This window comes from Medicago sativa, chromosome 2 (genome assembly GCF_051527215.1).
Source record: "Medicago sativa cultivar Bolivia chromosome 2, Bolivia_mono, whole genome shotgun sequence".
Lineage (NCBI taxonomy): Eukaryota > Viridiplantae > Streptophyta > Magnoliopsida > Fabales > Fabaceae > Medicago > Medicago sativa.
The window spans coordinates 51,670,119-51,780,808 of NC_140750.1; the positions used below are offsets into that span (position 1 = coordinate 51,670,119).

The 110,690-nt window shown below is 33.4% G+C and overlaps 12 protein-coding genes across 34 annotated transcripts; 5 read left to right on the forward strand and 7 right to left on the reverse strand.

The window, feature by feature from the left end:
• The first annotated feature begins 2,137 nt into the window (after nucleotides 1-2,137).
• LOC146948729 (elongation factor 1-delta, putative (DUF936)) lies at nucleotides 2,138-6,665 on the forward strand. The gene is made up of 4 exons (XM_085744915.1): nucleotides 2,138-3,091; nucleotides 3,612-3,899; nucleotides 3,994-4,085; nucleotides 5,597-6,665. The coding sequence occupies exons 1-4, from the start codon at nucleotides 2,483-2,485 to the stop codon at nucleotides 6,372-6,374; spliced, it is 1,767 nt and encodes a 588-aa protein (XP_085601041.1). The 5' UTR covers nucleotides 2,138-2,482; the 3' UTR covers nucleotides 6,375-6,665.
• An 864-nt stretch (nucleotides 6,666-7,529) lies between these two features.
• LOC146948730 (UPSTREAM OF FLC protein (DUF966)) lies at nucleotides 7,530-28,535 on the reverse strand. Of its 3 annotated transcripts, none has more exons than XM_085744922.1 (8): nucleotides 28,353-28,535; nucleotides 13,209-13,368; nucleotides 10,764-10,930; nucleotides 10,169-10,238; nucleotides 9,925-10,037; nucleotides 9,028-9,745; nucleotides 8,511-8,609; nucleotides 7,530-7,796 (listed from the first exon to the last, which is right to left on the reverse strand). In XM_085744922.1, exons 2-8 carry the CDS (start codon nucleotides 13,214-13,216, stop codon nucleotides 7,640-7,642), a joined length of 1,332 nt encoding a protein of 443 aa, XP_085601048.1. In that variant the 5' UTR covers nucleotides 13,217-13,368; nucleotides 28,353-28,535; the 3' UTR covers nucleotides 7,530-7,639. The 3 variants fall into 3 exon arrangements, with proteins under 3 accessions (XP_085601048.1, XP_085601047.1, XP_085601049.1); XM_085744921.1 differs by lacking the exon at nucleotides 28,353-28,535 and adding an exon at nucleotides 11,102-11,155 and having other exon boundaries at nucleotides 13,209-13,274; XM_085744923.1 differs by lacking the exons at nucleotides 13,209-13,368; nucleotides 28,353-28,535 and adding an exon at nucleotides 11,364-11,468.
• LOC146948731 (uncharacterized) lies at nucleotides 19,597-20,214 on the reverse strand. Its single transcript, XM_085748425.1, has one exon. The coding sequence runs from the start codon at nucleotides 20,212-20,214 to the stop codon at nucleotides 19,597-19,599; it is 618 nt and encodes a 205-aa protein (XP_085604551.1).
• A 1,522-nt stretch (nucleotides 28,536-30,057) lies between the features above and the next one.
• On the reverse strand, nucleotides 30,058-32,525 carry LOC146948732 (inorganic pyrophosphatase 2-like). The gene is made up of 4 exons (XM_085741466.1): nucleotides 31,934-32,525; nucleotides 31,648-31,769; nucleotides 30,696-30,897; nucleotides 30,058-30,541 (listed from the first exon to the last, which is right to left on the reverse strand). The coding sequence occupies exons 1-4, from the start codon at nucleotides 32,147-32,149 to the stop codon at nucleotides 30,185-30,187; spliced, it is 897 nt and encodes a 298-aa protein (XP_085597592.1). The 5' UTR covers nucleotides 32,150-32,525; the 3' UTR covers nucleotides 30,058-30,184.
• A 3,974-nt stretch (nucleotides 32,526-36,499) lies between these two features.
• On the reverse strand, nucleotides 36,500-38,486 carry LOC146948733 (hypothetical protein At1g04090-like). The gene is made up of 2 exons (XM_085744924.1): nucleotides 38,383-38,486; nucleotides 36,500-38,072 (listed from the first exon to the last, which is right to left on the reverse strand). The coding sequence occupies exons 1-2, from the start codon at nucleotides 38,474-38,476 to the stop codon at nucleotides 36,613-36,615; spliced, it is 1,554 nt and encodes a 517-aa protein (XP_085601050.1). The 5' UTR covers nucleotides 38,477-38,486; the 3' UTR covers nucleotides 36,500-36,612.
• Nucleotides 38,487-40,122: 1,636 nt separating this feature from the next.
• LOC146948734 (putative disease resistance protein RGA3) lies at nucleotides 40,123-47,565 on the forward strand. Of its 2 annotated transcripts, XM_085744926.1 has the most exons (3): nucleotides 40,123-40,729; nucleotides 41,403-44,010; nucleotides 46,465-47,565. In XM_085744926.1, the coding sequence occupies exon 2, from the start codon at nucleotides 41,696-41,698 to the stop codon at nucleotides 43,988-43,990; it is 2,295 nt and encodes a 764-aa protein (XP_085601052.1). In that variant the 5' UTR covers nucleotides 40,123-40,729; nucleotides 41,403-41,695; the 3' UTR covers nucleotides 43,991-44,010; nucleotides 46,465-47,565. The 2 variants fall into 2 exon arrangements, with proteins under 2 accessions (XP_085601052.1, XP_085601051.1); XM_085744925.1 differs by lacking the exon at nucleotides 40,123-40,729 and having other exon boundaries at nucleotides 41,297-44,010.
• LOC146948735 (hypothetical protein At1g04090-like) lies at nucleotides 45,584-50,295 on the reverse strand. Its single transcript, XM_085744927.1, has 2 exons — nucleotides 50,139-50,295; nucleotides 45,584-47,493 (listed from the first exon to the last, which is right to left on the reverse strand). Exons 1-2 carry the CDS (start codon nucleotides 50,236-50,238, stop codon nucleotides 45,737-45,739), a joined length of 1,857 nt encoding a protein of 618 aa, XP_085601053.1. The 5' UTR covers nucleotides 50,239-50,295; the 3' UTR covers nucleotides 45,584-45,736.
• A 3,231-nt stretch (nucleotides 50,296-53,526) lies between these two features.
• LOC146948736 (hypothetical protein At1g04090-like) lies at nucleotides 53,527-62,136 on the reverse strand. 2 transcript variants are annotated; one of them, XM_085744930.1, is made up of 5 exons: nucleotides 61,884-62,134; nucleotides 60,967-61,111; nucleotides 56,222-56,314; nucleotides 55,772-56,128; nucleotides 53,527-54,975 (listed from the first exon to the last, which is right to left on the reverse strand). In XM_085744930.1, exons 2-5 carry the CDS (start codon nucleotides 61,064-61,066, stop codon nucleotides 53,768-53,770), a joined length of 1,758 nt encoding a protein of 585 aa, XP_085601056.1. In that variant the 5' UTR covers nucleotides 61,067-61,111; nucleotides 61,884-62,134; the 3' UTR covers nucleotides 53,527-53,767. The 2 variants fall into 2 exon arrangements, with proteins under 2 accessions (XP_085601056.1, XP_085601054.1); XM_085744928.1 differs by having other exon boundaries at nucleotides 55,772-56,314; nucleotides 61,884-62,136.
• Nucleotides 62,137-64,944: 2,808 nt separating this feature from the next.
• LOC146948737 (hypothetical protein At1g04090-like) lies at nucleotides 64,945-75,728 on the reverse strand. The gene is made up of 3 exons (XM_085744934.1): nucleotides 75,473-75,728; nucleotides 66,712-66,810; nucleotides 64,945-66,617 (listed from the first exon to the last, which is right to left on the reverse strand). The coding sequence occupies exons 1-3, from the start codon at nucleotides 75,576-75,578 to the stop codon at nucleotides 65,062-65,064; spliced, it is 1,761 nt and encodes a 586-aa protein (XP_085601060.1). The 5' UTR covers nucleotides 75,579-75,728; the 3' UTR covers nucleotides 64,945-65,061.
• On the forward strand, nucleotides 68,305-73,846 carry LOC146948738 (uncharacterized). 18 transcript variants are annotated; one of them, XR_015026971.1, is made up of 13 exons: nucleotides 68,320-68,588; nucleotides 68,957-69,031; nucleotides 69,124-69,296; nucleotides 69,524-69,659; nucleotides 70,055-70,115; nucleotides 70,218-70,354; nucleotides 70,439-70,565; nucleotides 70,944-70,974; nucleotides 71,264-71,344; nucleotides 71,540-71,631; nucleotides 71,760-71,884; nucleotides 72,466-72,535; nucleotides 72,620-72,746. XR_015026971.1 is itself a non-coding variant. In XM_085744938.1 (10 exons), the coding sequence occupies exons 2-9, from the start codon at nucleotides 70,539-70,541 to the stop codon at nucleotides 73,254-73,256; spliced, it is 570 nt and encodes a 189-aa protein (XP_085601064.1). In that variant the 5' UTR covers nucleotides 70,218-70,354; nucleotides 70,439-70,538; the 3' UTR covers nucleotides 73,257-73,275; nucleotides 73,624-73,846. The 18 variants fall into 18 exon arrangements, 4 of the variants coding, with proteins under 4 accessions (XP_085601062.1, XP_085601061.1, XP_085601064.1 ...); XR_015026979.1 differs by adding an exon at nucleotides 71,967-72,049 and having other exon boundaries at nucleotides 68,322-68,588; nucleotides 69,524-70,115; nucleotides 71,532-71,631; XR_015026969.1 differs by adding an exon at nucleotides 71,967-72,049 and having other exon boundaries at nucleotides 68,322-68,588; nucleotides 69,524-70,115.
• A 2,191-nt stretch (nucleotides 75,729-77,919) lies between the features above and the next one.
• Nucleotides 77,920-80,312, forward strand: LOC146948739 (hypothetical protein At1g04090-like). Its single transcript, XM_085744931.1, has 2 exons — nucleotides 77,920-78,068; nucleotides 78,604-80,312. The coding sequence occupies exons 1-2, from the start codon at nucleotides 77,948-77,950 to the stop codon at nucleotides 80,142-80,144; spliced, it is 1,662 nt and encodes a 553-aa protein (XP_085601057.1). The 5' UTR covers nucleotides 77,920-77,947; the 3' UTR covers nucleotides 80,145-80,312.
• Nucleotides 80,313-85,209: 4,897 nt separating this feature from the next.
• Nucleotides 85,210-92,387, forward strand: LOC146948740 (protein ANTI-SILENCING 1-like). 2 transcript variants are annotated; one of them, XM_085744932.1, is made up of 11 exons: nucleotides 85,210-85,333; nucleotides 85,569-86,000; nucleotides 87,022-87,190; nucleotides 87,376-87,929; nucleotides 88,606-88,632; nucleotides 89,539-89,631; nucleotides 90,108-90,186; nucleotides 90,342-90,432; nucleotides 91,628-91,733; nucleotides 91,817-91,933; nucleotides 92,034-92,387. In XM_085744932.1, the coding sequence occupies exons 2-11, from the start codon at nucleotides 85,641-85,643 to the stop codon at nucleotides 92,103-92,105; spliced, it is 1,668 nt and encodes a 555-aa protein (XP_085601058.1). In that variant the 5' UTR covers nucleotides 85,210-85,333; nucleotides 85,569-85,640; the 3' UTR covers nucleotides 92,106-92,387. The 2 variants fall into 2 exon arrangements, with proteins under 2 accessions (XP_085601058.1, XP_085601059.1); XM_085744933.1 differs by having other exon boundaries at nucleotides 85,264-85,491.
• Nucleotides 92,388-110,690: the final 18,303 nt, after the last annotated feature.

The window sequence follows — 110,690 nt, forward strand, 5'->3', positions numbered from 1 at the left end:
ATATTTTTCCATATTCACTCAAAATGAACCTCTTTTTTAATGAATTTTGTACTCTTTTCATTGCATGGGTAGATCTTGTCGTTATTAGCTTTGTGAGGTTAACATAGGAACCTGAACCCTCCTCTCTCAAGACTCTGCTGGTCCACACCACTCAATAGTATTAGTAGTACTAGTAGACTATAGTCTATTCCTAACCTAACTAACATTTTATATGTACTTCACCAATCTTTGAAAAATGAAAATGACATCTCCGTTTGCCATCTGTGTTCTTCCTGCCATACCTGCAGCTTCCCCCATGTCACTTTGAGATTCGACTACACCTTTTTCTCCCACTTTGAGATTCCAAAAATTTTATACACCTTTTTAATTGAGGAAATAGTTTTAGTACTTTTAATTATCATAATAAAATCATTTCCTTATTCTCACTTTAAAATTAGTTATACTAGTAAGAAAGAATAAAAATAACTTTCAACAATTTTTTTAATCATTAAAGGGTTAATTAAGTAACGATAGTAATAAATATTTGAAATTTCAATTTTAATCTATACTTGAAAAATCATGCTTTTAGTCTTTTGTAAAAGTTTCTATTTGCATATTTAATCTTTTAAAAATTTTCATCAGCATTTAATCCTTACAAATTTTTTCGTTCGCATTTTTTCTCCTTAAAAATGCTAAAAGGGAATGTTAAAAGGACTAAAAAGTGTGAATTGTAGAGATTAAAAACGAAATTTTAAATAAATAGTATCTATAAAGCTAAACAAAAGTAATGTCAAATTAAGTAGCAACTATCCAATATCGTTTAACTAAGATGTTTGGTTCGAATCCAGCATTCGGCATGCAACAACGTAAACTCTTAGAGTCCGTTTGATGGTCAGGATATGATAAAGACATGATAGGATATGAAGCTGGATATAGATAGGATATGATATGATTAAGATATGACCCTCAAGGAGAGAATGCCGCCCAATTGAGTCTCATAAGGCTCGAGAGATTAGTCTCCACAGTTGCACGCAAAAGATATCTGATTTACGTCAAAAAATCAAATTAAGTAGTAAGTCTATAATTCTTATTCTTTCTTAGGACCTGATAACGAGTGTCCCGAGAGCACTCTTTCAAAAAGTCAACTATTACAATTTTATACTCCCTCCGTCCCGGTTTAATTGACCTACTTTGGTTTTTCACACAGATTAAGAAAAGTGTATAAATAAAGGAAAAAGTGGAATATATTGTATTGGGAATGATAAAAGTAGTATTATTTAGTGTTATATTGTATTGAGAATGATGAAAGTTGTATTGAAAATTGAAATGAGTCAGTTATTTTGGGACACTTTTTTTTAGAAAATGGGTCAGTTATTCCGGGACGGAGGTAGTAAGCATTAAATACACAACTTTTCATAAAATTTTTACCATTTAAAGTGCTTAAAGAGTGCATCAGGGCCACTCGTTAAAATTTTTCTTATTTTTATTTTTTTTATAAAAGAGAGACAAAGCCCAAATAATTACCCATGTAAACCTAAAAGAGTGATGAAAATAATGTCAAACTAAACAAAAATCTTAGACATGTAAGCTCCAAAGATATCGTCAAAAAACAATCTATGAACCTCACTAAAAATTCACCAAAGTTGTACAAGCTAACAATTTTATAGAGAGACTAAAATTAACTGGTCAATTAGGTTTCGTTCCCATAAAGGATTGATTAAGGAATCCATGAATAATTTTTTTGTATATAAGGTGTTACTTTTGACCAAACAATGATTACATCGCTTTTTTTATGAAAACTTTTTTATTTTGGATGTTTAATCAATGTCCCTCTGGATGTATTGTTTAACATTCCCCTTAAAATAAATGATCTTTATAACTATTCAGAATTTTATTTTTAAACATTAAAAAAATCACACTTTTTATTTATGTAACATTTCCGTGAACATTTTATAGACAAAAAAATGTTGATGGAAATTTTTCTAAAATAAAAATAAAAATATTGACTAAATAATTTACCAAAAAAAATTATATTTCTTCTAGGGTCTTGTTAACTAGTGTTCCTGAAGCACTTGTTAAGGAAGTAAAAATAATTTTTTTATTAAATACAACAACTTTTTGACTTTTATAAAGTTGAATATTTTACTTTTTAACACTTCTTAATGCAAAATTTCTATATTAGTTATCCTACATTAGTTAACTTTCCCTTTCTTTTACGGAGATTGAAAAGTATAGATATTTTATACATTTAGTACTTTTTTGAAGGAATACATTTAGTACTTAATTAAATCAAAAACTAAATAGACACAACTTTCAAGATTTAAAATAAATTTTAAAATTAATAATGTAAACCAAATTCCAAACACAACCTTACATCGAAACGATTGATGTGAAAACTAAGGAATACAAACAAGCAATCTTCTGTCTCCATTCCATTGTCACATAACCAAAAAAACAGAGCCATTTCAAAAACAGAGAAACAGAGCCATTCCTCACAGCAACAATGGCGTCTCTAACCCCTGGCGTCCTCTCAAAACTTCTCCAAAACTCCACAACAACAAACTCCCACCGTCAACCACTCCTTCAAGTAACCGAAATCATCCCTCGTCTTTCAGAAGATACATTTCAACCCACCACCGGCTACTTTCTCAAACTCTCCGACTCTCTTCATTCCGCTTACGTCTCCGTCTCCGACTCCGATGCCGAGTTAATCCGTTCCGATAAACTCCAGCTCGGTCAGTTTGTTTACGTCACTCGCTTTGATAACGACGCTTCCTCTTCCGTTCCAAGAGTTTCTGGTTTGAAAACTATTTCTAAGAGAAGAGCTTGTGTTGGTAATCCTGTTGATTTGGTTTCTACTGATTCTTTGCGACTTGCAAGTTTGAAATTGAACAGTAATGTTAAGAAGAAGAAAAAAATTAATGGGCCAGTGTCAGGGTTAAACTCTAATGGTAATAAGGATAATAATGTGGTTGTTGAAATGAGGAGGTTGAGTTTGGATTCTTCTACAAGAAGGGTTTGGGATCATGGTTCTCTTGTTTCTAAAACTAAATCTTCTTCTTCTCCAAGTTCTAGATTCACCTTTAGTAAATCTGCTTCTACTTCACCTAATGTATGTATTTTCCTCTCTCTCTTTTAATGTTTTTTTTTGCATTTTTTATATATTGAGATTTTCATTAGGGAAGAGGGTTTATCTTACTTTCATTTGGGTAGTTTAAAATTGAATGTTATTTTTTTTTATTTTTTATTTATTATTAATTTGTTAAAATGAAAAATGAAAGCTTGTTTTGGATAATGATATATGATATGCTAATAATGTTGAATGAGGGCCCTATCACTTTTTATAATGCTTTTATGTCTGTTCTGTTCGGTTGGACCAATTCACCAGTGCTTTTATTTTCTTTCAAGCTTATAAAACGTTTTGAAATGGTAAATATTTTGGTTTGGGACTTTGGTTGGTTAGTATAGGGTACTTCTGCATAATTTACAATCTGCACTATATAGAAGAATTAAAACTTTATGATATTTTTGGCAGTAAAAATGTTAACTTTATGAGATTTCTTTAAAATTGTTTTTTTTTTTTTTTGTAATTCTTTAATGTAGTTTATTGACGATGAAGGTTCTTGATGTAGGTGATAGATAAGAAAGTTTCTATGAAAACTGATTCTTATTCTCCATTGAAGTCTCCATCAACTTCAATTGTTTCACCATTGAAGAACAAAAATGAGAACTTGAGTCCCAAAACGACAGTCACACCTCCTAGGAAAAGTGCTACTACTATTCCTATTCCTAAGTCACCGTGTGCTGGCAATGGTTCTGTTCCAAGCAAACTTGTGAAGGTGCCCTTGAAATTCAAAACTTGGTATGACAAGTCTGGATCATGGGATAATCTTCCACCACCCATTTGTAATCTTGGAAAGGTGTGTATGTTGCTAATACATCTTTTTTCATGTTAGTTTTGGAAATTTGATTCATTCATCTTATTCTAAATTTTTTAAACCCTTTCTTTTCCAGCAAGTTGTGACTCATAGGAATGTTGCTTTTTTGGCTGCTGTGAGATCTCTTGAAGAAGCATCTGCTGCAGATACTGTGCTTCAATGCATGTGGTATTTATTTAAATCATTTTGCTTCAATTTTTATTTTTTTGCTCTTCCTTTCTTATATAGACCAATACTGTATTATAAGGATTCTGTATAAAGTTCTTCATGCCTCTCATAAAAAACACATGCTTTTTGCTCCAAAAGAATATCTTATACTTAGCTCAGCTTCTCAATTGTGGAACCAATAGATGATCTTGGTTGTAATGTCGATGATCAGTGTTGCCGAATAGCGGTTATAGGGTAGCAAAATTTGAATAAAGTGCTGTAAAAAAGAAGCGCGCGCAATAGCACTGTAGCTAATAGCGGAGCCAAAGTTGCAACATTGGGGGAACCTGCTAAGTCAAAGACATTATATAATTAAATTATTTTCATAAACTACAACTTTAATTGGAGCTAGAGTTTGCCTTATGTTGCATACTACCTTACATAAAACTTGAAATTTTAGGGGGACCATGGCACCCAAGTGTCCCCCTTTGGCTCCACCCATGCAGCATAACATAATTTGAACAAAGTGTCATTTTCCGTGATTTGAGTTTGACAACGCCATTGTGATTTATCTTCTTATTTCTATTCTCCTAAAGGACAGACATGTTTTCCAGTGATAGCTTAGATGCACGGATAAAATACTTTTGGAATGTTGTTGCACAAATACTTTGTGCTATTTATCTAATTTCTGGCTTTAATTCCTATTTTGGAGTACTTAAATTTGTTGCTTTTTTATTTAATGTGTGCATGGTTAGATTATAGCATATTTCTCCTTAAACAATGATGCAATTATCTTGTCCTAGTTGGCTCTTTGTGATTCAATCATTATCTTGAGGTCTCTTACTCTCATTCACTGCTTTTGCAAAATATTTGGTTAGTTTGTTAGTGTGCTTTCAGTAACTACAAATTGTGCTATAAGTAACTAGAAAGTTGCATCTATGGAGATGAACCTAGATAACCTCTTTGCAATACAGTGCTGTTCAATTGTGTTTAATACTTGACCTGTTCATCTGGAACCTATTCACCTCTCTTAGTTAGAGGGGTGGATATTTGCGTTGTGGATTATATGTTTTTACATCTGTTGCCCCTTATGAGTGTTATTTCAACCAGTGTTGTCAAATAGCAGATATAGTGGCGCTATTTCATAATGGAATTTTAACAAACTGCTATAGTTCCGTGATATGTGATTTGTAATATGTTTTGTCAAATACGGCAATAGCCTTGTAGCGTAGCAGAATTTGAACAAACCACTATTTTCCACGATTGAAAACTCTGATTTCAACCTTGAATTTTCTTTCGAGCTAGTGTAAATGTAGTGTATCTCAGGTCAAGAGGAAACCTAAGGGATGTTCAATTTCAATCACATCACACCATTGTCACTTGTAGATATTGGAACTAGAATATGAAGGAAAATTCTCAGTTTGCTACTAATGTTGTCATTTATTTTCTTGTATATGCCAATGTGAAGTTGTTTCTGTGGCTTATAATTGCATCGACCAAGATAACTTACACATATCCTCCTTTCCTTTCAGCGTGTTTGCTGAACTCTGCGAGTCCCGTCAGACACTTTCTGCTGGATTGCTTGTGAAGCAGTTTCTGGAGCTTCATCTGAGCCTGCAGAGAGTAACAGTGGTATTTGATTCCTTACTTTCCACACCTCCTGAAACAAAGCCTACCGGCCACACTACCCTACTGTCTCTTGTGGAAGATGCATGTAAAGTTCCGACTCGCAAGAATGCTACATTTTGGGTACAAGCTGCCTTAGATACCAATCTTTCTAAATTAAACCTATACAAAACACAAGAAAAAAGCAAGGCTTTGAATGGTGAGAGAAGTCATTATGTTGTCATTGAGAACGAGAATTCTCGTGAGGAAAGGAATGCTGAGGAATCCACTGTTCAAAACAAGCAAAGTCGTGTGGCTCAAGCAAATCCCTTACAAAACTCAACTGGTAAAAGAATTTCCTCTTCAAAGCGAAATCTCTTGGTAGCAAAGAATAAGGATACAGAGAAGCGGGATCAATCAAAAGAGAGTGAACTTAAAGTGGCTGTGTGTTTGGCTGAAAAACTGCTAGCGGCTTCTCGTGAGTGGTTCCTGAAGTACTTGGAGGAATCTATAAGTAATGAATTTGGGTTGAAAAATGAAGGGAGCAGTGAAGCTGCATGTCTTCTTGGACAGCTAAGAGAGGTGAATCGTTGGTTAGATAATTTGGTTGATGGAGGTAAAGTTGATGATAGGGTAGAGAAGTTGAGGAAAAGTTTATACCGGTTTCTACTTGAGCATGTTAATTCTGCAGTTGCTTCTAGTTAGTAGAAGTTGCTTCCAGTTAGTAAATACATAATAGTACAAAATGGAGCACACTATTTTGAACTGACTCTGCCTTGGATAGCTAACAGTGGTATAAGACTATTAGTATTATAGTCAATATTTAGACTGTATTCCAGACTTTACAACATTGACACACACTGCGCATGAACCACAAGCGCTAGACCGCAATGGTTTTTGGTATAATCACTTATGAGTAATGATCTCAGCTTTTGTTTACTCTAATCTAATTCTGTCAATGAAAGAATTTCTGACCGGATTATGCAATTTTAAGCTGTATTCTGTCGACTCATATATGTTGTTATTTACTCTAACTTTTGATCATTTGCTTGTAAACAATGTCTGGCATCCATTAGATCAAATTCCTTCTTTGCATTCACTGGCAGTAAAAAATGTTGGTGACCCTTGCAGGTCTTCTCAATGTTGAAGTATTTGTTAACTACCAAATCAGCTCTCAATTAGAGGCCTAATCTATATTTTTGTGGCAAATGTAATACATTTACCCTTAGCTATTGGGTACTAAGAAGTTGTATCCGTTACTGCTTGCAGCACTTCAATTAATTATAAAGATTTATTAGATCAAAAGTCATAGTAACTAAATTATACAAAGTTTTTTTTTATTTATTCATTACACATTACAATCAATATATTTAACTAAATTTAAATACAATATGACAAGGTTATCAACATCTAACATTATATTTGATAAACAAATTTTATGCCAACAATCTAACTATTTTTTATGATTAATGTTACATTAGGGGTCCGTTCAAAAAAAATTACAATTGGATTAATTTTTTTTTTATTATGTAATTACAATTTTATTCATTCGAAGAGTAAAAAACTTAAGTCTACAAGAAAAATGCAGAATCCAATTAATCCCCTGAGAAATATGAAGTTCACAAATAGTACTTCAAATTTATTCAATTTGGAACATATTAGTCCCTATCAGTTATCACCATCCACACCCATAAAATTTTGTGAAATAATTAGTTATTCATATATACTAAGTGGATAATGGATCCTAGCTACCGTGAATGATTTTTGCAGTCCCCTTCTAAGCTCCCAAAGTTCATGGCTTAAAAACAAAGAATGAGGAATCATGCCAAAAGCTATGATAGAGTAAAGAAAGCAAAAAACTGTGATAAAGTGACTGTATTTATAAAGGTCAGGAAACAAAGTGAGAAGCTACATCAAAAGTTAAAAACCATATGTTTCTTCTGGAGTCAAGTCAAAGGACTCATCCACATTTAATTTTTCAAAAGGTAATCTTTAGATGATGAAGTTGATCTATGAAGCTGTGTTTCCTCAGCAATTGTTGTAGCTGAAGTTCCCATGCCTTTCATTCCTTTACAAGATTTCATGTGTTTGTGCATTTTCTCAGGCTTGAATGACTTCCCACATTGCCTGCATCATCAACTACTATTTATGGTCTCATCTTTCATAATCAAAATTAAATACACAAAATTTAATGTGTCTTTACACATATGGGCATATAAAGTATGTAGCTCATACTATTCTAACTTTGATGCATTAAATTAAGATGCAAGAAATTCAGCTATTAAGTATATCTAGCCCATGCAGCCAAGAGTTGGTAAACATCGTAATCCAGCAATCAATATCAACTTATATTTTGTATTTCTTTTACAAGAAAAAAACATTATTTTGATTTTTGACAATATAATAATTACACCAGCAGAATCTTGACCTTATTGGTTTTTCTGTTGGAAACTTTTACCAATTGTAGTTTCAGTATATTTTTGTTTTGTTTTTTATTGCCCGACTTACAAACTAGTCAACACCTATGTAGTTTTGATACTTTAGATTAAAAGACCGTTAATGTTAGTGTTCAACATGCGCCAATGTCTAATATAGACAACATAGACATATGCGTTTACATTCGATTATTTCCATTTTTTCAAATTAATAACGGTGTCTACGTGTCAGTATTGTTGTGTCTATCAATGTTTGGCAAGTCAACGCTATTGATACTCAACTTGTGTGCTACATAAAATATATTCCACCTATGAGACAAAAATTTCATGCACTGTTTGTCCTAACATTTCATAGTTGAAATCCAAACAATTGAAGTTTACTCAAGTGACATATTCAGTTACTTACGAGCAAATTGGTCCACCAAATGGTTTATAAGAAGTTTGACTCAATAATTCGCTTAGCTTTTTCCTGCTCTTGATTATTTCATCTCCATCACAGCTTTTTCTGTAAAAAGAAACATGAAATTAAAAATTAATAATATAAAGCACCAACCAAATAATGTTTTAATTAAATTGGTCACGTGTCATGACATTAAATTTTGCAAATAATCATAGTGACGTATGTCTAATGTAAATGTAACCCAATCATAGTAGCATTGGATTCACAAACACCCTTTTAAGAATGGCTTTTAACAGGATTCAAAACCATGTTTAAAAGGGTCACGATTATGACTATTCTAAGCATGGCTTTAGGTTGCGCAACCGCAATTGCGGCCACAATACAAACCATTTCGAGGCCTCTGCAACAGAATATAGTTGCAATTTCGACTACATCAACCACATTTTGGTTCGCAGTGTAACCGCAACTGCATACGCAATTTAAAGGCATGATTCTAAGCTAAATTTATGATACAATTTCTCACCTGGCTCCATAATGTTCATTTTGATCATGATAATTCCAAGCAGTCCCAAAGCACCTAGCTGATCCTCCTAGTTTGTCTCCTTTACAAATCTCAGCCCTTTTTTCTGGCATATTAGTAGGCTCCTTAGGGGCAATTTTCTGAGCAGGGTTCATAGAGACAAAAGCAGCATCATTTGTTGCCACAGTTCCACATCCAATCCAATTTTTGAACACACTAGTCACTCTAATAGAATTGCTTTTAATCTTAGTGAATGAGGATTGAGATTGAGACGATGTTGATGACGTTGGAGTAGAAAAAGTTGAATCAGGAGGTGTAGTAGTAGTATCAGTTTTGTTATTGTGACCATCTTTTTTACCCTTCTTACTCATCAAATTATGATACAAAGAAGGAAATGAGAAACTCTCAAGCTTCTCATGATTCTTGTCATTCAAGCAACCTTCTTTTCCATTCCCTAAAAGCTTCTCTTCTTCAACTTTAAAAGAAGAATCATCGTCAGTCACCGATGACCTGTCCGAGCTGAAAACCAAAGAATCCTGACTGATTTCCGATAACATTTGATTTAGATCATTCTTTTTTGGATCAGTTTCTTTCTGAATTTCAGATTCTTCTTCTGATAAAGATGGTTTCTTTTGCTGCTTTTGTTTGTCCTCTTCAACTTGTACAGCTTCATCAGTATCAGCTTTCTTTTCATTGATTGTTGAATTAATTGCATGAGTTTCTGCATTAGTACAAAGGAAAAAAAATGTACAACTTAATTATTCTTGTTTAACATTCTTAGCAAAAGTTACATAATAAGGTAATAGTGTAGATAGATATATAGAAATTAGTGATAACCATACTCAACATTAATGTGAATAAATAAAAATGGGATAGTAGTGATTATGATAAAGTACATACCAAAAGAGGTAGTGTGGATTTGTGATCCTTTGAGGACGTATTCATTATCAGAAATGGGGGTTATGAGGTCGTCATCCATTAAATCCTGCCACACATATCCACTCTTGTACCTCCTATAGTTCAATAATTGTTAGTTGCAAAGATTAATTATGGAGATAAATATATAGTTAAAAGTTAAAAAAATGAGGTTGAGAAAATGGACTAAAGCAAGGAAATAATGATGAATAAGGTATGATTCAACAACCTCTTGTAGGACCAAGCAAAGGATTCAGGTAGGTCTCTTCCTCTCACTTCACCAAGCCATCTCTTAATATCTTTTCAAGAAATAAAAAAGAAAGTGTCATTTTAGACTCACAAATCATTGTCACAAATTAATAATTAATAATCATGAAACATTTATGATTAACAATGTTGTTAATTGCAGATCATAGACAATAGGAGTTTGTTCAACTTCTGCTAATAGCCAGCTATTTGACAACATTGTGTACTAAATTGTGTATCACGGAACGATAACAATTTGTTAAAATTCTACTACACTATATCTGCTATTTGACGACATTGTGAGAGACATAAGTAGCAGAAAAAACAAGATGTACTAATGTCAGAGCCAGAACAGACAAACCAAGCAATTGTGACAGCATAGTTCTAAAATGCTGACAAATGCAGCTACAGTTATGATTGTGAACCTCTAAAACCTTTATATTGCGGTTGTGTACCGCAATTTTGAACTATGTGTGACAGAATACACATTTAAGAAAAAACATTATGATCAGCAGTACTAAGATCAGGGCCTGTACATAACAAATTGAATGAAAATATGGAACATAAATGAGTTTTACCTCTGAGATAAACACCGTTTCGAGCAAGATGAAGAACACGAATGAGATGAGGATGTTCTGCATGACCACCCATGTGACTAAGAAAGTAGATTATGTGAAGCCTTCTAACTTCTCCACCTTTTGTTTCCATGCTTGATTTTGATGAACTTGTTTTGTTGTTATCTTTGCTGCAATAAAAACCAACACAAACTCAACAATGACACCAAAACCAAACAATGACACTTTTTTTGAAACACAAGGATAAAATTTAAACAAGCCCTTTTGTTAATTATATATATATATTCTATCTACTATGATATTCAAATTATTATATAATAATACTAAGAGAAACAACTAACATGGAAAAACCCAAAAGAGATCTTTGTCTCTCTGCCGGCATGCTGCTAAAAGAACTGTTACCAAAACATATCAACCCATAATGTCATATAATACTCATATCTTTATCATATAGTATTATAATATAAGGTAAATACAATGCAGGCCTAATGCTACATAACACAACATAACAAGAACTTTACATAGATAAAATTAAAGAGTGAGAATCATCGAGGCAAGAGAAATGTAAGAAAGTGATTGGTAAGTAGAATAGAATACAGTTACCTTTTTTCTAGCAAAGAATGCAGAGAGAGAAAGAAAAAATGTGATTGAAAAATTGACCTGGTTTGCAGCTATATATATAAAAGACTTGGTTAAGGAGTAGAACAAATTTCAGGGATTATCTGATTTCTCGCGATTTAACAAATGTATAATAAATGGTGTAATGGTCAGCTTTTGACTCAACATTATTATTCCCAAAAAGTTCATTTATGTTTTCTTGTTTTTGTGTTTTTTCTTTTAGAAGATTCCCTTTGTGTTATTTTTTAACCTTATAATTTTTTTTATATAAAATAATTCTAGTGTCTTCATATTTTTCATTTTATTTGATTTGACCTTCACAAATAATATTGTATATTGAGTCAAAGTAACAAATAATATTGTATTTTGAGTAATAATACTAATACTAATAATAATAATATTTTTTTTTACTCAAAAAATAATAATAATTTTTTTCAAGGGGAAACTAATAATAATATTGTACATTGTTTTTCTCTTTACCAAATATATATACGATTTCTTAAAATCTTAAAATACTAAGAAGTAATATCACTGCCCATCACTAAAAAAAAAAAAAGAATAAGGTCAAATACATAAATATTATCAAAAAAAGTCACACAAAATATTAAAAAAAATGTCAATTAATGCATAAAAAGTGCATGCCAATCTTACCGGCGATACTTGTGGTACTCGATTTTTAGTCATTATTCTATTGTGGTGTGAAAATTGTGGTTTTCTCTTATATACTAATATAATAATATAGTATTATATGTGTCCTACGAGTTTTTTTGTTGTTGTAACCAACTCTAGTTTTAAACTTTCTAAACTTTTAAAGTGATGTGTAATAGGTTTATTCATATTTACTTTAAATAGATTAAATTGATAGATTTAAAAAGTTTTCTTATAAACAGCCTTTTATATTAAAATAATATATGAGTAGATCGATATAACCTATTTCCATTCTTATAAACCATTTGCGTTCAACCACATGATTTAATCAGCCAACTCTTTTTTCTCACATCAGAGATGAAATCAAAGCAATTTTTTCCTTCATTCATTTTGTATTTCCAAATCCGGGTATATCAATATTAATTTTCTCACTTAAAGGTCTTAATCAATTATAATTAAATAAAATGCTTAAATGCTTGCCGGATTTTCCAGCAATCATACCATTTTGACTCGATTATGATCTTACGTACTACTAGTATTTTTTTTTTTTTCTTCTTGTCCCTCTTGATAATAAAAAAGTATATATTTTTCCAAGGTCAAATAATTAAATAATATGTAATTGAAAAGTGTAAACAAAAATGTTGAAGGAAATGGATGAATGTTTCAAATTATAAATAATTAATTAGTTATAACTATTTTGTTCTCTTGGCACTTTCAAATGATTTATTTGAGAATGCATATTGATCAAAAAACACCACCTTTAGATCTAAAAAATGAAAATCAAGATACATACGGTCCAAGTTATAGGTGAAACTATTATTTAGAGATATAAAACGAAAAGAAATAGATATTAAATCCACATATTGCATATATTCTGCTAACACAAAACGAAAAGAAATAGATATTAAACCCACATATTGCATATATTCTGCTAACACAAAGATGCACCAAACATGAAAACCAAATGAATAGAAAACTATTGAGTAATGACTTTATTTTTTTTATTTAAAAAATGATGAAGGTAACAAACTTATTTAAAATTATCAAATTGCCTCATCTTGGCCAGCAAGTTCCTTTTTTAGGATAATCATGCAAACTGATGGGAAAAAAAAAAAAATTCTTGAAATAAAAATTGCAAACATAATGGTCCAAAAAAGAAAAACATAGTGTTGATAAATTGACCTGTTCATGATGTCGAGATCCTCCTTTGTATTGTGTAGATGGCTTTGAGGTAATTCTATTGCAATTGGATCTCTAACAAACAAGTTTTGTCTTATCCCTCTTGTCCTTCTCACCCAACATCATAGTGCAATTTTCATCGGAAAAAGAGGGGACTTATAACCTAGTAGTTGAAGTACACACAAGGAAGGTAATAATTCTCCAAAAACAAATCAATGAGATTGATTGATACCATCAATAAAAAAGAACGATTTTACTATATGATCAACATATATAGTACTAACATTTTAGTGTATCAGCGTTTAACACTCCATGATTACGTTTTAAATGGCAGATACTTTCTTAATTGCTAATGGAAATCAAATAATTATGGAACATTATTTACTTACCTGACTCAATTATGTAAATTTGTATATCACCTTCTTGTACAACTAGTTGATAGCTACAATGACATTAATATGCAAGTGTCTTATTTGTCGTTTAGAAAAAATATAAAAAAAAATGCAAAGGGGTATATGTTCGAACCTTGGATAAACTCAATTTCTCCACACTTAGGGTGTGTTTGTTTCAAGTTTACCAAATTTATTCCTAGGAATAACATTCCTTGGAATATAAAGATGAGAATTTTATTCCAAAGTATTTAGGAAAAATATGTTTGGTTAACTTTATAATATTTCTAGGAACCATAAATATAGGGATTATAATAGGTAACTATATATGAATTTATTTCTATCTCCATGGGAACTTTATTCCCACCCTTTTCCTTGGGAAATTTTTTCTATTCCCAGCAACATTTTATATCCGGGAATAAAATTTAGTAAACTTGTAACAAACATAGGAATATGTATTTCTATCATTTTATTCCCGGGAATCAACAAATATAATTTGAAACAAACACACCCTTAAGACATGTAAGTCTAGCAACTTAGCATTTTTTTTAATTGAAAAGGGAAAAACATTAATATGTAAGCGGACATGGGATAAATTTATTTCTCGACACTTAAGGTTGCATAAGTCTAGCTACTTGACATTCTTTTTTGTAAAATTGAAGAAAGAAAGTAATTTAATTTAATCAATTTTGTTCCAAGATTTAAGCATTATGTTTCTAATATTTTGTAAATTGGTGAACTCATTAACTTAACTTGAGTTGGAATCCCTATCATGACGTTCAATATAACAATTTTAATATTTATATAGTTTAGCCGAGATTTATGGGAGTTTTTTTTTTTTTTTTTATTTTTTTTTTTAAGGAATTTATGGGAGTTGTCTTCTTCTCTTATTCTAGATTTTTAGAGAATGAATCAAAATTATTTGAATGACAATTTTCAAATTTTTTAGTGAAATTACACATATTTGATTTCTTTGAATCATCTTTATCTTGTAACAACGTAATCAAATAGTAAAGTTATTAAAACAACGTAATCAAATAAATTTCCCCGACGTCACGAACTAGAGGGAGGATTAACACATCCCAATGGAAAATAAGAGGAGTGCTAGCAACACTCACTTTTTAATACTCTCTCTAGCACTCACTCTTTTATTGAACGAAATCAATATATGTCTCACCACTTTGTCTGGGTTCAATTTTCAAAGTGTAGACACACGATGATTTAAACCAATAAAAGAGTAAGTATTAGAGAGAGTGTTCAAAAGAAAGTGTTGCTAGCATTACTCGGAAAATAAATACTTGACACTAGGTGAAACGGCCTAAAGAATTCGAGGGCTACCCGAAAGACAATGAAGTCGCCACCAATGTTTATTAAAATAGGAAAAACGTCGGAAAAACCCTTTAAGAAGAAAAAGATGGTCTTTGGAACCAAATTCTAGGTTCGGGAGTCGATTATGCGTAGGGAAGGTATTAGCACCCTACAATAACCGTTAAAAGAAACGGTTGAAGGTGAGAAAAAACACGAGAGGGGGGGGGGGGGGGGGGTAGGGGTTGAATTGTGTTAACTTTTTCTTGATTTTCTCCTAAGCTGAAAACACTGATCAGAAGCAGATAGAGTTCTACTTCTGAAGTGATGTTCAGGACTAACTTACAACGGATAAAAACAGAGAGAGAGAGAAAGAAGAAAGACACAAAGCAATTATACAGGTTCCTTCCACAAACCGAAAGTAGTCATGTCCCCCTTGCACTTCCAAGGAGAGTTGACTAAAATGTAATATCTGATTACAACTGCTCACTGCTAAACTTAGCAAGAGACTTCAAACTGCTCAAGCACAACTGCAAGAGACTTCCTATGCTTCTGAACACAATCAAGAGACTTTCTATGCTCAAGCACAACTGCAAGAGACTTCTATTCAAACAGACTTACAAAGAAAAATGTTTGAGGTTGAACACTTGATATACAATCAGTGGTGTTCACAATACAAATCAGATACAGACTCTTAAGACTCTATAATTTCTAAGATATGAAAGTTGTTAAGAAATTCTAAGTGAACTTTTGAATGCAGAACAATTTCAGCAGAATTTTGGCACTTGTAAATTGTTGTTGAGTCCTTGCCAATCTTTAAGTCTTCACTCCTTTATATAGAAGTGTGAAAGATACGTTGTGAATTGCCAGCACATCAAAATAGAGTCGTTTGAAGCTTTGATCAATCACCAATGATCTTTTGCTTGATATGGTTATTGTTCTATAAAGGATCAATTTCAAATCCATTCCAATTGTGAAGGAACATCGTTGTAGGCAAAGCTGTTTTTCTTGTCTTGTAGCAGAGACAAAAACAGAGTAGTGGAGGTAGTGGTTGTACACTTCGTGCAATTGTACTTTGTCAACGCTCTTTAAAGAACAAGTATCAAATGCCTTCAAATCCTTTCAAAATAGTCGTTGCTTCACTCTTCTGGTCTTCTGCAATGCTTAGACGAGATTAAATCCATTGAACATCCTTTGAAGCTTAAAGTCTTGCATCTCCTGATGAACTTCAACTTCTGGTGATCTTCAGCTTCTGATGAGATGCTTCTGATGAACTTGCTTCTGATGACATCATCACTTCAGGAGCACTATACTTAAGGAGCACTTCTCTTCAGTTGCTTCAAGCTTCCTTTTTGTTGATTCCTTAGCTCTCTTTTGTTCTTCCAGAACCTATTTAAGATATCAAATTTTTGTCTATGGTCCTATACACTTGAACAAATATTAGCATATCCAATTGACAATTTTTAATACCTTGTTATCATCAAAACTCTCAAAGGGTAATGTTAAACACATTTTGTTCCAACAATCTTCCCCTTTTTGATGATGACAAACATTAGTATTTAAAATGTGCAATTGTTGTTAATCTAATTAACACGTTGACTATAGGGGTTTGAGGTTTGTAAGCTCCCCTTGAGTCTAATAGTACTTTAAGGTGAGGTTTATAAGCTCCCCCTGAGTTCTATCATTGTTAATTAAATTCATCAATAAAAACGATATAACACTCAGAATATTCTCACATTAATATACTAAGAGATACGAAGAAGGTCCTATTAATTTAACTTGATTAAATTAATGGGGCTCAGAGCCTATAAATACTATACATCTACTCCCCCGTTTGTCATCAACAAAAAGTATATAAAAAAAACTAAAGACAAAAAGAAAGAGTTAAGAAAAAAGATAGTGAGAAAAATTCTATAACAACATTAGTTCAGAAGCATAATAAATGATCAGTAACGCAAAAACTTGTTCAGAAGTAAAATTAGATCAGATGCAAAATTAAATCAGAAGCACAATTTGTTCAGAAGTAGTTAAACAAAGAAACTTAAGAGAAAACTAAACAAGCTAAAAGATAAGGTGTGCAACTAAGGGTTGGCTTGTTTGTGAAGCAACTCTTGAAGTAATTTGTTTGTAAGCTCAGATTGTCTTCTCATCTCTTCCTTGAACTCATTGTTGCTCTTAATCAAGTTTTCTTCTCTAATTCTGGCTTGTTCATGCTTAAATTCTGAAGCTGCCTTGTACTCAAGCAGCATCAATTTCTGATTAAGAAGCTCATTCTTTAGCTTCTTGTTTTCACTCTCTAATTCAGCATTCCTTTGCAGCAGGGCTAGTTCTGTAGAGACTGGATTGACATTTATCTTTGACAACCAGTTGATGTTAAGCTCTCTTAGGTGAATACCTATTGGAATGATATCAGTAGCATTTCTTCCTTTTAAGCATAAAGAAGTTTGCACCCAAGTTCTCAGAACTTTCACTTCTTGCAAATTGTTGTCAACCCCTTTCAGCCACTCTTGAAGCTTGTTTTGAGTAGAGTCTTGAGCATCAAAACATGATCTCTGAAGTTTTGTCAAGACAAAATCTATTCTCTCTTTCAATCTCTTCCACTGCTTCTCATAGCTGTCTTCATGCACTAGACCGTTCCTTGCTTGAACTAACTTGTTCAGCTCCTGAAATATGTTCTCACACACATTTGCTAATATAGAAGAGTCTAGAAATAAGGTGGGTGGAGAAGGAACATTTGTTTTAGCAGGGGCACAAGGTTGAATGGCCAGGTTTGAAGACGAAGGTACATCTGTTGTATCAGTTATTGTGGAAGTTGATGTGATTGTTTCAACAACAGGAGTAGAGATGGAAACTAAAGGTGGATCATCAACACGTTCTAATACAAATGGTAAGGCTAGGCTAAGAGTTTCTCCAATATGAGTTGAGCTTGGTTCAACTACCATTGTAATTTCTGGTTCAGGAACATGTTGAGTTTGATCCTCTAACACTTGAGTTATAACATCAAATTCAGGTTGAAGAGACTCTAGCTGAGTTTGGTTTGGAGATTGTGGCCTTTGTGTAGGTTGTTGTTATGGGGGTTCTTCTAAAACAACTTTCATAGAAGCTATTTCAGAGGCCTTTTCTGAGTTAGGTTCAACACCTGGTAGTTCACCTGAATAGTGACTGACCAGATTCTCCAAAACAGATGGTTCTGAAGTTTGCTTTATTGGAGTGGGATGAGATGATGATGACTCATTTACGTTTGCAGACTCAGAACCTACTTATTCACCTATTACCCATGCATCAGCAGGAACAAAGCTTAGAGGTTCAATCATAGGTGGTTGGAAAGGATGGTTAGCAGGTAGTCTTTCACAGACTTTGAATCTCATTTGAGCCATATCATGTATTCTTTCATTAACACTAGGATACATAGGCTCAAAAGTATCAACATTGGGATTTTTCTTGAGCTTGGTAGATGATGATGGGGATAAGGATTTATGTAGTTTTTCATAGATTTTGTTCAAAGGAACATCATCCATGTCTGAAGAGGTTGGGTAGTTTGACACAGAGGTTGAGTGGGAGTCTATGGTAGTACTAGAATCTATTTCTATAACATTAGCAGTGTGTAGAGAAACAGTATTACCTTGATTAACTCCTAAAGCATCAACTTCTGAACCAGTAACTCTCTCCTCCAGGACTTCTTCAGTAACTTCCAACAGCTCATCAGCCACCACCAGCTGTTGAAGATTTTCAGTGAGCTCAATTCCTATCTGAGTAGCTTCAACATTTGAATCCTTCAGGAGTTGCTCAGCAGGAACACCCGTCTCCTGAGCAATCTTATCAGCATTCTGCAGTGAAGCTTTTTCTGCAGCTTTCTTGCTCTTGACTTCTCTAGTGACAAGCTTAGTTGCAGCGTCAATCTGCTCTTCATCCTCAGACACATACTCTGCTATCTTTAGCTTCATGATAGCAGGTTTCTTTTCTTTTTCTTCTGAGGTAATGATGGTTGAGGAGGTTGAGTTTGAGAAGTGCCAACAGATTTGTCACTTCTAGTTCTTTTGTTTAAGATTCCACCAGCATCTAATTCCTGAACTTCTTCTTGGATAGTTGGCACAACATGACCAACTATTTTTTTCCTTCTTAGCTTTCTTGGCCTTCTTCTTCTGAGGTTCTTCAGAAGCATCATCCAGATACTCTTCCTTTGTCAGAGATTTCCTCTTAGTCTTTCTGCTCTTGGCCACAGGCAAGGCACCACCATACATGGTGTCTGGAATGTCACACAGCCTGATTGTCTCACCAGTCTTTTCAAAGTGATCCATGATGTAGTTCATCCTAACTTCAATAGGGTCTTGTTTGCATATTGGAGGAAACCCATCCATTAGATCAGATACAACATTTGACTCTTTCAGATCTGTGCTAAGCTTTTTCAAAGCTCCCTTCTCTGTCAGATTCATCTTTCTGAGGGTTTGTCCATTTATCACTTTGCCTGTTTCAGTGCCAACCTGATCATAAGTGAATATGTTGAGCTCCTTAAGTACATTCAGAATTCCTCCTTGATGAAGAATCTCTGAAATTAACCTTCCACAAGGAATCCAACACCTCCTGTTATCTTGACTTTCCCTGAGCTCTTTGATCATGTGCTTGAAGATATACTTAGGCACATTTGCACTCTCCTTCGTGATGAAGTAATGAAGGAATACTCTGTGCTCCAAAGAAGGTTAATCTCCACCACCACCTTTTGGTAGAAGATTTTCATTTTGTATCTTCAGCAGCAGCTTCTTCTCCATTGTCAAATCACAGTAAGCCCCTTTCTTTCTGCTATTGAACATTGACCTATTCACAACTTCATTCCAGGGATTATTCTTGCTGTTGTCTAGACCATCCTTGAAACTTCCTCCTGATGGTCTTCTGATTACAAACGTAATCACTTCCTGAGGGATGAAGACATGAATTCCCATGATGCTTGACCTAATTTCTGTAACCGTGAAAGGTTCCAAACCCATTTCTTTCCTTGATTTCCCAGCAAGAGTAGGATCAATCAGAACCTTCTCATCCATTTCTGCCTGAGCAACGTTGCGATCATATACTTGTGCTCTTACCCAGAAATGCCTAATAAGGTTCTTGTAAGTTGGACCATTCAACATAGTGAAGTAATTCATCAAACCATGATATGCCAAGGAGATGAAATCTACAGGATTCTCAGTCTGAACGTTGAGTTCCCATTCCTCTAGGGACATAATTCTTCCTCTGATTTCATACGCAAGAGTTTCTCGAGTAGTTGATTCTAGAACTACTTCTTGCATGTTTGATTCTGGAATGGAGCTTGAGGATGCCATTGATGAGAATGAAAGTTTAGGGTTCTAGAGATTTGTTTGGAGAGGACGAGCTTACTTTGCAGAGAATCAGTGTGAAAAGTAGAAAGTGTAGGTTGTGAAGTGAGTAGTGTGTGTTTTGTCTAAGTGTTTTGAGTAAAACGTTTGCAATTCAGAAGGGGATAAACAAACACAACATTAATGACACGGGGGGCGCGAGATAGTACATTCAAAGCTTAAAATCATCATTGCCCTCTTACGTTATACACCAATACACTTAAGCCACGTCAGAGTTTCTCATAGTAACTGCAAAGTTAGTGGGACAAGTGTTACTAAAAAGTAACTTCCAACGTTTCCACTAACTCTGCTATTCAGGAGCAAAAAGTCCTTCTTCTGAAGTTAAAATGCTGACGTCATCTTCAGAAGCACATTTTCCTCAGAATCTCAGTCAAGAGCTTCTGATGGACCATTGCTTCTGAACAAACTTCAGGACCTAACTTCTAGTTCTGGAGCAAGCAAATTTAATCAGACACAAAGTGCCTGTTCAAATTTTTCTTTATAAAATCAAGTCTTTCCACAGTTGAAGGCTTTGTAAATATATCAGCCCATTTATGTTCAGTATCAATGAATTGTATATCTAAAATTCCTTTTTGAACATAGTCTCTAATAAAGTGGTGTTTGATTTCAATATGCTTGGCTCTTGAATGTAGAACAGGATTCTTTGACAAACAAATAGCAGCAGTATTATCACAATAAATGGGAATACTGTTAACATTAATCTGATAGTCTTCCAACTGATGTTTCATCTAAAGTAGTTGTGTACAACAACTAACAGCTGAGATGTATTCTGCTTCGACTGTAGACATAACAATAGTTGCTTGTCTTTTGCTAGCCCAGGATATCAGATTATCACCCAGAAACTGGCAGTTGCCACTGGTTGATTTTCTTTCAATCCTGTCACCAGCATAATCAGCGTCACAAAATCCAACCAACTGATAATCTAAGGATTTCCTATAAAGGAGTCCAAGATTAGTTGTTCCTTTCAAATACTGAAGATTCTCTTAACAGTAGTTAAATGAGATTCTCTAGGATCTGATTGGAATCTTTCACACAAGCATACACTGAATAAAATATCTGGCCTAGATGGAGTGAGGTATAACAAAGAACCAATCATACCTCTATACTGTTGATCCAGTATCTTATTTGCTTAAGGTGCAGGTTGGATGCATTGGAGTGTTCATCACTTTACAATATTCCAGCTTGAACTTCTTCAGAAGCTCCTTGACATATTTTGTTTGATGAACTTATACTCCATCTTTGCTTTGTTTGATTTGAATTCCAAGGAAGAACTTCAACTCTCCCATCATGCTTATTTCAAATTCATCCTGCATTAACTTAGAAAATTCCTTGCAAAGAGATGCATTAGTAGAACCAAATATTATATCATCAACATATATATGCACAACAAGAATGTCTTTCTCAAGAGTCCTCCTGAAGAGTGTTGTGTCAACTTGACCTCTTTTAAAATCATTTTTGATCAAGAAATTACTTGGTCTATCATACCAAGCTCTGGGAGCCTGTTTCAAGCCATATAGTGATTTCTTAAGTTTGTAAACATGGCCAGGATGCTTAAGATCCTCAAAACCAGGAGGTTGCTTGACAAACACTTCTTCTTCAATGACTCCATTAAGAAATGCACTCTTGACATCCATTTGATATAATATTATGCCATGATTTACTGCATAGGATAGAAGTAACCTGATTGCTTCCAATCTTGCAACTGGAGCAAATGTTTCAGTATAATCAATGCCTTCTTGTTACCTGTAACCTTGTGCAACAAGTGTTGCTTTGTTTCTGACTACTTCACCTTGTTCATTCAACTTATTTCTGAAAACCCATTTTGTTCCAATAATGTTCTTCTGCTGAGGTTTGGGTACCAGATCCCACACATCATTCCTTTGAAACTGATTGAGCTCTTCTTGCATAGCTAGTATCCATCCATCATCTGAAAGTGCTTCATCAACAGTGGCAGGTTCAATCACTGATAACAGTCCTATCATAGATTCTTCTTGTCTAAAATATGATCTTGTTCTTCTAGGACTCTCTTTGTTTCCAATGATTTGATCCTCAGGAAGTGAAGACTTGTACTTGAATGTATTCTTGGATTGATTAGCCTGCTGAGAGCCATCTTGAGCTTCATCATAAGCAACTTCATCTTGTGCTTCTGAAGTTGGTTTAACTTCTGGGCTATTTTCAGATTCAACAATCTGGTCAGGTTCTGGAGTGTCTTTAGGAACCTGTATATCTGCAGAACTTTCATCTTGCTCTGGAGTTTTATTGACAAGCTCTTTCTCATCAAATTTAACGTGCATTGATTCTTCAAAAAAAGTGTTTTTGAATTATACACTCCGTATGCCTTTGACATTTCAGAGTAACCTAAAAAGATTCCTCTTTGGGCCTTAGCATCAAATTTCTTTAAGTAGAGCTTGTTATTTAGAATGTAATAGGTACATCCAAATTGATGAAAATAAGAGACATTAGGTCTTCTTCCTTTAAAGAGTTCATATGCTGTTTTCTCCAAGATAGGTCTGATATAGATTCTATTTTGGACATAACATGTTGTATTCACTGCTTCTGCCCAGAAATGTTTAGCCAAATTGTTTTCATGAATCATGGTTCTAGCCATTTCTTGTAAAGTTCTATTCTTTCTCTCTACAACCCCATTTTGTTGTGGAGTTCTAGCAGAAGAGAATTCATGGAAAATTCCATGTTTTTCACAAAAATTTTAAATGGCTCATTTTCAAATTCTCCACCCTGATCACTTCTTACTTTTAAAATCTTCATTTCTTTTTCAGACTGTATTTGAGTGCAGAAGTTGCTGAATACATCATAAGAATTATCCTAACTTTTCAGGAATTTCACCCAAGTCCATCTGTTGTAATCATCAACAATAACTAATCCATATTTACTTCCATATAAGGATGCAGTGCTAACTGGTCTAAATAAATCAATATGAAATAATTCTAAGGGTCTGGAGGTTGAAACAATGTCTTTTGTTTTAAAAGATGATTTCACAATCTTCCCTTTCTGGCATGCACCACAAAGTGCATCTGAATGATAGTCAATGTCTGGTAGGCCTTTTACAAGTTGTAACTTACTAAGCTTAGAGATTAATCTCCAGTTAGCATGTCCCAACCTTTTGTGCCACATCCATTTCTTATCATTCACTGACAGAAGACAAATGACCTTCTGATCAACCAGTTAAGAGAAGTTAATTTTATAGACATTCTCCATCCTCTTTCCCTTTGAATACTATGGATCTTGTTATCTTTGTTGATTACTGTGTAGTTGGTCTTTTCAAACATCACATCATAACCATTGTCACAAAACTGACTGATACTTAAAAGGTTGTGTTCAAGACCATCTACCAACCACACATTATTAATTGAGATAGAGGAGTTACCAATAGTTCCTGTACAAATGATCTTGCCAGACTGGTTGCATCCAAACTTTACATTTCCTCCTTCTTTCATTGTGAGGGTGAGGAACATAGACTTATCTACTGTCATATGCCTTGAGAAACCGCTGTCTAGGTACCATGATTTTTGTTTTTCCTTTGCTATTAGACATATCTGTAGCATTGACAATTTCAGATTTAGGTACCCATTGTTTTATGGGTCCTTTGAGGTTAGTACTGGAAGCTTTACTCTTCACTTCTTGTACCTTGTGCTGTAAGTTTGATAACTTCTGATTAATCATTACCTTAGTTTAACACCTTTTGGTTTTGATTCCCCAGGATCAATAACTATTTTGTTCTTCTGAAACTTAGACTTTAGGACTTTAGATTCAGGTTTCAACAAACTCTGAGGAACAGGTTCTGATCTCTTCAGAATCTTGATCTGTGAAGTCTTAGAATCAGAGTTTATCATTGCCTTTGGCTTAAAGTTCTTTGGCTTTAAAGTAATCTTAGCCTTAGAGCTGGAAGCTTCAGGTTCCGACTGAACTACAATTTCATACTTAGCACCTTTAGGTACAAAGAAGGTTTTCAATCCTTCCTTGATGCATTCACAACATGCTTTAAAACTGAATTCACTAGGTTTCCCTCATGTAAATCCAATCCCTTTACCATTGTTTCTATAAATGCTATAAATCATTGAAGCAACTTTGCTTCTGTCAATACCAGATATAATAAAATCCTCAAGAGCAATTTCATGTTTGCTTAAAGACTTTCCATTACACTTTTCTTGTAGCTTCTGACTAAGAAACTTGAGCTTCTCTTCATAAGTTTTACAAATGAAATCAAAGCCTCTAAGTCCTTCTTCAGAAGCTTTCAGATCCAATAGAGTTGATTCTTGTTGTTTCATTAACTTAACATAGTTTTCTTTTAAATATTTCAACTCATTGGTTCTCAGTTCAAAGTGTGTAAGAAGTTCTTTAAGAGACTCGATAAGTTCTTCTCTAGGAATTTTAGAATATACCTAATTTTCATCTTCAGAATCTGAATCAGTTTCTGCTTCTGAAGTCATAGTAGCCACTAATCCCATAGCTACATTTGCTTCATCTCCAGCTTCTTCCTTTTCAGACCCAGATTCACTATCTAAATATTCCCAGGTTGCCATTAAACTCTTATTAATCCGCTTTCTGAATTTCCTTGAGTTGAAGCTTGATTTCTTTGACTTATCCTTTGATTTCTCCTCCTGAAGATCAGGGCCAACAACAATGAAATGTCCAGGCTTCTTACAGTTGAAGCATCCCTTCTGATCTTCTTTCTTGGAGCTCTTGTAACCACCTCTCTTACTCTTAAACTTCCTGTTCTTCCTTGCCAGATACTCAAGCTTGTTGGAAAGCATAGCCATCTTCTCAGTAGGATCTTCATCAGAGTCTCCATCAGGTGACTCTTCTTCAGATTCAATAACTTTAAGAGCTTTTGATGACTTCCCTTTAGATTGTAGAGCAATAGATTTACTCTTCTTAGTAGTCTCATGTTCATTTAGACTTATCTCATGAACCTTGAGAGAGCTGACAAGATCTTCAACACTTAAAGTGTTTAAATCTTTAGCTTCCTCAATAACTGTAACCTTAGGTCTCCATCTAGCAGACAAGCTTCTTAGTATCTTGCTCACATGATCAGAAGCAACATAACTCTTCTTCAGTATTTATAATCCAGAGACTAGGGTTTGAAACCTTGAGTACATTTCCTCAATAGTTTCATCATCCTTCATCTTGAATAACTCATACTGATGAACAAGCATAAGAGCTTTTGCTTCTCTAATTTTCTTCCTGCCTTCATAGTTTGCATAAAGAGAAGTAAACATTGCCTTAGCAGTAGATTTGTCACTCATCTTCATATACTCTGCTTTAGGTATAGCAGTGACAAGTGCTCCTCTGATAGTATGATGCTTCTTGTAGAGTTTCTTATGAGCAGGAGTGTGTTTCTTTCTATTAATAGCAGCTCCTTTTTTTATCAAGGACTAAGTCACCAACACCATCTTCAAGTATGTCCCATAGTTCTTCATCTAAACCCATGACATAGCTATAGAAGTTGGTTTTCCACCAAGAGAATTCTTCAGGATCTCTATTGAACTTAGGAACTTTTCTAGAGTCAGATTTCTTGTTGTCACCATAATCATATGGAACAACATTGTTGTTCCCAGATCCAGAACTGGAGCCTTCACCAGACATGTTTTTCTCAGATCTTTTTCTGTTACACTGTTAAGTGTTAAGACAACAGACCAAAGCTCTAGATACCAATTGAAGGTGAGAAAAAACACAAGAAGGGGGGTTGAATTATGTTAGCTTTTTCTTGATTTTCTCCTATGCTGAAAACACTGACCAAAAGTAGATAGAGTTCTACTTCTGAAGTGATGTTCATGACTAACTTGCAGCGGATAAAAACAGAGAGAGAGAAAGAAGAAAGACACAAAGCAATTATACAAGTTCCTTCCACAAACCGAAAGTAGTCCTGTCCCCCTTGCAATTCCAAGGAGAGTTCACTAAAATGTAATATCTGATTACAACGGCTCACTGCTAAACTTAGCAAGAGACTTCAAACTGCTTAAGTACAACTGCAAGAGACTTCCTATGCTCCTGAACACAATCAAGAGACTTCCTATGCTCAAGCACAACTGCAAGAGACTTCTATTCAAACAGAATTACAAAGAAAAATGTTTGAGGTTGAACACTTGATATGCAATTAGTGGTGTTCACAATACAAATCAGATGCAGACTCTTAAGACTCTAGAATTTCTAAGATATGAAAGTTGTTACGAAATTCTAAGTGAACTTTTGAATGCAGAACAATTTCAGCAGAGTTTTGGCAGTTGTAAATTGTTGTTTAGTCCTTGCCAATCTCTAAGTCTTCACTCCTTTATATAGAGGTGTGAAAGAGACGTTGTGAATTGCCAGCACATCAAAATAGAGTTGTTTGAAGCTTTGATCAATCACCAATGATCTTTTGCCTGATATGGTTATTGTCCTATAAAGGATCAATTTCAAATCCGTTCGAATTGTGAAGGAACATCGTTGCAGGCAGAGCTGTTTTTCTTGTCTTGTAGCAAAGACATAAACAGAGTAGTGGAGGTAGTGGTTGTACACTTCATACAATTGTACTTTGTCAACGCTATTTAAAGAACAAGCATCCAATGCCTTCAAATCCTTTCAAAATAGTCGTTGCTTCACTCTTCTGGTCTTCTGCAATGCTTAGACGAGATTAAATCCATTGAACAACCTTTGAAGCTTTAAGTCTTGCATCTCTTGATGAACTTCAACTTCTGGTGATCTTCAGTTTCTGATCAGATGCTTCTGATGAACTTGCTTCTGATGACGTCATCACTTCAAGAGCAATATACTTCAGGAGCACTTCTCTTCAGATGCTTCAAGCTTCCTTTTTGTTGATTCCTTAGCTCTCTTTTGTTCTTCCAGAACCTATTTAAGATATCAAATTTTTGTCTATGGTTCTGTACACTTGAACAAATATTAGCATATCCAATTGACAATTTTTAATACCTTGTTATCATCAAAACTCTCAAAGGGTAATGTTAAACACATTTTGTTCCAACAACGGTTACCTCTAATTAATTGTGCAAAATATTGTTAACTTAAAATATTAGTTTCTCCTTATTATTAAATGCAAACAAAAATTGAAATGAAAATGCAATTTTGAAATATAGAGGAAAAAAATGTTTCTTGTTATTGTGCTTGACAAGAGTTTGATCTTGCTCCTACATATCTTCTGGTGCGATGGAGAATTCAAAGCTACGTAGTTATGGGGTAGAAAATATTTGTGTGCTGGTTGATTTTATTTATGAAAATGATTTGGTCACGCGCTTGAGCGAAAAAGTTTGCTTTTTTTAAAAGACGTACTCGCAGTTGGGCGATGGTATCCGTTGAGAGAAAAAATTAAACGCACATGGGCGTGAAAAAATAAAGCTTGGTGAGTTGAGATTGATTTTAAACGGAGAACGAATATCCGACCGAAAGCGAAGTGTCTACCTCGTTTCCGAATATTCGGGGAAGCGTCGAGTGTCTACCCAATTTATCCTTTTTCACTCGCACAAAAAAAAAATGATTTTATTATTTTTGTTTTATTAAGAATTTAATCGAAAGATGAATACTTTGAACCTGATCGAGATGGAGATCTCGCGTTCCGCATTCAGGGAAGCGTCGGGTGTCTACCCAAATTTTCCTTTTTTCAGTCGATTAAAATTAACATATAATAAGTAAAATAATAATAATAATAAGGCATGATAGACCAAGCTACAACTACTTACTATACAGTAGAGAGAACACAACCTGAAAGAAACACAGAAAAAAACAAATTGATCGAGGGTGTGTGAAAACGAACGTGAGAGAGAAACGGAGAAAAATCAGGGTCGCCCGAACTGCAACGGCAGCGACGGCGTGTGGGGGTGTTGGTGATGCTGTTTATGTGCGGTGGTGCTCATGGTAGTTGAAACGGCGGTTACCGGAGTGGTGGTAACCGTCACCGTGAGTGACGGCGACAATGACGGTAAGTTTCTTCCCTACTCTTTCTTCTGTTATTAATGCTTATAATTATTATTGTTTTATCAGTTTATCATCATGTTCCATTTACTTGGAGTTCCAATTTGCAGAAGCATATATTCACTATGGTTAAAGAAACATTACAGGAATGAATAATTTACCTTTGGAAGAGCAAAGAGGCAAGAATGAACAATCTCTTTCTTTCCTTTGTTATTATCACGGTTATTCACTCACTCTTTTTTCAAACTTTCCTACTATTTGTTTCAGATGCCACTCTCTTCTCTCAACACTCTACCATTTCACACCAAAGATTGTGCAACTGTAATGTGAATCTTCATGTTTCCAATTAGCCTTATTTTAGAACCATTTTTCTTTGCAGTGCAGGGCAAGAAAACTCCATATTTCAAACCAGATGAACTGTTTGTCAGTGTAGTGTTGGGCTAAGAATTCAAAGCTTTTGAAGACAAAATGGCCACTTGCATGAAGTTTGTGCGAATGGGTTTGAATTGAGGAGTATTTGTTACTATTCATTTCTGATTTTTCGGTGCTGCTCTTCTCTTTTTCAACCTCCGTTGGTTCTTTCTCCTGCTATAATTTAATGAGCTGTTTGTAATAAATTTGACACAGGAAGAAAAAACCACGTCAAAGTCAAGTAAAACAGGAGTTCTTTAATCTTGAATTGGGGTGATGGGCAAAATTTCACACTGTCTTGTGTTGAAAAGGAAAGAGAGTGAAGGCTTACGGTGTATCGTATTGCTGTCCTCTTTTCAAGGTTTTTTTTGGTTATTTTATATTTTTTTTTGTATTTTTATTTATTGATGTAAAAAAATGTAACCGGATTGAACACATTTGTAAATTTGTCCTTGATTATTGAATCCATGAATGAAACTTTTTAATTTATCTTTTTTATTTTATTTTTTTATGAGAAAATTAACAAAGAGAAGAAAAAAAAAAACAAGATAAAATCTATTGTCATTTATTTTTATTTTTTTAAAAAAAGGTCGGACAAAATTGGGGTGCTACACTAGGTCAATCAAATAATCGCATGGTACGTAAAGAAATCATCAAAACATCAAACGAATATGCATCCTCCAATCTTCACATGTTTTGTGCAGTGGCATCTGCGCCATTGCAACTGCACAAACACACATAATTGAAAGAGGTGAGTTTCGTAATTATAACAAATAGAACAAATTTGAAAAACTAATGGCATAGGTTTAAGGTTTATCATAATTTACAAGAATGAACTATGGTTTAAGGTTTTTTTCATGTAAATATGAGACATATGATGGGGAGGTGGTTATAGGTGGCGAAGCTAACAATAAATTCACGCGACAACAAAATATAAAGATTTAAAAAAAATTAATATATTTAATTAACTTTGAAGAAAAATAGCACAATAATTTACTTATATAAAAGTAAATTATTCAGTTCCTTTGGATGCAGTCTTGGATAATGTTTGACATAAACATGTTCCTTTGAAGGTGTTTATTTATGTTTAGCGTCTTTTGCGCAATAGGTTGCCGACAAAGGATAATTTGGTCAGACGAGACGTTATTTCTCAAGAAGCTCATTATTGTTTGAGTGAGTGCGGCAAAGTTGAATCAACTCAACACTTGTTCTTTCACTATGAATTATTCAGTTCTCTTTGACAGCTAGTGTGGTCTTGGATTGGTATTTATTCGGTCGAACCTCATAATATTATAGATCATTTTATTCAGCTTTCTCACTCTAAAGGAAGCAATATCAAATTAAAAAAAAAAATTGTCATTCATACTACTTTAATAAAAGCAATCTTCCATTGCCTCACAAGTCACAACACACATATATAAATGGATCAATTAATCTCCAGAACTTTGAGAGCAACTAAAATTTGTATTTAAATGTAAAGTAAAATTTGTCATAGACCAATTCCAAATTATAGGAAAGAAAAAAATAAATAAATAAATAATTTGAGGCATTTATAAATGTGTGAAGCTAGCTTATAATTTAATTATAACAGAACATGTAAAGCTTTAGGTAAAGTCTCATGAGCAGAAAACGATGGAGAATGCATGTTGAATTCAGTTGAAATGAATTGAGCACTTTCTTCCATTGAAATTTTGTTGATTAATTGATGCAAAACCCTTTCTTGCTCTTCTCCATCACTCCATTCATAAATTTTAGCTTTAACAAGTGAAGGATCTTTGCATATCAAGTCCCATACTGGGAAGTTCTTCCTTGGCATCACAAAGTCTTTTTCTTTAAGGCTCAAGCTTGGACAATAATCTCCACTACCATCACCAAGATAGATAAATCTTTTATTTTCCTCACATGATATAGAGTCTTGGATTCTCTTTATGATTAGTCCCTGTAATCATATGATTTAGAATAAGAACTTGGCATAGAACATTATATATATGACTCTAAAAAATAATAAATATTTTTCCGAAGACTAAAAAATAACAAAAACTTTTACAATTATGACATATATGTATAGAGATAGGTAGATATTAGATATACACCTTGCACATGTTTGGAGGGCACAAATTACATCTGTGAGGACGCTTGTTGAGATCATGGAAAGGAAAAATTCTCAATCTTCCTTCTTCATCAACATAACCTGGATTAGTGTTAATCTCCGAGAAGCATTCCCTAATTCCAAAGTGCTTTAGAATTGTTTCAATGAAAAATGTGTTTGCATCACTTATAATCCTCAAATCACACCTGAAAAAAATTACAAAATGCAACCATATGATTCCCCTCTAGTTTTTCGTATAAAGTTTAAAGAAGATCGGATTTTGTTTATATAAATAGATCATTCTTAATTTTGTTCCCTCTAATTTTTTTTATGAAAAAGCAATGGTCTCCAAACATTTTAGGTGCACAAATTTTGACATGTTAAAATAAATTAAATGTGATATCATATATGGCGACTAAAAATAAAGACAATATATTTATAAGACAAAATTTATTTTAATATGAGTTTTTGGTCCTTATAAATAATATCATATTTTATTTTTCAGAGGTGCTATTTATCGAGAAATAAATCATCCTGAAGGATTCCCGACATTTATGCACTGTTGGATTTGTTTTGTTTCCAGGAATACATGATGTTATTGAAAAACAAGGTGGTGCCCACATGGTCCCACATGGTTACCTTACACCATCGGGATGATATCGTGAAATCAGTTTTCGGGAAAAGTAGCATTTTTCTTTATTTTTAGTATCTATTTGTATACAATGACATGTTTTCAACATTTAACAACTAGGATCAATCTTTTGCCAAAAAAAAACTAAGATCAAACTTACTACGGAAATGGGGACTATTCCTTAAAGAAATATTTTTTAGACTAAACAAACAAATGTATGTTTATAGGATAAAAACTTATTTAACACTTATTTTTAATATTATAATAATTTTTGCAGAGAAAACCGAAAAGAACAAAAACAAAAATAAATGGAGTTTATAGATACCCTAACGCATTGGCTGCTTTAATAGCATGGATAATTCTAGGGTGTATAGGAATCCTCTTCAAAACTTGCACAATGTCTTCTATTGTTTTTCCATTAGAATGAAGCTCCATCATCATCCTATCCTATAAAGCAAAAACAACAAAACAAAAGAGGGTTAGTTAATATTTATGTCATATAAACACAATGTAGATTATATTAGAATAGATTAGAGGAGGCAAAAAGATATATCATTTGAAAAAAAAAATAGAGCATAAAACACAAATGTTCGAGTAAATCAAAGGCTTACCATGAGATTGTTCAATGGCATGGTGGGAAAGAGTTGATTGAACAAATCAGTGAAACCCAATTCATCAACAACCCAGTTATCGCTGTCACATTCGATAATGGTTTTGTCAAAGTCGAAAACCACTACAATACTAGCCATAATGGTGACGAAGAAATATTTTGTTTGTTTTTGAAAAAACCAAGAATTTATTATACTGCAATACGTAGCACAAGACATACAAAAAAAGCACGTAAAGAAATGATACAATTCAAAACGCCTGTATCAAGAGACGCGCCAAACACCAACTAATACAGACCAAACAAACAGCTAGGACACAACCAAAAACATAAAATTACAATCCAAAAACAAAGCCCAGCTAAAACATAACGGAAATGATTAATAGTGCGAATCATTATCCTACAAATAGTAATGAATGAGACGTGTATTCTTGCCTTAGTGGAAATCTGTTTTACCAACTTGAAAAAAAAAAAAATCAAACCAAATCAATCAGAACCAATGCGGTTTATATTAATTCGGTTGTTGCGGTTTTTCATGACACAATACAATTTTTTGTTTTTAAAATCAAATTCAAGTTAAAAAGTTAAAAACAACTTAAATGTTTCAAATTTTATACAACGGTACAATTTCATTTATCTTTCAGTAATATTGTAACAACATAGACCAAATTTAAAATATAGACAAAAAAGTAACTCTGATAAGTGATATGAAATGTAAAAGAATAAGGTTTTATCACTCTCTAAATGTTCTCACTGTCTTTCTATGATTTAAGATATATCTAACATTAACAAATATGAAAAAGTGCAACTAACATCAAACTAAAGCACATAAATACATTTTTGAAATAAAAAACAAATAAGAAACTTAACAAGAGAACAAAAAGTATGTCATTCTATAAAAGTTCTCGTTGAGTTTTTATGAATATTAGTTTGGATGACATAAATTTAATTAATATTTCTCTTATGTTGCGGTTTGGCGTAGTACCATTTTAGTTCGGTTGGTAAAATAAAAACCACAAACCTAACCAAACAATGTTGTTGAGTCAAAAAATGATCCGAATACATACAAATTAAATGCATTTTTTTGCTGTTTCGGTTTGAGTTAGTTCAGTTTGCGGTTTTTCTATTATGTTGGTTTTGTTTTGAACACCCTAATAAAAAAGGACAACATTAGCTCATCAACATGACTGCATCTGCCACAAGACACCCCCTGGTACACCACAAAAACATCTCGAAAAATCTTAACCCCCACTGGCCGAACACAAACAACAGGAACACAATCACGGACAAAATAACCGTTTCCCATAGCGATCCATACAACCTCTCGGATAGGGATGGACCCATAAGTTTCAAGTAATATGGGCAATTTTAAAAAAGCATAAATATACATATAATTGTTCTTTACAATTTTTCATATTTTGGATACATTTAATGATTTTCTAATTTTGATGTCAATGAAAATCAACAAATTACAAAGGAAATCAAAGCTCCTTGTTCCCTATGTGACAATGTGGTCTTCGCTTCTCTCACGAATTGAGAATTTTGCGGTTTCTCATTTTGTTTTTTGACTGGAATGAGGTTCTCGTTCTGCAGTTTGTTGATTTAGTTAAATAAAGTATTATTGATATTTTTTGATAGATAGACATCATGAAAATATTCACTTAAAAACTCAAACGCACAAGTGGAGAATCCCATATTCAAACCTAGGTAGATACGACATCTAACTTAGGAATCATTAATGGGTTATAATTTATAGCGTGAGTCTTAATAACTTTGTCAAACTTTGCTACCATTTCTTTTTGTTCCATAGTGTATATAAATAATATTTTTTTTTTCAAAAGTAGGGATGGCCAAGGTTCAAATACAAGTGTACGTGACTTGCGATGATATGAATGTGCCTCTGATTATCAATTTGTGTTAATTGTTTATGTATGCTCTTAAATGCTATTATGATACTCCCTCCGTTTCACAATACTTGTCGTTTTTAGAGAATAATTTTGTTTCATTTTACTTGTCACTTTCAAGTTTCAATGCAACATTAATGATTGATTTGTCAATAATACCCTTATCTATTTATTGTAGAAAAAGAAATAATAAAATGAAATAATAAATGGTTAAGAGTATTACAGAAAAAACACAGAATTTAATCAAAATTAACAAAATTTATTTAGTTTCTTGGTATGTGTTAATTCATCAAAAGCGACAAGTATTGTGAAATGGAGGGAGTAAATGTCTAGCATGGTTATGTATGTCTATATGTCCTTGATTGTCATTACATACTTACATGTTAATATGTCCTTGGTTGTTCTCACATTTTCCAAGTTGATCTCACAGGTTAATTGTCTACACACCTTAATTTATGTGTTAATATGCATATAATTGTCGCCACATGATTAAATCCTCGTATGTTTCTATATGATAATATGTTTCGAAATGTTCCTACTTTTCCATAGTTTTTAATTGTCTAATTTTCCTTTATGGATAACATGATCCTACATGCTATCATAGTTTTTAATTGTCTAAGTGTCAATATGTCTCTAGATGATAAATGTGGTAAGGCTCAATATATTGAAACATGATGAATGTCTATGTATGCCGTTATGCAAACTATGAGAATATTTGTGATGCTCTTCTTACTTATAAGTTATCTTTCATGATTTTCGACTACTCATCCGCATGTTTGATTTTGCATAATGACATCACAACATTTGTGTGGAATGAGCGTGACAACAGGTTATTTAAGCAGAAAGAAAACACTATGCTTTAGTTATTGGAAAAGGTTAAGTCATATTCTTTATGGTGGCTGAAAACTAATTTTGTTTTTGGTATTCATCAGTGGTGGTTGAGCCCACTTTTGTGCTTGGGCATCGGCTAATTTATTTCTGTATTCAGGTTCTAACTTTATAGATTTTAGTATCTTTTTGGTACGTCTTGTGCTGAGGGAACTACTAGTCGGTGTTAATATAATTCATTTTTGCTTGTTAAAAAAAATTATTTTAATAAACATTCATTACTTTGATTCTAAGAGATTTTAAATTAAATAGTTTTGCCAAAATGTTATGTTAAAATGTAGAATGTTGCGTCCTAGGTTTTTATTTGAAAAAGAAATAAAAATTTGATACTTTATTTAAGGTATAACATCTAGAGTCTTCAAGAACTATATTATTATAAAGTAAACTACTTGAATATGTGAAACAAATAAAATGGGCTAAGTTATATTTATGAATGAGAATTAATAGCGTCGTTTCAATATGTTTAGGGACATAAAAAAAAAGATACAATCCCCTCATCTTAACCAAGTTGGGCATACAACTATAATTAGTTCTTCATATTGTATTATAACTAAATTGAACTTTTTTGCGATAGTTTTTTTTTTCCAATTTTTTAGGCCTAAAGCTCAAGCATGTGTTACTTTGACTTTAGGGTCCTGCCAATAAAGTGAAATGTTAAGAACCAACATAGGCGATCATGTAGTTTTTTTATCTACTTAAAACCATGTCCCACAAAGAAAGGGGCTGGGTGATCATTTGATGTGTGAAACTCGAGTGAAAATATTATGGGATAATACACATATTGAAACGATTTACAACAAATTCTTGTTATTTTATTTGAATATTGTTAAGATCCGAGGGTGGTAAGTAAAAACAAAGTGATGGAGATACTTAATTACAACCCTCAAAACTTACAAAATTATTACAAGGCCTAATTGAGATTTAAAATTTAGGTGGCATTTAACATGGACCAATGTAAAACTTGCCCATGATGGACCACTTATGATTATTGGTTAGATTTTAGTGGTTTATTAAATCTCATCATACACCTTCCACACCATATGAATTCTCTTTCTTCTTCCCTCTCTCCCTCCCTGCTCCACACCACGACCACCAACCCACTCTCACAATGGCTTCCAATGTAAACACAAATTAAAGTTCCAAGATTTAATGGATGTTGTTTCAAATTTAAGTTAGAAAATATTTCATATTTTCATCAAACACTTATAATAATATCATCCATTAAAAAAAATAACTTAAAATAATTCATTAAATTCAATTGGGAGTTGTTCGCACATACTAAGGTAAGAGATAAGGTTTGAATTCTTCAATTTTACTTAAGGGTTATAAGGAAGGTAAGTTTGGTCTTTGGGTAAATCATAGTGGTAAAATTTCAAGCTTCCATAGCTCTCCAGTTTCCTTAAGGGATGTAACCGGTAACTTGTTTATCTCAAAGGAAAGTGCAGTGAGATTCTTCTAGTTTCCAAATGCCGCCGGAAGTTCGTCGGAATACGGGTTGTTCGAGATAGAGATCAAAGAGAGAGTTTCGGTGAAGAGAGTTAACAAAAGAGAACCTGAGCGAAAGTTGTTGCAAATGTTTTTGTGAGAGTGGGTTGGTGGTGGTGGTGTGGGCAAGGAGGACTAGGAAGAAGGAAGAAGAAGCAGATGTCATATGGTGTGGAAGGTGTATAATAAGATTTGATAGATTTGCATAATCTAGCCAATAATCACAAGTGGTCCATCATGGGCAAGTTTTACATTGGTCCATGTTAAATGCCACCTAAAATTTATACCAAAAGAAAAAAGAGAAAATAAATACCATAAGTATAAACAATAGGGTATACAAAAACATTATGGAAAAAATACAAAACCAATTAAGACGAATATTGAGAATGTCAAATTGACAATACACTCACCGTTCATCTCCTTTCCAAAAATCCTTTTGTTTTGGACCTTTAGGCCCTTCCTTTGGACCCCAATTCATCTCATAGTTAAGCCAAGGTGGCTCTCTAATTTCTGACCCCAAATATTCATCAGCAACTATTTCATACCCTTTTACCATATCCATCACCAAATCACTCTTACATGCATCATTCCTTATACCAAACCCTCTCACACCTTGCATAACACACCCTGGCCTAGGAAACAAGGCATGACCATGCAATGAAGAATAAACCACAGGTCTATTTCCATTTTTAAACTCAAGGTCACATGCATCAACCCATTGACCCTTGCTATGTTGTGACAAATATACCTGCCATAATTCTCCACTAAAGTTGCTTACCCTTAATGTCACATGCTCCCAGTCTCCCACATGTTCACCTTTACTCCTCAATGGAATGTTCATGAATGCTACTTTTGCTCTTGCACCCCCATTAAATGGATAGAAAACCCACATGACTAAATCAGTGAAAGTTCCTCCTAGCATTGGTTTTACATGAACATAAGCTTTGGAACTTTGTAAATCTCCTTTTTTGACTCTTTCTTTCTCAGCTTCATCCATAGGCAGGTCCAACCAATAGCTAGACATGCCTATGGATGAACATCCTTGAGGAAGGTTTGATCCCGTTGGTTCAATTGGACTCGCATTAACGACACCATCTCTTTTTTGGTAGAGTATTGCCCCATTTATGAAAAACCATTCCACAGAAGATGGAAGGTACTTATCCATAGGATGCAAATACATGTATGGAGAGTAAGCCTTGATTAATGTCTCAATTTGGTGTAAATTAGGCATGGAAGAAAATCTATTAGCATTGGTATTTTTCAAACAAACAATAGGCAAAGTTTTAGAATTTTTCCTTCCACATTGAGCAAGGAAGGTTCCTACATAAACACCTTTAGCTTCAACACCTCTCTTGATTGGTCTAACATCATAAACATTGAACCTCTTGTTTTCTGTTCTCCAAAGCTTCATTGACTTGTATTTGATACATTCATCAGTGAGGTCTGATCTAACACACATAATTTTGTCTAGTGAAGGCTTCTCTTGGGAAGTAGTGACAACATGGCCAACAACTTTGTAGCCATCAGGTGCTACTGGTAACCAAATATAGCCTTGTATGTGATGTTTGTTTTGTAGAGACTTTATGTTACATACCAATTTGTAATCAAGTGGTTTTTTTAAAGCTTTGGTTGTGGGTGAAGAGTTATCTTTACCTACAAGAACCCAACCATGAAGAGGTTTGTTGTTTGGTTGGCAGTAGTATCCTAAAACAAAGAAACCTTCAGATAAACCTGTTGGTTCAAAAATTGTAACTCCAAGATCATCTGGTCCACCTTCATTGGTTGTCCAAACTTTGTTGAATGTTGAAATTTGTGACACTAATAAACCACCACCAAGATCAATGATGCCACTTGCAAATCCATCACCTTCAAATAAAATGATAAGCCAATAAAAATCATCCCAAAATTCAAAAAAAATAAATAAAATGTTAACTACATTGCTTATTTAGGAAATAGGTATATCAGCAGGTGTATATATATAGAATAAAGCAAATAGGTGTAGAAATCTAGGAACCATTGACACCAACATCGGACATGACACTAACACATTGGGATCAATTAATAGTTTATGAAAATAGAATAATTAAATATAATCACATGTGTTGGTGTCAAACACAAAATACACGTTCAGTCTGAAGTGTTGGTGCTAAATATCTACAAATCATGTGACTCATACCTGTTGGAAAAACTGGTATATCAGCAGGAAGCTTAAATGAGGTTTGAATGAGTGGACTTTTCTTTTTCTTGGAATTGCTAAGAGAACTCAACATTGCTAAGTGTTGTCGTATAGGAAGGCTGAATGTTATTCAATATATATATGACTATTGTTACCTAAATTTTAAAAAGGTGCACTTTGCAAGAAGCATATTCTTTTCTTGTAACTTTGCTGCAAACATAGGTTGTTATAATGAAAATAGTAATAATATAACAGAAGAAGAATAATCCTTGAAATATGAAAAAGTGGTGTCCTATAATTATCCCCTACTTTATATATAAATAATCAAGCACCTTCCTTGCTTGGTCTTAGAGAGATACTTCCAAGAAGAATCTTCTTTTGCTTTCGAAATTTCATGACTATCTTAGATGCTAGATGGCGTTAGCCAAATTGTATCAAATTACAAAATAACTAACAGATTGAGAGAGGAAAGTATATTTTTGAATCATAAGGTTTAATTAGGTGAAAAGAGAGCTTGTAATTTCATTTACTGCACAACATTGCATATTTCATCTTTTTCTTTTATTTAGAGATGATTTTCCAAAAAGAATCTTCTTTTCAGAATGAAATACCATATATAGAAAGGTCCCTGAATAATTCAAACATGAAATTGATCAGTTATAGGTCAAACGAGTACGTTGACTATAAACGAGTATGTAACTCAAATGACCTTTCTGCATATGTATTAGAGTATAGTGAATAAACCCTAGTTAGTTGATAACTAAACTATGGTTAGATAGTTGGTTAGGTAGTTAGGAGTTAGTTAGACTAACTCACCATTATAAATAAGTCTCAACTATTGTATTCTCAATAATCTTTATCAAATCTAGTTCACTTTACTATGAGTATCTCCCACATGAATACTCCTATGCTCTCTCTCTCTCTCTCTAGCTTATCACTATGATCCTTATCTTTGGGATTCCATGATTCGAAACAATATGAATATATGGAAATTCCTGCACATTATATCCTTGAACCAGCCTTTGTTTCCTCACCAGCCCTCGACTACCTTTCAACCAGAACAAATGCACCAGAGTTAATAAGAGTGTTGGTCAAGTAACTGGAAAAACAACTTTAAAAATTATTAATAAATTTAATTTAGCCTTTATAAAATAACAATCGTTTGTTTATATAATAATTGTTTTTAATAAAATTAATGAAGAATGTCACAATGATACAAATTATATTATATATAAAGACTATTTTGCGTTGTTTTTAAAATACTGTAAAAGCTTGGAAAGCCTTAGCACAACGGTAAAGTTGTTGTCACAAGTTAAGTTTATGTACAATTTGCATATTAAAAAATGACACAAAAATAAAACTAAGTTAAAGGATGATGATTGCAATTTTACTAATAACTTAATATTTTCTTTCCCCCCACAACTATAAATCACTATCCGTTGAGTCAACACCAGCAACACCAAGTTGCTCTCTTATGTCTTTTCTTGAGAGATGTTGCTCTCTTATGTTAGAGTTCAACACAGAGTGAAAACTAAATTTAATCATTCACAATTTTCTCGTGCTCCAATTTATTTTTGACAATTTAATTTTCTCGTTCTTGAGAGATGTTGCTCTCTAACCTTTTCATATTGTGACAAATTATTCCATTTGTTAGAATGAGCCGGAGAAGCTGACAATGATATGTACTAATGTGTCTTTAGTATAAAAATGTGAATGATTGATTAATTTGTGCATTCCTTTTTGTTTGAGACTAAATTGGACGTAAAGAAAATTATGAAATTAATGTTTACTTCGATATAATTCTACAAATCAAATCACACCCAAATTGAACAAAATTTTCATAAGCATTGAAGAAAATTCATTTTACACCAAACACCCTCAAATGAAGCCGCTTTCAAATAATTTCCAGCAAAATCATCTCTAAATGATAAAAAAAAAAATATGACAAAACCATATATTGGAATACTAAAACACAAAATTCATGTCACAAACAACGCACACCCCTTCAACAAACAAAACCTTGTGTTACGTAAAAATGCCTCAATGACGTATAAAAGCAGCAACCATATAAATAACTTCCAAAGAACAAAACATAAGCACAAAACTAGAATTTTGAATTGCTACAGCGAAAAATAAGTACAAAAAAACACATACCCACCTTGTGTTCGATAAAATGCCCCCACAAAGCACCTCCAAAAACTCAACACCAAACAATTAGAAAAATGAAGTTTGGAAACTGGCCAAGATATTTTACTCCGTTCGGCACCGTTCACATTTTCCGGTGGTAACGGCAGTTGAAGGTTGGGCTGTGAGATATTGGCAGGAGCTTTTGAAGATGGCATAGGTGGTGAGAAGCAGACATGTTTTCAGCTGTTTTACAATCTACCTTTGTGTTTTTAGTTGAGCCAAATGCTAAACAGTGAAAAAAAAAATGTTTCTGGAACAAAAATCACAACATATATATCTATTATGGTCTACTAATATGAAAAAATAATGTGATGCTTGAACTTTGATGTGCTATATATGAGCATTGATCGAGTCTTATACACTCCCTCTGGTCTCGAATGTAAGAAACAAAACAAAAAAATTGATGGTCTCAAATGTAAGCATATAAGTATACAAAAGTCATCCATTAAATCCACTGTTCCAACACTTTCCAAAGATTTTCCAATGGTGGAGTTCAAAAGTCATGTTTCTTATAAAATGTTTCTATCATTAATGTCTGAATGTGTATTGCTCAAAGACAAGGGCAAAATTGGAAAAATTGTATTTTTTATAATGACTTAAATGCCGTCAATCCACTTTCATAATAGGTGTGCTTTTTTTTGTTTCTACATTCAAGACCGGAGGGAGTATTTGGTATGTATTGTATCCCACCAATATATTAAGTGGATAGGTTGACTATTTGTTGGTTGACTTTGGAACAAACAATTGTGGATATAACTCAGAATCACAAGTCCACAACCCAAAATAATCATACAGCCTAATTCAGTCTCTACTTTTCCTTGTTAACATGGCAGATTCATTTCTCTTTGATATTGCTGATTCACTCCTTGAAAAGCTTGCTTCTTATGCTCATGAAGAAGCTTCAAAAGCCTGCGGTGTGTATGAAGATCTACAAGGGATCAAAGACACCTTGTCAATTGTCAAATGTGTGCTAATTGATGCTGAAGATAAGAAAGAGCAAAACCATGGTCTGCATGAATGGTTGAAGCAAATTCAAAACATCTGCTCCAGTGCTGAAGATGTGTTGGATGATGTTGAGTGTCAAAACTCGCAAAACCAACTTGTTCAAGCTTCTGGCAGCAAAAGGATGAAGGTAAGACACTTCTTTTCTTCGCCTTTTTCCCGTCTTAGGATTGCTAATCGAATCAAAGATGTTAGGGATAGATTGGATAAGGTGGTAGCTGATGGGAATAAGTTTGGTCTTGAGAGAATGAATTTTGCTGTAGAAAAGAGAGAAATGACTTATTCTCATGTCGATGCTTTAGATGTTATTGGAAGGGATAATGAAAAGGAAGAAATTATCAAGCTCTTGATGCAACCCTGCTGTCCTCGCCGAGGTGAGGAGGGCAATAAAAGTCTATGTGTTATTCCTATAGTGGGAATTGGAGGCTTAGGGAAGACCACACTTGCTAAGTTGGTGTTCAATGATAAGAGGTTGGATGAAGTTTTTCAATTGAAAATGTGGGTGTGTGTGTCATATGATTTTGACATTAGGCAGATAATTATTAAAATGATTAACTCAACTTCAGCTTCAACTCAAAGACCAGTTTTGGCTCTTGCTCACCAAGAAAACATTGACCACTTTGATATTGAGCAATTAGTGAGTCGTCTTAGACATAAGCTTTCAGGTAAAAAGTTTTTACTCGTCTTAGATGATATATGGAATGCTAACCGTTCAAAATGGATTGAGTTGAAAGATCTTATAAAAGTTGGTGCAGTAGAAAGCAAAATCTTAGTGACAACACGTAGTAACTCGATTGCTTCGATGATGGGAACGGTTCCCATGTATACTTTAAAAGGTCTTTCTTTGGATAATTGTTTGTCTCTCTTTGTCAAATGGGCATTTAAGGAAGGAGAAGAAGTAAATTATCCACATCTATCGGAGATTGGAAAAGATATAGCGAAAAAATGCCGAGGGATTCCATTAGCAGTGAGAACGTTAGGAAGTTCACTCTTCTCAAAATTTGATTTAGATAAGTGGGAGTTTGTCAGGGACTCCCAAATATGGACTTTAAGGCAAAACAAAGATGATATTTTACCTGTGCTTAAGTTAAGCTATGATCAAATGCCATCCTATTTGAGACATTGTTTTGCTTATTTTTCCCTTTTCCCCAAAGATTATCTCTTTACTCTTGGTGAAATTTGTAATCTATGGGATGTATTTGGATTAGTTCAATCACCAAATGGAAGTCAAAAGCTAGAGAACATTGCAAGAGATTATATAGATGAGTTACATTCAAGATCATTTCTTCAGGATTTTGAAGACTTCGGCCAGACATGTGTTTTCAAAGTACATGATTTGGTGCACGATCTTGCAATGTATGTAGCAAAAGACGCATTTGTGGTGGTAAACTCCTATACTCAAAATATACCTGAGCAAGCAAGACATTTATCAATTATTGAAAATGACTCACTTGGTCATGCTTTGTTTTCCAAGTCGAAAAGTGTGAGAACTATTTTGTGTCCCATCCAAGGAGTAGGTGTCGATAGCGAAACTCTCGTGGATTCATGGATATCAAGATACAAATACTTGCGCTATTTAGATTTAAGTGATTCTTCATTTGAGGAGCTGCCTAATTCGATTTCTAAATTGGACCTTCTCCGAGTTCTCATTCTTTCTCGCAACAGCAAAATCAGAAGACTTCCTCATTCTATATGTGAACTCCAAAATTTACAAGTGTTGTCAGTCAGAGGATGCATGGAGCTTGAAGCATTGCCTAAAGGACTAGGGAAGCTAATCAACCTCCGACAATTGTTTATAACAACAAAGCAATCTGTTTTGTCACATGATGAATTTGTAAGCATGAACCATCTTCAAACTTTGGGTTTTCATTATTGTGACAATTTGAAGTTTTTCTTTAACGCTGCACAACAACTCACTTCCCTTGAAACATTGTTTGTTCAATCATGTGGGAGCTTAGAGGTCTTACCTCTCTATATTTTTCCTAAATTACAAACTCTGTTAATTTCGGACTGTGAGATGTTAAATCCATGGTTGTGTAATGAATGCCCAATCACAAACTTGAGCTTGATGAAACATCTGTATCTTGGGGATTTTCCAAGTCTTTTGACGTTGCCTCATTGGATTTTAGGTGCTTCAAACACATTACTTTCCTTGGTAATTAAAAATTTTCCAAACCTTAAGTCGCTTCCCGAGTGTCTATCAATCATGACTTGTCTTAAGAGGCTTCAAATTGTTGACTGTCCTCAACTGTTGAGTCTTCCAAGTGACATGCATCACCTCGTTGTCCTTGAATATTTGGGAATAGACGGTTGTCCTGAATTGTGCCGAAAATGTCAACCTCAATTTGGTGAGTACTGGCCCATAATTTCTCATGTCAAACACGTTTTCATTGGAGATCCAAATGGAGAGGAAAACTGAAGTCGTCATCTGCCTTCAAGGTAAACAGATTGATTATTTTGTAAGTTTTATGTAAATCTTTGGGATAAATTTGTTTTCTTTGAATTAAGCATGGATATTTTTAGAGTTTTAGGTATTAATATAATTATTTTTTCACCTAATCTATCTAACAATATGAGTCTTGTTATTAGAAGAAAATATGCATAGTCTGTTTATTCTGCAAATGTGCATAATTATTTTTCTGGGCAATCTTTATACTACTACTGGATCTGTGTGTTTCAAAGCATGGATTGGTAGTCAAAATCATAGCACAAAGTTGAGACTAGAAAACAGTAATTAAGAGTTAAAATATAGTTATTTTGGGATCTTATTTGCAAGGTTATGCTAGGGTAGCTGTCTTTTTCTGCATAATTATCATGCATGTACTGCACCGACTTGTTTTTAAAAATTGTATACTGATATTTAAGACTCTAAAGCACGTTCATGGGACTTTTGTATCAGTTGGTGCAAGTTGACAGTTTATAGATTACTTAACAAGTTAGCTAGTGTATTTTGAATGTGTCAGCTGAAAAAATTTCTGTTTTGTGTTCAGACTGAGAGCATAAGTTTTAGTATAATATACTATTAGGAAAAGCCTTTTAAAGAAGCATTTAGTTTCTTAAGTTTTGACATTGATAGACCAAAGATGTAGAGTAAGAAAAGTGACAAAAGTTCAAATTTTGATAGTTATATCTGAGCCAATTGAGAAGTCTGCAAAAGATTGACTTCTAACACAGTTTTTGTGTCAATTATAGTCTCGACGAGGTTTACATACAGAAATAAACTTTGGTAAAATATCTGGGCAGAATCTAACATGATCTGCATATTTTGAGCAGTAGTATATCATCAGTTAGAAGCCCACTTAACTTGTGGGAAGGATGTTTGAAAAATATATAACCTTTTGTGGTTCTGCCATTTTTGTATAGTTGTTCTATGAAATTTAGTTTCATTAAGTTTTAAATGCACATCTAAGAATATAGGACTTAAATTTGAAGGAATTCATCTAGACTTGCAAATTTGGACTTCTGCACCTGCATCTAGCAACTATATTTAATGAGGATAAGTTATTGAATTTGCATTTAGATCTCAATTCTGTCCTAAGGAGTAATGCAATCTGCATAATAGACTTCTTTAAGTGATATTGGACTTGTCATAAACAAGGAAATAAAATTTTGAAATTGGCCCTTAATCCAATTGTAGCAATTATTATAAGTTATGAAGCCCCACAAAGACATGAGCATGATAGGGCATAGGAATGAGATTTTCTGCATAGAGAAATTCTGCTTGATGCATAATGCAGTGGAGTAAGTCAAATTCAAAGGACTTTAAACTATGTTTAAAAAGTGAAATTAAAACCATTAGTCAACTGATATGATAAACACAGCTTGGAATTGGAGGTTAGGGGCTTGATCCCAATTTGGTTGTAAGAGGGTCAGAGGCTAAGCATTGCTATGTGAATTGAAGTTTACTCCATGATTTGATGTTATACTGATTTTTTTTTTTTTTTGGTAAGTGCTTTGAAGTTATACTGATTGATTGTTGACCAAGAAATACTGAGGTCAAGTACTTCTAAAATTTGGAGCAATAATTACTACTTTCATTTCGTTTAATTTTTTTTTTTAATTAAACAAAAACTATGTAACCTCTTATACAATTGCACCAATAACATTATTCTCAATGAATTTTGAACTTTGTAAGAATCAATCTAACTAAAAAAGTCTACAAAATTCAAAATTCATCACCATTCCAATTACCCTTTTCCTTTGGACCTGTTGGTCCTTCCTCTCCCAGCACTTCTTTTGGTAAACCCATAATAATTTTTTCAAAAACATCTTTTAATTTCCCAGGCAATAACTTCTCAACATTCTTCAACTCATCATCTAGACTATAGTCAATATGTGGACCCCACTCCCTAAAAAAATTCAACCATGCTGGCTCTTTAACTTCAGACTCCAAATACTCTGCAGAAACCAATACATATTTTCCCATATCCATAACATTGCTACCTTTATCAGTATCATCTCTTGCACCTACTCCATTTTTCCCTAGTAGATGAAGGCCAGCATGTGGATATGATGCATGACCATGCCGAGAAGCATAAACCACAGGTCTTTGTGTCGGAAAATCAAAACTGCTATTATCAGTTTGAAACTCAAGTTGAGATGCATCAAGCCATGAACCACCATTATGTTGAGAGAAATAGACATGCCATAACTGACCATCCAAGTTACTTACCCTTAATGTCACATGCTCCCAATCACCAACATGTTCACCTATTTTCCCTAACTTCAAATTTATGAACTCTACTTTTGCTTTCCCAGGTCCATTAAAAGGGTAGAAAATCCACATGGCAATATCAGTGAATGTTCCTCCAAACATTGGTTTCACATGTACATAAGATTCTGCACTTTGTAAATTTCCTTGCTTGACCCTTTCTTTATTTGCATCATCAACAGGTAGGTCAAGCCAATAGGCACCATCATTGTTAGGATCCTGAGGAAGGTTAGTACCATTTTGTGCTATTGCAACAGGATTTGATTCTTCACCTTTCTTGTATAGTAACGCTCCATTGGAGAAAAACCAATTGACAGAGGAAGGTAAGTATTCTTCATCAGGATGCAAGTATAGGAATGGAGAGTAAGAGTGGAGTATTGTCTCAAGTTGTGTTAGATTAGGCATGATTTGTGAAATTTCATTGAGATTTTTCAAACATGAAATTGATGGAGGGTTGGTATTCTCACCATTTTGAGCAACGAAGGTACCAACGCGAACACCGGGAGCTTTAGTTCCTCTATTGATTGGTCTAACATCATAGAAATTTATGTCGTTTGATCCCCAAATCCATGTAGAAGACTCACATTGCTCTGTGAGGTCTGATCTGACACACATGACTTTGTTGGGGGAAGGTTTGTCTTGTGTTGTGGTGACAACAAGGCCTACAGCATGGTAGCCATCAGGTGCTATTGGTAGCCAAATATACAAAGGGGAGTCTTGATCAACCGTGACGGATGCAGTGTTCAATACTAGTGAGTAATCAACAGGTGGCTTTAAAGTGCCATTGCTCTTTCCTGAAATATCCTTTGCTACAAGAACATATCCAAAAAGAGGTTTGTTGTTGGGTTGGCTGTAGCTTCCTAACATGGAGTATCCATAAGTCAGTCCCGTTGGTTCATACACTGAGGTGCCTTGATCGTCCGGTCCACCTTCGTAGGCGCCCCAAACTTTGCTGAATGTTGATGCTTGCATCACATGCAGCTCACCTAGATTCATGACTGTGTTTGCGAAACTGGTACCTGTATGTTGCAATTCAACACTTGTTACAGTTAGCCTGCATTCACTATAATCTACTACAAGAGGACAGAAAATTGAAATCGCATAAACAATACCTTCACTCGAAGAAGTTTGTGCAATAGGAAGCTTGAATGTGTGGTCAATGGGGCGAGAGCGGGATACCTGTCTCTTTTTCTTGAAGACATTCTTATTTTCTGGAAATGAAAACATGTTGCAAGACAATTTACATAATGTGTTAATGCAATGAGTATGAGATGATTTTATAATTATTATGTTCATATCTTATTATAAAATCAACTTTTAAGTTGAGGAGTGTTACTATAAACTCTTTTCAAGCATAGTTCTCAATGTGAATCTAATTCAGGGTAAGCATCTATGAGACACCTAAAAATTAATCTTCTAGGGAAATCTTGTGGTTATGAAATTAATCATCATTGTATTTGCTAAATTTTTACCAACACAAGGGAAAAACTCATGCAAAAAAAGTACTCGTTATCAAGTGCATACAGGAGTAAAATAAAACTTGCTCAAATATCAAGTTATTTTTTTTTTTGGAAATAAATATCAAGTTATTTTGTATGGACCATATTATTTTTTTCATAAAAAAACACGCCATGTTTCATAAAATCGATCTCCAGAAGTTAAAACCAATATTTCTTTTTTGGCAGAAAGAAGTTCACACCAATAAAAAAGGATGATGAATTAATTTAGTAAACGGGTAGCATATAAAACTAAAAGTCAGAAAAACTCGTATTTTGGTCTTATATGTTGTTGGGAGAAGGGTTGAATTGAAGTTAAGGAAAAGGACGAGAAACATAAACTGTGCTGTACCTCTCAAAAAAATAAACTGTGTTGTAGCATTAAAAAAACAATATTTTTAACGAAAACAAATTATACCAGGGGGTTATTAAAGACAAGGGGTTTTTAGTAAAAAAAAAAGTGAGTATGTTGCTAACTTACACTTTCATCTTTTTAAATTGAAGTAAGTTACACCGCTCAATATAGTTTTATTCGATTCATATTTTTGAAATTTGACCGTGTAAATTTACGTTTATATCATATAAATCATATGCATGTAAAATTTATACTGATCTAAAATAATTCGATATGGTTTTGAGAATTACAAAGATTAACGATGTGATATAAAAACGAATAAACCATTAATTTTGATGGGTCTCAATAGCATATCAAACGATTTCAGATTCATTTAAAAATTTACACCGATGATCTAAATATTATGAACTTACAATTTAACGGTCAAATTTAAAAAATATTAATCAAGTATAACGATATTAAGCGGTCTAACATTGGTGTAACGTTACTTTGGTGTAATTTGATCCCTCATTTATGTATAGGAAGGATCAAATTACACCGATATAATATTACACCAATGTTACACCGCTCAATATCGTTTTATTCAATACATATTTTTTAAGTTTGACTGTTGGATTGTAAGGTTATATTATATAGATCATTCATTTAAATTTTTATGAAAATCTAAATAGTAGGTAACAAAAACTTATACAATTCTCTCTCAAAAAAAAAAAAAAAAAACTTATACAATTCTATTGACTTAATTTCACTTTTGACCGCCATAGTTTTTCAATCGTTTGACTTTGACCTCTAGTTAACTCATTTTCTCACTTGTATATTACCATATTATTTAAATTATTATTTAAATAAAAATATTTGATGACAATGTATTAATGAATATTTAGTATATACAAAAAATTTTACATTATAAATATCAATATATAATATTATTTTTATATGTTTTAAGAGATGACTATGACACTTATAAATTCAATTGTATGATGAAATTTTTCTTCAAAAAAAATTGTATGATGAAATTAGTTTAATATAAATATAAAAATATTGCATAGTTTGCATATAATAAATATGATTGCTAAAATATGCACAATTTAAAAATCTAAAATGTAATAAATGGTACACCATTTTTAAATTTGTCACAAACATATTGCATTTTTATTTAGCGAAAATTTATATATTAAGAAAATGATAAATATGAAAGATTTAATATATACAAATTTTCCATTAAATAAATTTTCTACATCATCATAATTTAGTCAAAATTTGGTCAAAATATGTGTGACAAATTAAAATTAGGTTTTAAAATTTATGAGGGCCATAAAATAAAAAAATAAATTGTTAAAGTTGAGAGACCAAAATTGCTCAACTAAAGTTAGGGTTCAAAATCGTACAATTTTAAAACTAAAAGGATCAAAATTGTTCAATTGATATTAAAGAGGTTCAAAATTGCATAAACTTTAATTAAGTCAATTTTATTTTATCCTGAACATCAAACAAGTCTTAAATTTCTAACAAAAAATGACAATTTCATAGTTTCACTTGACAAGGAGAAAGGAACCAGATTATTTGGAAGTGTAAGTTTTAACAATGTAATAATTTGTTCCCGTGAAAAGAAAGAAAACGATGTACGTAAAGTAATAATATGCGAGAAGCTGCAACAAAATGTATGGAGCAAGTACACGTAAATTAACTTCTTAACGCATTGATCGCCAATTAAGTTCTCTACACCATTTTTTTTGAAGGATTCTCTACACCATTTTGTTCAACTATAATATATCAATGACTCATTTTATCACTGTCGTATTCTTTGTACGTATGGTTTTTTTCACCTTACATCCCAAATGGTATATACCTATTTTTTCTAATTATTTTGTGGCTTTCTCCAAGAAAAACATTTAGCAAATAAATAAATAAATAAAGATATGGTAACGATGGCGTCTTGTGCATGTTTACCTTAATAATACTTGCCAATTCAAAAATAAATAAAAATGGCACAGAAAAAAAGTACCTGAAACTTGATCCATTGGTGCAGCTGTAGGAACCCCCATTGCTTGAATTGCCATGAAAATCACAACACAAACACAAAGAATCCCCACATTCATGCCCATTTCTATAATCCCTTATTTCCACAACCTCAGATCTCTATGCACAACTCAGCCCTACCAATAGTCAACTCTCTTTTATTTTCACACTTGAAAAGCTCTAACACTTTTGCTAATTGCAGTTGTTAGTGATGGTTGTTACTGCCCAATTCTCAGCTCTGTCCTATAAATATATATATAAGTGGTTTTTTGTGATCCACTCACGGTATCTCATTATTAAATTGAGTATCCTTTGAAAAGGTATGTCACTATTTTTTTCCTCAATTCTCATTTCCCACTTTTGGTAATGAAGATTCCAAATCTTTATTTTATTTTTCTATGTTTTTTTTCTCCTTTTGTCCCTTTCATTAAGCCTGAACTATGGACAATAAAAAATAGCGTATAATAATGTAATAATGGAATGTGTAAGACATTACATAATGGAGTCATTGGGCTGCATTGTATTGTTCAGTTACGAAGATGTCGGTTTTTATGACGTAAATTTGCTTATTACTAGGTATGGTAAGTTACTTGAACAAACACAATTATCATATGCCAAATACTTAGGTTACAACTGGAAGAATTGACTATGACAGGCTATCAACATAAAAGTTTGAACAAATTATTAAATAATAATTAATGGGGTGGAATCTATGTAGTAATATACTTTTTTTTTTTTACAAATGTAGTAATATACTCTCCGGTCCTAAATATAATAGAATATTCCTTTTCCAGAATTATTGAATATATAACGTATTTAGTTTATATTATAGTCTATATACATAAATTATTCAATTAATCTAAAAACAGCGATGTTATATATCCCGAGGGAAAAACTCACTAAGCGGTCGTGAACCATGATTCAGCCAAAAGAAAATTTTTGAACAAGCAAAAATGAGATGTATTACCACAAGGAAAGGGTTCTACCTTCTAGCACAAGATGTGCAAAGAAGGTTAGAACAAGAAACACCAAGTATCCTGAATATTTACAATAAAGACAGTCAACTGATGCCCAAACAAGCAAGGGGTTGCTGCCATCACAAATGGTAACCAAAAGGAAAAACAACTTTTTTTTTGCTTTAAGCCAATTCAAGGAAGTAATTTTGATCTTTTCCATGAGATGCATAATAGGATTTAATTTCTTAGAAAACAGTCTGTTATTCCTTTCGATCCACAACACATAAACTGTGCATAACCAAATCAGCTGCAAAAACGTACGTCGGGGTTTGTAACCTCCCGTGGAGTAAGCAAATTGGTGAAAGTGATCCATAATATGTTGGGGATCCACCGATTCCACTCCAATCCAGATTTTGACATGATGTCATAACTCACCAAAAATCGGACAATGAATTCCAAGGTGATCTGTTGTTTCGTTGTTACCACATCCGGACACACACAATTGAGAGTTTGACTGAATAATACCACGCCGCACCAAATTATCCTTTGTAGGCCACCTGTTGCGAAGTAGTCGCCACACACAAATTGAAACCTTTAAAGGAGCATTTCTATGCCAAATTACGTCAGTAACCTCATCGCGATCATGCATCTCCTGCCTCATAAGCATTTGATACACATCACAGACCGTATAGCCATTTACCACATTAGGACACCACTGCCAGACATTTGAAATAGTTTCCTGCAAAGTAACATTAGAAAGCAAAGATATACATTCAATCATGAGATCCTCCTCCCAAGCCAACAACCTTCGCCTCCACCCCCAAGCATCTCCACCTTCCCCCCACCCTAATAAACACATATCTGCTACCGTCTTAACCTTATAAACAGATAAATCAAACAACCTCCTAAACCTCTCCCTAAGCGGGACCGCCCCCACCCAACAGTCTGACCAAAAATAGGTGTTAATGCCATTACCTATTTTCACCTGAATGTTCTCCTCAAACCACCTACCACCCTCGATCCCAAAACCTTCGCGGCCAATTAAACTCGTTCCTTTCCGGAATTCATGGGTGGTCTTGCTTTGATTTTTTTTCTTTTTTTAAAGCGGTGCTCAAATAATTGTAAAATCCAAAGGATATGATTTTGCCAACTCACTCGTGAATTCATTCACGAATATTGTTTCGTTAAGTCTAGCATTTTCCATCTAAAAATTATTTTTCTCTTATATTTAATATTGGAGGGAGTCATCCAAATATATATATTTTTTTAAGGGACTATGTATATTTTTTGTAATCTCTCTAAATATATATTAAAAAAAAAATTACGTGAAAAATTGGTCGGGAAAAAAAACACAACACAATGTTTCATTTTTTTTTGGTACAAAAAAAAAAGATTCTTCTCTTATGTTTAAGACCGAAGGAAGTCGTCATCGTGAGCTTAGCTCAGTTGATATGGACAATGCAAAATATTTGCAAGGTTTGGGGCTCGAACCCCAGCCACCACAAAAAAAAAAAAAAAAAACCGAAGGAAGTCATCCAATATGTATATTTTTCTTTTTTAAGGGGACTATGTATATTTTTGTAATCTCTCTAAATGTAGAAATAATACGTGAAACAATGGTAAAAAAAAAAAATACAACACAATGTTTCATTTATTTTGAGAAATTAAAAAGATTCTAACTCATGAACATATAGACCATTTTGGGAGTTAAAATCCTCTTCATTTCCTCTCTCACTTTTCCTCGTCATTACTACTCTTTCCATCTCATTGTGATTGTCTTTTAAGGATTGTGTGTGGTTTTTAAGAAAATGATTAATTAAATTGATTTTAATGGTAAAATTGACATCATTTACTAAAACACTCCTATGAGTTGTAGTTAGTGGAGTAGTTATAGTTTAGAATATATCATTGTGACATTCGAGGTGAAGGAAAGAGAGGGTTATAGTTGAACTAGACCAATCTAATATAATATTTTTAAGCTAAAATATCATGCAAAGACATGCATTGACATGATACATGATATCATCAGTAGTGAATTAGAGGCTACACTTAACTGCAATGCAGAAATAAATAGATCACTAAACAAGTTAAAAGGAAAAATGAAGACTCAAACAAAGAAAATAAGAAATTAAGAGAAACCTTTTTCACTGCTGCATTGCTGATAATGACTATGAATCAGGAAAACATTGTACGATGATTCATTATTGTCTCACCAATTCATTCCTTGTATTATATTCACTACGTGAGTTAACCTAGGCTGAACATGGAGATCTCACAATTTTATATAGGATATACAAAAAACATTGCCTGAACACCTTATTGTATGAGCTATACTATCCAACAGTTGTAAAAGTAAAAATCTTAATTTTATACATATAATAAATCATAGGAAAATAAAAAGGAATTAAGCTAGGGAGCTTAATACAATCTTACAATTTTGATTTCAGGTAGCAAAAACGGTTACACATTGTCATTGCTATTTTTACCTGGTATGTACACTATTGGTACTACTAGAATTTAACATTATTGCTTATCTAATTTAATTTTTACAAATTAGGAAAAAAAAACTGCTACCCCTTAAATAATTGCACCAATAACATTATTCTCAATCAAATTTGAACTTACCTAGAATCAATATAACAAAAAAAGTCTACAAAATTCAAACTTCATCACCATTCCAATTACCCTTTTCCTTTGGACCTGTTGGTCCTTCCTCTCCCAAGGCTTCTTTTGGTAAACTCCTAATAATATTTTCAAAACCATCTCTTAACTTCCCAGGCAACGCCTTAGCCACATTCTGCAATTCAATATCTAGATCAAAGTCAATATGTGGACCCCACTCCCTAAAATAATTCAACCATGCTGGCTCTTTAACTTCAGACCCTAAATATTCTGCAGAAACCAATACATATTTTCCCATATCCATAACATTTCTACCTTTATTAGTATCATCTCTTGCACCTACTCCATTTTTCCCTAGTAGATTAATGCCAGCATGTGGATATGATGCATGGCCATGCAAAGAAGCATAAACAATAGGTCTTTTTGTTGGAAAATCAAAACTACTAGCATCACTTTGGAACTCAAGTTGAGATGAATCAATCCATTTACCAGCATTGTGTTGAGAGAAGTAGATATGCCATAATTGACCATCGAAGTTACTTATTCTTAATGTCACATGCTCCCAATCACCAACATGTTCACCTGCTTTTCCTAATTTAATATCTATAAACTCTACTTTAGCCCTTCCAGGTCCATTGAAAGGATAAAAAACCCACATGGCAATATCAGTGAATGTTCCTCCAAACATCGGTTTCACATGTACATAAGATTCTGCACTTTGTAGATTACCTTTCTTGACTCTCTCTTTGTTTGTATTATCAGCAGGTAGGTCAAGCCAATAGGAACCATCAGTGCTAGGATCTTGAGGAAGGTTAGCACCATTTTGTGCTATTGGAACAGGATTTGATTCTTTACCTTTTTTGTATAGTAACGCTCCATTGGAGAAAAACCAATTAACCGAGGAAGGTAAGTATTCTTCATCGGAATGTAAGTATAGGAATGGAGCGTTAACTTGGAGTAGTGCATCAATTTGTTTTTTACTAGGCATGATTTGTGTAATAGAATCAATATTCTTCAAACATGAAATTGATGGAGGGTTAATATTCCCACCATTTTGAGCAACGAAGGTACCAACGCGAACACCGGGAGCTTTAGTTCCTCTATTGATTGGTCTAACGTCGTAGAAATTTAAGCCGTTTGATACCCAAATCAATGTAGACGAGTCACATTGCTCTGTGAGGTCTGATCTGACACACATGACTTTGTTGGTGGAAGGTTTATCTTGTGTCTTGGTGACAACATGGCCTACAGTGTTGGAACTTGTGTTGGGGGTCTGCTGCAATAACTTGACCAAGAAGATGATGAAGATGAATACGATGAAGTGTGCACATAAATTCCAAAGACTGTTGTATATCTTGATTGTTGAGAAGAGGCTGCTGCACTTGAAACCTGAAAAGTTTAATAGTTATGCATGTAAACTCAAAGCGTATGGGGTTGCCATACTAACCTTTAGGTTCGATTCGCCCCCACCAATAACTGTATATTGGATGCAATAAGGAATGACCGGCGAATCCCCTTCAGGATACTATGAGTTCCTTGACGTGTATTGCACAACCACACCAAGCGTATCTCCTAACAGTATTTTACAGATTTATGGTTCCAGCAATTCACTCATGCATTAGAGAATTGATGGATGATTTAGAGTAAGAGAATGAGGGAGAATTATGTTGTTAATGCAACAAAATTCTATCCAAAGTTGTGTATTGTAGTGTTCTTGCTGTGTGTCCAACTAATGCCCAAATGCCAAGCATTTATAGTGCATTATATGACCCTTCATATGAGAGAAAACACCCCTTTGATTTGAAACAATGTTATGGTTCATTAAACATCCCTTTGTCAAAGGTTATAATCATATACACTTGAATCAATGCAAAGGTTCATTAAGCACCCTTTTGCCAAAGGTTATAATCATATACATTTGAATCAATGCAAATGTTCATTAAGCATCTCTTTGCGAAAAGTTCCAATGTATATGAATGATTCCCATGAAGAGTTACAACTTTTGATTTAAAGTGATTCCATTATTTTGGAAATCACCAACATACAGCATGGTAGCCATGAGGTGCTATTGGTAGCCAAATATACAAAGGAGAGTCTTGAGTAACCGTGGCGGATGCAGTGTTCAATACTAGTGAGTAATCAACAGGTGGCTTTAAAGTGCCATTAGTCTTTCCTGAAATATCCTTTGCTACAAGAACATAACCAAAAAGAGGCTTGTTGTTGGGTTGGCTGTAACTGCCTAACATAGAGTATCCATAAGTCAGTCCTGTTGGTTCATAAACTGAGGCGCCTCGATTGCCCGGTCCACCGTCGTAGGCGCCCCAAACTTTGCTGAATGTTGATGCTTGCATCACATGCAGCTCACCTAGATTGATGACTGTGTTTGCAAAACTGGTACCTTTATGTTGCAATTTAATACTTGCTATAGTTAGCTTACATTGACTAGAATATATTACAAATGGACAGAAAATTGAAATCACATAAATGATACCTTCTGGCCAAGAAGGTTGTGAAACAGGAAGCTTAGATGTGTAGTGAATGTGGCGAGAGCGGGATCGCTTTTTCTTGAAGTCATTCTTATTCTCTGCAAACAAAAAAACATGTGGTAAGACAATTACACTATGTGTTCATGCAAGGGGAATAAGGTCTCTTGTTAATTATTAAGTTCATATATTAGGTCTAACAAATAATTACAAAATCGACTTATAAGATGAGGAGTGTTATTCCTTATAAACTCTTGTTAACCATAATTTTCCATGTGAATTTGATTTGGGGTAAGTATCTATGAGACACCTTAAAATTTATAAACTCATTGTCTTTTATGTTTGTCATCCCAGAAAATATTACTGGGGTTATCTAACAGTACTCATCCAAGCTATCTAAGAGTGTTGATGTCTAAATTAAATTGGGAAGCTCGCTAGCTTTTCCAGAAGCCGAAAACAAATCTCATAGATGCATAGAATTAGCTCGCTAAGAATTGTCTTTTATTTTGTCGTCTAAGTGAGAGTCGGTTGTGTTGTTCGTTTTCTTGCTGTGGCGGTTTAATTTTTCATCTTGTTGCAGTGTTCATTCCGTTTGGATTGATAGATTTTCTTCGTTTAGAGCACATTACAAATTTAAGTAATGATTTTGGCGTCTTCAATGTTATAGATCCTTAGACGAATTTGGTATTTCAGACATCTTAATTTCGTCTTGGTGTAGGCATGTTGCTTTTTGCTATAAATTTGAATATTGCGAGTTTGTTCACAATTTTATCGTTTTTTGTTTTAACGACTTTGAGATTTGTATTGTTCTTAGTCAAGTAATTTCTACCAATTTGAATGAATTAATATTGCTTTTAGTAATAGGAAAAAATAATCAATAAACCGTGATTAACAACAAATTTATTCAAGTTGTATTATTTGGACACAAGATTTCCTACATTGTATCTTGACAGCATATATCATTGATGATTGATGGTGGACATTGGACCCGAGAGAACAACCACCCACACAGGAGAAAGAAACAATCTATTTATTTATTTTTATTAAAAAAAAACAACAGAAATCTTGGTAAACCATTTCATGTCAAAATTTGTGTAAAAAAAAAAAAAATTGACTACAATTTACCATCCAAAAAAATTCGTTCTCACCATTAAGTATTCATTGATTCCAAATTACATATAGCAAATCGTTGGTGTGGAAATCTTTTCTTCCATTGGTGGAGCCAAACCTAATTTAATAAGAGGCCCAAAATATGAGAAATATTTAGACACAATCTCAAATAAAAAATGTTTAAGCACACATACAAAATGGTAGAAAAGGAAAAGATATAAATAATTTTTTTTTAAATAATTAAATGATATGTCATTTTAGGAAAATGCTACTTCTCAAGAAAAATAGCTTCAAGAATTTTTCAAGAAATAGTTGGCAAATTTTAATTGGATGATTTTTTTGTCCACTTCCTATTTTTCAGCCACACCTCCTTGAATTGTGGCAAATAGTGCATTGTGATTGGCTATTCTTTATTCTTGAAGAATTCTTGATGTTATTTCTCTAGAGATATAACATTGCTCGTCATTTTAATTGTGTGTTTGATTGAATTGTCCACCAACTTATTAATTTTAGGGAGAAGGTATGCATCTTTGGGACATGCCTTGTTTAAGTCAGTGTAGTCGATGCACATGCGCCGGCCATTTGCCACTTGATTCCTTGACTAACACCACGTTTTACAACCACTATATATAATTTACCTATGAAACAAACTTGGCTTAAAGGAGCCCATCTATGATGTTCCAGATTTATATGGCTTTCTCCTATGATTGTCATCGTCGCTTTTAGGCGATGTACTTCTGATAATGTTTGACGCCCATTAATTCCTCACACATTGTTACAACCTCGTCTTTGGTGTTGTGACAATTCATGAGGTGGATCATTGATGTGTCTGCCCCCAAGGTTGCTACAATGGGCCTCCCTAGGATGAAGTTATATACAAATTTGCACGTTCACTATGAGTTTTCATCTCAAAATGTCACTAGAAATTCTATGAACCCCCTGGTGCGAGCTACTGAGTCGTTGAACCGTTGAAATTTTTTTACCCGAGTATGGTGTTAAACTTTCTCTCTTCAGTCCTAGTTTTGTGAACAAATCTTTGTACATGATATCACACAAACTCCCTTTCTCCACTATGATTCATGAGATGTCGTGGTTTAACCTTCATCCTTGGTCGCATTAATGGAGAATTCTCTCCTTGGTCATGTTCAAGGGAGTGTATTCAAAGAAGTGTCAAGGTGACTGTGACCACTTATTTAATGTGCTTGTCAGTATCTTCGGTGATGTTATAAGATTCCAGCTTTGGATGCTTCTCCAAAGACTAAAGAATGGTGCAGTCAATGATCTTTCTTGTGAACTGACCTTAATGGTGGTGAGTATAGACTGGCGCGTCTTGCGAGGGATATTGGGAGACAAAGATCTTCTTGGATGGAAACGATGTGGTGGAGTGTGACTTCTACCCCCCATTGTTCAAGTCATGAAGATGAGAAAGGCCATGACGGCGACAGGGCAGTGGTTTACACATTGGACCATGAGCTTTGATTAAGTGTTTGTTCACTAAAATTCCATTCTACTAGTTATGTTAAAGGACCTAAATTTGTTGTTGAAGATGTTCAGTATGAGATGGTTTATGTTGGGAGCTTCGAACGATGATCGTGAATGCTGAAAAAAGTGAGTTGGTGGAATTTGTGCCTGATTATGAGTTTGACGGTGATCTCTAGACGACAAATTCTAGAGGACATGTTGTGACGAAGCTAAAGGTTGACGCTAGAGTTGGACCGACAAGTTTGGGTGATGAACATGCACTAGCTAAGGCATAATATGATGGAGATCAAACGTTGTGCATCATCTTCTTCACAAACGAGAACGTCGATCGAAGGTGGCGTTCTTACCACAAGTTGATCGGGAACCGGCCATCAAAATCTCAATCGAAAGAGGTTAAGATAGCGAGATTGATAAAATTTGAGAGAATCAAGTGTTGATTCCCATAGATGGCGTCAATATTCTTGTGTGGAATAAAACTATGATGGCACGATGGTGTGCTTCTCGATGCAAGATTCTGGCACAATGGAGGTTGTTCTCTGGTGAGGGGAAATGTACATGCAAAAAAAAAGGTTAGCTCTCAGACACTTAAGTTAGTATCCGATTTAGGTGGAAAACTGTGGAATATGTGAATCATACCTTGGCGTGACCATGGTCATGCTTATATAGATAGGGTTGTTATAGCTGTCCCCGAACTATCTAGCGTGAGATGCGGAAGACAGTTGAAGGATAATATAATGGTGCAGAGTGTAGGAAACGTGTTCCTATACTGGATGATAAGGATGAAATTGAGAGAAATAATAATCTATAAGCTAATTGATCTAGCTTTATCAGAAATAAGATATAAACTATTAAAACTAAACTATAAGCTCATGAGAAAAATGTTAGCAAACAAATCTTTTTTTATAAATTTTAAATTTAAGGTACAAATTTTTAATGAATATTGTTTTTGGGTTTCATAATGGATGTGTTTTCCTGGGATAAATTACAGTTTTTGTCATGCAAGTTAATTTTAGGTTTTACTTTGGTCCTTTAATTTTTTTCATTTCATTTGAGTTTCTAAAGTTAGAAATACTAGACATTTTGGTTCCTTAAGTTTTATTTGTTTCGTTTTACTCTCTTAAATTTCAAATACCATAACTTTTGCCCTTTAAATTACAAGCATTAAACATTTTGGTCCTTTCGATCAATGTCTGAAATGAAACCTATCAATAGGTTTAGTGACCAAACTATCAATGGTTTGTTACTTAAGTGATCAACATATCTAATAATTTAACTTAATGGATAAAAATGGAAAGAAAAAGCCATTAAAGGGCAAGTTGTCTAACATTTATAAACTAAGTGATGGAAATGGAACGAAAAAACTATAAGGGACATAACTGAAACCTTAAAATTACTCACGGGACCAAAAATCTTGTTCCCGATGGAATTTTGCCCATATAAATGTCCAATTCAACGAGCCCATTATCCCAATACACCGCCTTTTGAAGGCTTATGGAAGGTCACAGGTGAATCCTACTACACAGGAACACCGCGCAAGGTTGATCCTGGTCGTTGTACCGATCTCTAACTCACTTTCGCATGCATCGTCGAATTCCACAAAAACAATTACGTTGATCCCTTCTATATAAGCTTGGTTCCACGTCCCATGTATGATCACATTTTTTACATTTTATCACACTTATCTCTCGAGTTCACATATTGACTTGAGCTTTTGAGAATATTTGGGTTTATGTTTTAAACTGGCTTGTTATCTCGTGTGCTCTTCCTTGCTCTCCTTCTAGTCATACTATTTAGCTTGGAGGGTCTAGTCAGTTTTTTAAATAGATTTGTTTTTGTATGCATTTGATTTGGATTGCTTGTGTTTAAATTATTTGGAAGGAGCGAAATTATCGTCTTTTGATGGTTACATGCCAAGAATTCAAATTCATCGTATTTTGGTGGTTAAAGGTCAAGGATTCAAATTTATCTTTTGAGTTGAGTTCTTGATGGCATAATCCGTTGGTTTGTCTTGTGCACTTGGTTGCCCATTTTGTGATGTTATTTCTTTGTTTTTGTTGTTGTTGTTTCGATTTTTTATTCTTATATATTGATACTTTGTTGTTGTTTCAAACCAAAAAAAAATAATATAAAGATAAAGTAATAGTGACAAGAAGAAAAGTACCTAAAATTTGACCCATTGGGGTAGCTCTAGAAACCCCCATTGCTTCAATTGCCATGAAAAGCACAACACAAACACAAAGAATCCTCACATTCATGCCCATAATTTCAACAAACCCTTCTTTCCACCACCTTAGATCTCTAAGTTACTGTCAAAAACAGAAAAAACAAAGATTCCTAACCTCAAGTCAACTTTCTTCTGTTCTTACCCTTGACTATGATAGGTCGTGAAGTTTGATAAAAATTATGCAATAATTAATGATAGTTGAACTCATTTAGTACTAATACTTATTATTTATTTTGTGTCTCTCTCGACATGTAGATTTTTATTTGTATTAAGAAACTGAGAGGATCCTAACTCATGAATATGGTGGGATGGGCGACCGTCAGGATGCCATTTCATTAGGGACACGAAAATTATTATTTATACTTAGTAGGTAGTGGTATATACATTGATATTTTTTAAAATTCGCTTTGATTAATTGTATCAAAAATATTTTTTTAAAGAGCCTTGATTATGAAAGATTTTTTGTTGATTTTCCAGCAAAATTACAAGAAGAAGGACATTCGATGAATTAAAATTACATCACTTTATTGATTCACACATTACACCAAAAACATTAGGACTGAACCTGATGAATGGAATTACCTCTACAATTTTTTAATAATTGTTTTACAATTATTACATATCATAATTTTTTTTAAAAAAATCACAGAAGAAACATAATTGAATTGCAACATCATCTTATATAAAAACTAAATAAAACAAAGAATCAGAAGAACCTTAATTGAATTGAAGTTAACTTTCTTTTAATGGTATCTGGTAATGCTCAATGCATTACTTTAGTTTATAAAATAAAAGATAGAAAATAAAACTTTGGATTGCAACATAGAAAATAAAACAAAGAAGAAACAATTTACCCAAAAAGTGCAGGGCAGAATCAGAAAAACAATGATATAGCCTGTAACACAAATCTCTTGCTATGAGCTGATGTATATTTTTTTCCAAGGCAATAGAAATTCTCTAATTCTCTCAATTATTTATCACTTTTAATCAACTAATAAGGTTAGCAATGCAAGGAAACCCTTTGGGCAAGCTGCAGATGAAAAGAAAGGGAAGAATAAGTTTTAAGAAAAATAGGATAAACCTTTTATTTTTTGAATATAGGAAAAACAGTTTCCCTAATTTTTTTTGTACTTTCTTTTAATTCATCACATATAAACGTGCTTAATTTGATTACCTAAATATGTGGATATATCGCCAAGTGTGGTGACATCCTGAAAATATTGAAAACATAAATCCAGGAAGCAACTAAAAGAAGAAATCTCTCCAAACAAAAAAAAACTAAAAGAGGGTGCTGAAATTGACTCAAAATTTGATGAATGAAGAAGATTGTTGCTAAAAATATAAAAGATTTGTTTCAAATATATTTTGCGTTAAAGGAGGGAAAAAAAGAGAAGGAGGAAGAAAAAGTAATGTATCTTTAGCGTGATATCCGTTTCAAATTTACGAGTTATATTTTTCTATAAATACAGATCCTGTATCAGATGAAAAGTGAGAAGTAGAGGAAAAACAAGGATTAGAAGCCAACAACAAAACTAGGATTTGTAGAGATTTCTCTTGGCAACAAACACTAGGGTTGAGATTGAATCACCATTGATTCACCTTGAACAAACACTATCAGAATTGTCTCTTGGTCACGGGAAGAGATTCGGGACTTCGGGTAGAATTAGGTTTGAAGACTGATTCTTGTAACCCTCTGGAATCTATTGTAAAGTTACTCAAAAATTTAGTGGAACGGAGAGCAGCTCTCCCCCGAAGTAGGTCGGTACTGGACCGAACTGGGTAAACAAATTTGCTTGTGTTCTTTCTCTTCTCTCTCGTTGTTGCTCGTGTTTATAACTGTTATCCACATTGATATTGGTTGCTTGGTTACTTTGCTCCACACATTAAACTTTTATTGGTTGTTGCTCATGTTTATAACTGTTATCCACATTGATATTGGTTGCTTGGTTAATTTGCTCCACACATCAAATTTTTATTGCCGTTATTTTCAAACGAATTCACAACAATTGACGTCCACCATGGAGCAAGGATCAAATTAAATCGATAATCAGGTATCATATGTTCAAGGCGAGATATCAATAATTTCACTGAAAGTAACGATCTTCGGTTATGGAAGGTCATGATGGAAGCACTTTCGATACAACAAAAGTGTGCATAATCTTTAAAGGGTGAAAGTGCGTTACCGGTCACCATGTCACAAGCGGAGAAGACCGAGATGGTGGATAAGGCTAGGAGTGTCATTGTCATGTGCCTCGGGGATAAAGTTTTGACGGGTGTCGCGAAGGAACCTACCGCAGATCGATGTGATCAAAGTTGGAGTCATTGTATATGACAAAGTCTTTGGGAGACATGGTAATAGTTTGTGAGATCTCTTGTACAAAGACAATTGTAAAATGATCATTAATATTTAATGTTAATGTTATTAATAATAGTTTTTTTTTGTTTTTTTTTTATGAATTTATATAGTCAAGAAAGGAAAACAAATATTTGAGTAAAAAAAATTAAAGCTAATTTTATTTTATATAATATATATAAATACATCTTCATACTATTAAAACCTTAATATGCAATATAATTTTTTTTTAATGAACTAATAGTGTGGTTGAGTATCACTGAGAAAGTTAGACATTCCACCTATGTTGGTACCCTTAAGAAACTCATGTCATAAGCCACCCACTCATAAAATAAATTTATTAAAAAAAATGAGAAAATATGTAGAAGAGGTTGTTTGAACAAATGCACCACATTGTTTCTATTATTCACTGCAAAAAGATTTAAGCTTATTAAGGAAAACCTAGCTAATGTCATTCGTATAGATGATCAACAAATTTCCTGCACCTTAAATGATAATGGCAGATATTTTGGTATGTCAGTCATTTATGCTTTAACATATTACATCAAGAAAAGATTACTTTGGCAATCTTTATCCAATGTCCAAAACTGCTTTAACTTGACTTGGTCTTGTATAGGAGACTTCAAAATTATAATAGGTATCCATAAGGAGGTGCTCATTTTTCAACTAGGTTGCATATATATGAAAGAATTCTTGAATTGGTTAGATAAAAATAACTTGATGCACTTGCCTACTAAAGGATTCAGCTATACATGATCAAATGGTAGAAGAGGGACAGAAAAAAAGTTAGATAGAGTGATTTGGAACCAATTTTGGCTCAAATTGCAGAAGGGAAGCCTTGACATCAGGTCTCTTTATAGTTAAAAGAAGCTTCTAATTTAAAGCTTTGTTGGGAGATTTTGCATTTTGAAAATCATTGGACTAATTTCCTCTGAAGTCGAGTCATGAAAGGAAAAAATTTCATTGGTTATCACATATTATCATCCACCTGGAATGGCCTCAAATCACAATCTTAACACATCATTAATAACACTACCTGGTTTGGTTGCTTCATGATGGTAAAAGAATAAAATTTTTGATTCATGGTTGTAGTAGAGTGCCTTTGACTGAGTTGCTCAACATTTCACAACATATACAAACCTCCAATCCCCGGTTAATGACTACATTGTTAAATCTCAATGGCATATTCCAAACTTCATCACCACTCTGATTATTCTTTTCATTTGGACTTACGCATTTTGACAATATCTTTTTACACCCTTCAACCTTCCAACATGTCCTATTTTAGATTCCAAAAAATGATGAGTTTTAAGAGGGTATTTAAAACGATTTTGATGCTTTTGGAATGTATAATCCAAAATTCATTAGGACGCACGAGAAAGAAATACGGTGAGACAATAAATTCACTTAAAGTTTCCATGTTTTTCCTAAATGGGTTGTTAAAGGGCCAAAGGCTAAGGTCATTTGATGTTACTCTCAACATCATTCATTGTTCACAAATCTCTACAGATATCCTTATTTTATGTGTACCAAGAAATGATAAGGTCTTGTACTACAAGAACTTGGAGATATAATTACTGGTTTCATTTAATTTAATTTTTTTCAAATCAAACACAAACTATAACCCCTGATACAATAGCACCACTAAGAATCAATATAACTAAAAAAGTGTACAAAAATCAAACTTCATCACCATTCCAATTATTCTTTTGCTTTGGACCTGTTGGTCCTGCCTCTCCCAACATTTCTTTTGGTAAGTCCCTAATAATATCTTCAAAACCGTTTTTTAACTTCCCAGGCAATAACTTCTCAACATTCTTCAACTCATCATCTAGACTATAGTCCACATGTGGACCCCATTGCCTAAAAAAATTCAACCATGCTGGCTCTTTAACTTCAGACCCTAAATACTCTGCAGAAACCAATACAAATTTTCCCATATCCATAACATTCTTTCCTTTATTAGTATCATCTATTGCACCTATTCCATTTTTCCCTAATAGAACAAGACCAGCATGTGGATATGATGCATGACCATGCAATGAAGCATATACAACAGGTCTTTTTGTTGCACCTATTCCATCTTGGAACTCAAGTTGAGATGAATCAATCCATGAACCAAGATTATGTTGTGAGAAATATACATGCCATAACTGACCATCCAAGTTACTTACCCTTAATGTCACGTGCTCCCAGTCACCAACATGTTCACCTATTTTCCCTAATTTCACATTTATGAACTCTACTTTAGCTCTCCCAGGTCCATTAAAAGGGTAGAAAATCCACATAGCAATATCAGTGAATGTTCCTCCAAACATCGGTTTCACATGTACATAAGATTCTGCACTTTGTAGATTACCTTTCTTGACTCTCTCTTTGTTTGTATTATCAGCAGGCAGGTCAAGCCAATAGGCACCATCAGTGTTAGGATCCTGAGGAAGGTTAGTACCATTTTGTGCAATTGGAACAGGATTTGATTCTTGACCTTTCTTGTATAGTAATGCTCCGTTGGAGAAAAACCAATTAACCGAGGAAGGTAAGTATTCTTCATCAGAATGTAAGTATAGAAATGGAGAGTAAACTTGGAGCATTGCCTCGATTTGTTTTTTATTAGGCATGATTTGTGAAATAGACTTGAGATTCTTCAAACATGAAATTGATGGAGGGTTAGTATTCCCACCATTTTGAGCAATGAAGGTACCGACGCGAACACCAGGAGCTTGAGTTCCTCTATTGATTGGTCTAACATAGTAGAAATTGAAGTTGTTTGATCCCCAAATCCACGAAGAAGACTCACATTGGTCTGTAAGGTCTGATCTGACACACATGATTTTGTCAAGTGAAGGTTTATCTTGTGTTGTGGTGGCAACATGGCCTAAAGCTTTGTATCCATTAGGTGCTATTGGTAACCAAATATACAGAGTGGAATCTTGAGCAGCCTTGAATGATGCGGTGTTCGATACAAGTGTGTAATCAACTGGTGGTTTTAAAGTTCTACCTGAGGTACTTGAAGAAACATCCTTTGCTACAAGAACATATCCGAAAAGCGGCTTATTGTTTGGTTGGCTGTAGCTACCTAACATAGAGAATCCTTTAGGTATTCCTGTTGGTTCGTACACAGAGGCGCCTTGATTGTCCGGGCCACCGTCGTACGCACCCCAAACTTTGCCGAAAGTTGATGCTTGATACACTTGCAGGCCACCTAGATCGAGGAATCCGCCTGCAAACCCGTTACCTGTATGTCGCAATTCCAACACTTGGTATAATTAGCATGCACTCACTACTAGAATGTATAAGAGGACAGAAAATGAGAATCACATAATGGATACCTTTTGGCCAAGAAGTTTGTGCAATTGGAAGTTTGAATGCGTAGTCAATGGGGTGAGAGCGGGATCTAGGTCGTTTTTTCTTGAAGATGTTCTTATTCTCTACAAACAAAAACATGGGTAAGACAATTACACAATGTGTTAATGATCTTGCGGTTGTGAAATTATCATCAACATCAGTGTATTTGCTGCACTATTATGAACAGAAGGGAAAATCTTGTAGAATAAAGGTACTCTGTTATGTGTTATCAAGTGCATACATAGAAAAATAAGACTTGCAGAAACATGAAGTATACATCAAGTTATTTTGTATGGACCACGGTTTTTCATAAACAAACACGCGATGTTTCATAAAAAGCTCTAGCCACTAGGCTACTTAACCAAAAAAAAAAAAATATTAAGGGATACAATATATAACTATAAATTAGAAAAATTAAGGGATACAATATATAACTATAAATTAGAAAATGTTTTTCTTAAATTGTGTGAGCTCTAGCCACTAGGCTACTTAACCAAAAATTGTGTGAGCTCTAGCCACTAGGCTACTTAACCAAAAAAAAAAAAAATTAAGGGATACAATATATAACTATAAATTAGAAAAATTAAGGGATACAATATATAACTATAAATTAGAAAATGTTTTTCTAGATTACCTTTTAAAAAATTGTGAATAATTTATCTAACAATGAAAATTGCTGGAGTATTTTTGGACGAATTAATAAAATGTTGCCTTTTTAATTATTTAAATGTTATTTTTATATTTTTTGTTACAAAAGATTCATTTATAAATAAGTTTTTTTTATAAAATAGTTTTAATAAAATTAAGGGTTAATTATGTTTTTGGTCCCTACAAAATTGCGACCTTGTAAGTTTAGTCCTTACTTAATTTTAATAGCATTTTTAATCCCTACAAAAAATTTCTGCACTCAATATTAGTCCTTACTCAATCCAAATTTGTTTAATTTATGCTTAAACTCTTAAATTTTTCAACAATTTTTTACAGGCGTGTTAAGAACGTTATTAAAAGGTCCTCCGAAAAAAATATCGCAAAAATTTGATTTCTATGTCCATATTTTTGTTACTTATATCTTAAACTTTTGTCGTTTTAAAAAATTCATATTTAATTTATTTCATGTTAAAAAATTATAGATTTTAGTAAATGAACCTTTCATAGTGTTTTAAACTTGTATAAAAAGAATCGTTAAAAAATTTAAGAGTTTAAGGATAATTAAACAAAATTTATTTTAGCAGGGACTAAAATTATAAGTAAATTTTTTTTTGTAGGGATTAAAAATGCTATTAAAATTAAGTAAGGACTAAACTTACAAGGTCGCAATTTTGTAGGGACCAAAAACATAATTAACCCTAAAATTAATCAAAGCGAGTTGAATATACACACACTACCAACGACCAAGTATAAAAAGTAAGTTTGATGCCTTAAAACAATAGGGTCATGGGCAACCATCTCCCCGCTCATACTCATGACCACCCCTAATTAGATACAACATGATTGCATGCATTCAGTTCATTTGGAACGTCTGATCTGATCTAGATCAAACGGTGCAGATTTTTAACTTGGATCAAGATCGGACATCTACTAAACTAAATATAAAAATAGATGTCCGTACGTTTTACGATTTTGCCCTTGGAGGGGTATTTTGGTAAATTGGTAAATGACTATCTTCCCCTATATATATATGTGAAAAGAAAAAAAAAAAGAGAAAAGAAAAGGGAGAGAGAAACGGGAACGGGAGAAAGAAGGAAGAAGGAGGACGGGAACGGAAAGGGAGGAGAATTCTCCTCCGTCGCAAAAAACGGCGGCGCCGATTGCTTTCTCTTCGGTATTTCTCGTCTTTCTCTCCGGTTGCTCTATTTCTCAGGTTCGGTTCCTGTTCTGTTCATCATCATCATCATCGCGTTTTTTTTCTTTCTTTTTCTGCTTGCATGTCTGTTTTTGTGTTGTTTTTGTTGTTGTTTTGCCTCTTTTATTTATGTACCTTGGTTGATTCAGTGTTTGTTTGGTCTGTATGTTGTGTTTGTTTTTGATGGATTGAGAGATTTTGGTTTAATTTTCTGGGTTGTTATTTTGGTTTAATTATTTTTTTGTACAATCATTATTCTCTCTCTTTTGTTCATCTGAGGTCATGCATGTCTCTAAAAATGCTTTATTGAATCAATTTTTGTTAATTTAGGTTGGAATTTATGTTTTTTCTTTCAATCGAATTTTGTCTTGAATATCATTATTCAGGATGTTATCTGCTTATCAGAACCTGTTGATAAGGCAAAAGGCTTAACTGTTGCAGAGTGTTTTGGGATTTCACAGGTTAGTAATTAGCCTAAATGTTATTTTATTGTGTCTTATTGTTGCTTAAGTCCATTAAATTGACTCCAAGTGTTTTCATTGTTTTGAAATAGGATTTGATGTCTAGATTTGGTACTGCTGCTGCACAGACTACTGAGTCTGTGTCTGATCATGGAAATACAAAGAAGACTGGTGCTGCTTATGATCAGGCTAATCAAACAAGAAGGAAAAGAAGCCATGAGGGAACACCAACCACTGGTATGACTCTGTTCTGCTGTTTGAAAAGGTAATATGATCTCAAGGTTCTTTAATAAATTACATTTTATTTTATTCCTATGTTTGATATTTCTGATCTTCTTTTATTGCAATTTGTACTCAAGATACAATGTGCACTGTATCCATTAAAAATAACGTATCAAAAATTGTTCTCATCTTAGTAAAGTCAAAGCTTTACTGAGATAAAAGATTTCAGATTTCAATTACTATTTTATATAATTGTTATTTTCAATTCAGATTTCAGGTCATTAACAACTCACAATCAGCAAGCCAAAATTTCACTCAAGCTTATGGTTCTTTTCAAGTTTCACAAAATGATGTCTTCTCTAATGAGTCAAGTTAAGAAGATTCAGGACTTAAAAAATCTCACAAGGTTTGCTATGTTTTATGTATCTTACATTTATTTATATACGTACGTTCACTAAGATTTCTTCAACTATTTGACTTTTTTCCAAATTGTCCCAGCATACCTATTGTTTCACTGTTGGAACTACCAAAAAATTCAATCCTAACTACTTTGGGTGGTACTATGAGAGCTGTACTAGGTGTACAAGTCTTCAAAGTCGTCTACTGTTGGAAGTTATAAATGCTCATGTGGTGCATTTAGTTGATAATTGAAATATAAATTGGAAGAGTAAAATTTAGTATCTGATTTTCTCAGCTGCTTTGGTAACTTCATAGTATCTGAACTTTTAGGATTGCTTCAATGAGGTTTTACTAAAATGCGTTCTTCATTGTTGCCTAATTGGATACTGTTGTGAGGAGTAGCAGAGGCTTTTGGTGTAAGAGTACATGACAAGAGGGGGCTTGGAGAATCAATTGTTCAGAAGTATGTTGCATTTACTTTATTTTTACCAATACTATATTATATACATATATTAATCATGCTTTAAGGTCTGATTTCTTATTTTCTTTGTTGTGATTCAAGCAGGATCCTCTGCTACATTACCATGGTCAACTAGAATGAAAATTGCATTAGGTGCAGCTAAGGGACTAGCTTTCCTTCATGAAGCAGATAAACTTGTAATATATAGGGATTTCCAAACTCCAAATATATTACTGGACTCGGTATGTTCATTCATTTCATCAATGATAATGTAGCATCTGCTGCTAGCCTACATCAAGTAATTTTTTTTTCTTCCCTAAATTCAGGATTACACAACTAAACTATCAAACCTTGGATTAGCTGAAGATGGTCCTGAAGGAGAAGAAACACATGTGACAACAACATGCATAATGGGAACAAAAGGCTATGCTGCTCCTGAGTATATCATGGCAGGTATTGGCATTTTACCATAAAGGTTCCATTTGGATAAACAACTTAAGCATTTATGGCATAAGCGCTTATGTATAAGCTGTTTTTATATAAAATAAAGTCAAATAGTTTTCATATAAGTTGAGTTATTTACATAAGCTATCCTGGCTAGCTTATAGAGATGTCATAAACTGTTTTCACAAGCTCTTAAATATGCTCAAATAAGTCAATTCAAATAGGTTCTTAATTACCTTTTTTAACTAACTTTATTAGCAAATGGCTTTGCTGCTACTAAAAAACAGAATTTAATTGGCATGTTTTAACAAACTTTACTTTTGCATTTTATGTTACAAACTCAGCAGAAATCATTAACTTAGTTAATTAACTGCCTTCAATTTTCAGGTCATCTTTCTACCAAGAGTGATGTGTATAGGTATGGAGTAGTGTTGTTGGAATTGCCTACAGGAAAGTATTATATATGAGAAACTGTATAATTATACTTGGTAGGAAAATGGTTGTGAGATGCTTTGATATATATTGTGAAACAAATGCTGCGATTTTAGAGATGGTACCATGTGAATAGCTGAAATGTCAATCATCATTTTATTTCAAACTATATATAGTTATGTATGTGATATTTGTTGTTATTGATATTTTGTTATTGATATTGGCTTAGAGTTACAAACCATATCTTTTCCTCCAAATTTTGATCTTATTGGCAGCGCTGGTAATCATTCGGCTGCAGTGACTTATATCATAATTAGCATTGGCGGTTGCATGATCCTCAGTTGTAGTGCTGATAGGTATGTTAGCATAGGTTCGGTATACAAAAAAAAAAAAAAAGAATGGACTGTGTAAGTTTTTCTGCTCAATTGAATAATAGGAACAAAAGTTTTACATAGATGTTCTGACTTTTTTGTGTAAAAAACTACAAATGAATTTGAACTTTAACAACCTCTTATGGCTCATTATTACAATATATTGATTTAGCAAAGCAGAAATTGCCAAAGATGGTGTTTGACTATTATGCATCTGGTGCTGAGGACCAATGGTCTCTCCAAGAAAACAGAAATGTCTTTTCCAGAATTTTGTAAGATTTCATATAAGTTACCAAATCATGTTACTTTATTATGTTCCTTTGATGTTTTGTCAACCTATGATTCTAAGAATAAGAACAAATGTTAATGTGCTGAAAAATATGGTTGACAAACATTACAGGTTTAGGCCACCAATTCTTATCGATGTGAGCAAGATAGACATGTCAACTACTGTCCTTGGCTTCAAAATTTCCATGCCAGTCATGATTGCTCCAACTGCTATGCAGAAAATGGCTCATCCGGAGGGTATCATTGCTTTTTCTTTAAATTCACTTGAATTTCTGAAATGCAAAATTAAGTTGTTTTGTTTTGTGCAATATTTTGTTAGAAGGAAAAAGTTCATGAAAAATCAAGCATGACATGAAATTTTGCAGAGTTTAAGCCTATATTACCCTTCTGGATACGAATAAGGTATAGAAATGATTATTAGTATTTGATTATGTACAAAAGAATAATTGAGACAAAGTTCATTAAAGGATATTTGAGTTGATTACTGACATTAACATTTGTGAGACTATTTGTAAGCAACTTATCTACTCATTTTTGTACAAAACAATAACTGAGAAAGAGAACATTAGGCTTATTTGTGCTTATCGAAACAATTTAAGACATGTTTATAAGTTGTTCTTAGCTTATTTTTTTAAGCTCTCAAATATAGCTTATAAAAACAGCTTATAGCTTATATGGCAATAATTTGACTATTTTATCTTTTCAGTGTGTATGTAAAACTTATCCTTTGACACAGGCTCTTTTGTTCAGTTTATGTAGCATTTTCTATGCTGTCTCATATATTGGATTAATCTGTTGAACTTGGCTTTGTAATGCAGACAGCCTGGTTTTAAGCAAATGAAGATTATAAGGCAGGAGAGGCATACAGTTTGCCTCATTGAGTTTGAAGTCCGTAAACTTTGTTCATATTTGTGCCTTTTATTTTCTGACTTATGTTTACGCTAATAATTGGTGTTCAATAACCTATTTCAGGATGTGAATAGTGCTACGAATGTGCACCACAATCTGCAGGGTGCTGTTATCCCAAGTTCTGACATATCATTGAGATACTTTCTTTCTTTTCATGGCACGGCTTGACATGACATCAATGATCCATCTACCCTTTCCGCTCTCATTACAATTGTCATTAACCACATTTTTAGCTCCTGTTTTTCAAATTTAGTTTCTATGAACTGGGGGCGTACTTTAGGCTATAAAATACAGTGTTATAATCGGTGATTAGAAAATTAATGGTTGAAATTGGCATCATTGTGTAATTAACTATGAAGTTTGTAAAATTCATTTGTTTGATTTTTGAATCACCGAATATAACTTGTACTTTGTCTTCTAAAGTATACTCAAGCTTTTGAAACTACATCCACCCCGGCATTCATGACTTCATCTGATCAGAGCATTAATGTTAAATGCGTTGAAGTTAAAACTATTTAAAGGATTCTCCAGAGTTGTTATATGTTGTCTGATTTATACAGGGTTGCAACATGACAAAGCTTCCTTTCATAATGGAAGGTCCATTTCTGCTACTGCCATATTGTTGCAGGTGATTTTTGTTGGCACGGGTAAGGTAAACTACCATCAAATTTGGTTGGAACATCTGTTGGATATCAAGTGAAGCAGCCATTGAATCATAGGTGCCCTATGACTACGAATTTCTGATAAAACGAAAAATGTTAGTTTTGTGCAAGAATTGGATGTTTATACCGTCAAAGTTTTATTTGTGTAGAAGTTACTGGTAGGCTAATTTTCATACACCTAGAGTCATTGTGGGATCCTCATCCTGCCATCAATTTTTTTGGATAGTCAAATGTCATCCTGCTATCAACGATTTTAAACTTATAATTTTTTTTTGCTTTGAACTCTTAATCTCACACACTTCAAGGTCTATATCTTCCACACAATATTTACCTAAGAAAAATAGAATGTTACAAAATGCAAAAGAATTATTACATTACTCACTTCTGTTATTCTTTTTAATGCAGGATCCTTACTCACTTGATATAGGAAGATTTTTCACAGGATATGGAATTTGAGTTATTTCATATGTGGTAATTATAAACTATTAGAAAGTTTAAGATGAGGCCTCATGTTGCTTCTTCTTGATGATAATATTTCAAATTTTAACAATTCATAGCAAAAATATGTAACAGGTCCCTGTATATATAGCTTATTTCCAGATAACAATCATATTTTTTATTTTTTTTATTTTAGCACATATACTAATTTAAGCTCATAGATGTTAGTATTGCAGAGGGGCAAGAGATCCTCTGCTGCCTTTTTTTTTACTGCAATTGCCTGTTTTTCTTTCTTTTGCAAGGGCGGTAAGGATGAGCGCATAAAATATTGTTCCCTTAATTACACAAGTCACTACCAATAGTTTTATCTTTGTATTCATGGACAATTCCCTACCATTTGTTTTAAGATGATATAAGATTATTTTTTGTAAGGCTTGACTCAACTAGCAATGTTGATGATTAGGTTGTAAACCTTCATCTAATTCAAATCCAATTTTTTTTCTCTCTTTTAATCAAACTAACATGGTGTTGAGTGTACTTTTATATAGTGTACGTATACAATGGCAAAAAAATTATGTTCGTATGTTACTACTACTGGATTGGACAGGTGGGAGTGGCATTGTAGACATTGGTATAGAAAAACACCAGTAGAGGATCCACATCTTTTTAAGAAAGGTTATCTAATGTCTCCACCCAAATATAGATAGAGTTTGCTCAATAAAGCACTATCTTATTTTATTTTGCTGGTACTCTCTAACTTGATTATATCATGTTGGAAAAGAAATGCGGGGTCATGTTTCTAATTCCAACCATTCAATTATTCAATTTTATATATTTACGGTGAGTTTGAACTTCCCCGCTTTAGAAGAAAAAAAAAAGATGAGGGATTAAAATTTAAAATGAGAAAAATGAATGCAATGATGGCATCAGGATGAGCTTTATTATGACAAGTGAATGCAAACTGGTTTTCATTCTTTTAATCACAGGTTTTCTTTTTTTTAGAAATTCCTTGCATATATTGAATAAGCTAAGTGAGATAAATAAGTTTGTTCAGCTGGTTTCTAATATATGTCATGCATATTTACAGGTTGTTAGTGGCATAAAAAAGTCCTTGACGTTTTCATTTGTTACTCGTGATAAGCCGTTTTGAACATTTCATTTTCTAACCCGTGATGCAGGAGTACTCTAAATATTGTGTTATGGTTTATAATTATCTGTCATTTCGCAATCTATCCGTCCGATATAATATTGTCAAAAAAGTAGCTAACCCCCGTGCGAAGCACGGGTTTGTAACTAGTATACTTCAAAAACATATATTTAAAAAATTGTTGATAATTTATCTAACATTAATAAAACAATGGCCACATGTACTTCATTAACTTTTGTTTTGACAAAATGTACTTCATAAACATATATAGTTCTTCTTACTTGCAAAATAATTTTCATAGACCTTACAAATTTACTCGTGTGACTATTTAGTAAATCATCTACAATATTTTAAAGACAACCCAGAAAAATCCATACACCACCGTTTCGTTCAAAAACTTATCTACCAACTATTTATCTACATCACTGTCGTATTCTATGTACGTATATTTTTTTCACCCAAACACTTCAAAAGGTATATACTATATACCCATATTTTATATTTATTTTTTGGTTTTCCCAATGTTCTTATCCCCATATCTACATGTGATGAACACAACAAAACAAGAACAAAACACGGCAATCTCCAAGAAAATCATTAAGCAAACCAAAAGATAAATAATAAATAAATAAATAAAGATAAAGTAACAATGGCAGAGAAGAAAAGTACCTGAAAATTGATCCATTGGTGCAGTTTGATGAACTCCCATTGCTTCAATTGCCATGAAAAGCACAACACAAACACAAAGAATCCTCACATTCACATTAACACCCATTTTAATAATCCTTTCTTTCCACAACCTCAGATCTCTAAAGCTCAAACACAACCTTATCAAAGAGTCAACTCTTTTTTGTTCTAACACGTTTGCTTATTGAAGTTAGCAGAAAAAGCACATAGTTGTTAGTGGTGGTTGATACTCCTCAATACTCAGCCAGCTTTGTCCTATAAATATATAAATGTGGTTTGTGTTGGGTTTGGGTTAGATCCACTCACTCACTCACTGGCTCTCATTAATAAGTTAGGTACTTTTGAAAAAGGCATAGCATTATTCTTTGCTCAGTTCTCATTTCCCACTTTTGGCTATGATGATTCCTAATATATTTTATTTTTCCTCTATATTTCCTCCTATTTTTTTATTTAACACTTTTTGGTTTTTTCTTGGGTATGCTTTTGTCCCTTTCATTATGGCTGAATGACGGACAAAAGTAAAGGGTATATCATGGGATGAACAGTATAAATAAAAGAAAGAAATAAAAGCATGAATGAGTGGACAATAGAAAATAAAAAATGAGTAATGTAATGGAAGATATATTACATAATGAACTCTATTTTTTTATTAGGCACATGATAGACTCATTGGACTGCCATTGTATTGATCAGTTGCGAGGATTTTATAGCTCCTGTTATTTATGCCTCCCTCTAATAATATTATAGCACCCAAATTTAACACATAATAATTTTTTTTATAATTTTTTAATAATAATACGTACTTAATAAGCACTCAATTTTTATAACCCAGTGTTTCACACAAATTTTTTAAATGAAATCCATTAATCAATTATCAATAATTTTATATTAGGCTTAATAGCAGTTTTAGCCCCCTAACTTTCTCAAAGTTGCGATTTTAGTACCCTAAGAAAAAAAACAACAAAATTAGCCCCTAAGTTTTGCACTTGTGGCAGTTTTGGCCCCCCAATGCAATTTTAAATAAAAAAAATAACACGTGGCACCTCACTTAGGGTGCCACGTCAACGTAGACCAAGATAACATAGTACATGATTTATAAAAGGAAAAAAAACCAGATTTCAGTATTTCTTTAATATTATGGTTAAATATGTTTTTGGTCCCTATAAATATATCAATTTTTTGTTTTAGTCCCTTTAAAAAATTTCTTCAACTTTTAGTCCCTTAAAAGTTTTTCATCTTCACTTTTGGTCCCTCCTTTAAATTAAACTCTTATATAGAATTCATATTTTTTGAGTAACATTTTGCGTAAATTTTGAGTAACATTTCTGCAAAATTTCATTAAAAAAATACAAAAATAGAGGGATTACCCAAAATTTCATTAACTTAAAAATAGAGACCAAAAGTAGTGATTGTAAATTTTATAAAAACTAAAAGTTTAAGGAAAATTTTAGAGAGATTAAAACGAAAAGTTGATATATTTATATTTTATAGGGATCAAAAACATATTTAACCCTTTGATATTATTAAGGCTTAAATATGCGATCACTCACTCCTTGCACTTTCACCACTTTTAACATCGGTCCCTACACTTCTTTTTTTTAAGGCTCAAGTCCTTAATTACACTCCGTAAAAAAAAAAAAGTATTTGGCCTCTATGGTTGGTCAACACTTAAAAAAAAAAAAAAAGGAATATGACATAGTGCCACATGGCATCCAATTATTGGGCCACATGGTAAAGAAACGTATTTACTTACGTAAAGAAACTTAGCAAAAAGAACAAAAGTTTCACTTATAAAACCTCTAGCCTGAATTATTTTCGCTAGATATTGTTCCTTGCTAAGTGTACTGTAAAATCTTGCTTGCACATATTCAATTATGCACCTAACTTAAACTGTACGATAAGTTTGCTACTAAGAGGAAAGGAAGAATACTTGTTTTTCTAATCAATTAGTGGCTATGACTTAAACTTTAGAAATTACATGTTTCTTTTTTATTTTATTTTATTTGGCCCAGAATTTGTTTTTCATGGAAACAAAATATAGGCTAGTTGAATTCTATCGGCTACGTATGTGTATATGTGTATGTATGTGTATATGTGTATGTATATGTATATGTATGTGTGTATGTTTGTTAACCAACCTCGTTAGAAGCAACGATCATTCATGAAAGGAGATGCAAAGATAAACAAGACAAGCAAGTCCTTTAAGCAACAACTTAGTGTGTAAGTGAAGTTGAACAATGTTTAGAAGCATTATCAATGTAGCCAAATTTGTTTCCTTGTACGACACATCATTGGAGTATCCCATGTATTTTAGTTTCATTTTTATATGAAGAGAGTTTCCTATCTTCACACTTTTGTCTTAAGAGGAATACATTTCTTGCAATGATCGCTATTTCCTACATAAATGCAAAATTCCTCCTTGTACATTTACACATTCTTCTCTTGAAAACTCAGACAATGGATAATTGTCTTTCTTCATGTTGTTGTGTAGATAATCTCTTCAAGAGAAAGCAATCTCGATCCCGTCCCGTTGACACCATATTCAAGCTTCCAATTGCTCCAAATGCTTGGCCACCAGGTATTCATTGTGTGATTGTCAATTTCAGTCTTCTTGTGATATTATATAAGTTTTATATGATTTTTTTCCTTTAAATATGCCACTTTTTACTTTTAGTTTGAGTAAAAAATATTTCAAGATTTTATTCCTTATAAATAATTTTTATTTTATTTTTTTGCTTTTGATCTTTGTAGTTTCTTTTTAGTTGCTGAAATATTTTTTACGTTAGAATTGATCATTTTAATATGTAAAATCTTTGATTTTAGTCCCTTAAATATTGACTACATAAGGACTAATTAAAATGAATGTTACACTAATATTACATTGATTAATTGAAGCATGAAGAAATTTTACTTAACTAAAAATCAAGGATCAAAAGTAAAAAAGTTGTATGTTTCCAAGAATTATAAACAAAAATGTTTTTACATAAACTATGTTTTTACATAAACTAAAAGCAAAAGGTGATATATTTATGGTTATCAAAAATATATTTAAACCTGTTATATATCTAGTTAATGCATGCTGATTATAGCTAGTGTTGGATTGTTACATATAGGTAGGGGTTTTGCAAATGGAATCATTGATCTAGGTGGACTTCAAGTGTCACAAGTATCAACATTTAACAAAGTTTGGGCCACCTATGATGGTGGACCAGATAATCAAGGTGCCACAATATTTGAACCAACAGGTATACCTAAAGGATTCTCTATGTTAGGTAGCTACAGCCAACCCAACAACAAACCTCTTTTTGGATATGTTCTTGTGGCAAAGGATGTTTCTTCAAGTACTACAAATAGCACTTTAAAGAAACCAATTGATTACTCACTTGTGTTGAACACATCAACTATTAAGGTTAATCAAGATACCACATGTTATATTTGGCTACCAATAGCACCTAATGGATACAAAGCTTTAGGCCATGTTGTCACCACAACACAAGATAAACCTTCCCTTGACAAAATCATGTGTGTCAGATCAGACCTCACAGACCAATGCGAGTCTTCTTCGTGGATTTGGGGATCAAACGACTTCAATTTTTATGATGTTAGACCAATCAATAGAGGTACTCAAGCTGCTGGTGTTCGTGTCGGCTCATTCGTTGCACAAAATGGTGGGACTAATGTCCCTCCATCTATTTCATGTTTGAAAAATCTCAATTCAATTTCAAAAATCATGCCTAATCTAGTACAAATTGATGCAATACTCAAAGTTTACTCTCCATTGATGTACTTACATCCTGATGAAGAATACTTACCTTGCTCGGTTAATTGGTTTTTCTCCAATGGAGCATTACTATACAAGAAAGGTGAAGAGTCAAATCCTGTTCCAATAGCACAAAATGGTATTAACCTTCCTCAGGATCCTAACAATGATGGTACCTATTGGCTTGACCTACCTTCTGATGATGCAAACAAAGAGAGGGTAAGAAAAGGAAATTTACAAAGTACAGAATCTTATGTACATGTGAAACCAATGCTAGGAGGAACCTTCACAGATATTGCCATGTGGATTTTTTACCCTTTTAATGGACCAGGAAGAGCAAAAGTAAAGTTCATAAATGTTAAATTAGGGAAAATAGGTGAACATGTTGGTGATTGGGAGCATGTGACATTAAGGGTGAGTAATTTAGATGGTCAATTATGGCATGTATATTTCTCACAACATAGTAAAGGTGAATGGGTTGATTCTTCTCAGCTTGAGTTTCAAACAAATAGACCAGTTTTTTATTCTTCATTGCATGGCCATGCATCATATCCACATGAAGGACTAGTTCTTCAAGGGAAAAATGGAATAGGTGTTAGAAATGATAGTGCTAAGAGTGAAATGATTTTGGATTTGACAAAATTTGTATTGATTTCTGCTGATTATTTAGGGCCTTTTGTTATAGAGCCACCTTGGTTGCACTATTTTAGGAAATGGGGTCCAAAAATTGATTATAATATAGATGAGGAGTTGAGGAAAGTGGAGAAGATATTGCCATGGAAACTAAAAGATATTTTTGAAAATATTATTAGGAGTTTACCAGAAGAAGTGCTGGGAGAGGAAGGACCCACAGGTCCAAAGCTGAAGAATAATTGGAGTGGAGATGAAGTTTGAATATAGTATACTCTTAGTTACAAACATACAATACTAGTTACTATTACTTCAAAATTGATTTAGATTAATGTTATTGCTGAAATAAATCATGTTAGAGAGATTACAGTTTGACTTTGATTGGAAAAGGGATAAAGAAAATCAAATGAAAAAAGCAGTAGTTCCAAACTAGTTATTGATCAATCAATCATAGTAACTCTAATTAACACAACTCCATATGCCATAAATATCTTTATGCAATAGCAATTTCATATGAACCAGATTAACACAATATCAGTAAGACCTCAATTTTCAGTGTCACAGCCGCCTGAAGTTGAAGGCTGATGAAGTGTGGCGGTTGAGACACTACCAATAGCTAACATAACACATTATGCTATAGCCCGCACCTGAGAAAATGCCATGATTTTCGAAGCAACGTCCTGCAGAGAGAAAAAAATCAAAACTGTTATTCTCAAATGTTTACCCAAATGCTAGAACATTTGGCACAAACTTGAAATGATCATGAATTAGAATCAGGGTCACAAATGTCCTCACATTAAATTCTGAGACAAACACTTCTATGATCCCTTGCCTTCCTACATTATTTTCTTTACTACTATAGACATCAATACCATTTTAATTCTTATATTTGGATTCATTCAGTCAAGGTTTCCTTTTAAGAGAAAAATATTGTATATGGAAATCTGTTCAGTATTTGATATTAATTTTTATCATTATTTAAAAAAAAATTGGTTGTATATAGTGACACCTTTCCTTGCTCTAAGATGCTGGATTTTGACGTCAGTAGATGATTTAGATAGACCTTCAACTTCATGTAAAATAAAATACTGATAGAAATTCAGAAGGTAATGTTGAATTAAATAGGTAAGAGTATAAGGATTCTTATGTTTTAGGAGTCATCTTTTATTAATTGTACTAACTAGTAACTACTACCTAGTAACTAGTACTTCACTAAGAAGAATGACACAATAATGCAGAGCCGAATTAGACATAAATTAATCGTTATTTGTCATTCTTCCTATAATAGTATTCAGAGCCGAGTTGGTCCACAATATAAGCATTCTTATGTTTTAGGAGTCATCTTGTATTAATTATGAAATTCAACTTTTAGTACCTATAACAGTATGGATTTGGCATTAAAGTAGTGGTATTCAGTAAACAGTTTCATCCTATCATCAAAGTCTGTCTGCAATATGTTCTGGTGCCATAAGCAGCTGACATGCCAACCTGATCCAAATAACCGTAATTGAAATGATTACATTCGAGAAAACACTTGTAAGGAAATCATCCTGAATACTGATATATTCATAAATTAAACTAACCAGAACCTGTTGAGAAATGCATCAGACGCAAGATGTTTGCCACTATTGTAATCTCCTCCTGCTTCACCAATCCATGATTTAGCTGAATTATCTGAACTTTGAACTACATTTTTAAGGCTGCTGAATGTGCCAGCAACTCCATCAAGATAAGTTGGATTGAGAATTGTTTTCGACTATGTGTTCATCAACTCCTGTATGTAATTAAGTAGCTTTCTGTTATAACTGAATTCAAAACATAGGAAATTTTTTATCCTGTTTTGTTAGAACATACCTGGTCCAAGGTTATAAATGTGGTGGGTGACCAGACCACATTCGCCCAATTTTCTTAAGAATTCCGTACACCAATTTGCATCATAGAAGCCTCCGGGTGAAAGGACTAGTGGCTTTGATTCAACCTCTCTATTGAACTATGTTTCTCAAGATAGCTACATCATAAGCATATTGAGTTACAGAGACACTTGTTCCAGCTCCATCTCCACAGAATCCGTTACCCGCCCAATAAAAATGTTACTTCCATTTTCAAACTAGAAACTTGAATATTTTTGTGTTAATTTAAGAGATTATTTTCTCCTTATGATAAGAATAAATTGATTGGTTTTACTCTATTTTATCCTTCCTAATTTTCTTTGTTGAACTTAAAATTTCTATGCCGGCTTGAAAATCATGTTATGGATGACATTGTGGTTGGTGACATTACCAACCACAATGTTACAAGTGTACAAAACAACAAAAAAATCTTGTGAAAGAAAAAGAAGAAAGCCACATGTGACATTGTGGTTGACCAATGTCACCAACCACAATGTCACATAAGTGCTACCCGGATCTATGATGTATAAATTTTTAGAATCAAGAGTATTAATAATCTTCCTATAGAACTTGTGAGGATAACTTCAAGGGAAGGGAAATGTTAACCGGTGTCCCGAGGCACTGGTTAAGGAGACAAATATAGTAGTATTTTATATTGAAAGTTGTGCTATCATTGCATTAAAAGCTTAAAAAATGTCTTTTTCGCCTTAAAATTTCCATTTTTAGCTTCCTTAATCAATGTTCCGGGGGCACTGGTTAACATGACCCTAACTTCAATAGTCAAATAAATGCTCTCTCCTATTTTCAAAATTGATATATGTCACTCCCTTCAGTTCTATTTATAAGAAACATTTGACTTTTTTGATTCATTGTATAAATGATATATTTGGTCTATATTTTAAACAAGATACATCAATTACTCAATGAATCTAAAAATTTTTTTTTTTTTTTTTATAAATTGTACCGGATAGAGTATAAATTCAAATGTCTGAATATTGAGCCACTATTTAAAATCTTTAGATCGGGCACTGATGTAATACTCAAAGAATTTATGATCGACATTATTAAATGGACTCAAGCCATGTCATTACTTTTGTTTGCCACATAGGCCAACACTCCCCCGCATATGATTATTTCCACTCCCCGCATATGATTATTTCAACAATGCTAAGTAGAATTTTAATAGAAATAATCAAATTGTTGTGATATTTAAAATACGACCAAAATAAAACGTGTGTTTGTTTTAAGTTATATTTGTTGATTTTTAAGAATAAAATGATAGAAATATATATGACTATATTTGTTACAAGTTTAATAAATTTTGTTCCTGGGTATAAAATGTTTCTTAGAATAAAAAAAAAAATTCCCAAAGAAAATGGTGGGAATAAAGTTCCCATGGAAATGAGAATAAATTTATATGTAGTTACCTATTATAATTTCTATTTTTATGGTTCCTTGGAATATTATAAAGTTAACCAAACATATTTTTTCTAATAAAATTCTCATTTTTATATTCCAAGAAATGTTATTTCTAGCAATAAATTTGATAAACTTGAAACAAACACATCCTTACACATCTCTTATATGACATAAGAGACCAACCATGTGTGTTATATGTCGGACCCACTCTAAAAAAATTCACCTCAAACTCTAATGGTGATAAGTGACAATCCTTAAGAAGTAGAATTGTATGATCATCTTCGTCAATTGTCATTACCGTTTAAAAGAAGTGACCTAATATGTTGGAAAAAAAAAAGAAAAAAAACACAATTGAATTTTGAGACACATCTATTCATTTTTCCTTATTCTTGTCCAAATCTCATTGATTAAATCTGTTGAAGTTGCATTGCAGTCTTATATTTCCAAATGTTTTTGAATTGATAAGAGATATATATGTGTTTCTGCACCATTATCTTACAAGCTAGTTTTTGAGAATAAACTCATTCAACATGATTAGGAGTAAATCTTCCTTAAAAGTGGTATATGATAAAATTTGCTGCAAATTAAACAAAACCTAAAGCAAATATTTAAAACCATAGAGCTTTATTAAGTCTTAATTTTATATTCAACTACTTGAAGTGACTTAAAACGATGGACAAAAAGTTGGCGGTAAACACCGGCATAATATTGAGATAATTGGTAACATAATTCTCCATTAGGTGTAAATCAAAGTTTAAATCCTGAAGTCATCTATTTAGAAAACAGTTCAAATCATGTATGAAAAAAATTAAATGTCCCTTTGTCAGCTTAACGATTAGTCAGCCAACCGTGAGAATACCTTTTGGTACCAATTAGGAGTCAAATATCTTCATCAGAGTGTTAAAAACCTAGTACTTTATGATAAACAATTTGAACATATGTTTATGAATGGGAATAATCTTCATTGTAATCCCTACCTTGCATACTTGTTTTGTAAATGTTTATATAGAATCAATGTAAATTTTAGATGATATTATAACTATCTAAATTCCGTTAAATAATCTTTTATTGAACACTTGAAGGTAAAAAAAGTTTCACATTTGATGAGATAAATGCATTTTACTAATAATAATAATAATAATAATAATAATAATAATAATAATAATAATAATAATAATAATAATAATAATAATAATAATAATAATAATAATAATAATAATAATAAAGGGACATAAAAAACTAAAGATAGAAATATTTTATTGAAACACATGTATTAATGTTGCAAAAATTTAATGATTTATGTTTTCAAAACAACTTTATTTTAGGGGAAATAGTCACTTTGGTCCTTGAATGAGTGACGAGTAGTCACAATAGTCCCTCAATGTATCGAAATAGCAAAATAGTCTCTGATTGTGCACTTTGTTAGTCAAAATAGTCCTTGATATTAAAATATTTCGTTAATATTGTCATATTAGTCCTTCAATAGACTTACTTATTGTCATATTAGTCCTTATACGTACTTACTCATTGTCATTTTAGTCCTTATATCAAAAGAGTTATTGTGAGTATTAAGGGGTTATTTAAGTTTTAGGGACTATTTTGACTAACAAAGTGGACAATCAGGGACTATTTTGAAATTTTGATACATTGAAGGACTATTGTGACTACTTGCTACACATTCAGGGACCAAAGTGACTATTACCCCTTTATTTTATTATTTCTTTGTTTACCTCATTAACTTGTTCCTTAAACTTGTGTCTTTAAGGTACAAGGTAACATAACCTTAAAATAAATAATTAACTAATCAATTTTAATGAACTCCATAAAGGATAAAATGTTTAAAAGAATCTGAATTTGATTAACAAATTTTAATCAAACATTACTTCTCATAAAATTTCAGATATCACGTCTCCCTTTTTATAGAATCAGATGACTATGAAAAAAAAAATTTTTGAAAAGCACTAACTAATTAATGCATGAGTACTATTTTACGAAAAAAGCATACAACGTGGCAAAAATTGAAATGTGAGCAGCAGTGTAGCTAAAAACAGAAAATCGTGCTCAGCAAACGTGTTGTAGTGAGTTTTCATTTCAGCATGACTGACTGACTAGTCTTGACCCATTTTCATCAACCACTCACTCACAGTAAGTCTCTCTTTCAAAACTCCATAGCCATGCTATGTTGATGACTCTATTCTTCGCCGCCGCTGCATAACATTTCCACTGCATGCTTTCCTCTTCTTCCTCCATTACCCATTTTCAATTTATATTTTCAATTTTCATCATCTCTGTTTTCAAACTAGGTATAATGATTTATTTTTATGGTTATTTATGGTAACATTACTTCATTTATTTATGATTTCCTTTTAATTTGTTGCAGGTGAAGTGGTGAACACCAGCTCAAACTGATACTGACACACACAACTGCGAGGTCTCGGGTTTTGTTACTAAAATGCCACCTTCACATACACAACGTTATGGTGAAGAAGAATTTGTTGGAGATTTTAAGTGGGGGAACAAAAGAGGAATCGGTGTGAAAAACAAAGATACACAGTTCTATGATTCTTTTGTTTATGATGGTGTTGAGTATTTTCTATATGATTCTGTTTATTTTTACCATACCGATCATGTTGAAACTTCCATTGGTAAGCTTGTCAAGATGTACGAGACTAGTCGTGCAAAGATGATAAGAGTTGTTTGGTTTTTTCGTCCTTCCGAGATTCGTAATTTTCATAGAGGTTATAAGCCGGGTTGGAATGAGTTGTTCTTGGCTTCTGGGAAGGGAAAAGGTCTTTTTAACGTCAATCTGCTGGTAATTTTAATTCATTTTTATTTATTTATATGTATCACTGACACTTCTGATGGAAGACAACAAGTGTCAGTGTCTGGCCTAGACACTGACACGCCATGTTATGGAAATAGCTTACAATAAGCACTTACATGTGATAAGAGTTTATCCTGTAGTTGCAAAATAAGTTGTTTATCCAGACATAGTCTTAGTTGAATGTGGTGTCTGAATGTTGGTGGTGAAAATGAAAATAGACTGAATGCATATAATGAGAGAGATATATCTTTGGATGCCATCTATATTATAGACTGAATATGCATTCAACTAAGAGTTTATGCTTTAGTTGCAAAATAAGTTGTTCATCCAAACCTAGCCTTAGTTGAATGTGGGGTCTGAATGGTTGTGGTGAAAATGAAAATAGACGGAATGCATATAATGTTTGTGGTGAATACTAGTTTAACTTGGTATGTTGAAAATGGTTCTTGTGCAACCTTTTGGCATTAGCTGAAATTGTTATTCCACAAAATGATTTGGTTAGTGATAATGTAACTATATTCATCATTGAAAGCTATTTTTTGACATGGTGAACTAAACATCAGCTCAACAACTTGTATTCTTGGTAGCTAATAAAGTAAGGATAATGAGGATACCGAGATTTGAGAGAAATTTGAGAGAGGCGTACGAATAAAAGCAGGTGTATTTGCCTGCAGTCTGAAGATACTAGACTCCTTTTTGAAGATTGTGATGATTACAAAATCTGGTTCTTTTCCTTTTATAAATCATGTACTATGTTATCTTATTGAAGATATACATAAGTGCTTATTGGAATTCATTTAGATGGTTGGATTAGCGTGTTTAGTAAATTGGTGTAAATTGAGTTTTAGCTAACAAATTTTGAATATCTTCTTTTGTGAAACTCAGACATTATCATTCTGAATGGTAGCTTTGTAGTGTGTAAAATTTGATATAGTTGAAAAGTGAGTTCGTCATTTCACACAAAGTTAGATTGATGGTGCTATTTCCTCCATTCAAAATCTATTTTCAGGAATCGATTCTTGGAAAATGCAATGTTGTTTGCACTTCAGAGGATAAGAGAAATCCCAAACCATCTGAAACAGAGTTAAAGAGAGCAGATTTCGTTTTCAAATGTACTTTTGATGTTGATAGGTGTGTAATCGATGATAAGTTTCCTGATAAGATTGATGGAGCTGAAGGTAAGTTATCCATCTCGTATATCTTTGTCTTCTATCTTCATTGATTAAATTGGACACACCACACATAGTAACTATTTGACCTGTTCATATTGTACATTTGCTTGATTTTTTAAAATATGGAAGCGTCTCGTTGCTATTAAATATCATTCCCGGTTACATTAGTTCATTGTCTTGGTGTTCTGCAGTGGAGCGGTTCTTTAATAGGAAGGGGGCAAAAAAGACCAGTAATGATCTACTTCTTGAGACAAATAAAATGCCTAAGCAGATAAAAAAGATAAAGATAAAGATGAGAACTTATGAGAATATTAAAGATGAAGTGAAAGATGAGGTTAAGACTAAGACTGCTCCTTCTGATATCTTGCGTTGGAAAGTTGAAGATAAAGATGAGTTGAGAACTTCTGAGAATGTCTCGCTAAAGATAAAGATGAGAACTTCTGGGAATTTAAAAGATGAAGTTAAAGATGAGGTGAAGACTAAGAGTAAGACTGCTCCTTCTAATATCATGCGTTGGAATGTTGAAGATAAAGATGAATTGAGAACTTCTGAGAATGTCTCGCCAATGAAATCATTAGATTCTTATCCATTTAAAAAGATGAAGATCGTAGAAGAGAAGTCAACCATTGGTCATAGTAGCTACTCCCAAATGAAAGATGAATTTGATGAGAAGGGAGAATTTAGTCATGATGAAAGTGTCAAACCTACCAGGAAAGTTACTGAGGTGACTGAAAGGCCTAATGCAGTAAGTTTCTAAAAATCACAACGGTAATCATAGTTTTGATTTCTTTCTTTTTTCTGACAGAATGTTTACTGCTTTCTTGAAAAAATAATCCAAGTTTAGGAGCTAAACTTCCATTTGTCTAAATTTTGAGACCAATCATAGACTTTATTGAGAACCTTATATGGGATACAGCATACAACTATCCATTGTACTGTGCTCTCCAAGTGTGCTTGTTTCTCTTCTTCCTTACCATGACAAGAATAAAACAAATAAGAAATTTTTTGAAAATAAAATCTTATTAATTTTTATTTTTGAACAAGCCAAAAAAAATCCTATTAATATTAATAGAGGTTCCATTGATAAGGTGAGTGAATTGGATACATTATAGTTTATCTGCTTGTTTTGGTGTGTTTAGACATTCAACAGAGCAAATATTGTTAACATATGAAAGTTTAATCATCATTATATGTTCATGATTTCAAAATGTCCTTTCTTCACTTGATAGTTGATACCAAACCAATGATTTAACTTTACAATATGAGTTCTGAAGCAAGATAAAAAGATTGGGAATGTTGGTGGTAACAAAAACAAAATTCACAATTATAACTTGAAAATGTGGTTTCCTGTGCGTGTGTGTGTGTGTGTGACTCCAGTCACTGCTCTAATCCTTTGCTGACCCCCATATTTATTGTTGCAGGAGAAAAGAAAGTGGTTTAAGAAAATGGTGAGGCTTTATTTCTTTACTTCTATTAAGGATTCTTGGTTCAAGTTTTGAGCAACAGCTTGAATTTATTAGCAAATAGCTTTTATTTGTTATTTGGACTCTTGAGCTTGTAGATTACTTTGTAATTTTCTCGGTCTAGCATCTAAATTAATAAACAGTTTCTTTTACCTTTTCTTGTTTCATTCCTTTTCTCATGTGCTGCTGATTTCTTTTCTATTTTGATTATTAAAACTAAAGTTATATTAAGCAGGATGTCCTTGTTTTACATATAGTTTTTATGTTTTTTCTTTCTTTTATTGAATTTTGATTGATATTATCAGGTTTTCTGCTACTTAATTGAATTTTGATTGATATTATCAGGTTTTTTGCTACATAGAATGTCTGGCATATTAACCTGTATGAGAAATTGGTTTCCACGTGAAACCATTGAATCACTCTTTTATTTAGTAATTAGTTATTCAATTAAATTTTAATAAGATAGTTTTAATTTTAATCGCTTTGTCTACATCCTTGTGGTTTTGATTGTAAATTTACCAAGTTATATAGAGGAATAAACTCAGTTGTAACTATCACCAAATGACAATTGTATGCAACCACTTTACAATCTTTTTGGCCTATATGCCATGAATGAATATGACCTAGGTTGTTTAAAATCAGCCCAGTTAACCCTATTTGGATTTCAAAAATCAGTAAGAAATTCTGTTTCTGTACTGCAAATAAAGAAGAGTATTGCATAATAAAACAGAATGAAGTTCCTGTTCAATGAATATAGTATGGATTCCTATTCTTATCCGTGCTTCCAATCATATTTTCTCATAGTAGAATGTTTGTATATGTATGTGACATCCAAAGATCAACATGAACGGATAATTATGCCAGATTTATATATAATAATTTTCTTTGTAGCCTTGGGAAGAAAGACTACAGAAAGCTCAAGAGTTGGGTACCCTGGTTTTACTGAGTAATCTGGATCCTTCCTACACGTCGTTTGAAGTTGAGGTATCTAGGATCCAACCTTTTCTCCGGTTCTAAATCTAATATAGTTTTGGAAGTACCTTTGATGCAATAGAGTTTGCAAAATGTTGTGTGGGATTGTGTCTTGTGGATTCATAATCGTGTAATTGAAACTTAAATGGATATGATGGATGTACCCATCTGTTGAGAGATGAATTACTTCACCCTAGTACTCTCTCCACTCTATTATGTTTGTTAGTTTATATATTTACCCCTATAATTATTAATGTCATAGGAGAGAAAATGTATTTATGCTTCTCAATGGTACATTAAATAGTGACATTTTTGTAAAGAAATCTTTAAAGCATTTGGAATTTTGTAAAAGGGACAAAAAAAATAAGTGAAAAGGGTTTTTATTAATAGATACGGAGGGAGTAAGGAGTTTGGGTTCAGATTTTAATTTAATGTTTTCTCCATGTCTAATTGTCTTGTTTCTTATTTACTTTTCTTCACTTGTTGAGGACCTTGTTTGGCATGCATTCAAAGAAAAGGTTGAGGCAAGAATGATAGAATTGAGCCCGACGTCCAATCCATACTATGGTACGTACTGATTTACTTTTATTAACTGCAAACTATTTCATGTTTCATTTTCATTGTTGGTCTTTCATTGTTATGATGGAAAACATGAAATTCACTGCTAATGGTAATTTTCTGTTGTTAGATCATCAATTGACTGTTTGCTCATCCACCTGCAGGTAGAGCATTGGCTATTTTCAGATCAAAAGATGCAGCTGCAAACGCAATATCAGAGTTGAACAGGAGATGCCTTATGCTTGAAGACGGGAGGTATTCCATTTATTGCTTTCTTTTTCTCTTCTGCTTTGTCATTCTGTTCCGCTCCAGAACTTGAATAACATCCAACACACCTTGTACCTCCTGAAAATATTATAAAGTAGAAAACCTACAAATATGGACACTATGTATGTCCCAATTGCTGTGGTATAGTTAAGCAACTATGAAAGTTTACGGTTGTATTGTACTCGAAAGTTCGTTCAACTTATTGATTGTAGAGACTAGATGTTAGAATAGAAAATCCGACTTGAAAGAATGTAGATAAATAAATGCACAACAAAATGATTGGCTGTCAATTGTACACGTCTCCGACGACACATGGGCTATAGTAGTTTTCTTTTATGCAATTCTTAGACTAGAGTAAAAAAAATTGTTTTGTGTTACTAATAGTAGCCAGGATCGAGTGCTGGCTTGTAGGTTCTTACGATTCTACGTGCCACGGCACCTCCACCGTGCTTCCACTTCACTCCGGTTCGTTTTTGCTCTGTTTTCCCCTGTTTCCTCTGTTTTTCGCTGTTTTCCCCCTGTTTTCTCTATTTATTTATTTTTCTTGCTTGTTACTGTTTTCCCTCTATTTTCTCTATTTTTTTGCTTGGTTCCTCTGTTTTTCTTCTATATTCTATGTTTATATCTCTCAACTCTATCAATAACCTACCGATCCTACCTACAAACCGTGTTACATTCCTCGTTTTTACGTTCCTTCACCAGCCAACCAATCCTACATAGGATCTCGATCCTGACTACATTAGGGCAAGTAAGAGCCATACTCAACACTAGAGATTCAAACCAATGTTAACCTGTCATTCTGGAGCCTTGAGCTTGTAAGCTGAATGGCTTTAATAACTATTAGTGTCCTAATCGTGGTTTCCAGGTCAGAGAACTTTAAAAGATAAGTTTGTAGATGCAAACCACATAAGATTTTCTAATTCATATTTGAAGTCATCATAGAAGAATGGTTGAGTAACTTCAGTTTATATTTCTTCACAATTTTGTTAACAAAATAAATAACAGAAACAAATATTATACAAACCATATGCATTCTTCCTTTAGCATGTAGTCATGCACCATCTACTATTGCAATGGAAAAAAGTGAAACATCTATGATTATTAGATAGCTCTAATTTTCTTTTATGCAATTTAAGCATGGCGTGATTATTCTATGTATATAATGTTTGTAAGTTTCCTGCAGGGTTGTCACTGCCAGGATGGGAACTGTAAGAGATTCATCCAAGCAAAGCACATTCATTGGCCATCTGTCGATTAGTAGATCTGCACTTCACAAGCAAAGAGAGATGGTAGTTTAACTCAACTTGCTGACCAATTAGTTTTACCACATACTAGAAAATATGATTTACAGTGCCTTATTTATTTTTTATAGAGAAATGCTGTATCGACATCACATTGTTCACAGCCCAATAATATTGAATACGCAATGGCTATTGAATGGACACTCCAATATGACAAGTCTGAAGCATGTTGGAAGGCCTTATGTGAGGTGCGGCATTTTTATTTTTTTTTTGCCAATGAATCCTCTTCAATCTTGTTGATCAAACTTCTTTTTGACTTGTCTTGATGGTAATCTGTTTTCTTTACAGAAACAAATGAAGGAGATAGATGATGTGAAGAGTAAACTTAGAACAGACAGCATATTATTTGAAGCCTCGTAGTTAACTCATTCTTGATGAAAGATAACTATGCATTTACAATATATACTTTTCTTCATTTGCAATCTAACAGAATGCTGCGAATTTTGGCAGAGAAACATGATTTAGCTGTGTTTCCGTAGATACAAGGAAACCACTCGTGTTTCAGCTGTTTGTCCATTTTGTTCAATGTTAGTTCATTTCAGACCAAAAAAGAAAAATGTTAGTAGATTGTATTCTGAACAACTTGATTGCAAATTAATATTGCAATATTTTCATGGCAATTATTGAAATGATTCTTCTAAATTGGCATGTTTTTCATCATATGATCTGGATTGTTAATTTTCATTCTTCCTCCCTAGTTTTACCAGCTTCATGGTATTTCCCAAGCAGAATGTTTCTTCAGAGATAATGTTTTTACTATGACATGTGGTGAGAGACCCATTTGAGTTTTACCCGATAAAAAAGTGAGTATTAAGAAATGTTATAAAGTGTTTTTAGCATTTCTCCCAAACAATTAAGCGAATTCTTAAATGAAATGCCCAAAAGAATATACAGATCAAGCTAGCGTGAAAAAGGAGGTGGTTTTACCTCATATCCCTGCATCTCTACCTTTACCCCAACAATTAGCCTAAACTTTCCAAAATACCCTTGGCTTTAACAAATAAAACAGAAGCTTAGTTAAATAATGATTTTATCCCCTCATTGTTTTTTGTGGTAGTGTAGCCCCTCTTTGTTTAAATTCGAAAAGACAGTCACCCAATTTTTTTAATATTTTTTACCATTGAATTTGAGGTTTATTTTTACCGAATGTGACGATGATTATTTGTTGTGAAGTATGATTTCTTTAGGGTTTTTAAATTTTCTTCATTTTAAATTTAAATTTTTAAACAACACGAAAATGACATAGACAATTAAAAAAAATGAAGTTTGATCTAAATGTGCATTGTCGGTACAGGTCGACAACTTGTTCATTATTCAGCTTAGCACATTAGTGAAGTTAAACTCTTTTTTTTTTAAGAAGTCAAAAGTTACACAAAGTTTAAATTAACCGAAGAGTACATAAACAAAAGGAAACAATACAGCTAACCAATGCACATACACAACAAAGGGCTACACCACCAATTATGGTAATCAAAAGCGGAATTACTCAAGAGAGCTTTAAACCACCTAAAAGATAGAAGCTTAACGCCATCAATAAGCGGAAGATTGATAGCTGGTTTATTCGAGAAAATTTTTCTATTCCTGTCCTTTCAGATAGTCCAAATGCAAGCACACCAAATCATAACCAAAATATAACGTTTCATATGAAAAGTGTCGCCAATGTGAGAAAATTGTAATAAGTGATCTAGAAAATTATGAGGATAAACTGGTGCAATTTCTAACCAATGACAGACATCATACCATAAGGAACCAAACAACGGGCAGTCCAAAAAAAAAGGTGCGTTGCAGTTTCAATATGACCACACTCGCTAACACAAAAGTGATCATCTTGTGAAACAATATGCCACTTGAATAGATTTTCTTTAGTAGGAACTCTATTGCGTGATAATCTCCACACAAACAAAGACACCTTCAGAGGAATAGATTGGTGCCAAATGAACTCCGGAGATACGACGTCCTGATCGAAAATCTCCCTGGTAAGGTTTACATACACACCACACACATGAAACCTACCATCACGCTCGGGAGACCATATCCAACGATCAGATACACCAACCTGCAAAGACACATCAAGGAGAACGGTCCTACACTCAGTTATAAGTCCTCCTCCCACGCCCTCAGACTCCTCCTCCATCGCAACCATCACGATCCCCCCACCCTAACATTGCCATTTCTGCCACCTTCACGAAATTAAACTCTTAATTCGTGGATGGGAGAAATTTATGAAATTTTAATTTTGGAAGCTATATTTTCAACAGATTCTAATCATTGTGTTAGCAGCTGTGGTATAGAGAAAACAACTGAACATATGTTTTTGAGTTGTAATTAATTCGAAAGTATGCGATATCTTATTCGAAATTGGATTGCTATCTCATTGGTTAATTCGCTTCATTTATCAAATCACTTTCTTCAAATTGTTAGACGGGTGGATCTCAAAATCTTTGGTTTTCATGAGTTTGGGTGATTTGAAAGAAATGAACGATATAATTTAATCATAAGGAAGAACAATAATTCCTAGATAAAATTAAGTTCCTTTCTTTTGGTGGTTTAATTTTCAAAGTTCGTTATTGCTTGTTATTCTTATGAAATAACATCTCAAAAAAAAAAAAACTTATCCCCTCTTTCTCGCAACTCATTTGTAAAAAATATTATCTTAAAATGAGTGATCTATTTCAATTTTCAATACAATATTCATTATAATTTTCTAATTGTATCATCTATCTAATCTAATTAATATTATTTTCATCACTTCTTCCTTAAAAAAAATAAAAAAATAATTTCTTCATTGACTTATACTCTCTGAAATTATTTTTCTTTTAAATATGTCAGTTATTTTAAGACAACCAAATATATTTGATCCATTTTTAAAATTTAAAACTCACATGAATTCCTTCAATAAGAAAGTGGATGTTTGAAAGAGTGTCCATAACAATCATCTTACTTATTTAAACCAATATCTCAATCAATTAATGCATATGATCAATCCAGTTATATGAATCATACCGGTAGTATATTAGGGTAAAGATCCTCTCCATTTGTAATTTGTTCCATTTAAAATTAATGATGGTGGGATCCACCACTTTTTTTTTTTGTCTATCTCTCTCCAAATTGCAACAAATAGAACAAATTACAAATGGAGAGGATCTTAACCCTATATATTAGGCCAAAATCATAAATGAGCATTCAATCCATCAACTAATGGACATGATCAATTCAACCATGGGAATCAGCCACTCAATTAGACCAAAATCATTCGTTGACGAATTGTCTAATATAAATCGTTTATACATGGTGTAATGGAGATCCTTGTCGGTAGTTTTACTAAAGGTGAATTTTGTTTTCGTACAGTAAAAAAGTGAATTTTATAATAAAAAAGTAATATTTTTTTTAAAAAAAACTAATAATAATTGTAAGGTTCCAAGCTATTAGGAACATGTTTTAGAGATAAGTGAAGATTAAAAATAAATTTAAGGATTATACTAATTGTATTACATAGGAGCGTTTAGACTATCTTAACAACTATTTATTGACAGGGAAATTTATTTCTTAAACAATCGTACGTCTTGCAGTAAATTATTTGAACCAAACATAAGTCAATTTACACCAAAAAATTATAATAAAAAAGAAAAAGTCAATTTACATAAGTCAATTTTCTATAAAAAAAAAAAAAGTCAATTTATAACAAAAAATTAGAATAAAAAAGACACTAAAAATTCCTTCAAAAACAATTCAAGACAGTACATTTTTCTAATGTGAAGTACCAAATCACATACTACAACTTTATTGCCTTTAACTCCATAAAACATTCAACAATTAAACCAAAGGTACAAAATAACATAGCTTCATATAACTCAAGAGAAAGAAAAAAAAAACTAAATGACTGCAAGGAGAGTCATGATGTAAAGGATGAAACTTGAGCATGGGGATTTAGGAGTGTGAGTTGATAAATGGTGGTGGAGGTGGTGTTGGGTAGGCAGGGATGTGTTTGGAGTCCGGTACGGGTCCGGGGACTACGCCACCTGGATTATCCGAAATGGGAGGCCGATAATCATCCAAGTGAAACTCATGTTGATCTTGAGAAAATATTGTTAAAGAGTTCATCAAGATAAGGATTAATATTGTTAAGGCTTTGGCCATTGTTGAATAGACGGACTTCTTGTTGTGTCTACAAGCTTATTTAATTTATAGGTGAAAGGGTGAGGCAATTTAATTAGTTTTGCCACAGGATTTAGAAATTGTATAATTATGCGTAAAATAAAACTGTATAATAAGAATATAGTCATAACATATTTGATAGGAAGATTACACGATATATTCATAAATTAAAGGATTTTGGTATATTTTCTTGCTACCCAATAAATAGCCAAACATACAAATTTTTTAAGAGCTTTATCCCTTTCCCTATTGGGTTACATTTTAATGAGATAGGAAAATGCTATTATGTGCAACTCTAGTGTCATATAAACGTTGCATTTTCAAAAAGGCCATGCAGATTTTTTCTTAAAAATATTTATGAGAAGAAATGGTGTTTTTATTATATTTGTTTTAAATAATAGAGGTGTTACATTGCGGTTAGGTTCATTCGTTGGTTAACAAGATTTAGGTGTTTTAAATAATAGAGGTGTTACATGGCGACCATGTTCATTTGTCGGCTAACAAGATTTGGGTTCGGGTTTAATTGAGCTCATCTCTAGTTTGGTGATCAAGAACTTTTAGACACCACACCCTTTTTGCAATTTGGTTTCACGTCCGTACGCGAGTTCGTTGAGTTGTGCTTGTGATGAGTATTCGTTTTTTTAGTTTTGATTTCCCCGTCAGGCCACTTCAATTTGTTTTTGTCTATTACATGTTATAGCTAGTTCCACTTTTGAATAATTTGACATTGTTCGTAATACCCGTTAGGGTTGACTTACACTTTTATTTTTATGTGAATTTAGGTTTTTATCCTGTTCGGTCTTTTGTATTACCCTTTTTTTGTGCAACATAATAATTTAAACAAAAATGGAAGGCAATCGAGCGACAAACTAGATGACAAAACCAATCCTCTTAAATGCAACATTCATATAACTAGGAGACACAACATTTTTATGTATGATCCTTTGAACTCTTTGTACAATGTCAACTATCTCTAGTTCTAGAAAGTCAAAAGTGTTAAACATAAATGGATTAAAAATTATAGTGATTGTCAAAACACGATTTTTTATGTTTGCCCACTTTGTTCGACCACTTTTCTTTCGCTTAAAAACAATTTTATACAATAATCACAAATTAATTATGTATATATTTTCAGAGGACTTTCATGTTGTAATTAGGTTTCAGTTAATGCCTGGGTGAAAAAAAATATAGTTGAAAATGATAACATAGAAGTAGTGAATTTGGAAAAGGAAAATGAGATGAAATTAGTTGAAAATGTGGAAAAAGAAAATACTGATGAAGTTGAAAAGGAGGCGCAGCTGATTGATAATGAGATGCAGTTGAACAATGAAACCAATGGAAGCAATGGAAATAATGTTTTTGAGACAAATGCTGAATTTGGTAACAATGATGATACGGATTCTCAAGCCTCAGAGTTCGTAGATGCAACACAATTGAATGAGGAGGATAATGAGTCCTCCACCAATGATTCACAACAGGACATGCCACACAGAATACAAAAGGACATGAGATTCTTGCAGGATTCATGGGCCAATCTAGCTGATCTTGAACAAAAGGAGATTAACCAAAAGAATTTAGCAGAATTAGAAGCAAGAAGGAGAGAAGCTGAGCTAATCATTGATGCTGCCCTGCAGAAAGATGATGATGTCAATATTGAGGCAGCTGGCTTTCAACTGGTGACTAATAGAAAAAAGAAAAATCTGAAAGTAGGTTCCTCAAATACCCATACAACCAGGTCCAAGACTGGTCACATCAAACCCTTCAGATGAAGGGTCTTTATTGGAATGTAAGGGGCATTGCTAACTCCCCAACAAGGTTAGCATTAAAAAGGTTAGTTATCAAACATAAACCTGATTTTGTCTTGATTGCTGAACCATGGATGGACTTCAATCACTTTCCGCAAAACTGGCTGCATCGGCTTGGTTTGAAAATTTTTGCTATGAATAATAGGCAACACTTAAATCCAAATATATGGTGCATCTGCTCATCCTCTTTAACTCCTAATATTATCTCTACTACTGATCAACATGTCAGTTTTACTTTAACTGAAAACAACAAAACAGTTGGTGTTTCAGCAGTTTACGCTTCTACTTCACATACCAAAAGAAGGGAATTATGGCATGACCTTCAGGCACTCTATGCTCAACATCCATTACCATGGTGCTGTTTTGGTGACTTCAACTCCATCATAGGTGCTCATGAGCACAGAGGTTCTTTCTCTCCTGCTAAAGTCCCTATGGAAGAATTTTTGTTTTGGTCAAACACAAATAATCTCATTCACCTTCCCACTAGAGGTGCTAAATTCACTTGGTCCAATGGGAGGAGGGGAAGAAGGCACACTGAAAGAAGGTTGGATAGAGCCATATGCAATCATATGTGGCTGGACTTATGCTCTTCCATCAATGTATCCACTCTTCTCAGGTATAAGTCAGATCATAATCCTCTTCTTTTAGAATTTCAAATCAGTCCAATCTCTTTTGTTTCTCAATTTAAATTTATGAAGATGAGGACTACTCATGAAGACTGCATCAAGATTATTGAAGATGTTTGGAGTAGTCAATTTTATGGTAGCCCTATGTTTGTTTTGTCTCAGAAACTCAAATTGTTAAAATCCAAGCTCAAAACCTAGAATAAACAAACATTTGGTAATGTTCATGTCATGGTGAAAGAGGCAGAAGAGAAACTCCGGATCATTCAAGATGACATTGATCTAAATGGCCATTCAGATATCCTTCTGGATCAACAAAAGCATGCGCAGATTAATCTTCAAAGAGCTTTAGATATTGAGGAAATTTTTTGGCAAGAAAAATCCAAAGTTAGATGGCATTTAGAAGGAGATAGGAACCCCAGCTTTTCCATAGAATCACCAAAATCAAAAATAAAACCAAACTCATTACATCCCTTAGAGATGGTGACAGTATTATTACTAATCAAGAGCAAATTTCTTCTATTTTTACTAACCATTTTCAAAATCTTTTTAGTGTTTCTTCTGTTTTGCAGGATATCACAATGGTGGAGGATTGCATTCCAAATTTGATCAATGACCAAACAAACAACTTGCTTACTTTGATACCATCAGACACTGAGATTCATGATGCAGTATATGCTCTCAACAAAGATGGAGCACCTGGTCCAGATGGCTTTGGAGCCATTTTTCACCATACATACTGGAGGATTGTTAAAAATGATGTAATCAAGGCTGTTCAAGATTTTTTCACTCATGGGAAGCTTCTGAACAATTTCAACTCAAACACTATTGTCCTAATTCCCAAAGACAACAATGCAGATTCAATCAATCAATTCAGACCCATTGCTTTGGCCAACTTCAAGTTCAAGATAATATCTAAGGTTCTTGCAGATAGGCTTGCTACTATCATGCCACATATCACTTCAAAAGAGCAGAGGGGTTTTATCAAGGGCAGGAACATCAAAGATTGCATTTATCTAACCTCAGAAGCAGTTAACTTGTTACAGAAGAAATCTTATGGAGGTAATATTGCTTTCAAGATAGATATCTCTAAAGCCTTTGATACTCTTGAATGGCCATTTTTACTTAAAGTTTTACATATTTTTGGGTTCAATTCAAATTTTTGTGGATGGATAAAAGAAATCTTAGAGTCAGCTATGTTATCTATTTCAGTCAATGGCAAACAAAATGGTTTCTTTAAATGTAAGAGAGGTGTCAGACAAGGGGACCCCTTGTCTCCTCTTCTTTTTTGTCTTGCAGAAGATGTGCTTAGTAGAAGTATTTCTAAGTTGGTCTCTGATGGGAAGCTTGATTTGATCACTGGTGCTAGAAACCATAAAATTCCCTCACATACTCTTTATGCAGATGATGTAATGATTTTCTGTAGTGCTAAAATGTCTGGTATTTTTAACTTGAAAGTATCTTTATAGAGTATGCCAATTGCTCAGGTCAATGTGTTAACCCTGTCAAATCCTCTCTTTACACTAGTTCCTTATCTTCAGCCAGATTAGAAGCTATTGTCAATCAATTAGGGTTCTCTGTGGGGTCATTTCCTTTCAATTATTTAGGTGTTCCAATCTTCAGAGGCAAACCTAAATCATCCTATCTACAACCTATTGTTGATAAGATTAAACTCAAGCTTTCATCATGGAAAGCCTCTCTTCTTTCTATTGCTGGTAGGGTGCAACTAGTAAAGTCAGTCATACAAGGCATGTTGATTCATAGCATCTCAGTGTACTCCTGACCTGTTCTTTATTAAAGGATATAGAAAAATGTGTTAGAAATTTTATTTGGTCAAGGTGATATTGAAAAGAGAAAAATGGTTACTGTTGCTTGGCACAAAGTTTGTAAACCTTATGATGAGGGTGGCTTGGGGATCAGATCACTCACTGCTTTAAATTGTGCCTCTAATCTTAAGTTTTGCTGGGAGCTTCACAATTCTGATGAGCCTTGGGCTCGTATTTTAAGAGCTAGAGTTATTAGAGGAAATAAAATTATTAGGTACCACATTTATTCCTCAATTTGGAGCAGTATAAAAGCAGAACATGAAGAAGTGTTACTCAACTCTTGCTGGAACATTGGTAATGGCCAAAAAATTGATTTCTGGAGGGACAATTGGAGTGGAAATGTTCTCTCAAACTTATTTAATATACCTGACTCCATTTCAGCTAATCTTCAAGCCAAAGTGTGTGATTTCATTACGGAAAATCAATGGAAAATTCCTGAGCCAGTCAGTCATTTATTTCCAAACATCAATCAACTTGTCTTGCAAATAACTATTCCAAATGTTGATGCTGAAGACAAAAGAATCTGGAAAGCTAGTATATCTGGAGACCTCTCTTTTAAAGAAGCCTATCTTCATAAATCTCCTATTTCACAACATTTTCAATGGGCAAAGAAGGTCTGGTCAGCTGACATTCCACCTTCCAAATCTCTTCTTGCTTGGAGGCTGTTTTATCTTGGTTTTTCGGGTGTCAAACATTGATTACGTTTGATCCTTTCTAACCGGTGATATCTCATTTCTTCTTGGGAAGGGAAAAATAAGAAAAACCCTTGAGAATCGAGGTCCGGGAGTTGTTTTCGCTACGGGAAGGTGTTAGGCACCCATAACGACTATAGTATCCTATAGGAACCGTCTTTATTTTCTACGCGCGCGCTTTATTTTTAAATGCTATTTTGAAAGTGTTTATTTAAACCTAAGAGTTTTGCTAAGTGAAGAATTGGAGGGAGAAGAATGTGTTTGAATTTTTATTTTATTTGAATTGAAGGAATTTTGTTCCTTGCCTACGTACCCGTTTAAGGGATCAAATCCACCGTAGTTCTCTTCCAAGAAATGTTTTTTGTTTTTGTTGGTTGATTTTAAGTTTGAAAATTGGAGTTTGAAGAATGGAGATTGAGAGGCTTCATGAGCATTGAGATTGGAAAAAAGGTGAGGTGGGATTAGTTATTTGCAAAAACAAGTCAAAGTTGGAATTAGTTTCATTGATGCTTTTATTAAGAAAATAAAGAGAAAAATTCACTTGGAATGTATTCCAAGAGTTTATTTGGAAAAAAAAATTTGAGTGAGATGGTTCAAGTTTTTTTGTTTGGAAAATTGGAATTTTTTCTAAGTGTAAAACCTAAGCATTCATCTAAACATACAATCCTAAACATACATCTAAACATGCATATCCTAGCCATACATCTAAAGTGAGGTGTGTGCATGTGTCGGTGCTTGTGTCGGTGTACATCATTAGAGTCCATAGTCCTTATTACATCATTGGCCTAGATACATTCTATGGTCTTGCAAGAAATTAAATTGCATAAAGGTAAAGTACAAGAATTCCTACATGTTACATTCTAAGCTTTGCATGAATTTAAAAGTGTGAAAAAGGTAGAGACTAAGAATATAAGATGGGAATGAAATGCCTTATGGAATGCATGAAACATGAAATGGAGGAGTTAGTAGCATAAGGTGTAATGGCATGAAAATTATAAGCAAGAGACATACTAAAAATTTGACAAAAGGTGATGGAATTCTTAACCTAAAAGTGGCAAGATACACTTAAAATTTACCATGACATCAAGACAAACATGTGACCCATAATCCTCATATTATGCCAATTTTCTAAAAGGTTTTATTTCATTTAATGATATGAGAATCATAAGAACACATTCAAGTCAAGATTCATGGCATATCTAGGCATATTTGCATTATTTATTCATAAACCTAACTTGCAAAACAAGCAACTAAACACAAGGCACACACATCTAGTAAAAACACATTCAAACAGCAACAAGACCTTTACAAATCATATACCATTAATCAAAACATTCATCAAGAATTGGGATTGGGATCACACAATTTTTATAGGCTTTTTACACAAAACTTCACAAATAAAACCCTAAACCCTAAAACACCATATATATATATTTTTTATCAATTCCCTAACACAACAAATATCACAAGGGGACCACAAGACATAAAGAAACATGTATGAATTTTTAGAATTTTTAAAGCTCAAGAACATATGAACCCTCACAAATTTTGTCACAAAAATAGTAACCAAGTAAAAAATACCAAACATATCTTTTATCAAGATTTAACACATAACAACATCATCCAAATGTCAAGGAAAATATCAAACACATGTGGAAAAAATTATGGAGTTTTTATAAGAAATTTAGGCAAGGCATGGGTTCAAATAGCAAGAAAATTGATGCATATAGCAAAAAAAACTCAAGAAACGAAGGGAAGGAATCCAGGCCCAAAGAGATATGGATCCTGGACTATCCAAACGTGTCAGGGACGTTGGATTGATCCAGGATCCAAAAACCCTAGATCAAACGACTGAGAAGCGAACCAGCGTTGAACCAGGACTGAACCGGTCTGGTTCAGGAGTTTATAAAAGGGTGAAGAGACCGGTTCAATCCATTTCACACTTCCGCTTCTCTCTCTTCTCTCATTCTAGTGAGAGAATCTCTCACTTCTCTCTAACCCTAGCTTCGACGGAAACTGGAAAGGACGGCGGCGTAGGATGAAGGTCCATCGGAACCTTCATCTTCTCCGATGATCTGAAGCTCTTTTTTCAAACAAAATACACAGAAATGTTCGTCCTCCTCTCCAGTTCCCGAATCTATGGTTGCTTTTGTGAATTTGTGGTGAAAACGAAGCAGATCGGACCTTGAACTTTCGGTTTCTAGGGTTTTCAATCTTTTTCTAATCTTTTTGAAACCAAACTCTAATCTAACCTATTTTCTTCGCTGATGATGATTATACACTCTGATTTGAAAAATAAACGGTGAATCTTCATGATTTTGCATTTTAGGGTTTCGTTTCAACTTTTTGAATCTTTTCGAATTTTCACATCAATTCACCGTTTATTTTCCATTATGAACCTTCGATGATGATTACGAACGAGAACGAGAAGGTTTTCACGTGTTTACCTGGATTTGTTTGGAGATTCGAACAAAAGATCCTGCGTTCGTTCTTGATTGTTCTGGTAAGTATTCAAAACCTTCGCAATCGAAAATAAATCGGTGAATCTTCTTCTCCTTCTTCACTGGTTCAAAATTGCTTCGGTATCTCTTCCTCTCACCTCAAAAAATCCTTCGTGATCGCAGATTCGTCCTTGACGGATGTTTGCTTGAATTGCGAAGGTGAAGATTCAGTGATGATGTTTTCTCTGAGAATCTTCTACGAATTCGAATCCATTTTGTGTAAATGTTGTTGAATTGAGTTTTTCTGATGATGATTGGTACGAATTGGGATGAATCTGAGAGTTTGTTGCGGTGGTTTTGAGTTTGTTACGGTGGTGACTTGATTCAGTTACGGTGGTTAGGGTTTGGGAGAGAGAGAAAGTCTGTTAGGGCTTTCTGATGATGTGTCAGTGATTGAATGGTGATTTTTTTGTGTAATTGGTGATGTGGCTGTATTTATAAGCTGACATGTGGCCCTCTGGGCCAATGGGGGCCTGCCACGTACCCTGGACTTATTTTGGACTGGATTCTGGACTTTTTCCTTTGAGGGGCTATTCTGCAATTCCTTGAAATTAAAGGACTGACCTGCAAAAATTATTAAGGACTATTCTGCAAATAAAAAAGACTTTAAGAAAAATAAAATTTCGAAATGGACAACAACAAAAAGACTTAACAAAAATAAAATTTGGAATTAGAAAAAGGACTTGAATGCAATTTTTGGAAGTTTGAGGATTTAAAAGAAAATTAAAAATAAAATTGGACTAAAAAATTGATAAATTTGACTAAACGTAAAGTGAAACGATTAAAAATGACAAAACGGACTAAAATGAACCAATTACTTAAATGAGGTACTTTAAAGTAACCTCTCTCTGCCGAAATTTCGTGTGAAATGACCAAAATGCCCATGGGGACTTAAAACGACTCAAAATGACTCAGACGCAATTTTAAAATGGATTTTTAGCAGGAAATTAAAGCAAGAGCTTATACAAGCAGAATTAAAAGACTCAGAGACAATTTTTAGAAATTAGACAGGGTTTTAACACATGAAAAGACCAAAATGCCCCTAGGGGCTAAACTGACTCAAAATGACTTCAAATGCAATTTCTGAAATGGATTTTGACATAGAATAGAAACAAAGACTTACTCAAACTATCTGAAAGGACTCAAACCATTTTTTTTAGGACTGAAAGAAATTTTAACATAGGAAATGACTAAAATACCCTTCTATGTGAATTTTGCAAATAACATTGAAATAAAATGCAGAGAAAGATGTAATTGATCAGAGACATATCAAATGACTTGAAATACAAGAAAAGAAGAATTGAGTTAGTATTTTTAGGTCCAAAATTAGGGTATAACAGAGGCTCATGCATAACAAATTACCCACAGATGAGAATATGATGGGAAGAGGGTGTAGCATTGCTTCAATGTGCAGCTCTTGTAACACTGCTCCTGAATCCACTTTTCATCTTTTCTTCCAATGCTCCTTAGCTATGAAGATATGGACTTGGCTTGCTTCTTTGCTTAACACCAATCTGCAACTTACTACAGCTGATGATATATGGAAATTGTGTGATAAGAGATGGACACCTCAATGCAAAGTGGTGGTCAAGGATGTCATCATCAACATTCTCTCCACAATTTGGTTCATTAGGAATCAAGCAAGATTTAATGACAAAAAAATTCACTGGAAATCTGCAATCAACAACATCATAGTTGCGGTCTCTCTTACAGGTAATAGAACAAAACTCACCTCATTTGTCAACATGGATGAATTTGTTTTTTTGAAAGTTTTCAAGATCAACATCCACCCCCTAGAGCCCCATTGATCAAGGAAGTTATGTGGATTCCTCCTATCCCTCCTTGGATTAAGGTAAATACAGATGGTGCCTTGACAAAGAACCCTACCAAAGCTTCATGTGGAGGGGTTTTTAGAGATCACAGTAATATTTTTATTGGTGCTTTTGCGCAAAACTTGAACACCAACTCAGCCTTCAACACTGAACTCTTGGGAGTTATCACGGCCATTAATATTGCTGTTGATAATAATTGGAGAAATATCTGGCTTGAAACTGACTCGCAGCTGGTTGTTTTAGCTTTTAAAAATCTGAATATGGTGCCTTGGAGCTTAAGAAACAAATGGTTGAATTGTTTAGAACATGTTAGAAATATGAATTTTTTGGTAACTCACATATACAGAGAGGGGAACTCTTGTGCAGACAGCATGGCTAATGTTGGACTAGCATTGTCTTCATTTGCTTGGTTCCCCTCCCTCCCTGACTGTATTAGGCATGATTATGGTAGAAACCGACTGGGTATGCCTAGTTTTAGGTTTTCTTAATTTTGAAAGGGTCTTGACCTAGTTCCCCCTTTTGTCTCTTTGTACTTGCTCTTTTTCTTTATATATATATATATATATATATATTCGGTAATGCTCTTTGCATTACTTTTTGTTTAAAAAAAAAAGGTGAGATATTTTTTTTATTAGTAGAATAAAACTTGGAATTAGATAGGCTATATCAATGTATCTACTTGTAGGGGTGTTCAATTTAAACCGATCCAAATTAAAACCCTAAACTAGTCCAAAAAAATCGAAAACCACGCAAAATCAAATATTATTAGATGTGTTTGTTTGTCCTTGTTTGAAAACCACTTGGATCGGATCGAATCTTATTATGTCATTATATTACCATTTCTCAACATATTTCCTATGCAATTTTCATTAATATAAAAGTTTAGGAGAGAGACGTATCCACAAAGTGAGGATGATTTTGGGAAACTTCCGAAAAAAAATCACTTCGTGATCTTCTCTCTTCTCTACTCTTTATCTAATTCGTTCACAACAGAAAAATCTGCAACTTAGTGCATACTTTTTCTGGGTTTTTGACATTGATTAAAGTTCATACTTAGGGTATTTTTGCTGAACTGCTAAAGGTATGTTGTCTATGCGTAGAAGACACAACAACTATGGCAGCCTGTCCTAGAACAACTCTTACTTTTCTGCTGTTGGCGTCTCACCAATCTTCCAACACGTACTTTGCTCGTTCCGATATAGCCGTGCTTGTTTCCGACATATACTGCCACAACTTTATATTGTGACTCGTCCATATACTTCATGTTAGGTTTGTAGACATGTGTTGGCTACATTTTGTTAAAACAATAATTCTAGCAAGATGTCAGACAAAATGTCTTAACATGTTGGTACGACATCACAAGCGCTTTGTCCGTTATTTCCAGATTAATTGTATATATATAGCGCTTATTGTAGAAATGAAAAGATCTGAATATGAAGATACATATCAAATAAATTCTACTATTATTTTATGTTTTATATAAAGAAAAAGTATATAATTTTTTGAATTTAATTTAAAAATCATTCTATAACCGAGCATCTGAGCATATTCATATTTGCTAATTTGACCAAATGTATTCTATATTTAACATATTAGAAATGTTCATTCATTTAACTAGGGGTGGCAAAACGGGTCTGACCCGCCGGGCCGGCCCGTTTGGCCCGCTATTTTTGGCGGGCTGAGTCAAAATTTTGAACTCGCTTTCTATAGTTGGCTCGGCTCGTCTCGTTAAAATACGGGGCGGGCAAGGGGCGGGACGGGCCGGCCCGCTTAACTCGTTGGAAACAGGACGGGCACGGGGCGTGGCGGCCCGCTTAACTCGTGTTTCGATTTGTTATTTTGAGTCTTATTTTATGTTTTTGGATTTATTTTGGTTGTTAGATATATTTTGAGACTTATTTTATACTTTTGAATTTATCTTGTTTGTTGAGTTTATTTATTTTGAGAATTATTTTATAATTTGATTGTTGGATTTATTTTATGATTTGTTTTATGTTGCGCATTTGCCTTATTTTGCTATTAGTTATGATGTTGAATTCGACAATTTGATAATTATCTTGTTTTTCACAAATTTACTTGCTGCCTATTCTTTTATTGTTATTTTTTTAGGATAAAAGAAACATAGTTTTTTTGTAACTATTAAGTTGTAAAAAAAAAAGTTTTTGTTTGGCGGGCCGGCCCGCCAACTCGCAAGCCCGCCACTAAACGGGGCGGGGTGAGATTTTGGACTCGGTCACAAAATTTGACTCGGCTCGTCTCGTCTCGTTTTTAGCGGGCTTAGACGGGGCGGACCTAAATAGGGCGGGCAGGCCCGCTTTGCCATCCCTACATTTAACCAAAGAAAAAAAAAATATTCATTCAATAAATTACATTTATATATGAATATTATTGTGCTAATGATAATTTATATTGTTTGTATCAATCAAATGATTGAAATCAAGTGATTATAATTTTCTTCTAGACAAAACAATTTTTAGGTACTGAGAAAATTTTTATTTACCTCTATTTTCCAAAAAATAAAAATATTTACCTCTCAAAGAAACGTCAGATTACCACCTCCGTCCTTTGAATACCGATGATTAAAAAAATTGTTTGTATCAAACCCAATGAAGCTATAATGTCATGCACACGCAATAGTTCTACTGTTGAGAGTGAAAATTGATATAATAATTTTTTTAGAGGGAAAACCAAGCTTATTCTTAGCAAGGTCTTCCAAAATAACATCAGGAGTGATTAGTCCTTTAATTATTTTAAACACTAATTAATTATGCATTTTCTCAACAAAAAAAAAAAAAACTAATTGATCATGCATATCCCTCGTTCTATTTCCTCTTATTTTTCCAATATTTTACCTTCTTCCTATAATTTGTTGCTTACTTTTCATCAAAAAATAAATAATTGCTTCTTCTCCTACATTTTTTATGAAGTTGTTTCCTATCATACAGTAATTGTCTTTTTTTTTTACTAAAAAATTGATATTTATTCATTAAAATTGATAGATTACATCAAATATTTATTATATTTTTAATTGTATTTTAAATATTTATACATATTCACCCGTTTCTAGTGTTGAAAAACATTTGTTATTATATGCAATTTATTTTCATGACTTTTTATACAATTCATGAAAATAAAGCATGCATTTTCATGAATTATTTCATAAAACAATTAAAATTTCATCATTTTTGAATCATATTTCACTTAATTAATTTCTTCAAATTTGTATTTTTATAGTCAAAAGGAAGAATAGATGTAGTTAAATGTTTGTTATGTTCATGAAATAACTATCATGTATGAATACTTTTGAATTTTTAAACGTTAAAAGAAATAATTAACTATCATAGATGAATAATATTGAATTTTTAAATGTTAAGTGTAGTTAAAGGTATAATTTTTTTTTTTGACAAATAGTTAAAGGTATATAACGTTTATGAAATAACTACCATATATAAATGATGTTTCCTAAACAGACTAGGATGAATGTGGTGAGAATATAAAGGTAAAAAAAATATAAAAGGTTAACAAAATAACTTGGAATAGCATAAAATGTCAAATGCATGAGAAAGCTTGGATTATTTCTGTAACATCCTGCTCGTCAGCTAATGGAATATTATCAGTCAAATGTGTCAGAGGACAAATGTTCGTGGAAAGCGAGTAGGACGGAGAATATTTATCAAACAATATCAGTTAAGTATGGTTTATGTATCAGTGTCGGTATAAACACGTTAAGACGAAGGGCAGTTTGGTACTTTCACGAAAAGGGGTATATAAGTGATTTTTGGGCCAAATCTTCATAAATTCTTGCTCTTTCTCTCTCTAGGTTTTCTTTGAGGAATTATCTCGTCCTTCTCTCTAAGTATATCGCCTCAATCTCCCCCTCTAACCCATCAATCTTTCCAAGTTTGTGTAATTGGTGAATCAAGCTTGAATTATGGTGTCTTAGCAAGCAAGAAACAACCAAGAGAATGGATTGAAGCTTGGATTTATAAGCTAGGGTTTGATATTTGGGAAGCTTGAAGCATGAGGAATCACAAGAAACTTGTTAGGTGAGTTCTTAGATAGATTAACCTTCCTTTGGGTTGTGCAATTTTAGCAAGAAAACATGATTTGTGTTAGTTTAGTTATGATGAGAACTTTAGTACCCCAAAGCAATTCTTGTTGATTATATGTTAAAATTGCCATGAAATATGTTTATTAATGTCTTTATAAGTTGTTGGATGCTTATGGTGCATTGTAGGATCGAATTGGACGAGTTTTGGGTCAAAATTGCAAAATCTGCACCACAGACCAGAAGAAACTCGCTATTAGCGAAATATTTCGCTAATAGCGAAATTTACAGGACGTTGCCCAGAAGAAAGTCGCTATTAGCGAACTCCTCTGACCTTGCCAACTTGCTTTTGGCTTGTTGGCCCAATGTAGGGCCGGTGGTGCAATCCGAAGCCTTTCTTTCATTGTTTTACAACTTTATAACCCCAAAACAACATCTAGGCAATGCACATAACATCAAACGATTTCTTGAAATGAAAATCATGGCCAAATTAACATATGCATCAAGAACGGCTTATGAGATATTTACATGAAACATGATGGGGTAGTAATGTACTAAGAAAGGGAATGAATTTAGAGCCTTGACATAGCTTGTCGAGAACTAGAATGATATGCATGTGTCCTATGTATGTAAGACGCGAAGTGTTTAGTATATTCTATTCGCATATGAACTAGAATGACCATGCAAGCATGTTAAGCCGTGAATAGATAAGTTAATCCCTTCATTATGAATGAGTATGACCATGTAGGTAGTTTATCGTTAAACGGGTAGATCACGGACCCGTGGTAAACGAGCAAGTATGAATATGTTTAACCTTCATGTATGTATGATTAAGACTATGATGTATGTGTAGTTTACCACACATAGGATCGCTTAAGGATTCGTGGTAAACGAGTATGTAAGACGTAGGTGTCGTGAGAACGGGATAAGCTCCGCAAGGGGGCCCCACACGTTACTGAGGGAGACTGATGTGCCTTAGCTAGGTTTTCATCGGTTATGTATGGGATTGTTCTCGGGGTTACTCCATCCGGGGCTCTCCGTAAAATGAACTTAGATAATATGTTTGTACAACGCTAACATCTATGTATGAATGATTATGTTTATGTATGATTATGATATGATGTTAGACACGTACAAGTTTGTGAGATAGAGCATGTTACGAATGTTATACCGATGACGATCTTAGGTTTCCCTAATCGTCCGGTCTAGGACCATGTCATGAATATGTTATGTTAAGTCTTGATGCGTTTAACGTATCTTGAGTTAGCGGTCTTAGGATCTCTTGACCGCCATGACATGTATGATGTTAGTAAGACCTATGACAAGTAAGATGAACCTACGACGGATCTAGTATGCACGACCGTCTAGGAAAGCATGACCACACACGTATAATTAACTGTCAGGTTGTATTGTAGACACGTGGTGACCGAGGTTACCTATAGCCTAGGATTAGGTAGAACTCA

Coding starts and splice junctions, on each gene's coding strand:
- LOC146948738 (XM_085744935.1), top strand. CDS start 68,327: ATGTCCGTACGTTTTACGATTTTGCCCTTGGAGGGGTATTTTGGTAAA. Junction 68,589..68,975: donor CCGGTTGCTCTATTTCTCAG/GTTCGGTTCCTG, acceptor TCTGCTTATCAG/AACCTGTTGATAAGGCAAAA. Junction 69,032..69,123: donor AGTGTTTTGGGATTTCACAG/GTTAGTAATTAG, acceptor GTTTTGAAATAG/GATTTGATGTCTAGATTTGG.
- LOC146948733 (XM_085744924.1), bottom strand. CDS start 38,476: ATGTTGAGTTCTCTTAGCAATTCCAAGAAAAAGAAAAGTCCACTCATT. Junction 38,073..38,382: donor TATACCAGTTTTTCCAACAG/GTATGAGTCACA, acceptor TTTTATTTGAAG/GTGATGGATTTGCAAGTGGC.
- LOC146948739 (XM_085744931.1), top strand. CDS start 77,948: ATGGATAATTGTCTTTCTTCATGTTGTTGTGTAGATAATCTCTTCAAG. Junction 78,069..78,603: donor TCCAAATGCTTGGCCACCAG/GTATTCATTGTG, acceptor TGTTACATATAG/GTAGGGGTTTTGCAAATGGA.
- LOC146948737 (XM_085744934.1), bottom strand. CDS start 75,578: ATGGGTGTTAATGTGAATGTGAGGATTCTTTGTGTTTGTGTTGTGCTT. Junction 66,811..75,472: donor ACCAATGGATCAATTTTCAG/GTACTTTTCTTC, acceptor TTTTGTTTGTAG/AGAATAAGAACATCTTCAAG. Junction 66,618..66,711: donor ACAAACTTCTTGGCCAAAAG/GTATCCATTATG, acceptor TGCGACATACAG/GTAACGGGTTTGCAGGCGGA.
- LOC146948730 (XM_085744921.1), bottom strand. Junction 10,931..11,101: donor TCTCTTTTGGGTTTTTCCAT/GTTAGTTGTTTC, acceptor TTTTTATTGCAG/CAAAGATAACAACAAAACAA. Junction 7,797..8,510: donor TTTGGTGGACCAATTTGCTC/GTAAGTAACTGA, acceptor TTGATGATGCAG/GCAATGTGGGAAGTCATTCA.
- LOC146948736 (XM_085744928.1), bottom strand. CDS start 61,066: ATGGGCATGAATGTGAGGATTCTTTGTGTTTGTGTTGTGCTTTTCATG. Junction 56,315..60,966: donor CCCAATGGGTCAAATTTTAG/GTACTTTTCTTC, acceptor TTTTGTTTGCAG/AGAATAAGAATGACTTCAAG. Junction 54,976..55,771: donor TCATGGCTACCATGCTGTAT/GTTGGTGATTTC, acceptor CCAACACTGTAG/GCCATGTTGTCACCAAGACA.
- LOC146948735 (XM_085744927.1), bottom strand. CDS start 50,238: ATGGGCATGAATGTGGGGATTCTTTGTGTTTGTGTTGTGATTTTCATG. Junction 47,494..50,138: donor ACCAATGGATCAAGTTTCAG/GTACTTTTTTTC, acceptor TTTCATTTCCAG/AAAATAAGAATGTCTTCAAG.
- LOC146948734 (XM_085744925.1), top strand. CDS start 41,396: ATGGCAGATTCATTTCTCTTTGATATTGCTGATTCACTCCTTGAAAAG.
- LOC146948732 (XM_085741466.1), bottom strand. CDS start 32,149: ATGTCTTGTGCTACGTATTGCAGTATAATAAATTCTTGGTTTTTTCAA. Junction 30,898..31,647: donor AAAGCAGCCAATGCGTTAGG/GTATCTATAAAC, acceptor AATTTTTTTCAG/GTGTGATTTGAGGATTATAA. Junction 30,542..30,695: donor GCCCTCCAAACATGTGCAAG/GTGTATATCTAA, acceptor ATATGATTACAG/GGACTAATCATAAAGAGAAT.
- LOC146948731 (XM_085748425.1), bottom strand. CDS start 20,214: ATGGCATCCTCAAGCTCCATTCCAGAATCAAACATGCAAGAAGTAGTT.
- LOC146948740 (XM_085744932.1), top strand. CDS start 85,641: ATGCCACCTTCACATACACAACGTTATGGTGAAGAAGAATTTGTTGGA. Junction 90,187..90,341: donor GACGTCCAATCCATACTATG/GTACGTACTGAT, acceptor ATCCACCTGCAG/GTAGAGCATTGGCTATTTTC. Junction 90,433..91,627: donor CTTATGCTTGAAGACGGGAG/GTATTCCATTTA, acceptor AGTTTCCTGCAG/GGTTGTCACTGCCAGGATGG.
- LOC146948729 (XM_085744915.1), top strand. CDS start 2,483: ATGGCGTCTCTAACCCCTGGCGTCCTCTCAAAACTTCTCCAAAACTCC. Junction 3,900..3,993: donor CCATTTGTAATCTTGGAAAG/GTGTGTATGTTG, acceptor TTTCTTTTCCAG/CAAGTTGTGACTCATAGGAA. Junction 4,086..5,596: donor ACTGTGCTTCAATGCATGTG/GTATTTATTTAA, acceptor CTTTCCTTTCAG/CGTGTTTGCTGAACTCTGCG.